Below are 125177 nucleotides of genomic sequence, written 5' to 3' on the forward strand. Positions count from 1 at the left end.
TGATTTCGAGAAAGAAAAAAAAACAACTAATTTATCTCTAATTTTATCGACTGTAGACATGTATAATGTCAAAGAGATCAGTAATAAATTAAAATTAATTAAAAAGGTTCATAAAAAGTTTTAATTTCCGCTTTATAGCCAAGGTAACGGGACCATTTTTAATTTAACTAAGTGCGAAGGAACAGGTCCCTATGCTGACTGGAAAAAGACAGATTTAAAAGTGTTTTCCAGATTTGGATAAATATTCTCATAAAAGCAAAGCTGTTTTATTTCTCCCATTCTCTACATCATAAAATAAACTAGTGTGGTATTTCAAAATCTGGTTTCAAAAAGCTGCAACAGCAACATGCAAAAAATGATCAGTGTTGCAAAATAACAAAAGCAAAACAACAAATAATAAAAAAGTACTCATTGATTCTACTACAAAGTTAGGGGAAACCAGGTTAAAAACTGTTTAAAAATCATTATTTAGTTCATAAAAGTAGGAATATCTAACTATATCAAAAAAAAAACAAAAAAAAAAACGTTTAGCAACACACTTGGCCTTATTATGTTACAGTTTTTCCTTAATATTTCACTTGTTCCTTAAAACGTGCTTCTTATCTTTCTGACTGCAAATTCACTATGTGAAATCAGAAATCTGATGGTCATCTTCGTTGTTAAGCTGCAGTAAAGATCTTTTCTGATGCATTTTTTACCATGTGGCTTGAAGATCTCCCCACAGCCGCATAGCAAGCAGCGAAATAGAAGGTCTGGAAATTAAACTAAAATAAATGGTCCCCGCTACAGTCAGGGGCGGATCTAGAAAAAATTTATGGGGTGGCAAGAGGGGGGCAGGAATTTTTTAGGGGTGGCAACATATGGCATTTGTTTACACTGAATTTAATCACAGTTATCACAGTTTGGTGTTTCATGTGAAACAGTTCATATTAATAATACATCATACAATGTGATCTCAATTAATAGGAGATAGAAGAATGATAACACTACTTCTAGAGGGGCATTATGTAAGGAAAGGTATTAAGGTAAGACACAGGTGCTGAGGTGCAGATGTGTGAGATTGACTGTCAGAGAGGCAGCTTTGCAGCATTTGCACAAGAAGAAACTATAGAAAGAAAAAGTTTCCCATCAGAGATCTATGGACTGAGCTGTACTACAGTGAGCAGAACTACAAAGTAGAAATAAATGGGTCAAGGCACCCGAACAAGGTACTGGACATCCATGTAATGTTTACTCTGAACACACATTTACCCCATTTGTTCCTCAGTAACTTGACATACAGCAATTAAGGCAAAATGAAAGGGACATTTCATGCATGTAAATATGCTGTAGATAGAGCTGTATATGGAGGACCAACTCTGCCATATTTAAAAATAAATACAGAAATAAATAAATGCTCAATAAAAAGATAAGCATACAATTAATTGCCACCAAAAATACAATCAACAAATAAATGTAAGTAGAAATTATATTATAATGGCAGGCAGAAATGTAAAAAGGGCAGGTAGAAAGAAATAGCGGCGAAGAAATAACTAGGGTAAAAAAATACAAATGAAGAATAAAACAGACAAAAATATGATAACATGCACATAAATAAATACTTAAAAATATAAGTAATTAAAAAATGAAGTTGAAGATAATAAATGACAAAAAATAAATAAGGTAAATATTAAAAAGGCAAAGAAATAAAGAAGCCAATTAAAAGAGTTATATACCTTTATGACTAGCTGTATAATTTAATTTCTACTTACATTTATTTGTTGTTTGTATTTTTGGTGGAAATTAATTGTATGGCTATTTATTTATTAAGCATTTATTTATTTCTGTATGTATTTTTAAATATGGCAGAGTTGGTCCTCCATACTGCTGTATGAACAAATCAACAAAAAGGCGGGTTCTGTATGTTACATCAAAATCTCCACAAATCTGAAAAGAAGCAACATAAAAATAATTTTGCTTGTGAGTAGGTTCATACGGGTCATTTCTGGATAGTTTCATACTATATATACAAAAAAAGAAACAACAACACTGCTTCATATTAAGCAGCATTCACACCAGTATCACATTTTTAACTTTTAACACTTTTGGTTTTAATAAAGGAAATATCAGATTTTCTCAGGTGCCAAACAAAATGTAACAGCTCTGTAAAGGTTCACCAGAGAGCAGACCATAAAGCTAACATGACTATTACAGCTGAATGCGGTGATTTCCACGTTGCTCAGCAAAACGCTTCACAACTTTATTTAGATCCAAAGCCTTTGTGCGTTTTGATTTGAGTACAACCAAACTTGATAGTCTCTTTTCTGTCATAGTTGACCGCAAATATGTCTTTATGAGCCTGAAACGTCAGGCCTAACTAACATCATAGTTAGAGAAATAACGTTCTGCAACCTGATTTTTATCATTTCAAAATCAGCATTGCAGCTATGCTAGCAACATTGTGCTTTCATTATGATTTCATTTCTCGATAGATAGTTAATCAGTTTTTACCTGTTTCATCCTGTGTCTCCTCTCCCCATCCCCCCTGGCTCCCTCACTTTGCCCCATTCGGTTTTCAAAACAATCAGTCTCAGTCGCTCTCGCGTCATCTCGTGCTGCATTCACTGCAGTCCGACATTGGAAATTAGCGGTCGTAATTCTCAAATGATCCATAATTTATAAGCCTCGCCACCCCTACCGCCAACTGGGGTGGCAGCAGGGGTGGCAAGGCTGTCATTTAGGGTGGCATTTGCCACCCTATGCCACCCCAGTAGATCCGCCTATGGCTACAGTGTGAAACGTCCACCAATCACAAAACACGGTACACTATTGGTTCCTGACACATAAATCAGGGTCATCTGCTTGTTCCTCGCCGTGTGCACGTACCTTGACAATGCCGTACCAGGACGGCATTGCTGGAAGCTAGCCACCGTTAAGCTACGTTCACAGCAAAAGCAGCAAGAGCAGCAAATACGTGCTGCTTCATTTTTTATGCTTGTTCAAGTTTAGTTCTGATGCGCGGCTGAAGTATCTTTGCTGCTTTAGCTGTGATGTGGAAAAGTGGGTGTGATGCGTGTTGGGCGGAGCTAGTCTATCCTTTCCTAGTCTGTAACAATGGCAGCTATATTTGCTGTGATCAGTGGCTAAAAAGTAGTTTGAATCTATTTTGAAGTGAGAAAGTCCACCTGAAAACATCGTCAGTGCAGTCAGTTCATCCAGATTAAAATATTCAAATATTATTTCTGTCGGAGCAGCTCAGAGCCCCGTACAATGGTGGCCTCTTTGCGGTTTGCTGCGGCGGCTGGAAGGCGTTTTTCATGTATGTAATCCAAACTGCAGGCACCAGGATAATAAAAGTGAACAAGTTAATTTAAGTGTTGATAAACTGTCTCAGAGGAGTGATCATAGCGCTCTGGATCATTAGTGCTGTGCCAGTCTCCCTGCCAGCTCCCAGATCAGCGACGCACTACTTCAGCTGCTCAGACATGCTGCAAGACCTTTTGTGTCAACCATTGACTTCTCATGTACACTAGCTGCTTTTGCTGCCTCTGCTGCTTTAGGTGTGAACATAGCATTATGTTGTTGTTAGCTCATGTCACGAGCACTCGGTCTTGGCTTGTTTCGTTCTCGATCTCATCTGAACACCTCGACAGACAGCATGCGTGTTCATGTGTTTGAAGACGTGGTTTCGAGGGGTGGTCTGAATGGAGAAGCATGGTTGTGTATGTTAAAAAATATAGCTTGCTGGACCCGTTTTTCCAAGATTTCCTACGGCACTTTTAATGCAATTCACTGTCACTCCTCTCAGACTTACTTCTGGCAAAGGCAATCTTAAATGGTTATTTATTAATTTCTGTTTGGAAAAAGAAAAGAAAATAATTTTTTATTTATTTATTTAGTTATTTTTTGCTTTGGGCCCACCCATTTGCCATAATCAGCCACTTCCACATTGCCTTAGACCAGCCCTGGCTTTAAGGATGTTTCATCTCCACCCACACTGCTACCTCTATCAATCTAGATACTAGAAGCATTTAAAAGACATCTAAAAAATGGAGAGGACCATTTCTATTTTAAAGTTACAAGAAAAACAAAAATTAAGAACGCTTCAAATCTGGTAAAATGTCTAGATGTCCTTAACAAAAGACCCCAAATCAACCAAACTAAATGTAGATTCACTGTATATATGAAAGATAACGGAACAGAGCCATTGAGAAGATATTTTATTCTTTTCTTTTATTAGAATAAGGCACACCTCACAACCCAACACTGAGGCTCTGTTTAAGAAAGATCAGAGCAGACTTTTCCTGCCGAGGAGACTGAGGTCTTTTTTAGTGCAGGGGGCGCTCCTAAAGACAGTCTATGTCTCTGTTGTGGCATCAGCCATCTTCTATGGAGCTGTCTGTTGAAGCAGTGACTTATCTGTGGCTGAGAGAAAGCGGCTGGATAAGCCTATCAGGATGGCCAGCTCTGTGATTGGATGCCCTATGAACTCAGTGCAGGAGGTGGGAAACAAAAGGATCCTAACTAAATTAACATCTCTGCTGGATAATGTATCCAACCTCATGCATGAAGCCGTTGCAGAACTGTCACTCCTTCAGTGACAGACTGCTGCACCCTAAATGCACCAGGGAGCGTTATCACTTATTCTTCCTCCGAGCAGCTGTAAGACAACCTCAATAAGTTGTTACATTCATGCTGATTTTGCACAATTTCTACCTTAGTCAGTTAAATAACTTGCTGCTGTCATTTTGCACATCTCTGATGTTGCTGCTATTTTCGAACATCAATCAATGTAAACATTTCCATAACTGTATATTGGTTGTGTGTTCTCCAGGTGCACAGTTTTTTATATTGTTAAAACACTTTACAGTACAGGATTTCATTTGTTTATTTTTTTAACTCTTCACTATTATGTTTTTCTCATACATTTTTCTAATGCAACATTTGTGTGACGATTTTTTTTAATAATCTTTTTGCTGCTGTAAACACCAGAATTTTCCCATTGTGGCACAATAAAGGGATTTTCTTTTCTAATATATTCTATTCTATTCTATTCTATTCTATTCTATTCTATTCTATTCTATTCTATTATATTCTATTCTATTTTATTCTATCTTGTTACAAAGTTTCAGGTAAAGACACAATTAGTGCAACATGGCACTATAACAACATTTTTTTTTGCAGCTGCTGCTCTTTAATGTCAAAAGCAACCATTGCTGGTGCTACTATCTTATTTTGGTTAAAGATAATCGAAAATGTTCGAGAACAAAACACCTCTGTTGTTTCAGATTAAAACACGGGGGAGCACAGGTCATGAAAAAAGCTTTCCCAGTTTTTGTAAGAGTGTTTACTCTTGATCAATTATTTACTTTTGTTTGCCCTGACAGCAGCGGTAGAAGTCCTGTCAGGATCCCTATATTCACTTTGAGATGTAATGTATGTAAGGTTTACGCTTATTTTACAAAATGGGGGCATTGAATTATTTGATACTGGCTTTATGTGTGCTGCATCTGTTCGTGAACATTAACCCAACTGTGAACGCATCCAGGAAGCCTTGGAGAGCTGCTAACAGGTGTAGTATTTTTTACTTCTTTCCCTCAGATTTTTAGTTTCATGCATCTAAAGTCGAAGTATTTCATTTGAAACTGACCAGAAGTGTTATCTGATCATTTTTAGGAGGGCCAGAGCTACGAACAGACCGGCACCCATCGACTGCAAAGCGGGGAGCTGGTCATCTTGGACACAATGTGACTCCTGCACGGATAAAAAGGTGAAGATGTTTTTCTCTTTAACACTAAAGCTAAGACTTTTCTACTTTTTTAGATGGATGTAACACTGCTCTAATAAGATCGTCAATATGTTCAAAGAAAGCACTACATCAGCACTATAGACCAGTGTTTGGCAAACCTTTTTTGACTTGTGTAACCCTCTTAGAATTTTATCTTACCATGACTACCCCTCTCAGTAAAATGTATTGATTGTCCAAAAGTGGAACGTACAATAACTGATTATGAAATAAAACCTATTTTACTTAATCTTATAATTTGAGCATTTAATTCTTATAATTTTTCCATCAAAAAAAAAAACCTATAGTATGTTGCATAATAAATATTAAAATCATAATATTAACCTGTATTTATAAAACCGGAGCTCCTGTGATCAACTTCCTTATAAATGCATTCAAACTTGATGAATTGGTAACAAAATGAAGAAAAAAATCATTGCCAGACTAACTTAATTAGTTATATTTTTCTTTCATCAAAACACCTGAGCTGCTTTGATGAACTGCGATAGCTTAGTGTAAAAAAATTGCTGTTACCAGGATGTTCTCTACATCCAGGATGTTCCTCTGCTTGGTTTTGATGTGTGCCACAGCTGAAGGTAAACTAAAAAAACAAACTTTTGTTGATAAAAGCTTGTTTAATTTTTAAATAAACAAACCAGAACAGATCCATTTTATTTTACTACATGAGAAAACATTTTCATGTACCCCATGCAATACCCTCGCGGAACACTAGGGGTACGCATACCCCCAGTTGGGAAACATTGCTGTAGACAGGTCAGACAGGCTGCTATGACCTTTAGCCTTTTACATGTATGTTCAGTATGAAATGCAAAAGAATACTTGTGAATATTTTAACAGGGTTTAATCTTGTTGTGTATATTATATAGGATGGATCACTGATGGCACCAATAATTTGTATCCTACCACAATAATTCCTTTTAAATGCACAGTACTCAACCAAGCATTTTTATTTTATCAGAGTTTCTTGGACCTCCTAATTTTTAAGATAGGGCCAGTTTTCTTCTTTGGAGTAAAATAAGGCATGACATGAAGCCAGATTTTTGGGGGATGCATGATATTTTTAAGTAGGCCTACCACTATGCACAGTGAGGATGTAAAGCTAAACCATGTGGAGAGAGAGCTGTGGCATCTTTAGGTTAATATATATACTTCGCTAAATGGAACAGTGTGTTTTGGTTAGATAAGACCAACATATGAAGCTAGAGATATCCTATGTAGTTGTGAAATAAGGTGGAGGGTCTGTGATGTCGGCCTGCTTCTCTCCTAAAGCCTCTCTCTAGGAAGATGGTATAGGTTTATTTTAAACTATTCATATTACAGATTTTTGTCTGGAAAATTAAAAGTATTAATTTCCTGGTCTTTCTGTAGAATAATGAACCCAGAGCTACAGACAAATGAATAAGGAAATAGATTTTGTTGACACAAGATCAAGCTATTTTTTTTATAGTCATCTAAGTCCTCAAATGCTAGACTCTATAGAGAACCTGTGAGGTGTGCTGAAGAGAAAAGCCTGTTAATCAGGGGATATGGATGATTTAGAGGGGGTTGGCTAAAAGCAAAAAGCAATTGATGAAATGAAAACCCCAAATGAGGTTATAAAATTATTAGCAGCAGGTGGTGCCAACAATTGAGAGGACTGTAACTTTCGTTTAAAGCTACATTGTGTAATAATTACGGGGATCTCATACCAGAAATGTCATATTCTATACATGAACATGTTATTTATTGTCATATATGAACTAAAAGTGTCAATTTTTACATTTGTTTTACCGAGTGGGTCTCACATTTTGACAGACATCTTTTGTCTTAAGGCAGTGCATAGCTGAAATACTAGTGACTGTAGAGATCGCCATAATGCTCAAATGTGACTGTGGCAAGTAAAGATGATTAAACGGAGACAGTCAGAAGTGTCTAAAGCAACAATATGTTATATGATGCTGTTACCCTCCAGAATTTATACTTATTCAACAACGTCCCTGATGTCTTACAGGTAATGAGGAATGATGTTACTCAGAGACTACTGAAAGTAGTGACAACAGCAACTTTACTACATGTAGCGCTCAGGGCTGTAAAAAAAAATTTCAATTAGGATTACTTATATCACACAGACCATGTAGGTATACAACAAAATAATTATTTGGAAACTCTTATACTTCAAATCTTGCCTCCTTGACTCCAGTCATCCCGCTTGCACCTCTCCCTCACCTGACCCTGGCTTTTCACACACAATGGCCTCTTTGCCCCCTTCCTCTCCCTTTTCCTCATCTAATAACCCCCTTGCCACAGTCAAGACATTGATTCTATAACCAGGAAGTATATATCCTTCCAACCAGAACAGTCTCGATATCAAACTTAATGACTACAATTACTTAGTCTCTTTAAAGCACTATGCTAAGCAGCTCACTGAAACATGAAGAAAATGTGGAAAAAATAACAGGTATATTTGATATCATAGGGCTATATAAAATATATATCCTACACAGGCTGATAAAATACTATTTATGATTTAGACATATAGACAGTCATTTTGTACCATGAAGGCCTCTGTATGGTTGAATGGGGAGCTGGTCATGTCGCTGCAGTTTACAGTTTGACCATTAGATGTTGCTAAAAATCATGCACTGTTCCTTTAAAAATACATTACTGTTCTTTTCCTCTGGATAAATGTCTCCAAAGGTATGTGTTTCTTTACTTTTTTGTGGTTAAGGTAATGTGACTTCTATAAACAGTAATTTATTCTCTTGATCTCTCTACATCATGTAAACTACTGTATTCTACCCCCATTGATCCTTGCAGTGATGTAGTACATCGTATTTGTAATATGTAGTTGAATTTGACAAAGATCTTTGTTTTGCTTTAGTCCCGTTTCCGACTGTTGGAGAAACCTGCACAGTTTGGTGGGACAGACTGTATTGGGATGCTGTGGGAACAGCTGGTGTGTCCAAGGGCAACTACACAGTGTATGGTCAAGGATTACTGCGGAGAGAGTTTTACCTGCAAAGAAACAGGCAGGTCAAGCCAAAGGTCCTTAGTGAGAGATTCTTTAAAGAAAGCAATAATTGTTTGAAAGGGAACCTTTATTTGTCGTTTTAAGGTCGCTGCATCAGCCAGTCTCTTCGCTGCAATGGTGAACCAGACTGCGACGACTTCTCTGACGAAGAACAATGTGAGCGTATCAACCAAAGAGTAGACAAGTGCTCAACCCTGATGCCAATTCCTGGTGCTGAACGTAGCACACAGGGGTAAAAATAGACTGTTACTACGACTGATATAACTCAACATAACAATGAAAATAACATTTTATAACTTCTGCTTCTGTAAAGGTATAACGTCCTAACTAGAGACTTCATGGATCCTGTGCTCGACCCAAAGTACTTTGGAGGAAGGTGTGAATATGTCTATAATGGAGATTGGAGCAAATTAATATATGATGCATTGTGTGAGAGCCTGCAATACAATGAAGATGAGAAGAACTACCGGAAACCTTATAACTACCATACTTACCGTTTTGTGGTAGGTATGGTCACTATTGGTTTACCCAGAGTGGGTTATTTTTCAAGAAAAACAGTTTTTCTAACTATAGGAGAACCTTTTATAGGCCGAAGCCACATCAAAGGGCTCTGATGAATATCATGAGGATCTACAAAGCCTGCTGAAAGCGAGGGAGACCATGTCGTCCGTCAACAGTGGTGTATCTGTTGGGATCGCTTTTGTGGAAGTTGGACTCAGTGGCAGCAAAGAATCTGAGTTCCTCAACAACATCACAAAATATCAAAGTCAGGTATGATGTAAATACCAATCAGCAAGAAAGGATTAAATATCTAAATAAAAGACCATTGTTGAAGTCACAGAAGTGACATCTATACATGCTTTTTAAAATTGTCTGCAGAACACGCATGCTATAGACATGTTTACTGATTTCATAGGGCAAAACTTTCTAGGAGGGCCTCTTTGTGTTTGTACTTGTCTTTTTCGTCTTTATCCTGGACTATGCCCGTGTGAACAATAGACTGAGTATAGATGTCCTCAAACTTCCCTTTCTCTATAAACCTCCTCTACCTTTTTTTGGTGAAGCCAAAAGGGCTGGTTATACTCCCACAGCAATGTGTCGTAGTGAGCTTGTCACAGATATTTTTGATTTATGCCCAATTTTGAAGCGCGGTTTGCGCTATGTTAATCCACACCACACCGCAAGAGGGACAATCACGAACTAGCTGTGGGTCTAGATATGGCCGAGGCGGTAAGGAAGTGAAAAAACACAAGGGGCAAGTTTGTGCGACAATTGAGGGACATGAGGGTGAAAAAGAGCAGGGATCCAGGTGGGAAAAGGGCCCCAGTGCCCTTGCGCACCTCGTTCTTCTAGCAGGTCCATCTTCACAAATCATTTTCCACAATGGCAGTCATACAAACAAAAGCATAGTTTAAAGCGGATGTAGATTTGACCAATCAGACACGTCCTGTCTGCGGCACTGTCTGCGGTCACCTACAATTTTAGAGAGGTGCAGCAGAGTGTCTGCGACAGGGGCGGGGCAGGGCCATAAACCAGCCTTAAGGTCGAGACACATAGTCAGTATGTTCCTGGGCAATCCCCTCGGCCTACGATTGGTGGGACGTGCTTCAGAGCAGATCTTGGGTGTAGTATCCAGGTGGCCATCTCAGCTCAATCCTCTTGATGTGGAGGAGAAGGGGCTCCACACCAAGCCTCTCCTTATCTTATCTCAGAGGGAGTGCTTGGCCATTCTGCAGAGAAACCTAATTTCAAGGAATGTTATTATAAATATCAGTATTGGGATTTCCTTCACTAATCACTAAACCATCAGTTCTGATTGTCAGTACTTGCACTGGATTTAACTTAGGCAATATCAGACTAAAGACAAGCAGAATCTGATCTGTAACATGAAATGAATAATATGGAAGACTTGGTTGTAAAGTTTGAAAATGTTAGTAGTGAGAAATACTTATGTATAGTGCTGGACTTATTTCCTGGTGAAACAGTGGAGACACGTTGTTCTATTTTGTGTTCAGGACTTTGGCTTCATTAGACTTTGGTCCAAAGTGCAAACTGCCCACTTCAAAATGCGAAGTAACCAGTTGATGCTTCACGAAGATTTATATGTTGCACTAATGGAGCTACCTGAGCAGTATGACTTTGGCACTTACACCCGCTTCGTGAACACCTTTGGCACCCACTACGTCACAGAGGGAACCATGGGAGGAACTCTGGAATATGTTGCTGTTCTAAACAAAAGAGCTATGGCCGAGTCAAGTAAGGCAACTTTGGCTGCTTTGAATTATGAAGAAATTAAAAGTAAACCGTTTCATCTTCTTTTTCAACTCTTCCAGATATCGATGCAAAAACATTTCAGAAATGCTTCGGTGTTTCTCTTGGCATAACTATTCCAGCCAGTGAAAATAGCAAATTCGGTTTTAAGGTAAAGATAAATGACTGTGAAAAGGACAAGAATAATTATAAAGGTAGATATTACAATTCCAGGTTGGTAAACTGTTTTCTACATTAAAGTAGCTCTGAATATTATGTCTGATCCTTTATTCTCAGTAAGATTTTAAAATAGAACAATTTGATTATAAGAGGTTACTTGTTTGACAGAGCTTAAAAGTATTGTGTTTTTTCTTGTAGCAAACTCCTCTGAATCCGCTGTGGTTGAGGACATTATCACTCTGGTAAAAGGGGGGGTCACTGAAACTGGTTCAGGACTCCTGGCCATCAGGAACCAGGAAACATACAGAAAGTGGGGAGCATCTCTCAAATACAACCCAGCTTTTATTGACTTTGAGGTAACATTGAACAATTTCAAATCATGTTCCCCAACATGTTTTTACACATATAATCAAATTTATATTCCTGACTCCAGATACTGCCGATTTATGAGGGCCTCCGCCTCAGCACGGCAGCTGACCATGCAGGCTCGAGAATAGACAACCTGGAAAGGGCCATAGATGAGTATTTGCAGCAGTTTGATGCTTGTCGATGTGCCCCCTGCAGGCACAATGGGATCCCTGTCCTTTCAGGCACCTCCTGTAGCTGTGTGTGTAAATCAGGCTTTCAGGGCATGGCTTGTGAGGAGACTCTTAGACGAGGTGAGTCTCAGTTCTGATGCCATGCTAAAAAAAAAAGACGTGTTTAAATATTAAAAGTTGTAATAACAGAGTGGCCACTAAGTACTGATTACTGATTACTATTTGTTGATGAATTATTAACCATTTATAGGAAACCAACAATAAACCAAATGCATTCTTCTAAAAGGTTTAGATTAATCTAAAATGTTCTACATTATCTTACAGATTTTCTGAAGGCTCTGTAATTTTATTTTCAGTGAGCAAAATAATAATTTAAATGCTCTTCTATGATATTTGCAGACACATCTGCAGAGATAACAACTCTTTCCAACAACTATAAATTGTGGTGTTGGAGTTTAGACTTGTGCTGCTTTTGCATGCAAAGGAAACGTTAGGGGCTAATTAGGTAACCCTGAGGGACTCCAAGAGGGGGCAAGAGGAGGGGCCTGTGTTGCCTGAGATTATGTTAACAATTACTCTAAAGCGTGTGATAGGTAGCAGTTAAACTAATATTAATACATATAAGAATAACTTAATTAACTGACATCATGTGAGAAATAATGGAGCAAAAATATAAATGTCCTCTTAACATGATACTGTTATCTAAGCAGTACAAATTATGTATAAAAGGGAATGTTCATGAGTTATAGCAACCATTTAAGTGAGTACCAGTGCACCATAAATGTTCTTCCTGTTTTAAACATACTGAAAATGCAAAGATTTTCAGACCAGAGTCTTCAGTTTATAGACAAAAAACGTTTAAAAATCAATTGATTTTTATTCTTTTCTAAACTCTAAACTCTGATTTTCTAAATTCTGATTTTCATCAAAATGTGGACATTGAGAACAGCCAATAAATAACTCCTCTAGGTATCTGAAGAATTCCAGTGTTTGCCTGTGACTCAGTTTGTTCTTATGATTCCTGTTTTCTGAATCAGAATACTTAATTAAAATGATTCTGTGGTTGATTTTTAAAGAATTGTTTGCTGGTCAGTTTTTAAAACTCAGATAATTCATCCTCCACAAATTTTTTGCTGTAATTCATTCGAATGTTTTTCCCCACCTGTTTTCAGGGCTGCCAGATTTTCCACTAACCTTGTTCTTAACTGGCAGCACAACAGCCTCTTACAGTAAACCAGCATTGCTCCTAGTTTACCGTAAAGGCCTCCATGTCATCATAAATAAATAAATAAACAAATCCAGCTAATCATCTGCCCATCTTTTATTTTCTAGACAGAGCAGAGTTCTTTTGAAAACCCTATTTGTTTTCCAGGAAAAGCTCAATTCACCATGAGATTAACTATAATTTTCTGTTCAGTTTATCTCTTCATGAGGAAGTATTAGTCACCTCTTTTCTTTTGCTTCAATGTTGTTATCAAAGCTTCACCAAATGTTCAAAACACTTTTTTTTAAGTGTTTGTTGGAACTTCTGCCTCTGTTCCTGTTTTAAGTGAAGTTTCTGACACAGCATACTTTATCACCTGAGTTAATGGGTTTAGTATCTGACCTTTTTAATGACCAGAATCTTTTGGTTTAAATCCCATATCTGCTGATTAAATCCAAGAGGCATTAAAAACTGCCCTAGACTCAAGTTTTCAAGTCAAAGCATCATAGAAAACTACTCAGATTTATTTGTAAGGCTTTCTGTTTTTCATGTCTGCTTCTCTAGAGTTTTTGGTTCTGTTTTCATGTTTGCTTTGATTTTGGTTATCCTGAGTTGCTGTTAAGATTTTTATCAAATGACTGCACTTTGGTATTTATTTTATTTATTTTTTTCTTCCCGCTTCTGTGTACAAGACCCAGAATATAGACCTTTGCTGAGTATTAAAGGTGTACAGGTCGGATGAATGCGACATGGCTGTTCAGACACTGGTCCTATTTGGAAAGATCAGATACATAGATTCAGGACCTCAAATGTTCTGAGTCACATTGATAAAAATCAGATCTGTGTTGTTGACTCTGTCATAAAAAGACAAGATGCATGTTGCATATGTGGAAAGAAATTGGGTATGAGTCACTTCAGGCTGCAGTGTGAACATAGTCTTTGTCATTACCTTCTATTCCCTTTCGTGTCATTTAAGTTCTCCCTAGCCCCATTGTTTTCCTCTGGTTTCTCTTTGTTGCCCCCCCCAGTGCCCCTCTCCTTTCCTCTTAGCGCTCTTCGAGCTGCTTCAGTCCACTCCTGCTCCCAATTAGTCGATTACTCCATTCATTGCTCTTCTGCAGTTCCTCATTGCTGGAGTATCTTCATTCCTTATATATGTTTCTCCCGAGTGTCTCCTTTGGTTCCCGAGTTCCCTGCCTGTTATTTTTGTATTTATGCTTCTGTTTCCTATCATAACCTCCACATTAAATGTCCAAGAATCCATCTTTGCATTTGAGTCCTTAACAAACATCCACTAACCCTGACATTATTACTATTATCTTGTAACAAAGACCTAATTTGTCCATATATCACTTGAATAAAGACACAAATACAGAAGATAACACATTAAGATTAACCCTTTGGTAGAAATTGTACTCAAGTAAGAGTAGCACTACTTTAACATTTCTTTTACTCGAGTACAAGTAAAAAGGGATTTGGTAGAAAGGCTACTTAAGTACTGAATAAATGTTGCATACAACAACAGATTTAATGTTTATAAATTATGCTAAAAACAGACTTTATATGGAAGTGCTGGCATTTCAAAGACTCAAATGCTTAAAGAATAAAAATATGTGTCATGAATATAAAATAAATTCATACAGAAGAATTTATCAATTTTTGTTTCAATATAAAACTTAGAAAACCAATCCTTACAATGAAAAATTTATATATGTTAGAACAGGGTAACAAACTTCCACTATTAATATACGTATGCTGTTCACTAAGTGTATGTTTAGCTACTTTTGGAATAGTTAAAATTACTCACAGAGGACAAAGTAGTCAGAGATTTCATTCAAGTACAGTAGGAGTAGAAATACTTTACAAGAATATAACTCAAGTAGCCTAAAAGTAAAAAGTACAGCACAGTAAACCTACAGCTAAAAGTACATTTCTTTTTATTGTTACTCAAGTAAGTTTAACCGCTTAGTATTACCCACCTTTGCACTTTAGTCTGACCGGTAATGTGAAATAATGCCTGAAAGTGATCTTATCTTTTAAAAGACCTGAAGGAAGCTTGGAGAAAAACAAATAAGAGGTGCTTAAAAACTAATCACAGTTCATGCTGTTAGTAAATTTGATGTTTTATAGCTTTGACTATTAGCCTCATCATATGCATTTAGAGGATTTCTCACGCTCCGACTTTATGATCATAGTTTTTTGTCTAGGAACCAACAGTATCTATTTGAACTTTTCATCATCTTTTCAGATTATGATCAAGAACTTTTGGTCTTTGTCCAGCAATCCTTTACTCCAACAGTTGGTAGCTTATTGAAGATGGTCTTACTGATTTATATTATGAGATGTAAACCTAGTTATTCAAGTAAAGAAGAAAAGTTTTAAAAATCAATCACCCAGATTTATGCAGATTCTTAACCAAATCTCTTTCCTTATTGCCTTCAGAAATGTCCCATAACCAAGGTCACATTAAAAGTAATTTTTTTATCTGACAGATGCCAAGACGGACGGCTCATGGTCCTGCTGGGGGTCATGGTCTTCCTGTTCATCAGGGACAAAAACCAGGACAAGAATCTGCAATAATCCTGCACCAGAGAGGGGTGGGGCGACTTGCCTGGGGTCGGCCTCTCAGACTCGTCGATGCTAAAAGGATCATCCTTTTTCTAACAAATTAAAGCTAAAGCAAGGATAAAAGATCACTATTGTTGTATAATAGTGATAAAAATAAAAGTGTTGTGAAGAATATGAGCTCCTATTCATTTTAAAACAATTGATTCGACTACGTAAATGCGATATTTAGTCCTTTATCATTTGCTTGTCTCAAGGTGAAATTCAGGTAACAGCAGCTTTATTGAGATCCGAGCCTAAGAAACACCTTGCTATGTAATACAATGAAAGAAAGAGATGAGATACAGCCCTGATGGCTTAACATTCTCACCCGACAAATCATTCAAATACAAATCACTGTTATTTAGCAAATACTTTATTCATTGATTACACATTGATTACACATTACAATAAAGTATACTTTATTCATCTGTGAACCTGTGAGTAATAGTGATTTTAAAAGCATTCAGTGGACTCCTGCTGCAGACCCATGCATGGGAGGCCACTGCTGCTTGGTGGCGGGTTGTTACACTGACGACTCCGGGTCATTCTCCCCCCACTGCAAGATGACCACGCTCCCCAACAGCTCCAGCTGCCATCGATGCCCAGCTCTACAATAAAGAATCATACCTTTTGTGACATCTCGGTGCATAGATAGGGTGCATAAATGATCAAATATGTGCCACATTGGGAAAATATTTGGAGGGTTTTGCTTCATTGACCTTTTGGGTTATAAGTGATCTCACAGCTCCGTCCACTATAGCCAGAAGGACACACACACTCACATCTGGTGCCTGTTGAGCAAGCAGACATTATTATTTCTGCAATCTCTGAAATTAGATTGGCATTTGGTTTTAGGTTAAATCTTCTAATTTCATTATTATGGTAAAATGAAGGTAGGTAGTTTTTTTACATTTCTGGAAGTAATAGAAGCGATCAAAAACGATTTAAAAGCAGATGCTTACTACACTAAAAACGTTTTATCCTTATCTATATGTGCAAGAAAACAAAGAACAGCAAATGCAACCTGTTCAAGTAACGTAGGAAAATCTAAGTTTTTTGCTAATTACCAAAGCTACAATACAAGCATGCAGAGTTTTTTTTTCTGTGGCAACATAGCCTCAAAATGTAGGAATTTAAAAATATTTAGTTTAAATTGCTTTAGATGTCCTACAAGCTTTTTACATATCAAGACTTCCATCTTCCTGGTTAATGTCTTGTGGGATCTCCTAATTTTTTCTATAGGCTCTTTATTATTCATGATGGCATCTGTTTTTTTTATTTTAGTTCTACCAGTCCACTTGCAAAAATCTCCAGTACAGAACCTGGATTGACCAGCAGTCCATAACAGGGCAATAGAGATGCACAAGAAAGACAATTAAGCATGAATACACAAACCTACAGGGGTTACTTAAAGAGATCATTTGAGCAAACATGTTGAGGTTTTTATTTTTTACCTGCTGGAGGAAGCCAGAGTACCCTGAGATGTTTCAGGCATTAATGGGAAGAACATGAAAGCTCCATGAAAAGGTGAGGCTAAGAGTAAAATACAGGACCTGCCATGAGGTAACAGTGCTAACTACTGCTTCATCCTCCTTCCGACCATTGGAAATATGCAGAAAATATTATAGTCAATAAAAAATATACATTTATACACTGAGTGTCTCTATGAAGTGTAATCAAGCTTTTTGTCTTGTTTGTGGAGTAACGACTTAGACACCTTCAAGGGTATTTCAGTCAATGTCAGTTCAGGACTTGATTAACTGTGGAAAATGACAGCTTGTCAGCAGCTAAAGGGCTTATTTGTGGTGAGACATGAGCACCTGAAATAACAATGGACACCTCTCAGTGTTATAAACTAAATTTGAACTCCTCAGCCTGAATCTGTTTTCACAAAACTAGGAATGAAATGTATTAGATTCTGATGCATTTTACTAAATGTAAATTAAAATAGAACGTGATGGTTTGTTACTGAATTAATTTGTTTTAAGGATGTATTTCCTTGTATTGAAAATCCAGTTTCACTACTGTCAATTCTATATTTCAACTTCGAATAGAAATTTCAGGTTTTAATCAGTGATTTTCATGGAAAGTCTGTGGTTTTGTTTTAATCAAACACAAAATAACTTGACCTTTGCCTTAAATCAGGTTATAAATGGGCACTGAGAGGTGCGAATGTGCTGCAAATAAATAAAAAAAAAGCCTGCAAACACAAAAATGAGGATTAAACAAAATACCGGCCCATAAAAATGCTGCAATCACAGTCAACAGAGAAGCAAAATGCAAACGTGTTGCAGACACTGAATAAGACATAAGTGAAACTGACCCACAGACAAACAAAACAAATGTGAAGGGTAAAAATGCTCTATGTAGCAAAACTAAAGTTGAAAAAAGTTGTCAACTAGCTCAGCTTGATGACAGATCTCCCGACCACTAGAGGGAGTAGACAATGATCTTATGTAAACACATAAACATTCACACAAATAACTGTCTATTGACCAGGCCCTTGGTAAAGAAATAAAAGGAAGGCTACACCCAGAAGACATTTGGAGGGAACAAAGAAAAGATAAGTTATCTTTGAGTCTGTTTTAAACAGTCATTCTCTCAGAACATCCCTTTTCTGTCTTTGGTAAGGATTGACTAAGATCTGGTGCCTATTTTCCGCAATTATAGAGTGAGAGACAGTTGTCCCTAATGAGATTGCTTAACCTAATATCAGTGACATAAAAACTATCCATCCTTCCTGCTTCTCCTAGTTATTCTGTCTATGGGTGAGAGGCCAATCTGTTATAGGTCAACACAGAGAGGCACATAGACATACAACCATGCACACACAAGGAGAATCTAGAAAGGCCAATTAACTAAACAGTCATGTTTTTGGACTAATGGGGGAAGCTGGAGCACCTGCAGAGAACCCATGTATGCAAACATGCAATCTCCATGCAGAAAGACACTGGGCCTGGAATCAAACCTTCTTGATGCAAGGCAACAACGCCACAAACTGTGGCACTGTACAGCCCCACATATAAAAAAAATCCCTTGAAATAAAAATTGTAAACTCAATACTTAGTATGACACTGATTTCAAGACATGTCTGATTTCTTTTTGGAAGGGTTAGGGAACTTTTTGAAACTTTCAAAAAAGTTCTACCTTTTAAAACAGCCACTCCATTGTTACGACATGGAGAACAGCGACAGGAGCTGGTCTCAGTCATGTACTCAGACAGAGCTCTCTTCAAGTTTCTCTTCAAGATGTCGCCATGGACGAAGTCTCTGGAAGTCACCAGTTCATACAGTGGCCGGGTCTGGTGATACACATAGCATTGTTGGATCATATCACATGCTTCTTGTTCTACTGGTCAAACAATCTGGAAGTGAGACAAATATTTATTTGTCCCAGCCCAAGAACCCTCCAAACACTACTTATAAACCACACTATGTAAGAAAAACAAAGCTGATTTGTCTCCGACATACTTCCTGCTCAGAAAGTGTGGTTGCTTGCTCTTCAAATGACCACTAATCCGTTTCAGTAGTACTTAAATTCTGTGACTGTGCTGATGCTAGCTGTGCTTCAAACTGTCTGATTACAGTAATTATTCTCAGCTTTAGGATCATTGATTCATTTAGGATCAAAATGGAGCAACACACACCCATAAATGTATTGACCTTGGTCATGTCAGAGGAGAGCAATACATATACTGTAAATACCACTAAAATAGGAGGAATTATGAATTACATTAGACAAAAGCTTAAACCTACTGTCATGCGAATGAAGTCTGGGTTAAAGCGGACGCTTTCACCCCAGAGCCTCATCAGCTGTGGGCCTGGAAGTTTCGTAGACAACAGGGCAGTGATGGATTCACTATTTCCACCCCTCACCATGGCAACAAAATCTTCAACCATTATCCCATTCTTTGTGTCCTCTAGAGACACACAGAAAAACGTTTGGTTTGGTATAAACCAGCGAGTTATGTGTATTGTTATAGCAGAAATAGACTCCCACCTCCCATCTCTTTCAGTAAGCCTTTACAGGATCCAGCATTCACCCCAAGAGAAAAGGGAACCTCGTAAATGGTCAATCCGATATGCAAGCCTGCCTGCACACAAGACTTATACTGGTCCAAATTATAATCTGGAATGACAAAATAGAGAGCAATTAATATTACTTACTAAATCGGTGTGACCTAATTGTTTGCAGAATGAATCTAGACAATTTTCCAGGTTTCAAGGAAATGTTTTCTACAGTAATCCAGAGTAAAAAAACACTCCTAACCTGACTTCTCTAGCTTCTCTTTGTTCAGGATGATCGTGTGCTCAAAGTCTCCTCCTAGGGTAGCCTCAGTGATGTAGTGGGTGCCATAATCTCTGTAGATCTGTCTGTACTCTCCGTAGACATATGCCTGTGGCAGGGAGCGAAGGCGCTGTAGGAACTCAGGGTGAAGTACCAACCCGTCAGACTTCAGGATGTACTGGGCCAACTCCAGCTCGGCTTTGGCTCTAATGAAACTGTTTTTCTTGAGATTAGAAAGAGTAGGTAAATGTCTGCTGGCTAATTTGGAGAATAAAAGAGAACTTCACATTTCCAGGAACACAACATGGATGTTAATGGGCTGTTTAAAGAACATTCATACAGTAGGAGTGAACTCACAACTCCAGAGGCACGTCGAATCTTGCTGACTGATTTGGAGAACTTAGAATCCTTGTAGTTGAAACCAAAACTGAAAACACCTGGAATGCTGAAGCCAATTGAGATAGAAGTTTGGGTCATCCGTTCCCTATGAGTGTATGCCATGTAGTCAGAGTACGACTCAAATGACTGCAGGGTAAAATCATATGACCCACTTGTCTGTGGGCAGAAGAACATTACTGGATTACATTCACATTGTAATGCCATTAGCCATGGTAATAATTCTGAACATAGAGGACCAATGTCTAGGCAAATTTTTGTTTTAACATTGGTGAAGGAAGAGGCAGTACCCGCCTCTCTGACTGCTGCAAATCTCAGTGTTATGAGACCATCACAAAACACTCCCACAGGGACATGCAACTGGGAACGAGGCAGCTGCTTTATGCTTGTCTCATTTTTTTGTGCAACTGGTCTTGAATCAGCCATATTGGAGAAACCTAGTGATTGGAAGGTCATGCAGGCCACGTAAATTAGAACCCTTTGACTGCCAAAGTTAAGTTGGCCTATGGTAAATCTCAGGACTAGACTCTGCGTAACAGACTATCTTAAGAGTTTTCTGAGTCTAGAAACACTGTGATATCAGAGACTGGAAGCTTTCATCTGAGAGGGAAGGACATCAGCTTCCCCACATCACGTCCAATATGCTTAGCTTCCTAAACTTGGAACACAGCTCAACTTTCTAAAACTGAAAGCTTTAAAGGAATAGTACACCCAAAACATGATTAGGCTTCATTTTCTACTCACCCCCATGCTGAACAACACTCTGGAGTACTTTTTTGATAACTCAAATGCATCTGGAGATCTGGGAGGCTTCTTGCTGTCTGCTGACATTCAAATAATGGAGGTCTATGGTGCCCGAGGCAGAAAGGTCCATAAAAGTCCACAAAAACGTGTCAATATTCCTCCATACTGCTCGTCCAATGTATTCCAAGTGTCCTGAGTGGGTAGCATCCAGAATTTACTCGAAACAAAGGCATTTAGAATGTTTTTAGAGCATAAACAGTAGTGTATAGTATTTCCTGAAAGCGCGCGCCAGCGCGTTCACGAGCCTACGGAAGCCGGCAGACCAAACCAGCGCATTCAGCTCGGCAAAGAACTTATGCTCTTCCTCAACACTGAAGTCCTCAGACATTTTTCTTTCGTTGTTTCTTTCTTTGCACAGGTAAACAGCACATTTCTTCTTCTACGCTTGCATTATCGGCAGAGCAGACGCTGAATGCGCACTTTCATCTGGTTTGGTCTGCCGGCTTCCGTAGCGTCCTGAACGCGCTGGCGCGCGCTTTCAGGAAATACTATACACTACTGTTTATGCTCTAAAAACATTCTAAATGACTTCGTTTCGAGTAAATTCTGGATGCTACCCACTCAGGACACTTGGAATACATTGGACGAGCAGTATGGAGGAATATTGACACGTTTTTGTGGACTTTTATGGACCTTTCTGTCTCGGTCACCATAGACCTCCATTATTTGAATGTCAGCAGACAGCAAGAAGCCTCCCAGATCTCCAGATGCATTTGAGATATCAAAAAAGTACTCCAGAGTGTTGTTCAGCATGGGGGTGAGTAGAAAATGAAGGCTAATCATGTTTTGGGTGTACTATTCCTTTAAAAGCTTTAAATATTCTTTTAAGGATTTTTGATCATTTCAGGAGTTTATTTTGGTGTAAACCAAACTGAAAAGAAGCTAATGGTGACCACATGGTACAGAGAACTAGGGTAGGTTGGCAATGCCCATTCCTATGATTTAGCTGATTGCCTACTTAAAGTCTTAATAATATTTTCATTTTGTTGTATCTTCCTAAAAATTTTATTGATTCTAAAAGTTTTCTATGGTAACTGCTGTATGTTTCAGTTGGACATAACTTTGAGGGGAATTTACAGAAAATTTGACCTGTAACGTGTACTGTTGCAAGTTGAATGGCTTCCTAAATGGGACATCCTGAATGTAGTGAGGCAGGCAGCCACCTCCATAGTATCTGTTATCCAACACAATGCCTTCCAAGTGGCTGTTCAGGACATTTATCCTGAAAGGAAAGTAGCAGCAGTGTTATTGTTTCTATATAGAAATATTCAAAAGTTTGACAAAATGGTAATCTGTTCGTCTCAAGGGACTCACCCTTTGGCCAGATTTTCAATTCCCCAGTACTCTTCAGCCTCCTCCCTGCAGGGCTTGGAAACCCTCTGACAGCCAGCCTCGTCAGACATGTCCCCACAGTCGTCCTCTCCATTACACTGCAGGGTTCTGTGGATACATCGACCTGGAAGAAGCCAGAAAAGATCTTTCTTATAGTTTTATAGCTTATATTTCTTTATGTCCTTGTTTTTCTATTTGGGGTTGGTTCTCATTTTGATGGTAGCAACTACAATCAAACAAACTAAAATTACATATTTCACTATTCTTGCAATTTGCTTTCTTTAAATATGAAATATATATAAATGTAGGATTTACTTGTACTTCCTTATTAATGAGGAACTGTTTTTTTTTTTTTTTAACATAAAGTGATTCACACAATAACATATTGCTTTCTAAAAAGAGAGCACAGATTTTAGTTTACCCTCTTATGTTTATATTTATTCTTTCTCTTTTGTTTTTTGAGTTACCCTGGGAGGATCCTGAAGGGTGCATGGGAGTTTGCCCAACCAGTCTACGTGTTTTGTAGATCTGGAGAAGGCATTCGACCGTGTTCCTGTGGGGGGGTACCCTGGGAGTATGGAGTACCAGGACCTTTAAAAGGGGCTGTTAGGTCCCTGTATGACCATTGTCAGAGCCTAGTCCGCATTGCCGGCAGTAAGTCGGACTCATTTCCGGTGAGGGTTGCACTCCGCCAAGGTTGCCCTTTGTCACCGATTCTGTTCATAACTTTTATGGACAGAATTTCTAGGCGCAGCCGAGGTGTTGAGGAGATCCGTTTTGGTGGTCTTAGGATTGCGTCTCTGTTATTCGCAGATGATATGGTTCTATTGGCTTCATCAGGGCATGATCTACAGCTCTCACTCAAGCGGTACTCAGCCGAGAGTTAAGCAGCCGGGATGAGGATCAGTGCCTCCAAATCCGAGACCATGGTCTTGAACTGGAAAAGGGTAGAGTGCCTTCTCCGGGTTGGGGAGGATGTACTGTGCCTAGTGGTGGTGTTTAAGTATCTTGCGGTCTTGTTCACAAATGAAGGGAAGATGGAGAGGGAGATGATATTCGGATTGGTGCGGCGTCTGCTGTGAGGCGTGCACTGTACGGGTCTGAAAAGAGATCCCGGATACAAGCGGCTGAAATTAGTTTTCTCCTTAGTGTGTCTGGGCTCTCACTTAAAGCTACAGTGTGTAATTTTCAGCAAAATCTAGCGTCCAGACTGCAGACCGCAGCAACATGAACATCCCCCCCCCCCCCCCACAGCTTCTCCCCCCCAACAGTACGGCGAGCGTTACGGGACAAAATGTCTTCCACGACGTCCGCATCACCTACCTTCTCAAGTGATGAGGTTTGTTTACAAAGATAATTTTAATACTGCCATCTATTGTTCAGTACCGTCTCAGTTCATCTCTCTCAACTTGCCGTAGTTACTTTCGAGCGTAATGGGCGATCTCGCAATCGCTAGTTTGTTGGCTCTGCACTGCCGTAGCGCAAAGATGTCTGCCTCCATGGCTGCGAGACCCGCTCCTATGTAATTATAAATAACGAATTCTAAGGCAAATATTAAGGTTAAGAGGCTGAGCTCGTAGATGATGATAAATAACATAGTTATGTATAATATATCACATTTCTGACTGTATATCCCTGTAATTATTACACACTGTAGCTTTAAAGATAGGGTGAGGAGCTCAGTCATCCAGGGAGGACTCAGAGTAGAGCTGCTGCTCCTCCACATCGACAGGAGCCAGTTGAGGTGGCTCGGGCATCTGATTAGGGTGCCTCCTTGACGTCTCCCTGGTGAGCGGTTCCAGGCACTTCCCACAGGGAGGAGGTCCAGGGGTAGACCCAGGTCTGAGAGCACCTTGGGATTGCCCCCGGAGGAGCTGGCCCAAGTGGTTGGGGAGAGGGACGTCTAGGCCTTCCTACTAAAGCTGCTACCCCTGCGACTCGACCCCCGATAAGAGGAAGAAGATCGATGTATGGATGGATGAAGTTACCCTGGGATGTGAACTGGGATTTTTTATGTTATTTTCGGTTAGTTTTTGTTTGTCTGACCTCTATTTTTTTGTCAGTGTAGGATGATCAGCTACTATTTAAGAGTCCTCATTTGTCTCTTTAAGTAGGTCTGTTTGTTTGAGTAAGAGGTGGTTTGATTCCAGTTCGTTTGGGAGTTTTTAAGTTGAGCCTGTGCCTCAATGTATTTAATTGCTCAGTCCAGCACACACGTTTTTTAAAAGAAATTACATTTTGGTGAATCTTTTGAAGTAGGCCTACTGGTCAACTGGTATGGTCATGGCAGAACTGAGATTTAACTCTCAGCTCTTTCTTAAAATGAAGTGTGCTGAATATCAAATGAAAGAATATAAATTTTAGATCATTATTGATTTAAATATTCAGAAGGAGTATAATCATGGCAAGCTATAAAATGTAAATAAAGAGCTACTATAATAAAGAAACTATTTAATGTGGTTACATTGCTTTGAAAAATTATCCACACCAAATTTTTACTTTGTTGTCCTGTTAAAGACCACAAAAGGCTACAATTGTAAACTGGAGGAAAAAATAAAGTTGTTTTTAAACTGAAACCTAAAAATGTCTGCTTGCATTCAGTGCCCTGTGTAAATGTTTTGGAGAACCACTTTTTACTGGAGGTACAGAGGAACAAAACACAGCTGGAGTCCATTAATTAAACATAAATGGATTATAAAATAATCATGTCTTAAAAAAATTATCATAGGTCTATTGATATTATTATTAAATTGGCACTGGGGAAAGCAGTAGGATGTACCTGTTTGTGTGCAGAGGAATCCCTCACAATGAGGAATATTATCACAGGTGTAGCGGGCTGAAACCTCACAGGACTCCTCTTGCCTGCCATGAAGATAGCATAGCTCTCCTCCGAACTGAGATGGCTGCTCCAGTTTAGCATAGCGGTACTGGGATCAGTTGGAGGGAGATAAACACATCAGGGGTCAGCAGACAGAGAGAGTATTGCAACTATCCAATAACGTTGGCGCGGGATCTCCTTCGGAGAGCAGTAATGGCTGGAATCACATTAGTGGGCTGTTTTCACTTTGTCATGTCAAGTTTATTAATCCCCTCTCCTGTAAAAGTGGGTGAGATGGAGAACCGGAGTAGATCATCTCTGACCTGAGCTCTTTACAGTCCACACAGAGAGGGCCAGTTCGTAAATGTTAAAATGTCAAAAGCTCACAAATTGCCTGCCAACTGTTTTTGTGCAATTCATTTATATTTTACAGAAAATGCTTGTGTTTATCCTGGATATCTGCTGGCAGTTTGCAAAAAAAAAAAAAATGCAGTTAGTTTTCTTCTGTGTAAGATTCAACAGCTCTGGTTGTGTTTGTATGGATATTTATTCCTTGTTTCTTAGTCCTTGGTTCCAGAGGTGTCAAGAAACTGTATTCAAACTGAAGTTTAAATACATTACTAATGTACTTAGGTTACTTAATCCAAGCATTTTTATTTTTCTTAACACTTTTTACTTTTATCTATCAATTGAACACAAATATCCATACTCCTAACTGATTCCTTCTTCTATACATGTTGATAAAGAACTGATGTAACAGCTGCATAGGAAAAATCAAAAGCCCCCAAAAAATAAATAAATAAAAATCAGTCCAGTTGGAGCGCAGTTAGATAAACACTGCTAGTGACATGAATGAATTATGCATGGCTCTCCCAATCCATCACCCTTTATATTATATTTCAAATTAACATTTTATCATGTTTCAGTTTCTATTTCAATTCTGTATACAACTTTGTTGTAAATACCATGGCTCTACAGTAAAAGCATTGAATTACTTTTGCAAGACTTTTTTTCAGTTTTCTCTAGATTAATTTGTCAGAATTAATTTAGAGAAATTTAATTTGTCAGAATTTAATGTTGAACTACAGTAAACTGTTGAACTAAACTGTTCCGAGCTTTTGTTGTCTCTCTGCACACAAAACAGGAAATGAACTTATTTTCACTTTATAGAAGTGACCACATGGTACAGAGAACTAGGGTAGGTTGCCTCAGCAGAAGGCTGCTCATACTTTTTTTGGTTCTGCTGGCGGTTTCTTACTGTTAAAAGGGAGTTTTTCCTCTCCACTGTTGCTACATGCAAGCTATTTGGGAGGGATTTCTGTAGAGTCAACAACACAATAAAGCAGGACCAAATATTCACACAGTGAGTCAATGCAATTTGTTGGGTTTCCTTAGATAGAGTCTGATAGTACGATCTGACTGATTAGTCTTTGTAAAAGGAGATGATATGTTGCAAATTGGTGATATACGAATTAATTTAATTTGACTGAAAATTCTGTCACAATTTTTTATACGTGCAACCTTTCAACACCCCTAAGTTATCCCAAAAGAAGGCAAAATGGGATGTGTCTTTTTAATGTCTGCTAAAAAAATAAATGAAAATACATTAAGCTTACTTTCTTCTTTGTGCAGGTGTCACAGCGGGACCAACGGCTCCAGTCTGATAGAACACAGTCCACTGGTTGAACTACCGCCTGAATACCCACTGAACGGGTTTCACGGACACTGGAGCTCTCATCGCTCGCTGTGGTTTTAGCAAACTCACTGTGACGTGTAAATAAACAAGAAAACAGAACTAACAGAGTGCAGTCTGAAGGCAAATATGTTATCTGAATTTATTTGTCCTGACTTAAACATACAACCAAGAAACATTTGTAAAGAAATCAATCTGAGCTTTTTTTTATCAGTAAAAAAAAATACCGGCAGTTGAAATTATAGTTAAACAACAAGTAGAGACAGAATTGTACATATCCTACCTTAGCAGGACCAAGCTGAGAGCAACAAGGAGCAGGAAGCAGTGGGAACTGAGTCTGCTTGGCTGTATCATCACAGAAAACATGATTGTGTGTTATGAGCGACTGTCACTGAGGGGAAAGCTCTGTTCAGATCGCTGTGTAAACACAGACTGATCAATACTGGCCTCGATATAAACTCACAGCCACCATTATACTCAACTGAATGCTCAATGCCGTAGGCCATCCGAGCTGCACCGAGGTCTGTGTGTGTGTTTTTTTTACAGGTTTGACACACTGCTAAAGTGTGATTAAACACTGTTGGATTTACTGGCAAGTTCAACGGACGGGCCTGAGATATCTTTTTCATTTGCATAAACTTCATTATGTGTGACATGTTATATCTGCTTTCTGAAACACACAGGAAATGTGTTTGTGGAGTTCTGACAGTGGTGAAAAATGAGTGCTTTGTAATGAGGTCCAGAGTCTTGGCAACATCATTTGAGCTGAGTTGAGGGGGTGCGACCTTTAAACTTTGTTTAGAATTACCCATTATGGGTTCTACTGAGTGGTGCAATCACAGGAATTTGTTGCAGCTTACTTTCTCTAAGAAAGGTGGAACGGCACCAAAGTAAAAATATAAACATGTCCTGCTCTGTACTGTACTGTTGTCATTTTAGCAGCTTAATTAGTTTAATATAAAATCTTTATAGCTTAAAGAAAGTGGCAAACTATTTACATTGAGCCGTTGGAAAGCTAGATAATTTACAGCATTTTTTTTTTTGTCAATAAAGCTATCCATTTTACTCTTGCTAAAAATTATCTGAAATGTCACTGTGATTAAAGCAAAGAATAAAATTGAATAACTTTGGTTGAAAAAAATGTAAACTTTGGAGGCTTTTGATTAAAAAAAATCCAACATCTTCCCTTAAAATCCAGCAGTTATACTTCTGAATGTTTAGGTTTGACTATATTCTAACACTTTCCCCCTGCTCCCTTAGTGCTGTGGGTTTTTATCTACTCCGTCTCATATTGCATTTCAATGGACGCATTTGAGAAACTCCTAAATTTAGCAGATGGCACAATTCTTATCAGTTTGAAACGGTTTGTTAGTTCACAGTGTGACAAATCTGTTGGTGACACGAACTTTCAGAGAACTCCCTGTGCACATTGCCTTAACTCACCATCTTCAACGACACCATGTCTGCATGGATCAACTCCAGCGCCTAAGAACCACCCATCTGAGATGGTCCTCACACATAGACACTGTATAAAAGGTCTATCTTCCTGTGGCAACCTAAAGCATAACCTTTCTTGGAAGCTGCTTGTCATCTTTTCCACTGCCCTTATTCAGTTTGTCCTCTGTTCTTCCATAATTGCACTTGACTCATAGAGAAAACAGGACAGCTCCAAACTGCAACAATTAATTATGTCTGCAGGAAGGACCGTCAGGGCTCAGCTTCACTCTATTGATGATTTGTACAGGGCTAGGAGCAGGGAAAGGGCAGCTTACCTTCATGCAGACCCCACACATCCTGGACACAGAATGTTATTTTCAAAACCCATCTGGCAAAGAAACATATCCTACCCCCAGACTGTATCTCTAATAAAAATCTAACAGCCAGGTCTAGATTGATGCCATGTATATTTGCACTATTTCAGCCTTGTCTTACATTTTATAGATACCCTGTATAGTATATTTCCACATACAGAGCTGAATCAACACCTTAGTTATGAGGTAAAGTTTTATGCACTGAACTGAATTAATATAGATTATTACTTTTTTCTTGCTATTTATTTATTAAATGGCTTCACAGAGCCAAGATAAGCCAAACTCAAATTCTATTCCAGGATTTAAAAGTGACCAAAGTTGCAAACAAAGTTTAATTAGATGCTTTTCAGTCAAGATAATATTCCCCTTTGAGAAAACTTAATGAAACATAGCATTGAATGTAATGTTGGAGGATAACCAATGTAAAGTTTGTGTTAACAAAGGCAACAGGATCAAATGGATGCTACAATAGCACAACACATCTGCTAAATTGTAAATATTGCCATTACCTATTTAAGAGGTTCAACTTTATTCCAGACCAGTTATGGAAGATCCGTGAAACGGAGCACAAGTTAAAGCTATGAACTTGGTTTTAAAAGTTTAGGTGTTGGACTGGATTGATTCTTTTTCACATGGCAAATATAAATGAAGAACTTTTTTATTAAAGGTGATAGCCTAAGGTTGACCTCTTCCAGGGCCAGTAAGTGGCATATTCGCACTAAGCCACTCTCTTTGCCCTTTGTTTGCTGGCCGAAGTCCACTAATCATTTAACCCTTCATAGGGTACTCAATGAAATGCTTTTTAAAATCCGAAATATTACCTTTGTGACATTTAAAAAATATGTATATTTTGAAAGCAAAAATAAAGGTCAGGGTATTAACGATAAAAGGTACCTTGCCCTAATATGTTAAATTGAAAAAAAAAAGTAATGCCTGATAAACACTAAGAGTAAAAGAAACCCCTTATTTTTGCTACTAAAAAATAACCTTAGAACATTAATGCTGACACAGGCAATTACATTTTTGTACTTTATTAACTTTTTGACATAGCCTAACCTTTTAACTTTTCAATTAGCTTTTTACCTTTTTTCTTAACTTACAAATTTTTTTGCAACTGAATTTACTGTAGGTAACATCATCCAAGGACTCATCTAATTGGTCAAATGCCAAAATGACATGTGCAGCCACGTAGTAGTATCTTTGCTGAATGGCTGAATCTTTTTCGCTTCGGGTAGATAGGGTATGCAAGTGACAAAAAGCAATAACTAGCCCTAGAAAGGGTTAACTAAGTCGTTCAGATCCTTTGTTAAGTCGGCATCAGTTCTCTAAATCTTGACAATTTTTTCTTCTTTTGTTTGAATCTGATTATATAAAACAGAGAGGAGCCTTTTTTAGCTCTATCATGGAGCTACTGTACCTAACCTGACTCCGCCAGATGGATTTGCTCTGCATATCCATCTGGAAACCTTCCGTAGAAGTAATTTTGGGAAGGAGCGAAAATACTGTTTAGCTGATTGGCCTATGTTGGTGATAGACGGGCCAGATAAACCAATCAGATCAACGAAGCGTATGACGTAACAGAGCGACGATGAAGAGGAGCCAATTAATAGATCAAACTCTTGCCAAAACCAGTCGGGAGAAGAGCAAAAACATATTTTCCTCTGAGAAAAGCCTCCAGAGCAGTGTTTTGCTCTTCTTTCAGTGAAGAAATACAGTGTAATTCCGATAAAACTTGCTCGATGGCCACGCTAACGCTAGTTTCATCGGCTGAAGCCGCCATGTTCTTTAGACTGAAGTGTCGCGCTTCTCGTTGCGTCACACCTCAACCCGCCTCAAAGCCAACGCTGATTGGACGTTCATTTGGTGAACGGCTCCAAATTTTCTTCAACAGAAAGTAGCCAGACTGATCTGCGAGTGAAACCTTGATAGCTCGCGAGATCAGGATGGTCTCACGAGGCTAGGAGCTACCCTCATAAAGCCTGAGCTCTGACTTATGTGACTTCAATCTGCTAATCTGTGCAGAACCCATTCATGACAATGTTGCAATGGTAACCAGAGCTAAATGTGTGTATATTCTGGCCCCCTTAAAAATGCATAAAACACTGCATACCGGCATAAATGACAGATGTTCTATGGATTAAATGACAGGTACTAACTTGACTGGGTTAGGTTTTATTCTATCTGCTTTGTCATATTCTGCTGGTTTGTGATGCAAAAGAAGGAACATTAAACCTGCACCACTCCTGACTCCTAGAGCACTGGTCTCAAACATCAATCCTCAAGGGCCACTTTGCAGTAACTGTTTCCTTTGCTCTACACACCTTAATCAGATAGCTAAACTCCCCCCCCCAGAGTCAAGTTCAGCTGATGAGCTATCAGAGTTAGGTGTATTGAAGCATTGACACATCTAAAAGTTGTTGGACACGGACCCTTGAGGATTTGATTTTGTGACCCTTGTGTCACATTGTCCTCAAATGTTTCCTCAAAGGGCTTGCTTCAAGGTATCCTCATCATCCAAACCAGGTGAGGAAGTCAGATCCACCACTGTGATCTCTGTTTAGAAATAAAAGCAACAACCATGGGAATCACGTGGTAATTTATTCGTGAGAGAACAGTGTCATGGATACAGCATATGGGGGAAGTCATAGACGTACAAAAATCCCTTTTTGTGTTTTCAGCACAGTTCTTAATTCCATAAATAAACTTTACAAAATATTTTTTTCTTGACAAATTGTCTCATCTGTTCCAAATGAGCAGGGGTACGGTTGCCACCCGTTGTTGTATGTCTAGCAGGTAATGTCGGCACCCGTACTTTGGATGTACAGACAGTGCTCTGTTAGAACAATGACCTGATAGGCGCAGTGATTGGACAACAAAATTAAAGTCATTAGGGACACGAGTCCTTTTGTCTTCGAGCTTGTGATTGTTAAACCATCCACAGTGTCTCACAAAGTGATTTCATCTCATAGGCCAAAACAAGGTAGTACATGACTGCAAAGCAAAGAAAAAAACAAATCTTTTTTTTGTGAATAAAAACCCTAAAACTCTTGTCCCTTAAATCCCTTAAACAAAATTCAATGCACCGTTTATCTTAAAGGTCCCCGAAATAGTAGTTTGTGTACAAATCCAGCTCCTCTTAAAAGCCTCACACATTTGTGAACGACATTAGTGAACAAACCGCATCGTGGAGACGAAGAAACACAGCAGACAGGTCAGAAATGAAGCTTTGGAGACATAGATTGTAAAATAACTCCTTAATCTTTTAACATCTTACACAGTTTTTTTGTGGATTACCCACAGATGGAAATACTTTTGTAAAACGGCAGCATTATGATGTAGGGATGCTTGTCTTTAGCAGAGACAGAGAAGCTGGTTATATTTGATGAGAAAATTGAAAGAAGAAAAGAAGTAATGGAAGAAGGTCTGTTAGAGGCTGCAGAGGGTTTGGGGTTCACCTTCCAGGAACACAGAAACAGCCCGAAACACAATGAAAGGGTTAAAATCAGATCAATATGTTCATGCTTTAAATGGGCCTAGTTAGAGTCTAATTCAAATTGAATTAAGGATTAACTAAGGAGGCAGATTTCAGTCTGAAGTTGTGCAAAACAGGTAGAAAGAGGCCCTAAAAGACTTACAGATGTGATTAGAGCTGAAAGTGGCTCAAAATATATACTGATAGGGGGAGAGGGGTGTCGTTTATATCTTTATAAGCTTTAAAAATATGTAATTTTCTCTCCGTGTCACAATTATGCTCAACCTTATTTTAGTTTATGACATAATAAAAAAATACATGGGGTTTAACATTCCAACGTGACTAAATGTAAAATACGTCAGTGGTAGGCTAAGGTTTTCATCCCATTGTATTACTAAGTGTTTTCCCCTGTGCATCTTCCAAAAAAAAAAAAAAAAACGGAGACAGGACCTTAAGAGGCAAGCTGTAAACAACGCAACCTTAGCTGGAAATGAGAAATATCTAAAAGCTAAGACAAAATCTGCCACTAGACGTCTGTAAAAAGTAAGATCTCTAGATCCGCCCCTTTGCTCTTTTCGTCAAGCTTAATTTCAGACATGATTCTGACTGAACATGTAACACATATTCACAGTTCATTTTGACCCCCAACCTTAAAAAAAATGATTAAAAAATAAAAAACAAAACAAACATGGCTCCAAAAAAATCTCTAATTTCCAGATGGTAGAACTTGAGATGCTGGTGGAGCATTGACGTAGTTAGCATCTGAGAGGCAGAGCGCTATTATGGCACAAAAGCTCAGGGCTTAGGAGGGCTGGGCTGGGGGATTCTTATTTACAAAATAGATGTTTGGCAATTTTTTTTATTTCTACACTGACACCTTAGAGTCACCTTGATGTCTTTCACAACTCCGTTGTCACCAACTAAGAATTCACAGCTTATAAAAGTCGAAGAATCAGTCTTTGATTTAGTCCCAGGCCCACAGCTGAGTTTGTTGCATCTACTCCAAGTCTGCTCATTAAAACTGGTAGAACAGTGGAGCAATATGATTAAAACTTGCTGCTCCTCTTCAACGCGTCCCAAAAAACGTAATTTGCATCAATAACGTCGTTTTAAACGAGTCTCCTTTCAGCTTGCAAGAGAAGGATGCACACACCTCCTGGATCAAGGATCGAGTTAGAGATCAAAGGTCACTTCCTGGTTGAAGAGTTATTTGATTGGACATGCTGAGGAGGGCAACAGAGTACAGTGTGTGGCCTCACGAGAAAAAAATTATACAGTTCCTCTCATAGCCAGAAATATCCTTTAAAGTTTATTAAAAAAAACAGCTAGTCTGTGTAATCACAGTCACTCGTATGTCTTGCTTTTCCCAGAAGCTCCAGTTCCAGGATTAAGAGCTTGTACAGGCTAAAAGAAAAAAAAAGAAAAAAAAAAATCTCATTAGCGTATTGATTAATCTCACCACAAGGGGGCAACATTACGCCTTCAAATCTTCAGACTGGTTTACATCAAGGCTCCAGTTGGCAGCAAAGCATTCATTCACAGTAAAAATGGGAGAAATACTGACAGATGGAAATATGAAACCAATAAAGGACAGAAAGAGGGGTTTATGGGGAAAGGAATGAGGCAAAGGAAGTCGAGAATAAAAAGAGTAGAGGAGTAGAGACACAAATGTCACAGTGTGAAGACAGCTGATTAATAACTGTGGGAAATGAGAGGAAGAAAGGGATGATGAAATGCTTACCCTCTTCCCCATATGCTTCCCTCTAGCTGTCTTCCTGTGGACCGGTCTTATCCGCAGGCTCTGCAGCGTCGCTTGGCACCGGAGACTCCGACCTTGCAGCAGCAGAACCCTGGAAGAGAGAGAAATCAGCTCTTCTTAACTCACGTTTTAGGAAAATGAGGCCTATAATCATCGTAAAAGATTTCCCCTTATTACATGACCTAATCAGCGCCTTTAATTTGTGTTTGACCTTTGATGTCTAATTGATTTGACATTTGTTCCTTGATGTAAATAACTGGAGTCCAGTTCGCTCATGATAATCACATGACATTCTGCTCTGTGCAATCATACATCATCCCCACTGCAATAAGAGTCAGTTAAGTCACATCCATGAATCCCCATCGAAGGACATGTGGTCCCCAGGGATGAAGCGAGTACTTACTGATTGTTCCTCCCTGGCGTTGCTTGGGGATCCCTCTGGGTCAACTGGTGAGTGATCTGTTGGGGGGTCGCTGCCCTGGGAGGGGGGGCAGTCTGAAGACGAGCTCTGCTGAGGGGCAGGTGTGGAGGCTGCAAACAGCATAGGGGAGAGAATGTCAAGGGAATACGGTGAAATGAAAGATCAAAATCTAGATCGTGACCTTTAGAGCGTTCAACGAAGTGAGCTTTCAGATGAGGCACAGCTCTGTTTGTCTTGACAGTTTGCTTCACATATTCAGCTTCCTTCTTTCCAAGACCCTCTTCTAGGGAACAAAACAAGACTACAAGGTGTGCCGGAAAGGAAGACAGGCTAATTGGTGGAACAGCTCTGAGACAAACACTAATGTCTAACAATTAGTGGCAAGTAAAAGAGTAAGGCTGTGATGCCAATTTCACAGTAAACCGACAACAGCAGTAAAGATAAGAGCTCAAAGCAGTTAACAAGACATTTGTAGCAATGCAGAGATGAATATGAGAACAGAAGCACTGCTATGCAGTCGGGGGGGGGGGGGGGGTGTGGGGGGGCGTAAAAAGATCTAGGTAGGGTGGCAATGCAGAACCTATGCATTGAAATACTGTATGTAAGAAATGTTATGTTTTTGATGCAGTCAACAAAACATCCAAGCTTAACATAAAAAAACTCCCTATTGTGCCATTTCTTTCTTCTCACAGAGAAATACATTTTGTAGCTACTAGCAACCCGAGTGAAACAAATGATCCACTGAATAGATAAATAAATAAATAAATAAATACCAGAGACGTCAGAAAAAGCAAATGTTAAAAAAAATGCTCAAAAAATCATATCCATTTATTAGTCCATAAATTAAACCTTAAACCAAATGTCTGTGAGTCCATCTGTCTCTTTTTTCACTCTATCCATTCATGTTTCCTTCCTTCCTTCCTTCCTTCCTTCCTTCCTTCCTTCCTTCCTTCCTTCCTTCCTTCCTTCCTTCCTTCCTTCCTTCCTTCCTTCCTTCCTTCCTTCCTTGATCAGTCTTATTTATAACATATAATCTTGGGAACTGTTTTGGAGTTTTACCAGGATAGACATGTAGGAATGCGATTATTTTTCCCCATTTCCTATTTTACTTTCACTGAGAAAAGTTCACAAACATCAGTTTTATTCTGACAACAGTGAATGAGAAGATTGGACATCATGTGGATCAGTTCTAAGGCAGACATTTCATTTGCTAAGGCTACAGTCTTTGTTTCCCCTCAGACCAATTACTTACAATGCTGCAAAAACCAAAACAAATCAATCAAACAAGCAAATAAATCAAAAGATGCTACAAATCAAGCCCATTTGCAGAAAAATTAACCAGGTATTTATTTTTAGATATAATAAATTTATTTTCAGCACAGTTCAGAGTTGAGGTCATCCAAATGCAGAGTTTGCTACACTTTACCAGAACGGCATGCTCAGGTCAAATAGGGTTGATGTTTGATGATTGTTTGATATTTGAACAGATTCTTATATATGATGGAGAATCTGGGATGTTTTAGTTTAATCTAAATACTCACTAACATAAAATACAAAATCGATATTTTAAACATAAATCTGGGAACTCTGCCAGACAACGTAAAACAATTGGAGCAAACAAAATCATCTAAAACGTAAAACTAAACAATGTGTTCATCAAGTCTTCGGTCCTAAATCATATAGAACAACTTTAGGCTGAGCTCACAGTAAGAGAGCAGAAGAGCCGAGACAAGACTAAGGAGAGTTTTAAGAGATTATGCAGATTGGAAAAGTCAAAGATCTGTTTCCCTAGATAACTCAGTTCTGTACATAAGGCATGTAACCAGTGGTTTAGTCAAAACAACTTCAATTAAATATTGTGATGTTAGGCTACTTCCATATAAAGGTGTTTTCCTGAATTCTAAAATCATTATCAAGGTTTAGATGAGTTAAGATGTTTTAAAACATAAACAAATTGCATTATACATATACCCTGTATATAAATGAGTAAAGTTTATTCATAATGACGTACGTGATTCAGTTGATGGTGAGGTGGATGTTCCTGGGCTTAAAGTCATCCTGGACAGATCAAGGTCACTACAGCTACCTTCTTCCTCCTGGTTGGCTGTAGCCTGAGGTGGCAGCAGTTGACTGCAGGCTAGCGTGTCAGGCACACTCATGGGAGCAGGGGTTCCACACCTACTCCCTCCTGCGGCCACAGCTCCAGGTCCCACCCCTCCTGATGTGGATGGGCCTTCGCCTGCGTCCGAATCAACGCTGAGTCCATCTTTCCCCAGGCTCAGCTGCCTCATGAGTAGGGCAGGGTCCGCCATGTGCTGGGGGCTTGTGATGGCCGACGAGGGGGCCGACAGGTCGCAGGCTTGGGGGCACACTGTGGTAATGGGTACCAAACCTTGGAGCATGGCAGCTGGTATAGCGTGGCCCCCAACTCCCACCGTCTGGGTCGGCATATATGCTGCCATGGCCGCCCACTGCTGCTGAGTGGCAGGGAAAATATTGGCCTGGCTCAGGATGATTGGCTGGCCACCGGGGAGGACCTGAGCCACCTGGAGGGGACCCTGCATGGGGAATGCCAAAGTCTGAGCCTGGGTGGGAAACGACTGCTGAGCCCACTGAGCCGCCTGAACCGGCCCCATGGTCATATAACCTGAAGGAGAAAAACAAAAGGAGGGAAACAATAAAAAAAAAAAAAACTACAAAGACAGCGAGAGGAAGTACAGCATTATTCTTATAATCAACACTTCAGTAGCTGAAGGGCTCAGAGGTTCCACAACATTAGGAGACCAAACAGGAACCACAGAAATCAGGGATGAAGTTGCAGGGATGTTTAAAGCCTTTAAAGAGTTAAGAAGGTAATAAACAAAGATCCCCAACATTTGAGAGAAATCTGAATAAGATAAATGCAAGAAGAAACTGTCTCAGTGACAGAGAGAAGGAACTCTGTGTAGATGACTAGGTTAGGAGAAAAACTAAAAATAATCCTTAATCCTTCCACTCTGCATCATACTCTAGGACACTTTTCTACAGCAGAGAAAAGAAAGCCAGTTGGAGCAAATGTGCATTTAATTGACCTTGAAATGCAGAACTGGAAAGTTGGTGTGATGCAATCAAAGAGGTGATATTTTTCCAATTTCACCTCTATGGTCACTCATGCAACTTTTCCAACAATAGCAATGGCAAACAAACTATTCTATGTATGCATATGTACAGCTTGAGTATAAACACTGAAAAAAGTTGGTATAAAGCTGACCAATTTTTATGTGAATAAAAAAGAACTGATACATAAAAAAAACCGATAAAGTCAGACGGTTAAATTACTGTTGATGCGAGTTTAAGCTATCATGAAATCAGACGTCAGGTAGCTCTTGCCCCAATTTTTTTATTTGTAATTCAGGCATTTAAGTTAGTCTCCAGGTACAAATACAAAATTCACCATTAACAGGAAGTTCCAACTCTAATTGCAAAACAGAACCGCTTGCAATTATTCTCTATGCAGTCTGACTGAATTCATGGTACTTTGTCAATAAACAGCCAGAAGTATCAGTGTTAGCATGAGCAAAACTGGGATAGACATAAACCAAAATTGACCGGAAGCTACGTTTTCAGCAGACATGGTTCCTCTTTCACTCAGAGGGGCCACGTTTTTCATATTTTAATCTGAACCCAACCACCTTCTTGGAACACTTCTTTCCACCAGACAGAATTGTATTAATATATGTTTGTCAATTAAACAAATGGTCAATAAAGTTGATTGGGATTTGTATTTGTGAGGAAAAAAAATGCTTCAGGTAAAAGAATATGAATACTTTAAAAAGATGTGATATTTGCTTTATATTCCATGCCTAAATGGGCTTGAGTCATTTTTTCTTACTTTTAATTAAATAAATCAACCCTGCTGAAGAGACAGTTCTATGCGATAAAAAGTGAATTTGCTGTGGTACTAATTAGCATTTTAGTTGAAATTTGAACTGTGGATGGCTACCTGATGGCACAGAGGTCGGGCTGAAGGGGGCGTACAGCTCTGCGGGGGTGTGCTGCTGCTGGCGGCTGCTCCTGTTCGGGTCCAGCGTGTTGGCAGGTGACGGGGGCATCTGGGAGGAAACGCATACACAGATGTCACCTCTATCAAAGTCAGCTGAAAGTCACTTCAACCTCGATCTGTGGGTTTCTACTGTCAGATATCACAGTAAACATAAATTGGTTTTGCTGGTAGTACTCACCGAGGGAGGGGTGGACATGTCGCCGAAAAGATCAAAGTGGTTGATGTTCTGTGAGTTGAACCGTGCAACAAGGGGGGAGGGGGAGGGGGGAGAAAAAAGTCTGGTGATACATCAGCACCTGAAAACACTGAGTCATGACAGATTTATTTTTACATGGGGAATGGTGGCTGCACGGCTGGCTAGGTGAGGAAAGTAAAATCTATTCATAAAGACACTTTGTGCTGCGGATGGCGAGAAACAACTATCCGCTCATTTCATTATCAGTTAATGGATCTAAAATGAATCTTTCATGCTTCACTATAATTGAGTTGGTAAAAGGCTATTGGGTTCCATAAAAAAGACTCTGATTAGATATTCTTATGTCTGCCAATCATGAGCGGTCCCGGTGAGAGCCTGGGCCACTTTATCATGCTGATTTTGCTCCAGGAGGAGATACATAGACACAGACGTGTGGGTTTAATTCAACCAATAATGGAAGAAGCCCTGGGAATCACCAGACCGAGACTATGGGACCACCTCCCCATATATGCAGACATACACCCCCTACTCTACTACCCCCTCTGTGGTCTACTCACACTACTTATTGTACAGTGCTGGAAAGAAGTATTCGCAACCTGACAGATTTGTTCTGTTTTGCTGTTTTGTTGCACTTGAAATGTTCAATCAATCAAGACATATTGTAATATCTGACAAAAATAACCAGACATAACAGAAAATAACCTAAAAAAACCCAAAAAAGAAATAATGATTTCAATTATTGTGGGGAAATACCTATCCAAACCAGATTCTTGTTCAATTAGTGTAAAATACAGAACCTGTATGACAATATGAAGTAGTCTAAATGGTCCTTAAAAGTAAAAAAGAAAAAAAGATAAAAAATACTTGAAACAAAAATATTGACATCATTTGTAAAAATTTAGCACTCCTGTGAACCACAGTCAGAGCCTTTACCCGCAAATGGATGAAACCAAAATGACCCCAAGAGAGCTTCAATGATTCATCCAGGAGGTCAAAAAACCACCTTAGAGATTTCATTTAGCCCAGTAAAGGGTTCTTCTACACTATGCTGCCAAAACATTTGCTCACCCATCCAGATACATGCAGTTGAAATAATGTGCTATAACTGCTTACTTAGCCATAAGTGAATAAAATCCAGCATCAAGCTTGCAAAACTTTTTAAACGAAAATTTGTACAACCTGACACAAGCCAGATTAATACAGATAGTTCAATTTGAATTGTACACCTGGTAAGGCTCCCGTAGAAAGTGTTACGCAAAAGAGAGAGACATTCAGTAAAATTCTTCAAGCTGATTGGCTAATTTAAGTGGCACAAGCCTCCCATGTTGAGCTTTTAGCAAATTGCCTAAGCCATAGCAGCTGTGACATATCACATTCTGGATAAATTTCATGACGAGCAGAGTTGACTGATAAATCAAACGGTTACCAAATCCTGTTTGGAGCGACGCATAAACATCTTTCCCATCCAAAAGGCACAAATGTGTTCTTTTAAAACGTATTCCAGCTAAAACTGGCACAGCCATGTTTGTTTTGCTGCAGCCTTCCACCTCTGATTGACACGTTGGCATCATACATGTCCCTGCATTTCATTGGTCCGAAACATTTTTGCATCGAGGATAATGTTGGCTTCTGGCAAGATGTATTTAGTGAGTTTATGAATTAAAAAATCTCGCAACAATTCATCTCGCTTGCAAGGTAAGTCACATTCAGGATCTTGATCAATATTAACCTCATGTTCTTTTCCCCCTAAATACTCAATCCTCAAATGTTATTGATATTATAAAGAAGTGGAGACGAGCACCTCGGCCATGCAAACTGATGCAGCAGGACAGTGGATGCTGACGCCTATAGAGGCTGATAGAACGCCATACTTCAAGTGACTTTCTGATTAGCTCTGGAATATGCTGGTGAAGATTCCCAGTCATCCAGGATTGTTTTTTGTTTTTTTAACTTTTTTGAAATAGCTCTGGAAGAGTGTATAGAGAGCTTCACGGAATGGGTTTCAATTGCTACACAGCTGCATCCAAGCCATACATCGGCAAGCTCAATGCAAAGCATCTGATGCAGTGGTGTAAAGCATACAGTAAGTAAAATAACTATTTGAGCACCCAGCTATTTTGGAAGTTCTCCCACTTAGAAATAATGGAGGATTTCTGAAATTGTCATTGTAGGTTCATTTCCAATGGGAAAGATAATAAAAAAAAAAAAAAAATCAGAAATCACTATGTAATTTTCAAAAAATATTTATTTGTATGATACAGGTACAAATAAGTATTTCAACATCTGAAAAAAAAAAATCAATGTTATTAGTTGATACAGTAGTCTTTGTTTGCAATTCCAGAGGTCAAACATTTCCTGTAGTTTTGCACCAACACTATGCAGGAGGGACTTTGGCCCACTCCTCCACATAGATCTTCTCTACATCAGTCAGGTTTCTGTATGGGGTGCACAGGTGTCTTTATGCAGTTAACGGCCTCAAACAGGTGCATCTAATTTAGGATAATAAACGGAGCGGAGGTGGACATTTTGAAGGTAGACTAACAGGTCTTTGAGGGTCAGAATTCTAGCTGATAGACAGGTGTTCAAATACCTTTTTCAAGCTTTATAATACAAACAAATAGTTTAAAAAAAATCATATATTGTGATTTCTATATTTTATGTTTTTTAGATTATGTCTCTTACAGTGGACATGCACCTACAATGACAATTTCAGAACCTTCCATGATTTTCAATTCGGAGAAATTGCTAATTAGCAGGGTGTTCAATACTCTCACTGTAACTGTCAAGTTTTGGATTTAAATATATGGGATATTTATCTATCCCAGTCAAGATCCAGTTTCGATCATTTTTTAGGACAGGTGCACAAGACATCTAAAATAAACGCTTGTTAACCAGTTGCAAAAGATAGCTCTATAGCCCATGAAAAGGGTTTAGCAGTGAACCTTATAGGTTACCAAAGGAATGCAGCTTAAGTTCCTATTCAAGTCAAAGAGGGTGAGCAAATAGTTTTGGCAATCTCAGCTTAGTAATAAGAAAAACACTGGGCTAAAATGTGTAAAAATTTGTCCAAAGAAGCTCCTGTTTAAATCCAAGACTTATGGATTTAAACCGCATATCCATCTGGAAACCTTCCGTTAAAGTAATTTTGGGAAGGGGAATCATACTGGTTAGCTGATTGGCCTATGTTGGTGATAGACGGGCCAAATAAACCAATCAGATCAACGAAGCATATGACGTACTAACAGAGCGACGACGAAGAGGAGCCAATTGATAGATCAAACTCTTGCCGAAACAAGTCGGGAGAAGAGCAAAAACATCTTTTCCTCTCAGAAAAGCCTCCAGAGCAGTGCTTTGCTTTTCTTTCAGTGAAGAAATACTCTGTAATTCTGATAAAACTTGCTCGATAGCCACGCTAACGCTAGTTTCATCGGCTGAAGCTGCCATGTTCTTTAGACTGAACTGTCGCGCTTCTCGTTGCGTCACACCTCAACCCGCCTCAAAGCCAACGCTGATTGGACGTTTGTTTGATGAACGGCTCCAAATTTTCTTAAATGGAGAGTCTCCAGACTGATCTGCGAGTGAAACCTTGAAAGCTCACGAGATCAGGATGGTCTCACGAGGCTAGAAAATCTCCAGAAATCTGCTGTAATGCATTTTAGATAAAAAAGAAATAACCTAAAATAAACATCATCCCAACAGTTAAACACTAGAGGTAGCAGGACAGTCAGGCTGTTTTACCATTTCAGGACATGGATGACTTGCTGAAACTAATAGAACCACAAAGTCTGATTTATGCTATAAATATTCAAGGAACAAGTCCAGCCAATTTACTTTAAGCTCAAGTGGACTTGCAATATCTTAATAGAATGATTCTGAGAGCCCTAATCAAACTTTGGATTTAAATCCACACCAGATAATGTAGAATTTCACATCCTTTACACTAGTGTAAAAGATTGATGTCGTTAGTGGCCTCTAACCAGTTAAAGAGGATAAATGACTTTAAGTGTTTTCCCAAAAGGCTGGGCATGCTAGGATAGCCGTTTCCCCTTCATAATTGGACATCTGTATTTGCTCAGATTATGTTTTTAGATATAAGGATTTTCTGATCATTTATATGGAAAAAAAAAGCAAAACCAGCAAGAAAATCTGTCAGAGAGCAAAAACATTTTTCCAGCCCTTCAAGTAAAAATTGTAAATATGAAATGGAAATAACACCCCAAACAAAACAGAACCGCATGGAATGGTTGGAGCCATGCTTAAGCAGACAGTGAATACGTGAAAAAGCACGGGGAATTCTCACAAAACACACAGAATCGCATGCTATAACTAAACTCACAGAAAAACAGTAACGTTACAAAATAAAAAAAGAAAAGAGAAGGAGGAAGGACAGCAGTCAGTTTTGCTGCTGACGTTGTGTTTATGTCCTGCTCCAGAAGGCTCGGACATAAAGGTGGTAACACAGTTTGCACGGCACGCTGATACCATCGAGGGCCACAGAATGAGTCAGAATTTGGAGGAAAAAAAAAGAGCAAACATTGTACACAGGGGACCTTCCCCCGAGGGAGCTGACACACATCAGAGGAGCTCCAGGCTCTCAAAAAGCTCCAACTGAATGAACAGACAAGCAGTAACACTTAGAGATATGGAAGCACTGCTGCCTAAACTGGCATGGGCTGTTTAGGTGCGATAGCAACTGGGCTGAGACAGTTTATCTGTCTGATATACTGGGCTGCAAACACACAAATGACTTTTTTATTTATGTATATATTTTTGGTGAATGTGGGGTAAAATGGGTTTGAATACATGATTATGAGACAGCACTGTCACTGAATGGTGGATATTTCGCAATGAACCCAGTTTCAGTTTGATAAAAGCAGGGCAGAAACCTTAAATGCTTCAATTTACTTTTAAAATAGGGGAGTTTTTTATGGGCATTTCTTGGCCTTGATTTTAAATGAAACAACACAACATGCAACTCAACTCAACACTTCAGCCACCTACAAACCTCTCATTTTCCCCTCTGAGGAAGACAAACACAGCCATTACGTTATCTACGGAGCATAACAGGCTCGGCGTTTCAGTCCAATGGGACCAGCAAACAGATTTTTTTTTTTCATCTCGACCATCTGGTTATGATACGCATCTAATTCAGCACAAGATTGGATTTTGTACACAAAGCTGGCCCATCTAATGTTCTGTGTAATTACAGGCGACTATGGTCGACCAACTTGTTGGCTTTAAGTCTTCAAGATTCTGCTTTACCATCAGCCTGATTATCATTGATTATCATCAGACAAAGAACAAACACAGAATCTTGTTCTTCTGTGGCTTGAGTTTCTTTTTTGAGTCCATGCCCTGCATTAATGCAGTGCCTCCCTGTAACTTGTTCAGGTGTCATGATCCAGTCACACACCTCATTTTGCCTTTCATGTGATGGGCCAACACAAAGTACTACTACAGTAAATGGCACTTTATGCACAATCTTCGACAATATTACTTCATAGTCATTAAAACTAGACAGAGAGAAATCAGTTTTCAAGACTGGCCACAGATGTCAACACTTTGACTACATGGCATCTAGCTAGGATTTGATCAAACTAGGGGTTAGCAAACTTTAGAGTGTACTGACTCATTTTTGCCCCATCCATCCATCCATCCATCCATCCATCCATCCATCCATCCATCCATCCATCCATCCATCCATCCATCCATCCATCCATCCGTTGGGGTTTCATTGGGGCCGCTGCCTAACAGTCTATGGGTGACAGGTGGGTTACAACCTGGACAGGTTGCCAGTCTGTCGGAGCATTTATACCCCCTGGTTTTGCTGTACTAAAAACTCTCTACAGCTATAAAACCAACTCACCAAATTGGAAAAAAAGATAACTAGAGATTCATAATATTTCCTAAATCTTAAATGATAAAATAAAAACATGTTTTTATTGTAAAGAAAAGCTTTAAAAATTAAAAATAGCATGAAAACTAAAAAAACTCCAAGAAAAATGCATTACCTGCAGCCTATTGATAGAGGTCAGAGGGACATATCAAAAGGTCTGTACACACCCTGTTATTTTAGAAACTCTGAGTTGAAATTACAATGTTAAAACCAGCCATTCCATAGAATATATGTTTAGGAAAGCAGCTTGTATCATAGTTTAAGTCAGAGTTCTATTCTAACCTTTTGCTTAATATTTGGAGGCATTTTCTTGCTAAGAGGCTAATGATTTTCTGTAGCCTCCTACAGCATTTCTTTCAGTATTGTCTTATTTGTAGCTCCAATGACTTTAATATCAGGTCTGACCAGCTTACTGGTGCCTGGTGAAGAAAATAATCCAAACAGCATGTGAAGATGATGTGTGGTCAGGTCATTTTTCTACTAACACAGCATTTTGCATGTTGGCCAGAAGGTTACATTTTGGTTTAATCTCACCAGAGCATGTCTTCTACATGATACCTTGTTTCAACAATTCATCTTTCTTTTTAATGCTTCTTTAAAGACCAAGTTGAGAGGCTGCACAGATGAAATAAGATATCTATTAACATCTTATCCCACCAGAGCTGTGGAGCTCTGCAGCTCCTCCGGAGTTGTGTAGATTCTAATGGCTACTTGTCTTTAAAATGCTTTCTTTGCCCAGCTTATGTCATATTTTCCTAATTTTTAGATGATAAATTATGCAGAATTGAGTTGGATGTAACAACTCAAAGATTTTACAACATTAGCCTGCAATAAACTTCATCGTAGGGTAGTATCTGACCTGTCTGCTGTGTTGTTTTGTCTTCATGAATGCTTTCTACAGGCTTTCACAGAATAGGTGGATTTCTACTGATATTAATGTACAAACCAGAAAAATCTTTTGTGGTAATGTTTGCCATTGTGCAGTACTTTGTGTTGGTCCACTCCTTTAAATCCAAGTCAATGCATTGGCTGTAGAGACAACATCTGATGTAGTTAAAAGGAGGATGTGAGTTTTTCTGTAAGCTACTGTACTTCAACTATTATTCAATTTGAGCAAATCTTTGAGCATAATTTAAATCTGTCAGGTATGGCTCAAGGAACTCCCTTCAAGAGGGGCTTAAAGAGAGGTTTGTAAGCGACAAAGTAAGAAAATAAAAACAAAATAAGTAAATAATGCAAAATGAAAACACCTACAGTCATGAAATGGCGTTTAGGAACATCATAGATCCCTTCCTTCTGCTGACTGGTTGGGACCTGCATTAGATCGGATGTCGATTGGTATGGAAGGCACAGATCAACACCTTTCACTTTTCCTTTGCTAGCCAGGTATTTAAACACATAGGTTGTGCAAAAGCTGAAAACATGTCTATTAAAACAGCAAAAGGTTTACTCAATCAATTTCCATCCAGGCTAATGTTTTAGTCGCACTCTTATCTTTTAGCAGTGCAGGATTATGCAAATTCTACAGTGGAGCTGCTGGATCAATTCTGTTTCAATCGATACTGATGGCAAACAAAGCTTGAAGGAGGTTCAGTGTGTATTAAGGAACCCTATTGTTATTCAACAAAAGTCTACGCTGTCTTATTTGATGATATGAAAATGCATCAGCTCGGGCATTTTTCCTCAATGCCTTTTTTTCCCACAGCTATCCAAGCTATCTGCTGCTCTTAACCCTGCTGCTCGCCTCTTCAACCGCTCCCTCAACTGGTTAACTTTCAGTTATGTTTCCCCCCCAAGTCTATTGATCTTGTTTCACTCTGAGATCAAATGGCATGGCAAGTGATTAATCTCTCTCTCTCTCTTTCTGCAACTTTCATCCTTAGAGAGGCAGAAAGAGGAGGAGGAAGAAGAAGACCGGGGACCAGGAAGGGAGAGGGTGGGATTAAAATGTAACCATGGGTCCCTGGGGTTCTATGTGGTCCTTCAAATGGTCCAAAATCAAAAGGTCAGGGTGTTGGATGTACAAAAAGACCTTAGTATATAGACTATGGATGACTTAACCTAGCCTCAAAACACTGTAATTCAATATACAGTCATTTGTTGCCTTTTTGTCACTTAAATATTTTGTTAACAAATTTTATTATCAGACAAAGATAACCTGAGTAAATACAACTGTACTTTTGAAATAATAATTTTATTTATTAAGATAAGGTATCCAAACCAACCGGCCCTTTATGAGGAAGTAGTTGTACTCTGAACTTAATAACTGTTTGTGCAGCAAAAACTGATATTAAGTGTATGATTATATATAAAACTTGGCAAAGATTGTTTTACGTCTCTGTGGAGGAACTGGAACTGCATTTAAGGTCCTTTGAAAATATCTCTATAAAGCGTGAATCCTGACTTTGAGAAACTGTCAGACATTTTTTTTATTGAGCAGTTGCTATGCTGGACTTGGTGTTGTGATGTTGATCATTGTCCTTCTAAATAGCAGGTCAGTAGGGCATTAAACCCTCTGAACTCTCCCATGGCTGCCATTTTAGCCCTGCCTCTTCAGGTTTGATCATAATCACTGACCTTAGATGAGGCTAAGAAGGTCTTTGCTACTTTAGGTGCTCTTCTATAAAGGAGCCCTAGTCACGTACTATATATATATATATATATATATATATATATATATATATATATATATACTAAGGTTTTTTAATTAAATGATTAGATCAGTTATTATATTTTATTTCTGTGTTATACACCTTATTTTTATCTTTTTTGTTTAGTAAACAAATAACTTTTGTGCATATATATCATAATAAGACAGAGTGGCCAGTGTTATGATATTTGGCATGAGTAATTCATGCAGAGTGAAGAATGAGACAGAAGGGGGTGATATTAGTCATTTAAACTTGTTTTCAACCACCATAATGACTAAAGAACAAAACGTAACTAATAAAAAGGCCTCGCGTTTGATGGTAGCAATGGTTGCCTCTTTTTTTGTACAAAAATTTTGTACTAAAACTCAATTTCACCCTACTGGAGTGCTGCTTCAGGCTGAGTGACAAATAAAACTAATCTGATTAAAATAGACAATGTTAACAATAAGAAACAAGGGAGCCGAGTTAGTCAGCTGCACCCAGTGGAGGTACAAAAAGGAAGGAAGAAGTCCTAGATAGAGTGTGGAAAAGCTAAAAAAAAAAAAAAATTGAATGGCACAAGGGATGAGACTCGAATAGCATCCAGAAAAGAATAGGAATGTTGGTGTTTGCAGTAGCGGGAGCTAAAGCTGCAGAAGAATTTCGATTTGACTGAAGTGTGAGTCCATGGCGCAATGTAGGTTTATTTTGTATTCTTTTGATTGATAAATGCCACTGAATTTGCTTTTAACGTGCTTCCTGTCGGCAGAGAGGTTCCATTTAAGTCATTTTTTAATTACCCGTCTGGTATTAGTCAGTATAATGGTTGGTTTGGATAGATTTTGGATTTATTGGATTGGATTCACTTTAAATTCAATTGATTCACTTTAATTGGACTCTTCACTTTATTTGGATTTAGTTTTTACATATACATAGATATAAGTACAGAAATATATACAGAAGAGCTATATGTGTATATATATTTTATCTCTTTTTATTCTTATTTTTTTTATCTTTATTATATTGTATAGTTGAATGTGTGTATATATCATGTAAAACTGAAACTAGAGTGTGTAACAAAAGTAATTTCCCTCTGGGATTATTAAAGTATTTCTGATTCTGATTTTGCATCTTAATGAATTAATTAAAAATTTAAATATTATATTTGCTCAGGTTACTGTTGTCAGATCGTAAATTTTTAAGATGATCCTAAATAACAAAAAAGGAAAAATAAGTCTTTAAATCTTTTAAAGGGCAAATTGTTTTGAGGAAATTTAATTAATTTCAATTTCAAATCAACATTTCAACAATGCGAGTGCAAATTTAAGGCTTCCACTTCTTAAATGTTTTGTAAACCTATTTTTTTTATCCTTTTATGTTGTTACTAAAACTCAATAAAGTCCTACCATAAAAATCAGTCAGTAAACTGCAGGTAACACCTGAATAATATTAACTACTATCTTTTTATTACAAGGTATGAAGAGGGAGAAAAAAGTGGGGCAAAACTTGTCTTTGTACCTGATAAACGCTCTCCTCTGACTGGGGGCCACGGAGGGGTTCGTGTCCAGCCTCAAACACTATATACTATAGAACAGAATCAGTGGTCAAAGCATAGAGATGCAGAAAATAATGAGAGAGGAGGAGATAGAGAGAGCAAGAGAAGATGGCACATAAAACAGAGAGATAGAGGTCAGGAGACATGAACAGAATAAGTGAAAGCACGAGGGAGCCAGGATGGTGTTGAATGGAGAGTGAAATGAGATCAGGAAAAAGAAGGGTGCAAAAAATGGGGCATGGGAAAGAGGGAGGAAAAAAGAAAAAAAAAAGAGTGAGGTGGGAAGAGGAAAGAGCACAAGTATAACAAGTCAGGCAATCGTTCAAGGCAATGCGGAGGTCTAAGCTGAAGCCTCAGCAAAGTGAAACTCCACATTTAGTATAAAAAAATAGCTTCAGTTTTTTTTGTCTTTCAAAACCTCATCACTTTAAATCCACAAAAAAATGAAATGAAATTGAATAAATTAATTTGACATTTTGGGAGATATGGGTAACGATTCAAAACATAACTGGTTGGTAGTGCATTAACAAAGCTGTGAGGACAGTTAAGCTTTTACTAAAAGGTTGATGACCAAAAGATGCAATATATTCAGAAGGTGGAATTTTCATCGAGGAATGGCGTTACATACAGCTGATAACTGCCATTAGCAAAACATATAATAATAATCCAACAAAAAAATGTGACAGAGCAGCCTTGCTATCCTCTCCAGACCACTTAAGACCATTCCACAATTTGGAACTGAACAATTAGGCTCTACTTCATTATATCATCATTAACTTTCATATGGTTCAGCTATATGCTGAAAAAGCAGTATGATTTCAGTTTCTCTTCAGGCTAGCTTTAAGTACCAATGCTGGGAGAATACAAGATAAAACTGTCTTCCTTACATTAAAACACTGCAATCGCACCTAAACTACCTGACAGAATAAAATACTATATGCTGCATTTAAAGGGGCTGTATCATGCAAAATCAACGTTTTAACTGTGTAATTTGACCATATTAGGATGCTATTTCTTAATAAAAATCATGCACAAAGTGGTCACTTGTTTTAGGCATGTCTGAGTAATCCTCGTAAATTCTTCTCTGAATCCTGGAACACACGTGTCCATCAATGTATTTCACAGAAAATTGATTAGTTTATTCCTCTAAGAAACACCTACTCTGACCTTGCCCTACATGCCAAGGAAACAACTTGCCCGTAGTGGGATTATTTCAGCTCAAAGTTTAAAAGATTTGTCTCTTTTAGCAGCTAATCTGCACAGTTACAGCAATCCCTCTTTTTTTAAAGACAGTGTCTAAATCTAAGATGTCTTTTCTTAGATGATGTCTAAGAAAATGTGACTTAGATCAGCCTTCGGTAATCCTTCCTAAAAAATACTGCAGGTGCTCTAGAAAAAAGGAAAGGGTACAGGCAATGTTGCAGTGAAGGTAAGTGTCTTTCTTCCAAGTTGGAACAATAGCACCACAAAAAGAACAAAAAATTCATAAAAAATAAAGACCAAAGGCAATATTTCTATAATATTAAATGCCATTATTTGACTTTGAAGGGCTTAAACATAATATAGGACCTTTAATGTAAAATGATTTGTCAATAGAGACGATTAACAGTGCCTGAGAGTATGTATATATATATTATCATTATGTATTATTATATTATATTAGTTTAAATATGTATATTTAATGCAAGAATAAATTTATTTCCAAATAGGGGATAGTGAGAAACATTTTTGCCTTCCATGTAAAATTAGTGATCCAAGGGACCTGCTCATCAGTGGCAGCAGAGTCCAAAAGGAATAATCAAACTGGTCCTTTTTGAACCTGTTCTAATCAAGAGCACGGTTAAGGCCTCTGAGCCTGGAATCCGGCCCTGGCATGCTTCAGTACCATGCTTCTAATCTATTTTAAAAGTAAAAGGTTGACACACTGTTCATCGAATTACATTCCCCTTATTGCTATTTATTAAAGCTTCACAAAACAGATGCTGAAAATTCCAGCTTCTGAGCAATAATTAAATGCACCATTCAGCCAGCTCCAAATTGCCTATGCACTCACTGGAATGGATTTAATCCTCCTAAGAAAGCCATTAAACTAATATATATCCCAAAATGTCAAAGTCTCTGTCCACAATCAGGCGTTTTGTCAACCAGCACCAACAAAAACTCAAAGCTACAAATGGAATGGTATCATGTAAAAAAACACATCAGACTAAAAACCAGAGATGTTCTGGGGGCAACTGGACGTACCACTGAACATAGCATTCAGAGTAAGAGTTAGTGTTGTCTGTATTCAGTGTGAGCAAACACAGAGTAACAAAAAAAAAAAAAAAGTCATGTTGAGCCGAATAAATGCAGGGCAAAAAAGTAGGGGTGGGATAACATCCAGTTGGGGGAAGTGAGGACATGTCTTTGGAGGAAATCCGAACACTGACACAGATTCACTGGGAAAATATGGTTTTACAACACTGCACTGGCAAAATGGGAGTTGAATGGTTGAACAAAACTGTTCACTAGGATGGTCTACTGTGTATTACTGAATGGTGCAATATTATGAAATATTAATTCAAGCAGATCAGTGGCTGGAAAAAGAAGCAATATATTAAATTATTTTCATAAGAAGGTTGCTTTTTTTAAATCCCAGAATTAAAATTCTAAAAGCAGTGAATCTAGATAAACAGTACAAGCTGATTTGTTTCTGCTTATAAAGCCCAGTGACCTACCTGGTAAACTGGATCATCCACTTCGTCCTCTAAGATGGTCTGCGTTTGTGGAAGAGGGCAGATGACACATTTTGGTTTTCAGTTTCATAAGAAAAAATAAATTAGGAAAGGAAGCCGAAAGAAAACAAAACAGTCATCCCAGTTTTTTACTAGTAGCCAAGCATTACGACACACCAGTAGTGGGTTGCTTCAATTAAAGAAATATTTTAGTACAACACAGACATCAGCACTTTTCTAGTTGAAATGAAAAATGGGTCAAAATTACTTGATTTTATGTAGAATAATAATAAAATAGAATAGAATAGAATAGAAAATCACTTAATTGTTCCACAATGGGGACATTCTGGTGTTTGAAGCAGCAAAAAGATTTAGAAAAATGGTCACACAATGTGGACCTTAGAAAATTGTATAAGAATACCATAACAGTGAAGAGTTAAAAGATAAACAATAAACAATATAAAAACCGTGCACGTGCAGAATAAATAACCAATACACAGCTATGTACCTTCTCAGTACATCAATAGATAGTATAGGGAAGCTCAAAGCAAAAGGAAACTTGAAATAAAATATCTGCTGTGTACAAGCTGAGCCACAGCATGAAAAAAAGAATCCAGCTTTGGTTTAAAGTCTTACCTGGTAGACTGCTTGCTCACAGTGTTTGTCCTTCTGGGCCTTCTTCTCCATCTCCTCCCGCTGTTTAATGTCATAAATCAGCGTGAAGAGGTCACGCAGGTCAAGGATGAGAGGCTCAGCCTGAATGCAGAAACAAGAATAAAAACTGTCTAGACAATATATATTTATTCGCCACATGTCAAACTAAAGTAACCTTAGAAGGTATACAGCAAATTATTCCCACATTTAATAATAAAAGGTGTAACAATTTAGAAAGGTTATCTTATTTTGCTGAATTTATCAGAAGCAATTATTAACAATTTCATCTTCATTTAGACTTTCTGGTGGGAAAAAAAACAATCGGCAATTCTTTATTTGCAATTGAGGTTACGTCTGCCTCATTATTTATGCGTCTGATGAAGTGATGGTTTGCAGAGCGAGTTGTTGACTAGAGTTATGTGTTTAACGAGCGTCCAATATGCTTTTTTGCATGTGTTTTTTTTAGGTTGTTCTAACAGATCGAATCACGAGACCGATAAAGGATACTTTCGGGTTCCTCGTGGAGATATTAAAAAGGGGCCTTGCAAGGATTTTACAAAAATATGCAGGGGAAAATGGCTTGCTAACATTTTGTTGACTTCGAAGGGAGCTGAGTCAAAAAATGCCAGTTTGCAAAGATCACTTTTTTAAAGATTAGTAATTCACTTCGACATTAATTTACATATAAAGAGCCTTTCAGTGTCATGAGCAGTGATTTAAGATGCATTTAAACTATTTTAAAAGACAAGTTTGTTGTTTTGTTTGCTGTTTATTTACTGGTCCAAGATGGTGGTTGCTGTTGCTAGAACCTGCAAAAACAGCCCGATTTTACGCCTTGTGGTAATCAGGTATGAGTCGGCATTTTAGATGAATGTTTGACCTGAAAATAACAGCAGAAACCTGTTTGAGCATGTTTTCTTGACAGACACACATTGTAAATACAAGTTCATATAATTATCGTTACTTACACGACTCTTTATGATGTAAGATTTGCCTTTCAGGACTTTAACCCCGACTTCTTTAACCCATCCACAGATGAAAAAGTTGTAGGCATCCATGCTTTTCCAAGCTTTCATTTGTTTAGCATTGGAAAAGCTTGCTAGTAACACTAGATATTTTGAGATATCGGGGAACTGAACTGGCGGGTATTTTCCCAAATAGTAAGTCAAATCATTCTTAGATAACACATAAGGATCTATTCCATCGCACATTTTGACACATCGATGTATCGATTTCAAGAATTAGAATCTAAAGCACAAAAATGTTTGTAAGAAGAGTCGCATTTTCTTTGCACATCGGCAGCCATTTTTAGTTGGCCTGACCACCACTTAATTAACAGGAAGTGATTGCGGCACGTGATCGCAAGCCAAGAATTAATTCCTTTTTACATATATAGATTCATGAGTGCTGATTTTACATTTACTTATTTCACTCATTCATTCAGGCCTCAGAGCTGCAAAGCCTCATGGTGTCTAAGGGAGAGGAGTTGTTTATCCTACTAGGGAGTGTGATATAAATAATTGTTCTCATAACAAGCTAGATTCTTTTCTCAGGGTTTTTTTTCATAACATTTTACTGTTTTCTCCAATTGTCTGTAATTGTTTTGATAAACTGCGCCCTGACATCCTTCACAGCTTTTCTGCAGGGTTCAAGTTAGTGAGAGGAGCTTTTGTCTAACCAGATCAGGTGAGAACATGGAACCATTAAGCTGCTTTGATTGCCTTGTTCTCTCTTTGCAAATCAGGATAATAAAATACAGACTGAGGGAATTACCTATGTCCTTTATTTAACTGAATTGCATCGTTTAATAATTGTTTTCCCCACAACACTTTCTTAAACTTTTAATTTGTTAATATTGAATACTTTATGTTAAGGACAATATAAAAAAAACATCTTACTATTGATTCCTGTTATTATTTTGCATAAGATAGAGAGTCTACAAAAAATATGTCTTTAGCTTCTAGATTGTACTTTTGTTATTTCTGATGGAAATGCTGATGCCAGTTCATGCTCCCAGTAAAAAATGTTGTTCTAAAGACACACACACAAAACAAAATGTTTTTCCATCCTAACAAAGTAGAACGGTGACAAATGAAAGGAAGCTTTCATAAAGAAATAAAGTGATTAATAGTTTGATTAAACAGTGGTTGGTGTTGATTTAATGGCTAAATTAACCACCTGCAGTCACAATATTTTTCAAAAATATCAAACTTAAAAGGAGGATTTTATGCACAAATTAGTTCAGAACTGCAATTTAAAAGGAAAAAGATTTGTTATTTATTTGGTACTCAGCCTTGATGAATTAATACTTTGCTGAACCTCTTTTCCCTGCAATTAAACTTAAAAGTCACAGAGGTCTGAGCTTTGACTAGGCCAATTTTTAACACATGGAAATTATATACAGTTAATTCACTTAACTTCTGGTTCAGTGTTTAGGTCTATCTTATTTCTAGAAGATGAACTTCGATCTGCCTTACTCCTGTGTTCTAATGGGGTCCATGACAAGTGACAAGTGACAACTGTGGCCTAAATGTTTGTAATTTTTCTATTAACTTAAAAAAAAATCAACTTATGATGCATAAAAACTCAAAATTACTTCAAAAATTGTATGTCCTTTGTCTACCAACCACTCAGCTATAGCTGAACATAATCTGTAAATCATTTATCTGCTATTATCTGTCATTATTTATCCTGTATTCTAAACCCACCATATATAATCCATTTCCTTACTTTCCTGTATAATATGTATGCAGCTTCAATATTTATTTATTTTATAGCCTCTTAGAATTATTCTGTTTATATATACCACTTATAGTCCATATATAAACAGTTTCTGTACACCTGTAAATAAATACTGTTATCCTGTATAGCTCTTCTGGATAGATTCCAACTACATTTTATTGCTTTGTACCTATGACAGTGTCATGACAAAACAGTTGAATGCCATTGTAATGCAAAAGGTTAAGAGTTTTCTTTTTCTTTGAACATTATCAATGGCTTTATTCTGGTCATATTTTCCTCGTTTAAGAGCAGGTTTTGTACAGTGAAAAGCTAAATATGACTGTTATTAATCTCCCCTTCTGGGACTTTTAGTATTTAGTTTTCAGATTTCATTATCTAAGTAATTCTGTTTTGTTGATCTTTGGTTTATTTTCCATTTTGTGTTATATTTAAGCCAGTCTTTAGTTACTCTCTGTTTCCGGCCTTTGCCTGTCTTCTTTTCCCTAGCTCCCTTCTAGTCACTTCCATCCACACCTGCTCCATATCATCAGATTACCCCAGTCTTTGTTGTGTCTCCCATATATTCTTTCCCTGTGCAGTTCTTCATTGCTGGTTTGTTGTTGTGAGCTGCTTCCCCGTCTTGCTAACCACAGGAATTTTCCCTGATCTTTGCTGTTTTTTTGGATGTTTGTCTCAGTTTTTCATTAAACCATCAAGAACTCATCTCTGCTTCACTCATTTCTGCATTTGAGTCCTCAAGCAACCTCACTGCCCTCGTTGACAATGTCCTGCTTTCTCCCTGATGTTACTGCTGACTTTTTTCATTTTCATGATGCTGTTTATACACTGACATTCTCTAACAAACCTCCGCGTATTTACAGAACCTCTGGATTTAAAATGAGATTAAACTGCACACAGGTCGGATCTGTTTCCTTCAAAGGCATCTTCTAATTGCAGTGGGTTACACTAGAAATGATTTCATTTCATTAAAGTGAGCATGGCCAATATTTTTGACTTTCATTTGCAAAATGCTTGTTAGAACCATACACTGTTTTTCTACACTTCAAAATGATGCACCACATGTTTAGCTCCATCAAAAACATCTTAATCTGTTGGAATTTACATGGCCTAATGTAAAAAAATATGTACATTTGGAAGCCAGTGTACATTTAAAATCAAATATAGGTATTCCAGTAATATACATTTTAATCTCTGGTTTACAATATGGATTGTTAATGACACAAATGTTCAGTTTTAGTACTAAATAGACATTTGTTTTGAATAGTACTTACTAGGGCTGGGCAATTAATTGCTTTTGCAATAAAATCGCAATTTAATAAAATGGCATTTTCAAATCGCAAAGGCACTCAATTTTAATGCCATTACATTTAGCAAGATTAAAACGCAACATTCTCACTCCAGCTCTTTAGGTAGCAGCAAAAACGTTTAAAATGGGTTTGCCAAAAGGTCAAGAAAGTTGCAGTTACCACGCAGATCCATGCATGCAAGTATTCAAAGGTTGTACTAAAATCCTGCAACAATGGATTCCTTTCAAGCAAGCTTTCAAAAACTGAAAGCCTGCAATGACACGTCTACTTTGGGTTGCTGCAATGGAAAATCGAAATGAAATTGCAATCACAATATTGGGAAAAATAATCGTAATTTTGATTTTTGTTTAGCCCTAGTACTTACAGACTGTGCAGTCTTTATGGCCACAAACCTATGGTGGCCCTCCTTCCCGCAGACATACCCAAAGGCCCGGTGGTCTCTGGTGTCCTTTGCGATGTAGCTGATCTCATGGACTGAGTGATGATGCAGAAGCACCTGGGGGACACACAGTTGGGGGGTCATCAATGCAAACTTAGAAACCTAGAGTAGATGGCATATTTCCCTTGAACATGCCATACATTAAACATCCTTCTGTTCAGGTTTGCTTTTTCTATGTTGGAAGCCAAAGTAGGTCAAACCTGCTTTAAACATCTTTGCATACTGTTGCGCAAGATGCTGAACAATTCAGAAGCTGAAAGAGAGGAGGAAATTCAAGGCTCACTTGTTGCTTAAATCTATTTTATGTTGTTTGTGATTATTCTATAGCTTCCGCAACGGCGAACAATCTTGCATAATCTACTTGCTTAATGTTTGTGTTGTCATAAAACATCAAAAGCTAAATACCTAAATAATTAAACAAAGGATATTCCATAGTGTTTAAAAACACACACACACAAAAGACAACAATTCAGCTATTATGGAAAGACACCCATCTGCTGCGACTATTAGACAGGATAAGCTTAAGCACCAGGGAGGAGCTTTCATTTGAATATTTACTCATTTTTTCGTGGGGACTGTCGCCGGTAATGCTCCAGATTAATGTTAAATACAAAACTAATATGACAAGTACGCTCCATACAGCACAGAATCATGTCAGCTTTACAGCTTGCTGACACAGCCTGCGCCAGAGTGATCCCCATTCCCTCCTAAATAACCCATAGAGGCGTATTAAGTGAAGAGTTATTCAGTGCCATGTAATCAGTAAATAAAATGAAGAGCATTAGGGGGTATGATTTGTAAAACGACAAATGAGCCTGTCTAAAGAGAGCAAGCTCTTGGGTCATGGCGGGTGGCTAAAAGCTCTTTTTAATTCCTGAGAAAAAGTCAGATTGATAAAAGAAATCATCTAAGGTGAAGGCTTTTTTTTTTTTTTTTGGTTACTGGGGGTGGTCTGGAAAGAGCTGGCAGCCACAAGACAATTGCTGCTGCACAATTATCATTTTCAAACGAAAGACAGTCTAGGTGGAGCTTTTGTGTAATTAGCATTAGCAGCAATGATCATTAAGGGGTGGAACAGAGAGCTAATTAGTGGTTAGCGCTGATGAGCCAAGTGAGTCTTTCTAGCTGGCTCTGCACTGCGGGACAGTGGGGAAGATCTGAGCCCCTGGATCATCCTGTAATGGAACAGCGAGCCTCTAAGCCCGCAAACGGGGGTCCCTCGCATTAGCACACAGTCTTAGGGATCTGAAAGGTGATCTTTCAGCAGAACCTAATCATGTCAGGACCAAGTCTGAGGCTTACATGAACTCATCATGAAGATTAATTATTTTGCATTTGATTTAGTTTATTATGATTCATATAAGTAATCTGATTTATTTTTGTTGGTGGGGGTTTCATAAAACAACATGGAGCTTTTCTAATTTATAAAAACAGGATTGGGAATTTTCTCCTCATCCTCACAGGGTCTAAATTATACATTTTAAATGTAGGTTCAAATATACACTCTTTTAAACTTTTAGCAGCCATGAGCCTTTCCTGGTATAGATGTGGCTAAGTTTGACCCATTGTCTTGGCAGAATTGGGAGAGCTAATCTAAAAAGGTCAGTTTTTTTAGCATGGGGATGGCTTTTAAACATTTGTGACAGGAGTGAACATCTGGGTAAGGTAGTCTAATCTATGCCTGGTTCATTCATTTCACAACAAATGTTTATATATATCTGGGACCATTTTTTGTTTAGAACACCCAACTGTGTCAAGAACTGACTTTGCACTAAAGCTTTTAAGTAGGAAATGAATGGAAGCTGGTCAGTATGTATAGGGAAAACCTAAGAATAACCTAAATCTAAACCTATAATCCACTGGAACATGCTGGGACATCAATCTTTAATCCACGCCACTAGACATGGCTAAAATGAGTTACAGCCTACATAGATGAGTTAAATAACTTCTAGGGAAAGGGAATGGCAGGAACAAAAACAAAAGTATAACTATTTTAACAAAGTTAGACTTTCAGCCATAATTCAATGCCCGAGATAGTAGGGCATTGCAATTGTGCTGAAATAAACAAAAATTAGGATTAGTTAAATAGACTGAAATTGTATTGGACCTTTGTAGTTCTACTTGATTTTTATTGCTCTTAAGTTTAAAGTCACATTTAATCAATCCCACCTTATACAGCACAAAATCCTACAGAGAGCTATAGGCAACCAGGGAAAATAAGAAGCTGGAATCGAACTCAAATCTTTCTGACCAGAATATGAATACAAATCCTATTGACTTACAGTTAACCCAAACGTCCAAATAAGTCAACTACTTCCTCACTTATATGAGAACCCATATAGATTAGAATATAGAAACCAAAAACCCATAAAGAACTAGGAAGACAACAAAAAAATTACTAATGTAAAGGTAGCATTACTTCATCATATTTCTACTGGAGTAAAAGTTAGAATTAGCTATCCAAAGAAATTACTCAATTAAGAGTAAAGAAGAATTTAGTGAAAAGGCTATTTAGTTAACCAGTAACTGTTTTTCTATTTTAAAATACAGTATGTAATCAAAAAGAACATAATATAAACTTTTCTTCACATTCATTTTCTTTTTAAGTCTAAAATAAAGCCATTAATACAAATAACATTGTTTTCTAATATATTCAACTAAAAGAGACACTTCTCGAAATCCATTTTTTGTCAAATAAAACAGATTTCTTAGAAAACAGAAAACAAAAAAAGAAAACAATTTCTTATAGTATATAATCTATTTATGATAGAACAAGCTTCAGTTTATATACTTTCACTACCTCCAGGGACAGTACATACCCTTTATATTATATTAACCCTCATGTTATAGAAGTTTGAGCAAATATAGCTGAGTAAATGCAACTAGTTACGACACATTTCCAAATCCAAATCACATTTATCCAGACTAATGTCATGATCCGGCATGTTTCCTCCTCCTTAATTAGTAATTCCTTTCACCTGCCGTTTTCCCTCCCTGCCTCAATTATAATTTATCCCTCTCACCTGTTTCCTCTGGTTTATATTCGGTTCAGCCTGAGCATTCAGTCCCAGATCATTACTTGTCTTTTTGTTAGTCTGTCGGTTCAGTTTGATTTGATGGTTCATGTCCTGGATCCTAGCTGCCAGAGGAAAGAGGGTTTTTGTGTCTGTCTCGTCTCCTGATCATCCACTGTTCCTCCCCCGCTGATTCCTCTGGGTTTTTGGCTCAATATGTGGGGAGGTTCAGTTTTTATCCAGTAAGCCTGGCTCCAGGGAGGAGACCAGTTTAAAGTCCTGCTTCAAGTTTCGGTTCTACGTCCTGTCTCGGCTACCCTCTTTCACTGAGCCTGCCTGCACCTGATTATGTCTGCTCCTGTGCGTGACCACCTGGTCATGCTTCTGGTCCCAGTCAGACTCTGAAACCTCCTGGAAGCCTGTGGATGCCTGGAAGTCTGGATCCTGCCCCATGTTTCTGTCCCTGTATGTTCTGGATCCCTCACCAGGTTTAGCTTCCAGCATGTCCTCTGGGACTGCAGCACTGGGGACATTCTTGGTCTGGACTGTTAAACCAGAGTGTCTGTGATTGGGCGGTGCCCTGCCCCCCCCCGCCTGCAGTGTCCACGAGCCACAGCTCCGCTTTTGTTTTGTTTTATTTAATAAACGTTTGAACTTTCCTACTGACTGTCTCTCCTTGAATTCTGGGTCCATCTGTCCTCGTTTACATGACAACTATCTTTGTATTTAAACCTTTGACTGAAGGTTCATATTCACATCTCACCGTGGGTCTAACATTAAATTCTAGAGTTGTAATATAGTACTGGTATTTTAACGGTTCATAAGTCAAAGGACAAACTACACTAGGGGAAATTAAAGAGGGCTTGATTTGAATCAAAATTGGCAGATTATAGAAAGTTTTAAAGCAGTGATTGAAGCGTGATGGCATCACTCCTGCCAGTAGGTCAGTCAGTTGTCTAAGATGGCGGCCAACACACGCAGCTGTTGTGAAGTGAGCCGTGCGAGTTCGTGCCATCTGGATGTCCTGTACAGTGGGCTCTCCCTCGCAGCAGCTGAGGGACGCAGCCGCTGACATGCTACTCACCCCTGATCTTTCACAGTAAATCTTGATCCCGCCGAACGAGACCGTCAAGAAGACTCTCTGCTTGTGTTCCCCCTTGGAACGTGCTGACGAAGCCATTCCCTGTAAGGAGCATAAAGAGACGTCATGACGGAAGGAGATGAAGGGTGACAGGAGTTACTTGTTCTACTAAGGCTCAGGTGAGGGTGAGAGTGGAAGGATTTGTGTGAAGAATTGGGGTTAAGATGACAGGAGTTACATAAGGTAGGTAAGGATAAGATGTTTCATCTGCCTTTTTATGAAGTTTCTCGGGGCGAATCACGCATCAACTTGTGACGATAATCTTATTATTACAACCCCTTGAAGTATGTCTTTGGCACTTTAACGTGATAAAACACAAGCACTATCTACTGACAATAAGGTTAGATTTGCTGACTGAATGGATCTCGCCGCTGCCCGACCAGCTTGCTCCAGCAACTTCACACATAATGCTGACTGAACAACCATTGCAGTCTTTGAAGTATAATTTTCCCATGAACCTGCAACTGCTCTCTCTTTTTTTTTTTTTTTCTTGTAGACTCTCTGCTCAGATAAAGAAAACAATTAAAAATTTTCCACCGTGTTCCGTTTGATGCAACCTGTGAGCTTGACAGGCCTTTCATTGAACGACGCCCGAGAGGAAAAATGGTCGGAAGAAGAAAGGAGAAGCGGCGAGATGATAAGAGAAGAAAGACTTTGCCGTATGTGCGGCTGACAAAGCAGCACGTTGGCTTTTGATAAAAAGAAAAAAAATACTTGACCCCTTCTCTAAACCAGATAACTTTTAACTCCAAATTCTTCTATTTCAGCTTTTTGAATATAGTTAACTCTTAAACATTAAATTCTAACAAACTGGAGGTTTTGGTCAAGTTACACCTGAAAACGTTATTTTACTTATTTACATTAATGCAAAAAACCAAACACAAAGTGGAAGATTACAAAAATCTAATATGATATTCAATCTTTTCTTACAAATAAAGTGTGGCATGCATTTGCATTTAACCCTCATGTCCACTAAATAAAATCAAATGATCTTCAGAAATGCAAAAGAAGTTGATAGAAATCTAGATAAGTCATTTATTCTTAAAATAAGTGCATTTGTTCTTGGATTGAGGACGTAAAAGAGACATTTTGCCAATGGAACAAGACAATTTACATTTAAAATAAGAAAACACAATTGCATTGTCTTATTTCAAGTGCATTTTTTCTAATTATCTTATTTTAAGAGTAGAAATACTCATTGGCAAATAATCTCATTTACCTCCTCAAATTAAGGGTAAATACCCTTAATTTAAGACAATTTTACAAATTTCTAGATCGTTTTTCCAGTGTATATAAATCAACTTTAGAGCATAACAAAGATCCCCCCGAAGCCCCCACCCCCCGATCAGGTTGAAAAAAAATTGGACCTCTTAGACAAAAGTCAAACAACAAGGAGATAAACTAAAACTACAAAGCTTTAGGAAATGCTTTTCTTCAGTAGAGATGCAGAAGCTGTTCAGAGATGAATGAAGCTAAAAAAAAAATGGCTGTTACAGGAACAAAAAACTTGAGATGAGGTAAAAATGTAACTTCCTGTCTGGACAATAACTCCATATATGCAGCTGATAGGAGGTTTGGAGCAAAGCAAACCCAGAGCTAAAGAACATCTTAAACTTTAGATATCCAAACCTGGCAGAGATTTAGGAATGACTGGAATAAGTGCCACACTTTTTAGATGTTCAGTAGGAAAACATTCATAAAACTATCATGCATAAAAAACAAAAAAAACAATTTAAAAGGTATGAATACTCATGCATTGCATGGAATGTTTCCATTTTGGAAAACCAGTGATGTAATGACTGGTTTTCCAAAATGAAAACCTTCCAAGCATTTGACTCTTTGAGTCATCTGGTGAGATATTAGACATAAAAAAGGATTGAGAGCTGAGTAAGCAATTGGAGAGAGATGCATGGAAAAAAAGGGAGGGGGGGGGTTGGTCACAAGAGCTGAAGGGTGTTGTCAGTCAGCCATCGGCTTTTCCATTCTGTAGATTAGTCCCAATGGCAGCAAGAGGCAGCTCAATACGGACCTGTTCCCTCCTCTATCCCCTGTCCAGATAATAGCAGGTCTGTATCGACTGCTCCATTGAGTGTAACTGGCTTCTGGCTTGTGACTGCTGGAGTTATATGGAGGGCACTGCTGAAATGTCAGATCAAGGCAGCAAAAAGTTGTTTAATTGGACATATCTCCTGGGATGGGATATGGGTGAAGATTTGCCTTCTGACTATACTGCCTCTCCTTTGGGGCTTCCCACACATTTAAGCTCCAGAAAAGCAAGTGGGAAGACACTTAAAAAAGCCAAACATAAGTGACTTCTTTGTAAGGGCAATTTATCGAACCAACCACCTACAAAGAGGCTCATGTGCAGCTTTTCTATAAATCGCCCCTCCCCCCGTAAAAAAAAAAAATTACGCTGCCTCTTTCCATATAACATAAAGGTCAAACTGGTGTAATATCCACCAGTATGAATTATTTCTGGTTTTCCTAAAACAAATCCTTTTTATTTTTTATTAACTGGGTCTCCTGCAAAAATCAGTTTAAGACAAAGCTCATAACAGAACTTGACTAGTGTTATAAATTAAGTTTTTAGGGCCAAACTAACATTCAAATCATTTTGAATAATGTACCTATTATTGGATACATAAACGGTGATCAATCAGAAAATAGATGAGCAGGAGTTGCATCTGTTTATTAGTTTTATGGTCATTCATTTAGATTAGGACCAAAACAGCAATCGACTTGTGGAAGACCATGTAAGAACACCTTAGTTCTTAGAAATGAGAGCTGTTGAAGTAAACACTATTAACATTATTACATATATCAGAGCTATTTGAAAATAACTTCCCTTTTTCACTGATTGAACATATGTTGCCAATGAATATGTTTACAAGAGAAAAAATGCTTAAAATGCTGTTTGAAAAACAGACAATGAATCTCCTTTAATCAAAGTAAAGATCCTGTAAGAATTATTCAATGAAGTTCAAATATTGACAGCTCCTTTATAAATAACCCCTATTGAAAAAAAAGAATGACTGCTTTAACAGTTCCCTTTAAGAAATGCTTTAGGGAAGCCCCAAGTGTGATTTCCACATTTCACTCAATACTGTATTCCCACCGGTCCTGGATGCCAATACTGTCCAGTCTTTTTCTGTATTGATTATTTAGAGATGACTGATGATATGATTAGAGAGCATAATCTTTTCCAGGAATTCTTCACTTCTATTGGTGAACTAAGGCAGGTTATATTTTTCAACATGTTAGAATTCTGTGAATATTCTTTAATTTTCTGTGTTTTTTTTCCATTTTGATGCATTTAATGAGTTGTTCCAGCATTTCCGTTAACGCTATCTGGAAACAATTTGATTGAAACGTGTAGCTTCATATCCTGTGCATTTATGATATCCTGCTGCCATGTGAAAATTTAAAGATTCAAAAGATGCAGTGAGAAACTGATTGATGACGCATAGCCTGCTCTGACCAGTTGGTTGGTGGTTTATTTATATGTATCTATCTCTCTGTCTCTCTCTCTCTCTCTCTCTCTCTCTCTCTCTCTCTCTCTCTCTCTCTCTCTCTCTCTCTCTCTCTATATATATATATATATATATATATAGAGGTTGATTTTTAACACGATTAAACCAGGTGAAACTAAAACATAGGACATATTAAGGACCTTTGCATAGAGCATATTGACAGAAAGAAAAAATGTATCTTATCTTAAATGTAAAATGTTTATATAGTTTTTTTTTTTACAATTTTATATATATTTTTCTAAATAAATTCTATACATCCATCCATCCATTTTCTAGCACGCTTATCCCGAGTGGTGTCGCAAGGGGTGCTGGTGCCTCTTCAGCAGTCAATAGGCGAGAGGCGGGGTACAACCTAGATAGGTCGCCGGTCCATCGCAGGGCAACACAGAGAAAAACAACCATTCACCACACACTTCCACCCAAGGGGACTTTAGAGAAGCCAATTAACCTAACAGTCATGTTTTTGGACTGTGGGAGGAAGCTGGAGTACCCGGAGAGAGAACCCACGCATGCTCAGGGAGAACATGCAAACTCCATGCAGAAAGACCCTGAGCCGGGAATCAAACCCAGAACCTTCTTTCTGCAATGCAGCAGTGCTATCCACTGCAAATTCTATACATTTATTTATAAAAATTGTAATAATCACTAAATTAGTGAATGATTGATAAGGATTAATGTGATTATTTGTTTTAGCTCTTATATTATATATATATGTATTGCCTGTAGGGACCCGTCATTTTATGGTAACTAGGATATAGACACCATAAGCAGCAACAACTCATAATAGTGAGGTCAAATGTGGTCTGCAAGGTCTGGAAGGTACATCTATGTCTTGCTTCATAGAATACCACCAATATTGTAATGTTGCTCATTATGTGTGATACAGTATGTTACCAACTGTAAATTAAGTTAAAAGAAAGTTAAAAAACATTTGCACGATTTATATTCCACATTGCTTGTTTAAGCCATACTCAACATTTTGGTAGTCTCTAGGAGGCAGTGTCTACCGACAGCAAGCTTACAACACTACACTACATGTAGAAGTAGAAAATAGTTGTTTTCAAAATAGTTGTGTTGCCTTCTTCTGTAATTTTTAGATATGTTCATAATTTATAGATCTCCATGAGCTAATGGTCCAAACCCCATTATGTCTGTAAAAGCTAATATTTGTGAACACCTGCAAGGAGGAGATCTTATTTTCTCAGGCAAATCTGTGGTGGTAGTTATAAATTTTCCAAGGTACGTATAATCCGGGCCGGGCAGAAGCCATGAAGCATAAAACAAACCTAAAACCACCTGCTTTCTTTCTGTGAAAACATTTATCTAACAGATACTATATGGGGTGCCAAGGAACCATCTGGAACATTATTTAGGTAGCTGGCCCCCTAAACATTAAGTTTATTTTATTAGGTCAACCAATTAGGTCAACTACTAGTGATTTTATGAAGCCTTCACTCAAAAATCTGGTGCAACTTTCTCTGTTGTATTCACTTTCAATACATCTGGAAATGCAGCTTAGAAAAAGGGGAATTATTTGCGCTGCTAAATGTAAATTTATCATATATTTAAAGAAAATGCACATCTTGCACCCAGATTTTTTTTTCCACCTCTTACCATAGGGCTGAATTTGACCTGATTCACTTGCAACGTTCTGCAAAGAACACTAGTCTGCTACATTATCTGGGTCATGTTATCGCAGTTTGCACATGTGCCACAAGTGTAACAGCATGGACTTTGTTGTAAAAATAGCAGTCAGTGAGTGACACGAGAAAACACAGAGGAGACAGACTAATTGGGGGTAAGTTGGGGGAAAATTTTCTACTTATGTCTTATGCAGCCTAAAGCATCTTGGGTTAAGATGACGGTTTGCCTCTCAGGTCACAAAAAAAAAAAATCTGTGTGAATTAATCCAAAGTGCTTTGAGCTATATTAAAGGTATAACAGCTTACAAGAAGAGCAATGGATTGAAAGGATGCCATGATTTGGTGCCAAACGAACCCCTCAGTAGTTTTCGAGTAGTTATATATTTTTTTTAACATCAAGCAGAGCCATGAAATGATGTGGTTGGTTCTCCCTTTGTTCCGGCAGGTCATTTATACAGTCTCAGTGAGTCACACAGGAGAGGACAGCTCCCATGACTCACTCAGAAGACAATACAGTCATGCTCGAGCAAGCCTTTTCCAAATCAGAGCAAATGATGAGAAGAACCTCAATGACATCAGGACACGCACACACTGAGATTTATATTTCTATCCATATTAGGACCTTACATAGACTTACATTCATTTTAGCTACCGCATTTATGCCTAACCCTGACATTTACCCTAACCATTACCAGTATATTCCTAACTTTAACCTTAACCTAAAATGAATAGACCCTGTACCTCTAAACTCACTCCCTAACATAAAACAATTAACAGCAGCCTTTGGTCCCCACAAGGCCTGTTGGTCCTCAGAAGGTTAGTAAATGTACCAAAAACGGTTATAAACACCATAACGAAGTACACACACAAACACAGACTGGGCGAGACAAAGACAGGAAACCTTAAAGAGCCATTCACCTTCAGCTTCATCATGGAGTCTTGGCACAGCTTGTCCCCTCGCGCGGCTGTCACCTCATCAATTCCAATCAGCTTGGCCTTGTAGCGCACTCCATCTCCGTGGAAACGCTTAATAAGCCCCGCCTCTGTTCGGTCCTGACCTGCATTGAAACGGTAAGAAAAAATGAATAAAACACAGGTGACAAAGATCATAAAATAAAACTAAGGGTGGATACTGGAAATTAGGATGTGTGAGTTCAGTTCAGTTTTGATATCTTTCAGTTATCACCCCTTGTCAGAGCTACCATAGCGCATGTATGTGTGTGTATGTGTGTGTGTATGTGTCATCTCTGTATAAATATTTATGGAATAGGAAATGCTGAATGAATAGCAAATTAAATGCGTCGAGAGAAGACGAAGAGAAGATTGAACCTGAAATTGGAATGAAGTTGGGCAAAGCCGGTGGACGAAATGGAAAAATGTCAGGAACGCTAACAACTCTACCATGAGCTATTATACCACTCTGTGAGGCATTCAAAAACAATACCAAAAAAAAGCAGAAGAGAGCTGGGATGGATTAGGGGAGAGCTCACTCCTCTGCTGCACCCATGCCTGTGGTTCCCATGGGTGCTATTGCTGGTGACAAACCAGCTTGACTGGATCCTATTGAGAGGAATTATCTCGGTCCAGCGCTTGCCCACAATTCGCCGAAGCCCTCCCCATGAGACGGATGCTGGGTGGTGGCAGTAGTGTGGTAGGAAGGGAGGGCTGTCACAAGTGTAAGGCTGGATGGCCTAAGGCTTTCCACTGACATCCCCCTACCCTCCTCTCCCTCCCTTCCTCGTTCGTGAATAGCTATTGCGTCTTTGCAGACGCCCTGACATCTCTTTGACACTGACACCTTTCTCATTTTGTCACTACGCTGTCTACAGACACATCAGTTTGATTATGGTGAGGTGAGCCTAGGGCGCTATCTTCTACATCTAAAATGTATACTAAACCTTTATAACCTATGCGGGTTATCACACAAGGTGACAGTGAGATTTCAAATCAAGGTTACCATGTTAGAGCATTTGAACAGTTTTTACCTTGGTATCTCTCTCGCTCAAATCTAGGTCACAATACCATCCAGTACATCACTTAGAAGCACACTTAAGAAGCTGGTTAATCCATGCACATGAAGTTGACAAGGTAGAACATCCCCGACAGCAACTCTCAGGCTCTAGTCCAAGACTGCGTTACACCAAAATTAGCTTATTCCACCCAAAACTGACTCTATTTCCAACCATGCCATATCAAACCATAGGGAATTTCTTCTCCCATCCACATATTTTCCAGAAGGAAAATCAAAGAGGGAGCATAATAAAAACAGAGAAAATTAAAGGGCTTCTGTATACGGGGGAAAAAAAAAATCAAATGCAAGTGCGTGTCTTGGATATGCAACCCTCTCACTTATTCATGAGGCCACTATTCTCAAAAGAAGGGGGAGGGCTTGATGATTCCTCAGTCATTACAGTCTCCAAGCAAAGGAACGCTAAATCTGGGTCTCATTGAGATTCTCTCCTCTCATCCAGTAGATAATTGAAGAGGACACATCCCCCCTGATAAAATTCCAGAATTATATAATACAGATCATAAGAAATAATTCCCCGGTTTTTTTCACCTCTAGTGTGACAAACATTCTGTTCAATTCGTCTCAAACAAAAGCAAGGAATGAGGAAAAAATATAAGAAAGGCATAACACCCTTAAACTTATAACAAGTCAAAGAATATTCTGATTTAAATCCAGTCTGATTTAAATTTAGTCGTAGATGTCTATCAGAACACCGCATCCTGACTTGGTAGTAATGTTCCGTCTCTGTTTGCAAAACTTCACCAATTCGGAACCTGTTTTATTTCTTTAGTTTTTTTACACCAGCTATATCATTCACAAACAGGTGATACCATCAACTAGTTTTGGTCTCTGGTTTTTACTTTTTATGTGCTTTTAGATTCTAACCTACTTGTGTAAGAATATTTTATCACTTTGGGAATGGAAGCAATCTGATAAAGTGAACTATCTGTAATTGGCTACTTTTTAGAAAATTCCACCTCTATTATGGTTCTCTTCCTGTTTGTTGTCAGTAACGTCTGCAAAGCATCTTCAGGCCAATCACTGTTCTCCTAAAGATTTCAGTAAAGTCATCATAAAAACTTTGTTTAACAACGTCATGAATGTGTTCTTCGTATTGGTTTAATTCCTTTTTTGTTGTAGTTTCTAGATTTATGTTAGTTCTCAGGTTTTTCTGTTGTTTTCCTCTGTTGCCCTCTTGTGTGTGTTCCCTTCCCACTTGGCTCCCTCGTTGTCTCCTCACACCTGCTCCTTGTCAGCTCGTTAGCCCTGCCATTGTCTCAGTCAGCTACATATACACTCCCTCTGCAGTCACTCCTTGTTGGTTTCTTGTTGTTGGTGGTCCTGTCGTCGCTGTTGTCATCTCACCTCGTCTCTCCCTGGCTCCTTGTACGTGTTTTCCCTTTATGTCTCCATGGTTCTGGTCTGTTACATTTTTAGTTGGATTTTTGGATTCCTGCCTTTGTTAACCATTTTCATCATTAAAACTACAAGTATTTACCTCAGCCTCTCTGCCTCTGCATTTGGGTCCTCCAAACCACAACCAACCCTGACATTTACAATCAGTATGCCTCTGCTGTCAAGCATTTTCTTATTTTATGAGCAGCATTGTGTATTTAAAAATGTCAAGTTGCGACAAAGATGGCTGTTGCATACAGTATGAACTCAAAATTCTCCTCCTGAGGAGAACATATATAAGCCTGAAGATGATTTGCTAAATTTTACTAGCCACAACCAGGAAGAAAACCGTATTGTCTCAAGAGGAAGAATTTCCTGAAAATGAGCCAATCACAATGACGACTTTCCAGATTGCGCAGAAACAGATCCACGTAGGAGTACGAGAGAGGCTCTGGGCACGTGGAAAGCAACCCAGAGGTAAAGCGAAGGAGCATGCAATTATGCTTGTATATAATGGGAGCCTCTGGCTATTAAATCTGCATGCATACAACTTTTAAAATACACATGGAGAGTAGTTTAAGTGTCTGTTTCTTAAATATGACTGCTCGTATAAGTATTTATTACGTGTGTGCCCTTTTGGAAGCTTTCTAAATTTATATTCCAATTTTTTTTTAGCAGACAGCAGTTTAGGACAACACTGACTGCTACTGTTCATGTTTGTTTCTTGTTAACAAAACCTTTGTTTAGTCTGAAGAAAGTTCCTCCCACAACATGATCCTGCCATTACCATGTTTTACCTTGAGCAGGGCTATCTGGCTTTTTACATAACATCCGATTTGTTCTTGCCTTTTTCTGCTGACCCTGTTAGTTCACTCCTGGTATATAAGTTGAATGTGGCTTACCAGGCTAGTGCCAATCCTCTTTTGACATTCTGACCAAACTGTTCGAGCTTTACTTATTGAGACCATGATACAGTCACCTATCCCACACAATGAGTACTTAGAGCAAATTACTCCAACTGCTTTAGTGTTACTGTCAGCCACTTGATAACCTGAATGGTCGATTTCCATCGTGTAGTTTCATTATTTTTGGAAAATACACCTCCAGTTTAAGGCTCTGTGGTCTTGGAACCTATTGGACACTTCTCCTAACTAATGCCGTTTTATAAGTTACATATTTATTGAACACTTCGAAATTACTACTAAGAATAGAGGTGTATAACTCAAGTTCCAGAGGACTGCTATCCTGTAACTTTTGGACACCTGAATGAAATGGCTTAACTACCTACTCAGCAAGCTGTAAACAGCTCTAGACTCCTTATAATGAACCAGTAAAATTATTTAGTTGTGTTAAAGCAAAGACACACCTAAAAGCCACAGCACTTTAACCCTAGAGCATAACCTCGAGACTGAAATTTCATACTAGTGCCTTTGAGTAAAAGATGCAATAAGAAAATATCACTGGACAGCCAAGTTAAATTCTGGTTCAACGAATTCATCAGAAGAGCTGAGAGGCATGAACCTAAAATGACTAATAATTAAATTCAACCATTAGTTTAAGAGCGTTCTGTGCACACTTACTGTATGCATCAAGGCTGAAGCAAATATGCAAATACGCCTTTGTTTTGTTTTTGGTTCCAGAAGAAGAAAGGTTTGTAAAGTATCTGTTGTCATTTAAAAAAAAAAACATGAAATTTAACATGGAAGCAGGCTTTTGAGACTTCTAGTTTGTAGGCAGTGGTTGGAGAGATTGCATTTTTATCTTGGAGAGGCTGCAAAATTGTCAAAGCTCAACTGTCTTTGAGCTCTCTGAGCATGCTGGTCCCTGAGCAGGACCTCTAACCCCCAAAAGCTGTTCACTGTTTCCTAAGAGATGGACTGAAATCCAAGCACAAATGTAATAATGTTTAAACTGAATGGTAAATAAAGGTGATTAATACAACGTCAACCAGACTGGTGTGCATGAACCAGCCATACTGAGACACATACATCCAGAATTTATTGTGACACTGTATAAAAAGATGACCAGTAGACAAACAAGAAAAGTTTCCGCTGTGATAATTGCTGCTGTTCAAACCAACCCCCCTGCTGTATCTACAGTCTACTCACATTTGTATATTCTCACTTGATCTTCCTGACTCATACACTCTGTAATGTAATGCAAAATACATGCTGCTCCACTTGCATTTTAAACACAATCGGCCCAATTCAGCGCAGCTCCCTCAGATGAGCTCTAACCAGATGCTCTGTGCCATTTTGTCTCTTTACATCTAGTGTGCCTTTTGCCCCCAAATGACACACAAATTTTTAAGGCTCACGCACAGACAGATCCTGAGAAAAAGTAGGGCTTGCATAGGGAATGAAAGTGTCGAGAAGGTGGCGTAACTTGTGTGCTACGTGCTGTGGGTTCAGATCGAGTAGAGCAAGTGTGCTGTATTTGGAAAACTAAAGAGCTGAGGGGCATGCTGTTTCGTGTTGCTGCACACTGTCGGATCGAAGGGGCAAGAAGGGGAAGGTGTGTGCATGGCTGTGTGCGTGTCTTAGTCCTTGTGAAGGGAGGTGACACAGTCTTCTGGTTTTCTGGAAGGCCAAACATGAATGGTACTCACAAAAAATTTGCACCTCAAGAAAAAGACTGACAATTTGTCTGACAAAGAGTCGCCTGCTGCCTATATTACACTTGACTCTAGACTACCGCTTTTAGATTCCCGGCGCTATGATGTGCACATGCAGTCTTCGGAGTAAGTATTCACACCTAGTAAGTATTAAGTATTCACAACTAAAACTGCAGTGCGTTAAAGGGAACCTCTGCAACAGAGTGATGCAAAGTAACACATAAGTGGGAACTGGAAGAAAAATAGGATAAAATAGTACCGTATATAAACTTTAAAAGTGTGAAGTGCTTTTGTATTTAGCCCCCTGTGCCAACGTCTTTGGTAACTGCTAGTTTAGTGTTTCTGCTGAATGGCGTGTTTACTAGGGATGCACGATATTAGGATTTTGGCCGATATCCGATATGCCGATATTTTAAAACTCATGTAGCCGATAACCGATATCGATACCGATGTTAAAGCTGGACAAAAATAAGTAGTCATTGAAAATATCAGTTTTGTTATCCATTTCTGACACTTTGAAAAATAATATACTCAAATATATTTTCATATGCTCATATCAAATTGATTTTTAAAAACGCGGTATCGATCTATTTTACTTTCAAAATCTCGTGACATTTCATCGTTCTGTTACAAACTCTCGTGATATTTTGCTAATTCTTGTGAGATTTTGTTAGTAAAATAGATCGATATAGCGTCAATATATCAACATATAAAAATATGGCAACATTTCGTGAATTTTTGGGGGATTTCGTAGCATAACGATGACATATAGCAATATTTCATTAGTAAAAGAGATTGATATGGTGTTTTTAAATGGCAATATATCAGCATATGAAGATATTGTGATATTTTAAAGTATCAATATTTCTTCCCTCGTCTTTAGAAGTTTTTAAGTCTGTAAAAAATAAGTTTTTGAGGAAGAAGAAGAAGTAGTATTATTATTTTTTTTTTTTAGACTTTAGAAACTCAGAAGCTGATCAAATATCGGGTTAAATATCGGTAGGGTGGCCGATGTCCGATACTCAGTTTTAAGGCCGATACAGGCCGATACCGATAGGGGGCCGATTATATCGTGCATCCCTAGTGTTTACCTATTCCTCTCTACAAAGAACCATTAACAGAAAATTTTAAATACTTTGTATTTCTATTGGATTAACATCTTGACTTTGACTAGGACATTTTTGTAAATGAATAAGGTCTGTTCACAACCATTTCTTTGCAACTAGGGTTCCTAGGAATAAAGTACAAGTGTAGCTTATAGAAACTGGGTCCTCCGGCCATCATCCAGAAAGACCAGGAAGCCAGATGGAGGAAATTATATGGAACAAGCTTACAAATGCTGTCGCTTTGTATGCTGAGATCTTTTACAGGGTAGAGCTTCACTAGCTGCTCTCTGGATGTGAAGGTTTTGTCCAACGAGACACGTGTCTGCATTGGTGCTCTGTTTCTTTTAATTAGCAGGGCTAGTGCTAGCGCTAATAAGCTGAATCTGGCACAACACAAATCATGTCCTGGTTGAAAAAGTCTCCTTCAATCTTCCCTACAACCGAACCTCTCTGCTGTGTTTTTGGTCTTCCTGATGCTTTTTGTTTATGTAAATTGTTTGCACAGAAAGGTGACTTGTAAAGGTGGTTGTTTCATGCAGATTTCATATAGGGGATATTAGAGTACTGGAGGCCAAACACAGAAACTCATCGCACTTTTTTAGATGTTCCAAAAAAAAGGGAAAATCATGCTTCATTTTCCATTAACTCTATTCAAATAAAACAGATTAAGTTGTATTGCTGTGAAGGGAAAAATGCAACAAGGTTGACAGAGTAGAAATACTCATGGCACTTTGTGTAGGCACATCTCGATCACATGCGTTATATGCCCGTATGCACGTCATTTTGCCCTTATTTCCTGAAATTATGACAAAACCCTGAATAGAATAAAGTTTTTAAAAAATGGAGCTCAGACTAAAGAGGTAGGATGTCAGACGGATCCAAAGGAAGCAATGTATTCCCCCACCTGACAGGGAAGCTGTTCACCACGACCATAGAAGGAGCATTTACTGTTCGCTTTGCACCATACAGTTTTAGGGCTTCTCTCTGATCACAGTTCTGAATGGCTTTCCTTGCCACAGTAGAATTGGGACAGCAAAGGCACAGATGGTAACAGATGGAGAGTCAGAAGTGCCCCTCCAGATATAAGGACTTGGCAAATGGGAAGTTTTTGTTGGGGATGCAAGCATCGAGGCAGGTTAACCTCGGAACCTCTCAGAAAGGGTCTCATGGTGTCAACCCTCAGCATCCCCCATCTGCCAGGACGTACCACACACCATCCTATTTCGATTCATCTACATGAAATATGCAACGCTTACATTTATTTTCTGTGTCTCAGCACTGGGGATTTCGTATTTCATTAGAAAAAAAAACACACACACAAGGTATGCCCTATTGGAGCAGATGCCTATAAGAAGCTGTAAAGAAAATGGATATCTGAGAATAGAAAATCTGTCCCCACCATCTGCCTTCTCCATGTGTACAGCATAACTCTCATAAGCTTCAGCAAACACACGCAAACCACATTAACAGCAGCTGATGTTCCCTCATTCAACCGTGCCAATGTTAACTATTGCTGCATGAAACACTATCAAGGTTCACCCTTATTGAGCGACATTTAAAGCAGTTCTATGTGTTCATAAAGCCAATTTTCCTTGCGGTCGATTTCGTCACTGACTGCCAGCTGATTATACTGTTCGCTGACAGGTATTGGAATAGAGCAGTTTTTTGGATAAGGGCACCACAAGATTATTATTTAACCGGTCTAAAAAGCAGATAATGAAAAGGAAACAGTCGGAAATACATTATTTACGTGCATGTGGAAATCTCTTACAACGTGTCTAAGAATGACCTTTGGATTTAAAAAAAACCTTCTTAAAACACACCTCGCAAGAGTAAATATCTGTCTAAAGAGGGAAGAAGTCCTAAAATCAATAGGGATGCTTTTGCTTATGCTTCTTTATCATCCAAAGCCTCTAATTTTTGTAATAAATTACTACTCTGAGCTGACATATTTAAACACTTTGCTTTGCTACAGTATCTTCAGCTGAAAAGCTAATAATTTCATATTGATTAATATTTTTAAAACTCATAATTGTATATAAAATACATATATATATATATAAAGGTAAAAAAAAAAAGAGTGCCTTCGTTTTGAATAATTCTCAACCTTTTATAATTAAAGCTGTTTTACCAAAAGCCAACCTTGCTCCTGGCCCTTCCAATAATAGCTCTAGAACTAATCTATAATGAGTGAGAGTTATTTAGTGCAAATAAGAGAGTGACTGACACATCTACACATTATTATAACAATAGGAAAATGTAGCAGAATGCTAATTTATAGAAATGGCTAAATAATCATTAAAAAAACAAACTGAAATACAGACAAATGTTTAAGTTCTATTAAAACTGGTGGTATTATCACTAGGTATCACTAGGGGTGGATGCACTGTAAGGCCTATATAGTTGATATAATCTGCTAAACATTCCATCTATCCATTTCTTATACCTACATAATCCTCAGGGCCACAGGGGGCAGCAGCTTATTGCTGCAATCAGATTTTTAGAGGTATAGTACACCCTCCTTATGTTGTCTGTACATTACGGCACAACACAGAAGGAAATGAGATAAACAACCAGACACAAATCCCCTAAGATTCTAACAGTAATTTAGAAGAAACAGGAATACCTAACAAAAAAAACCAATACAAAAAAAAACATGATTACTCTTACAAAATGTTCCAAGTCCAAACTGAAATATCCAAGACAAGAATAAAACAGTCACATTCTAAAGATACTGTTATACTGTTTTCTATGTTGCTGTATATCCTGCTGTATTGAAAAATGCAATTTACAAAAAATGAAATAGAATAGAACAGAATAGAATAGATCTTTATTGATCTCGCAAAGGAGAAATTTACTTTCGACTCATCTCTTATAAAATATGAAAAGGTGCACAAATGACGAAAGGTGCATGAATGCATCCAGATACAGTGGACGGTAAAAAATAAAGAAGGAGACAGTAAATGTACAGTAAAGTGGTGGCAGGTAAAGTATGGTTTCTGTTTTGTTAAAAAGATAAATAGGATAGGTTATTGCAATGTTATCACACCAGGTTATAGTGCAGCAGCATAGTAAAGTCTGGCAAGGTCTGAATGTGAGGAAATGAGGAAGATGTGAAAAGTCCAGTCTTGTCAGGACTTTTAAGTATCTGTTTGTTTTGATGCACTCCCATTATGAATAGGGCATTTGAACTGGGATCAAGAGTGTGGAACTCCCAACATTCTATTGTGTACGCTTCTCCTTCCTGTCACTGTGATATTTTAGTTTTTTTATTTTATATTTAAAAAACTGACTCTGAAAATACATTTTAAAGGTTTACTCCCCCATCAAGGGTCAAATCTTTATTCATCTAATTATTCCGAGAGTATGTCTAGTGTAACTTTACCTTACACCACGCATACACTATACAATATTTTCAATCTTTGTACTCAGCTATATATAGAACTGTTTGATGACATTGCAGGGTTTAAAAGTTCACAGCTCACTATGTATGTTCTTAGACTCTACGTGTCACGTCTTGGTTGTGGTTTAGGGGACCCAAATGCAGAGGCAGAGAGGCTGAGGTGATTTCTTGTAGTTTTAATGATTAAAGCAGTTAACAAAGGCAGCAATCCAACAAAAAATGCAACACAGACCAGAACCATGGAGACATCAGGGGAAAACATGCACAAGGAGCCAGGGAGAGACAAGGTGAGCAGAGACTGAGACAATGGCAGGGCTAACGAGCTGACAAGGAGCAGGTGTGAGGAGACAACGAGGGAGCCAAGGGGAAAGGAACACACAAACACACAAGAGGGCAACAGAGGAAAACAACAGAAAACCCTGAGAACTACCATAAATCTAGAAACTACAACAAAATAGAAATGAAACCAATAAAACTAGGAAACATGGAGCAAAGTAAAAAGGATAACAGAACCAAAACCATGACGCTACGGCTCGATGCTCTGATGCTATCTATCTCCTCATGCTGCACGTCCAAAAACTGCACGTCAGAATCAGCGCCGAGAGATGGCGTTGGTTGCACTCATCAGTCCGGGAGGAGAAGAACTCCCTTGTTTGCACATGCGCAGTGTGTGAGGTTATGGTAATTCGACTCGTGGACACTCGTAATTCTGCTTCAATAGCAGTATTAGCCCACGTACACTTTACGAGGATCGACTGACTTTTAAACATGTTTCAATTTCCTCCTGACTTTACAATTCCTGATTGGTGATTATCGTCACACCTGTATACTACATGACGCAGGACGCAAGATGAAGCTGACGCTCGGCCCGATCCAAAAAAATTCTAGCACGACTGGAGAATCAGAATGAAAAGGGCAAAAAATCGTACAGTGTATGCCAAGCCTTAGGCAAACCAGGTATTCCAGGGTGAATTCAATTCAATTCAGTTACTTATATAGTGCCAAATTCACAACACATGTCATCTCAAGGCACTTTACAGTTCAACCAGATCATACAGTCAAATTGATTCAAAGTTTTCTATCTAAGGAAAACCAGTTGATTGCATTGACTCATTGACTCAAATACAATCCCTCACACTAAGCATGCCTGTAGCGACAGTGGAGAGGAAAAACTCCCTTTTAAGAGGAAGAAACCTCCAGCAGAACCAGGCCCAGTGTGAGCGGCCATCTGCCGAGGCCGACTGGGGGTCAAGGAGACAGAAGCAGAGATACAAAAAGCAGCTGTAAAAGGCGGCCCCGTCCATTGTTATCAGTCAAGGCAACAAAGGTAGTGTGAGATTAAGTAATATTATCATGAAGCCAATGCTGCGATATTTGGTTGGGAGTGGCGTACATGCACACAAAAACAATTCATAGCAGCTTAGCTTATCTGGTAACCAATTGTGAAACTAGATGTTCAAATGAACAGTAAGATGATTTCAGAGATGATTTCATTATCCTTTTGTTTCAGGTCTTACAATTGAAATGAAAAGCCAGTAAAAAAAGCGCTAAGGCAATCGTGCTAACCCACATGCAACAGTTATAAGAACCAGAAGGAAATCCTAACCTTCAACTTCTTATTATTAGCTGCAGCATCCTTCAAATGTCAGTCAGAGAGATCACGTGAACTCCGTATCTCCCTCTGTTATGGAGACTGCAGCAGTTCAGACTTAATAAAAGCAACATAAATAAGTTACTAAGTCTGACTTAGACAGATTGTCTTCATAAATCTTTGAATAAAAAGCACCAGGGAGGTAATTTAGACATAACACCAACACGTTCAGTTGTCAATGGACTGGTGGAGAGCAGAGCAGGTGTGAAAGAGGTTCAACAGTATGACAAATGACTTTTGAATTAATCTGCTCTTTTCTCTCTCCGTAGTCTCTGCAAACAGAGATGCATGTAGCTTTGCAAAGTCTGAAAGAAGCTGACAGGAGGAGTGATCAAAGCAAACTTTGAAACTGCATGGATGGCAAAAAAAAAATGGACGGGCTGTTCTTATAACAGGTCAGTTTTAAAAAGTCCCTGACGGTCTTTAACTTTGTCCTGGTGTAGGTACCAGATTGACTCGGGCTGCCAGATTGACTCGGGGGCCTGCGCCTTTTGATGACGTCACAATATGGCAACTCCGCCCGTCACTATATGGCAACGCCACTCGTAACGATATGGCAACTCCACTCAAACAAACTACATTGCGCCCGCGGTCTCTATTTGTCACAAATCTATTCTCGTTACAAATGCAGACCGCGGGCTCAATGTAGTTTGTTTGAGTGGCGTTGCCATAATGTGACGTCATCGGGAGGCGCAAGGCCCATGGCGAATTCGGTGATGTCATCGGAAGGCGCAGGGACCATGGAGAATTTCTTCGTAAAATTGTCCGTTTACAAACCGCAATCCCGTTTTCGAATAAAACCTACACCCCGCTATAATTACTTTAGTAAGCTCTCCAGACCAATCAAAATGTTTTGCGCAATTGTGCAAACGTTAAAACAATTATGTATTGTGACGTCATCAAAAGGCGCAGGCCCCCGAGTCAATCTGGCAGCCCGAGTCAATCTGGTACCTACACTGGCATTCTGCTGCTGTGCCTTAAAGGGATAGTTCATGATTAATGAAATGTGGTGTTCGCCTGTAATGACTTAATAAACTCCAACATAAAAAAATGGAACCGTGGTTTATGTTATAAATCTTTTAACATCTGTTACATTTTTTTGTTAGTATGATATTTAAACAGTAGCTAATTACTACTTTTAGAAAACATGGCGGTTTGGAGGCAGTGCATCACTACTAACCTTCCTATGTGAAACATACTGAGAGCGGAACATCAGTGTTTTCTGATCAGACTAACCACCTAATACAGAAGAAGTCTTATTTGAAAAAAAAAAGGCTATTATAATAGTTTAGGGCATGATGGTCTTCCTACCCTTTGGTTGGTCAATTCCAATTTGTTTTTTTTTTTGTTCCATTACAGTGAAAGCCAAAAAAACATTTTATAAATTGAAATCAAATTAAAAATGAATAAATAAATGCACTTTAAAAATAAATAAATAAATGGAAATTAAAAAGCTAAATATTTTAATACATCTTTTTTTTTCTTATATTTAATATTTTCCAAATTATTTTATTTGTTTTTTATTTTTTGTTTTTTGCTTGATTTTTTTTTTTTAGCTTTTTTAAAAAAGATTTTTGTTTTTAAAGTAGATTTTTCTGTGTGAGTTTTACAAAATTGCATTCTTTTAAGAATCTTTTTAAGAATTTATTCTCTTCACCCTAAGTACAACATAGACTGCTACTCTTGACCAATGGAAATGTTGTTGCTACTATATAGCAACTCTTTTATACTCACTCCAGAAAAAACAAACCTGCCCAGAAGAAATGAGAATTTGACCTTTAAAACACATTTTGAACACAATGTAATTCATAAAACCCCATCTGAAAAAGATAAATAAAAAAAATGTAATTCGAAAATATAAAATCTGTTAAGAAAGAGAATACAATTGTGCATAATAAACTTGTAAAACTTTCATCCCTGTGTCCGTTAGTGGTGTTCTGCATTCTTGGGTCGCTTTTAGGGAACCCATCATGACAGTTACAAATCGCTGAGATCTTCTACACCACTTTGTGGACAGACCATACATCTCTTTGTAACTACACCAGCAGTCGCTTTGAACAACATATATAAGACTCACCAAACCAGCAAATAATGTCTATTAGCAGGAGGTTGCTGGATTGATCACTAGTAGTAATTTATAAACAGACTGAATGGTGCTTTTCTAATCATACTGGCTGCTGATAGTTTATATTAATAGACACATATTCATAGACCAAAATGCAAATCAATGGAAGTCATCCCAATGTGGCTCATGTGTCATACTTCCAGAGAGTTAATTGGCCCAAACTAGATTTAGAAACCCAACTATAAATTTGGCAGCAAAAAAGAAACAGTTTAATTAAGGTATATAAGTGGGACTTAAGCATTACATTATTGTTTTGCCTCGTCTATGCTCTGAACATAAGATGAAATAGATGCTGAGCAATAAAAAAGGTTATATTTCATGTTTTATTTAAATCTAAAATGCATTATTTTTTCTGTTGGATAATTACATGTTGTGTTCTAAGGGAACATTATAGAGAATACCAAGCTGGATCTATATTAAAAGAAAGACATAAGAGACTTATTAACTTTATATAACACAAGAACTTATGATCCCTTTTTAAAAGAATCCCACTTTAAAAGTGATGTAATCTCCCTTAAAAGCAGAGAAGTAGAACACCGTTAAGGTGGATAACCCCAATTTGAACAAAGAATGTAAAAGATGTTTTTTGTCTAAATGCTGCCTCAATGCCTGGTGCTCCTATTATCTCCATCTTCCCCTGGCTTGTCCTTTCTGAAACGTTTCTGGTGCACAGATGACAGTAGGAGAGCAACAGTTGCTATGGAGATAGAGTAAAGTCACACATGAAAGGAAGTTCTGTAGATGTTCAGATTGGAGATTTAGCTTTACAGAGCAGACATTGCTGCTGTACATCCCTGCAAGTGAGCGTGTCCACCACAGCATTAATGTTCTCTGCTCGTCTCCTACCTATTAGAATTGCATGAGACATAAAGAGAGGGAGAGAAAGCAGCACATGATGCATTAGAGGAACAAGCTGGAATCTATATTTAGCCATTAGCTGGAAACTCCATGAACAACAAAGCTAACATTAAATCCATCAGATATCAGGACAGGGTAATTACTCATTACTGAGAAGCTACTCTGTTCTAACCTTCTTTCATGACACGGCCTCAGGGATGGCTTAGCCTTAAAGTTAACAATATGGTTAGATGTGCTTGTTAAATTTTTTTTTTCTTGGTGGATTTCACCATTATCCTTTGAGTTGGATAGAAGCTGCTGTCATCAACCTGAATTATCTGACATTTACACATCACTCTTTCTTATGTTTTTAATAATCTCTAACCAATAAGGACAGTGGTACACTTGGTAATGAAATATCACCATATCTGGTAATGAGGGAACTTATAAGGGCTACAAACTTGGAGAAATGTGTTGGGATCCCTGGTCAAAATAGAAAGACAGGTAGTATAACCTCAGACAAAAAATAATTCAACCTAACAGAGACCTTCATTCTGTGGATAGGAGTACTGGGGTAAAGTAATAACTGGTGAAAATTTAAATCAAAGTATTTTGGCTTTGATTCAAGTTTTTAGGAACATTTAATTTGTTATCCATGACTTCCCATCTCACTGGGGTATAAATATGATATCAAATTGAGGATAGGTTCTTTTCCATTGATCAATTTCTCTGTGTGACCCAACCTTCTGACATTTGAAAATGGAAAACTAATCACTGACATACCCAAAAGAGATTTACAAAAAGCCTTGAAAAAGAAAGAGCCACAATAGTTGCAATCTCAGTGAACTTGTTAAAAGCTGCTATTTCTTAATATACCCTCATTGTGCCACTGTTACTGCGAACCAAAATTACTTTATTTTAGGCTTTTCACAGATATATAGAAATTTGTACACTGCTGAGAAAGAGGTTAATTAAACCAATTTCCTTTACATCTAAATGTTTGGTCCATTGTAGAAATGCTCATGAAAAATTTCTGGATGTTTTAAAGTAACCTGGAACTATCCATCAACTCCCATTTAAGCATCTGAAGGTATATAGAGCCCTTTGTTTGCCCCAAGCCAAATAAAATGTGGATAGAATCACAGAACTTAGCAAATAAAATTTAATACATTACAAAAGGCCAAATCTCACAAGATTTGTCCATTTGAGGGAGATGCAGCAGTCTCTGAGGTATTTTGTCCGACACCAATTTCTTTATCTGCTGTTTGATGGTTACAAAGGTTGGGCTCAGGTCAACTGTGAAACAGAAACATTAAAATCCTTCCAAAAATGAAGGGCAGAACTAGACTTTTCGGGGAGCAACTTTTCACCAAGTTTTGTCAGTAAATAATCATCTGAACTCCTAGGAATACATTTAATGAAGCTAACTAGCATGAGAGAGATGCTTGCAAACCCTTCAGCGTACAACTACATCAGCACAAGCAAGGCGTGAGTTTATTTTGGACGTTAATTGTCTTTTTGTGATTTAGAAAATACAGGAAAAACATAAATTTAAATACCAAAACGAAAGAAATTGATAGACTTTACTTTTCTTTTTGATACATTTTTATGTTCAACGTTCAAACACTTTTACAAAAAGGCTCCTTTTTAGTGTGAGATTATATATTTTACACACAATTATATATTTGTTTTCAATAAAAAGGACAGGAAAATATGTTTAAATACCTTGCAAAAGCATGTAATGTTGTGCTGAACAACAGCAATTTGCTTTATTACGGAAAGTGAAACAACGATTTTGAATTTTGTGGCTATTCATTTGTTTAATCTGTTTTATCCACTTATGTAGATGAATAGAAAATGGTTTAAATAAAACAGTTGGAATTGAGAAGAAAAATTATTATGGGAAAAAATAAAATAGATTTAATAGGATTCTGGATATTGATCCAAAGAAAAAACAGACTAACAAAGCAAAGCCATTATATGCACAGGTTGAACACTGGACACTTGCTGTATGTGAACAATACCTTGTTTCATTCTGTCGTAAAGCAGATGTCTATCAATTCTACCTTCAATCTTTTCTTAATTAGAGCGGAGCAACAGTACCAAGCAATAACACACTCAATCCTTTTCCAGCCTGACAACTCTCCACATGAAGAACTGCTGCCCAGTAATCTGCCATTTGCAGTAAGAGCTGTGTGCACAGACAAACCTGCAGACAAAAAAGACATTACTACCTTGTCATGACCTTCCAACAGTTTTCAACCATTGCACAATTTTCTTCTGTCGGTGGTCTACATATAGGCAGGAATTCCTTGCAGTGCACTTTATATTTTTTTCATATCTTCTAAGATTGCTGTATTTATTTGAATAGACTTGCTGTGAGAGTTGTCGTGAGGACAGAAAAGTCAGAAAGCATTAAGGAACACATTTATTTCAAGTCGGTTTTCACTTTGTCCTTGATGCATTCAGACAAGAGCAAAACACACAAAAACAACATCATTGATCTCCGCAATTATATCATACCACTCTGGTCTGCTGCTTCCTGCCAAACTAAAGATGAAACTGTGCTACATATGGAGAGCAATGGAAAATACTTAATACTAAATAAAGCACCCCTCTTCAGCTTCCATCTGCTTTTGCTTCTTTTATCACATTTCAGACAAAGCAAAGAGTAAAACCCGATATAAAGCAATTATTAAATGACAATTTCATTGATTAATCTGCTAGATGGTTGTTTCACCCTCAACAAAAATTGCCATTAAGCTTTTGTGATAAAAGCCAACATATCTGCCAAATCTGAATACATTCTTTATTCATTTTGAGTCATCAGAGGTCATTACTTTCACATTTTTTTGGTAAACAGCAAAATCAGTTAGTCCACCAACCACTAAAAAACAAATGCACTCAAATTAATCTCAATTAATAATAGTTAACTTAATTAGATTGACCCAACTTAATTAATTCACCATGGTTTAACAGTGGACTAGATAAATAACTCAGTTTACATATCATTTCACAAGGAAAGATCCTTTCACATAAGATCCCGTTGGTTTAGTAGGTTCATTTCCGTATGGTTGATAATCTAAAAAACAAACAAACAGCAAAATCAGAATTTATTTTAAAAGGGGAAAACTGAGCATGCCACGAGACAAAAACTGGATCGTAAAAGGTGCTACAATCAGCATGCAGCCCTCCTGCATATCAATCTGCACATATTTATTTTGCATGCAGACACAGAGACCCAATTCCTGTTCATATGGATGTAAATAGCATCTTCACTGGTTGTAACGATGGCGCCTGGAGCACGTGATTAACATGTTAAAGCCAAAGGCTTATACTTTATGCCCCCCCCCATGAGTAGTCTGGCAGCGCCGTCACTGCAGCTTAGCTCGCTCCCCCCACCTCTCTACTTAACTCAAATCGATGGGCCCTCCTCTAGCCGAGCCATTAATCAGAGCAATCCGACAGAACTACTGAAACAGCCACTGAGGACCTGGCCTCACGACCTTGTTACAGCAAACTCACAGTAGCCTAACGCACTGAGCTAGCTGAAGTGGCCTTGTTCATGGATGGAGGGATGAGGGAAACACTACTGATGAAGAAGTGGAAGGCAAACAATAAAGCTCCCGCTGTTTTAGTCAACCTCAAAGAGAATCCCACTCTCTGTACCTCTGTTTCTTCCAGTTCAAAGCCAATCCTATTTTAGTTCAATCTTTCAGTGTGCAGAGGATGCCTCTTCCAATCAGATCACTTATGTTGTTCACCGCGCCGACATGGTGTGAATTACCCTGTCCGTGACACCTGAATCAGGGCGCCACTGAGCCCTGGGGCTACATGGGATAGCTGTAACTACTTCTGGATCCCTGAGATGAGACATGAAAGCTCTCAGCAGACCTGAATGAGTGACGCTTTTTCCTGCATGTTGTCGGATGTTATTTAGCTCCAACCCTAACAAGGTGCACAATGTTCAGTGCCTGTCAGACCTACAGAAAAAGAGTCAGTTTATTACCTTACTGTTTTTATTACCTTACTGTATTTTTTTCCCCTGCACATTATACATCATCTTAATCTAAAGTCTCCCATGGGGCAAACATTTTTTTTTATGTTCACAGTCCAGCTGTTTAACTGAGACTGGCTCGCGGGGGAAAAAGGAAAGCCTACACTTCTTTCCAAATAATAAACATCCATAGACATCTATAAATCACTTCACAAGTTTCTACTTGGGAGAGGATTCCTGCCCTCCTGATTTTTCTTTTAAGTCAAACGAAAAAAGAAGAAGACAGAGATGTCCTGGCAGAGTTGACTACAGACATTCAGGGAGTGTCATTCTCTTCTTTTGCAGTAAAGTAACTTGTCTCTTATGTTGGTTTATTTCTAGGACAATAACAGGTTTTTATCATTAACCCGAACACATTTATCCAACCAATGTTTCATCATCAGTAAAACACTGTCAGGGAGATTCAATGATTCTGTTAGAACAAAACGAAGCATACCTTTGATCCTCCTGGACTCCTTTCGCTGGCTGGTTTTGACACCCGACTGGACCTCGGCCTCTGCTGACATCCTCCACCGCTGAGTCCCTTGTCCTGCTCACAGCAGATCCACCATGAGTTAGCAGCCCACTAGCTATTCCTCCGAGCTCCCAGTGTTCGATTCTCCCTTTCAGCTCCTGTGTTTCTCACAGCAGCTCCTTGATACTGAAAACCTCAGTCAAATCCATGGTGACATGTCTGCTACTCCTCAATAAATGAAGATCCAGCATCAATATATACGTTCTGTCACTACTGGTCCATGGTGTTTGAGTAATACAAGGCAAAACATGAAGCGCTGATTGAATTAAGAGCTAAGCGATCCCCTGGAGGGCCGGTTCAGATCTGATTTGACATCCTCTGGAGTGTACCTGAGCTTCCTCAGTGAAGGTCAAGTATCACATGGTCTGTAGTGTTGCCTTTTATGAAGGTTCACCTATTGCTCAGGAGCAATCCCCCTGGGGGAGACTTGCAACATTGATTGAATCAAATATTGTTCTTCAGAGTAGGTCAGAAGGGGATATTATTCTTCGGTGGGGCACTTCAGTTCCAGATTGGTGCATCTGTAGCTCTCAGCACTGAAATACAAGAAGACAGAGATAAGAAATGTTAAGCTGGGGGTCGTTAAAAATGAAAATGACACATGCCTCTTGTTCCCCAATTACAGTATTAATATATGAAATGGAGGGCAGCAATTTAACAAATCAACAAAGATGTTATTATCGCTTCTGGATCATCAATCCTTAATGAGGATGGAGTTAATGCTCGCTGCTCAGCGGCCACCCACGAAGAAGACCTCAGGTGAAATATCTAACACTCTGACTTTATGTACTCCTCAAGAGTAAATACAGAACAGTAAACCATGACCAGCGCTTCTGTGCAGGCAAAGAAAACATTCTGAGGATGGACCGTTAATGGTTCCAACAGCAGGAGAGGAGGGGAAGCAGCAGAGAGAGCAACGAATCACGGGCTGTTTGAAAGCAAACTGTGGCGGGACTCCTGGCACAGTGGTCTATGAAGTGGAAAGCCCCACATTGTTTGTTAACGCCCTTGAATCGTTTGCAGCTAACACTGAGGGATGGGGGGGTGGCATGCCAAGCTGGCACCATGGCTGCTGCAGCTTCTGTTGGCAAAGTGAGGAGCTATTGTTGGGGAAAAAGGACTGAAAAGAAAGCACATTGTCCTGTCTGACATTGTGTGACACTGTTAGTGTGTTAAAAGAGACAACACAAGTTGGCATGTCATTTTAAAAATGCACTGATGCACTGAAGGATTCTTAAGATTAGAAGTTTATCAAAAGTCTCTAGTTAGTTTCTGTAAGTATTTGTTTTTATCAATTTGGTCCTAAAGTGTGGATGCTATCAATAGTATCCAATTATTTCTGATGTTTTTTTGGGGCATGTGTTCTGTAAAACATGTGAAAAACAAAGGTTTACTCAAAAAATATGTCCAAAAATTGTAGGAACTACTTAAATGTTTTTTTTTTTACTTAAGTAAAAGTAAGAAGTAATTATCCAAAAAATGACTTAACTGATAATAAAAGAGTATTTTCTAAAAAGGATACTGAAGTACTAAATGTCAGATCTTAACATTTGATTTCATTTTTTCAAATGATAGAGATTTTAAGATCACGTTCTGGTGTTTTAAAGGTTAAAATTCATAAAAATACCAATAAATTGTAAAAGAAGAAATGTACACAGAAAAAACACAACTTTGAAATACAGTTTTTTGACTAATAAAACCCATCCTTACAGTGAGAACTGTATAACAGATCACAATCTCTTCACTTCTAGAGGCGAGCTTTCCTCTGTGGAGAGGAGTGAAGACACATTTCTATTGGTCTACATGGACTCTAGGAACCTTTTTTGGTGCTTAAAGTGAAGAGAATGTGATCTGTAAAACAACATTTTAAGATAATTAAATTCTTAAACTCAGTAAAAGAATTAAAATATAAAATCTTAAAAAAAAAGTTTGATAAATAAAACATGAGGCCATTTTTTTAATTTCAAATAAAATATATACAAGAAAGTAGTTACGATACTCTGAAAAACATTTTTTTGATTCATTTCTAGATAAAATTTATTTTTACTTTTTTAATTTCCATTAGAAAAAATGCTTGTTGTTTGCGACAATAATGGAACAAGATTTAATCACTGCTGGACTGTTTCCAGCCCAAACACAACCAAAGACCGTAACAAAAACAGTCCAAATCTCAACCCCACTTGAAGCTTCTCTTAAATCCTTGAAGTAATAAAACACCTGATAAAGAACAAGGCACCCATCTTCTTTTAAATCATGAAGACACACTGGATTTTCTTCATAAAAACGCTTATAATAAACGTTGATTAACTGGGACAGTGGCAACCCATAGATTTTAGCTTTCCAATGCTTTCTGTACATGTTGATGTTAACTTTTCTCACATCGACATGATGCTGTCCCTAATAGCAAGTTAAAATCTAACAGCGAAGGCCATCAGGAGTCAGTGTAGCTTAGATGAAGTCTCAACCTCTAGTAGAACTTGTGATTCACGATCATGACTGTCACTAATAGACAATGTAGAGTTTGACAAAAACCTCACATTTCAAACTAATAATCCATTGAACATCGGTTCTTCTACCCCACACAATGGTAATTGTGTTGAAATTTTTTCCAATTATTGATTTCTTAAAACCATCCAAATTCTGTGAAAAGCAGCCCAAAGATATTTTTTCCAGCCCAACTTGGTGAAAATAAGCCCCATTGGGCGGAGCCCAGCCCAATCTGGCATCACTGTTTATATCAGTTTGGCCAAGCAGAAGGAATATCGAGGACTGCAGAGTCAAAGTGTCAAAAACTGCTTAGATGAAAAGTTTAGGAGCTTGAACTAAAAGTTTAAATGTATTAAAGGTATAGAGGACGATCTTTTATTTCCGGATGGATGATCTATGTAAGTGGTAATCCTATTGTCAATTATTCTGGTGATATGTTAACATAAGGTGGTCCTACATGCTCCTACCGTTAGCTATCTTTTTCTGCGCATGCGCAATTTCAGGCGTATATGTGTAGTCAGCAACAGTGTCAGACGGTCATTGAAGCTCACCTTTCTCACAGCGGTTCTTTGAAAATGGCCGAGGGTAATAAGAGAAAAAGAGTCTATGAAATATATGAAAAAAAAGGCCTCAGAAGAGGCAGATATATCCCAGAATGCTTTGCGCAGAGAGCTCTTCTCGCAAAGCATTATGGGATTTGCTGTCACAGCGGCCTGCTGTCGCCATAGGCTGTCATTACACATCAGTGGTGACTAATAAAAAAGATGGCACAGGCACTGTGCGGAGGAGGAGGAATTACGCGACCAACGGAGCAAAAAGCAGTGATTATTTGTCCAAAGTTAACTTCGTTTTTCTATAAAGTCCACAATTTATTCCCCACTGTATGTGGACACAGCGAGCTTGTATGAGCTATGAGAACAGCACATTTTTAACAGGATGTGCATGAGGAAATATGGGCTTGTGTACGCCCTTGCACGTGCATTTCTTTTTAAGTGGAGAGCGGGTCTTTTAAAAAAATCCTCCCCAATACCTTTAAAGTGTGTACATTCAGCTAACTATATGGTATGGACTTTACAAAAATGAAACTAAAGAAGATTTTAGCAGTGGGATCCAAATTGGCAGTAAAGAAAAAGAGAGACAAGTCACAGACTTGTCTGGTTTGGTACATGTAGAGTGGATATTTTTGACTAAATGGAAGAAGAGTTCTTTGACGATGTGAAGAAGGATAGGAAGTAGTGATTGTGGGACATATAAAGTGAGCTTCTTAACAGAGAAGGAATAAAGGAAACTCTGTTGCTTAGATATATTTCCTCGATCAACAGCTGGTTGTTACCATAAGACTGGATTCGTCAGACTTGTGTCAGAGTTTGTGTTTGCTCACAAGTCTGAGAGTCTGATAATGTCACCCAGGACCAGCGGCGAAGGAGAAATCTACCCGTGAGTATGTCTCAAACAGGGCAGTGGCGTGTCAGCAGTGGAAGAGGTATTCTCCATGTCACAAAGAACCTTATCAGAATGCCATTTTCATTACCAATGAGAGATATGCCTCATTGTATTAGAACATGGAGTGATTTAATGTGATGTATGGCTTCTTTTTAGAGCCAATGCTATCTAGGTCACCCAGACTCCCCAGTCTGCTCCGTGTTTTAACAGCTCCCACTGTCTCTCAGGATTTGGGTCAGAGTTAACGAGCATCACTCATTTTTTCAGCTTCCTCTCAACTGTTAAGGGATGTCAAAAGCCCCAGCACCACCCCCTGACAAAAGCCGCCATTTATTTATTAATTTGCTCACTTTGGCACCTCGTCTGTGAAGCACAGAGGAAGCCTCCTTGAGCAAAGTCGGTTTCGTTTCGACTCGCTATCCTCATTTCCTGCCCTCAGCCTGTTTTTCTTTTCATCTCTGTCTGCCTGAATGTCTGAGGTGATATTTGGAGTTGTTTGCCTTCTCCTTCACTTAGAGTTTCTTTCCTGCACACAGTTTACAGAACAAAAAACTGCTCCATGTCTACCAGCACATCAATCAGTCTGAGCCAAGAGGAACTTTTAACAGTCTGCATTATTCGGTTAGGGGGCACTGGTGCATTAGGACGAGTTGCGTGCCATGATTATGTAATTAATGTATGCACCATTCAATCAGGAATTTGCTTGATGTGATGAGTTTGTTTGCAATTAAATAAAAACCAGGATTTCTATCTTTGATTTCTGTTGCTGAGAAACAAAAGCTTATAATTGATGACAATTATCTCCCTCTGGATCTCTCTGTGGATAGAGATACCTCATTAAGTGTGATCAGTTTTTCAATCATGTTTACTGCCTTGGTGATATAATGGGCAATCACCGAGCAGAAGTTGATTTTTTCCCCTTTTCTTTCAAGCACGACCATTCTGGAGCTTCTTCTTTCAAGCTGTGGCATCGCAACACAGTGACATCTCCTCCTGGGGATGATTTTTAATAGACCTCACAATCAGCCTCATATTGTGAAACAAGCAAGCCTCGGTGCATCCTGCCACTGATGAGGAACAAAAGGTTGAACAGCCATCTATCACTGGATATGGCCAATTAAACCTCCATTCGGCGCGGCCCCAGCGGAAGGTGCAGCCTGTGAATCACATGATGTGTGTGGAGGAAAAAAAAAAAGGAAGCCTTCACTCTCCCAAGGATTCCTTTCCTGTCCACACTAAGGCTGGCATGGCCTGGGGCTGCAAGAGCGTTTGCTCGACAGACCGGCTCTGGCACTTCATGCTGGTCATCTTTGTTACAAAATGCCTCCCAGCTTATGGACTGGAACAATTCTGTCACAACCTGGCCTGGCAGAGCCCATCTCCGGGCAAGCCAGCTGTTTCAGTTTGTGTCATCAATGGAGGCAATCAGCTGCAGCCGTAAATGCAAAAACCTTTTAATCTATGTAGCTGTGAAATAATTAATTTGAGCCCTTATATTCTACTCTACATCAGCTTTTATCAGCCTCATAATCAAGAATAAGTTCAAGTCACTTGGAAGCGGCCTTACAAGCGTCTAATTGCCATTAAATCCATGATAAGGTTAATGTGCTTTTGTTAAGCTAATTAGATTCCTGACTAGAGAGCGGCTGACTGGCATGAGACTCTTTGTGTTAACACCTCACTGTTTTAATGTTATAATGAAAGTCTACCCAGTTTTCTGCATGCATTTATAACCAGCTCTCATTTCACTGAAACCCCCAAATAAAATCCTGTGCAACCAAAAGCCTACAGAAGTCACATGAAAACTGATCTCAGTATAGATGCAGCTGTTCTGTGAAGACATCAGAGAACAACAGGTGGACAGAACTGGGAAGACATTAAGAAGCACTATTAAGTTATAAAATCATAGCCCAATCTCTAAAAAGAGGGTGATTTCAAATCGACCAAGATATGGTCATATTATGGAGTGAGTTTTTATTGTATTGTCATTGCAAGCAAAAGACACATTTTGTAAATGGTAGCACAGTGGTTAGCACACACAACCCATGTATAAAAGCCTTAGTCCTCGACCCGGGTTCGAATCTGACCTGTGACCTCTGTCCTTTGCCACATGTCTCTCCCCCTCTTTCATTACCGCTTTCCTGTCAGTCTACTGTCCAAAAAACAGCCACTAATACTGTAAAAAGGTTTTTTTTTCAGTTATTTATTTTTACATATATTTTTCATTTTTCATCTGCTTTTACAGTTTTTAGGTTTTCAAATTAAATATTTTCCAAAAATGTTCTTTCATATATGTTCTCATATTTTCATTGTTTTGTTTTCACCAATTGCCTTATTTTGTAATAGCATTTTTCCAGATTACATTGTCTTTACCTCTAGGGGCGGGGTTTCCACTGATATGTAGAGCAATGAAGCATTTCTATTGGTCTGCATGGACGTTGGTCAACGTGCGGGTCAATAGCAAGAGTTTATGTTTGGCTTAATGTGAAGAGAATGTGATCTGTGAGAATAATAAAAAAAAGCAATTTAATCTGATAAACAAAAATTTGAAAAAAAAGAAAATATAAAACCCAAAAAAGTATCTGAAATTTTTTTTTCAAAAAATACATTTCAAATGTCTGAATTAAAAATATTAAACATGTTTAAAATAATCTTAAAATAAAAAAAAATAAAAATATGAAAATTTTATTTGTAAAAAAGATCATTTGAAACACCAAAATCTGTGAAAACAGCAAAGTTACAAGTAAAATCTTTTTTTGATGAAAATGTTATTCAAATACTGAATGTGTTTGTTTTATTTCCATTAATAAGATTATTTGCATTAATTTGTTTGAAGTAATACTGGAAATATCACTCCAAAGTTATCCACCTAAACTGTCTGGAAAAAAAGGAGAAGGTATAAAGACCCAAAGCTCAGATGGGAGAATGTGACAAAACAACAATTGTGGCTAAAAAACGCACAGTGCTACAGTATAGCATGTTTTTCAATGGCTATAATATCATGGTGATGAGGTCAGTCAGGGAAGCTGGTAGGAGATGATGGGAATAAGGTTGGAGGTGTTGCACTGGGGCACCTGTCTACCATCTAGACGAATAGAAATCTGTAAAAATGCGGCAAATACACCAACGTAACTGTTTAGATGAAACTTCTATAATGATTTAGAATGGCCTAGTTAAAGTCCAAGCATGAATTAAATAGAAAATCTGCTGGACAGTAAGGAAAATGTTAACAGCTTCTCTCTTTGCATTTTCAATTATCTTATATAGGTATTAGCTAAATAAGGACAGAAAAAAAATCCATATAACCAAAGATAGAGGTGCTATAGACCGATGCATAACACACTGTTTTTTTCCTTTCACCCAACAGTAATGTGCCATTTTTGTGTAAATGGACTATATTTTGACAAAACATGGAAAAAGTTAAAGGTAAATAAAAACTAAATGAGGAATACTTGCATAGCATAATTCTAATATCAAAGCTTTTTAGTCCTTCTGTTTGATTTCTGCTCTGATGGAAAAGTTGAAATGCTGTGGACAAGGGAAAAGGAAACAAACTCTCTTCCCCCTTTCATTCCTATCTGATTTTCCATAGAGAACTGCTCAGGTTGGCCGTCCATGCCCCATTAGCTTTGCCTCATTCTAACAAGATGGAGGACCGCTGGCGGTGGAACAGCAAAGGGTCCAAACACGAAAGGTGGGCAAAAGAGTAAAGAAAAAAAAAAGAACATTCAGTAAAATTCACTTCAGGCAACGGAAGCATTCTCATTTGCCGTCTGAGCTGAAAACAAGCCTCATTGCTTTAGGTTCACTGGGTGCAGCTGGGAAACTAAATAAGCTAAGCCACACAGTTGCTTTGCTGTGCTGATTTATGTCAGCAAAGGCCTGGGAGCTGCACACCCGATTAGGAGCGTCTTTAACATGGCAGGGCATGGCAAGCGCCAGGGCACACCCTCACTGCCCTCTGATGTGCTGCTGCAGGCACATTTAACCACATCAGCTGCAGGATAATCAGCAGCTATTCACACTGATCTAGGAACCGGGTTTTTCCTCAGCTATGAGGCAGAATTGAAGAGCTGCAGTCCCTTCAAAGGTCTTCACAAACAAATTGTACAGCTTGTAGTGGAAGTCAGTATTCAGTAGGTAGCAGTGGTGCTATGACAGACATATTCAGGATAATCCAGTGTCATTATCTCCCTAGGGTAGGAGTAAACAACGGTACAGAAATGAGAGCGGGTGACTTGTCTAGTCACATCTACTCTGTGTAGGAGGTCTGAAGTACCAACTCCTGGACCTGAGAGGGGAACTTGACTTTCCTGAAGCCTTCATCTGATGATGCTCTGCAGCTTATCTTAGGAGTCTTTAAGGCACTGCTGATTGGGTTTGTTGTTGGGCTGTGTCTGAACAACAGATGTACCAAAACATTCTACCCTAGTTGTAGAGGCAACATGTTTTTACTCAAGTAAAAGTAAAAAGTATTTGGTAAAAAGACTACTTGGGTTATTGTTGGATACTAACATCCGATTTGATGTCTAGAAATAACAGACTTTATGTACAAGCTCTGGTATTCTAAAGACATAGAAAATACAAATACAGAACTTCCACTGATAATATCTACTTTTTACTGTACGTCTACCTGGTTTTGGAATTGTTTAAATTACCCAGAGGACAGAGTAGTCAGAGATTTTACTCAAGTACGATTAGCGATACTTTGGAAGAATATTACTCAAGTAAAAGTGAGAAGTATGGCACAGTAAAACTACTTCTAAAATAAAACTACTGACTCTGTTTATTTTTGAAATGTCATTCAAGAAAATGTAATGAGTAAATGCAACTATTTACTGCCCACTACTGCTAAACAATATGTTAAAGAGTCTATTCACCACATTGGGACGATAGCAGGGTGAGCTGGGTGGGCTCCAGGGACACTCTTCAGCCAAATCTTTTCCCTCTCTGCTGCTCTCTTTCTTGTCGTTTTGATTTGCTCTAAATGAATCAAACCCTAATGCTGCATCTTTCTACCATTTTCCTCTCCCTCCGCCTACCTTTGCTTTCATCTGCCCTATTTTCCTCTTTCTCCTTCTCTTCCAGCATAATGCTTGCTTGTGAAAAAAGATGGTTGAAGCGCGTTTTCTTTTGCTGCCATCCCACCTCTGCCTTCATTATTGAGTAACAAAGAGCTGTGATCACAAGGGTTCGGTCATTATTTTATGTGGAGAGTAATTAATGAGACAATTAGGGCTTTTTTCTTTTCTCTCTGAGTCCTTTGGAAACCAAATAAATAACCAAAAGGTGTCTTCTTTGACTGCATGGGAGTCATGGGCAAAATTGAGATACACTAACAGCTTCCTCATAAAACCTGACGTTGAACAACTGTTTTCAACATATTGTTTTTGACTCCTTATGCCCTTCCCTTAAAAAAACACAAAACTTTATGTTGTCAGGATAAAAGTTGGTCTGATCAAAACAAAGGAGCATAAAAACATTACCTGAAGTCTGGAAAGCTGCAATAATGAAGCAGAGGGAAACACTAACATGGACCTTTTCTGTTTATCTATCTGTCATCATACTGCGCTCCTGGAACACAACAAACACAGTGAGCTGAAGGACAAATTGCTTAAAAAGCAAATAGTCCGACACTCTGGATTCCAAAGCTTTTTCATTTTGCAAAGCTCCATTTCCTTATTTTGAATGAGCCTCGATGGGTTTGTGTTTTTACCGCTGGTTTAAAAAGTGGAACAGACAGCTCCAACAAATTTGCTACCTGTTTGACCTCCTTACAACACCTGGGCATGCACCTGATGAGGTGGTGGATGGTCTCCTGAGGGATCTCCTCCCAGACCTGGACTAAAGCATCCGCCAAATCCTGGACACCTGTGGTACAACGTAACATTGGTGGATGGATCGAGACATGATGTCCAAGATATGCTCAATCAGATTCATATCTGGGGAACGGGTGGGCCACTCTATAACTTCAATGCAGGAAATACTGCACACTCCAACCACAGAAGGACTAGTATTGTCCTGCCATACCAGTATAAGGGCTCACAAGCGGTCTGAGGATTTCATCTTGGTACCTAATGGCAGTCATGCTACCCCTGGTGGGTGCATGAAGTGGTGTGTGGCCCTCTAAAATAAAAGCTACCCAACACCATTACTGCTCAAACGTTTCATGCTGAAGGATGTTGCAGGCAGCAGGTCACTCTCCAAGGTGTCTCCAGACTCTGTCATGTCTGTCAAATGTAGTCAGTGTGAACCTGCTTTCATTGGTGAAGAGCACAGGGTGCCAGTGGAAAATTTGCCAATCCTGGTATTCTCTGGCAAATGCCATACATCTTGCATGGTGTTGGAATTTGAGCACAATCCCCATCTGTAGATGCAGGACCCTCATACCATCCTCATGAAGATGGTTTCTAACTGCTTGTGCAGACGCATGCACATTGTGGCCTGCTGGAGGTCATTTCTCCGGGTTCTGGCAGTTCCCCCCCTGTTCCTCTTTGCCAAGGCGGAGGTTGCAGACCTGCTGCTGAGTTGTTGCCCTCCCACAGTTGCCTCCACATCTCCTGGTGTAGGGGCCTGTCTCCTGGTTGCACCTCCAGCCCCTCGACGCTACGCTGATAGACACATAAAACACTTCTTGCCAAAGCTCGCATTGATGTTACATCCTGGATGAGTTAAACTACCTGAGCCACTTATGTGGGTTATAGAGTCCGTCTCATGCAACCACGAGAGTTAAAGCACCACCAACATTCAAAAATAATCAAAACAGCCAGAAAGCATAAGTATTGAGAAGTGGTTTGTATTCCCCACCTGTAGAACCACTCCTTTATTAAGTGGGTCTTGCTAATTGCCAATAATTTCCACATGTTGTCAATTCCATTTTCACAACAACATGTGAAATTGATTGTCATTCAGTACTGTTTCCTAAGTGGATAGTTTGATTTCAAAGAAGTTTGATTTAATTGAAATTATATTGTGTTGGTTATGTGTTCCCTTAAATTTTTGAGCAGTGTATATCCAGATGATGTCAAAAAAAATGCTTATGTTTCCACACACTTCTTTATATTTGATGATACGAGAACCACAGACTATCCTGGAAAGTCAATGAATCACCACAATCAGATGGGCTAGAGGTTGAAAACTTTAAACCAATCTGACTGAATGATCTTAATGAAATGTCTTTGCAAAGTTCCCTGAGATGACATGCATTGTGAACTGGTGCTATGTAAAAAACCTGAACTGACTTGTACAAAGTTTTGCAACAAAAAAAAAGAAAAGAAAGAAGAATCTTGGCTTTCAAGCTGTAGTTGTTGTCATCATGACTCCTAATTGCTCATTTCATTCACCTGCCTAACTCTGGTTTCCAATTATCACTCATCTAATCCACCTGCTTCTGCTTCTTTATATACAGCTCAGTACCAGCTATCGGGGCCAGATTGATGATGTGAGATCATTGCTCATGCTTTAATTCATGTTCTTGTTCTTAGGGGCCAGTGGTGAGAGTGAGTTTTAGTGTTTCGTAGTGGTCCTGATTTCCTGATCATGTCCTGTCTCTTATCCATTGAGCGTGCCCTGTTCCTGTCTTGGCTCAGAGGAGAGAGTGGGTTTTTAGTGTAGCAAAGTGTTCCTAATATCCTGCCCTGTTCTGCATCTCAACCACTGAACTTGCTAGTTTCCATCTGAATGTTCTGTCTGAACTCTCTTTGGACTCCTGGAACCTTGGACTAGCCTGTTCCTGTTCTCATCGGTATCCCTGACTGGGCCACGGACTCCAGTACACTTCCTGTTCAAATTTGTTTCCTTATTCTGGCTCAGACTCCTGCTTGCCCTCTGGGACTGCAGCATCTGGGACAATACAGGTGCTGGTCATAAAATTAGAATATCATGAAAAAGTAGATTGATTTCAGTAATTCCATTTAAAAAGTGAAACTTGTATATTATATTCATACATTACATACAAACTCATATATTTCAGATGTTTATTTTGTTTAATTTTGATGATTACAAATGACAACAAATGAAAATCTCAAATTCATCATATCAGAAAATTAGAATATTACTGAAGACCAATAAAAACAAAGGATTTATAGAAATGTTGGCCAACTGAAAAGTATGAACATGAAAAGTATGAGCATGTACAGCACTCAGTATTTAGTTGGGCCTCCTTTGGCCTGTATTACTGCAGCAATGCGGCGTGGCATGGAGTCGATCAGTCTGTGGCACTGCTCAGGTGTTATGATAGCCCAGGTTGCTCTAATAGTGGCTTTTAGCTCTTCTGAACTGTTGGGTCTGGTGTATTGCATCTTCTTCTTCACAATACCCCATAGATTTTCTATGGGGTTAAGGTCAGGAGAGTTTGCTGGCCAATTAAGAACAGGGATACCATGGTCCTTCAACCAGGTACTGGTAGCTTTGGCACTGTGTGCAGGTGCCAAGTCCTGTTGGAAAATGAAATCTGCATCTCCAAAAAGTTGGTCAGCTGCAGGAAGCATGAAGTGCTCTAAAACTTCCTGGTATGTGGCTGCGTTGACCCTGGACCTCAGAAAACACAATGGACCAACACCAGCAGATGACATGGCACCCCAAACCATCACTGACTGTGGAAACTTTACACTGGACTTCAAGCAACGTGGATGAAGTGCCTCTCTTCTTTTCCTCCAGACTCTGGGACCTTGATTTCCAAAGGAAATGCAAAATTTACTTTCATCAGAGAACATGACTTTGGACCACTCACCAGCAGTCCAGTCCTGTTTCTCTTTAGACGCTTCTGACGCTGTCTGTGGTTCAAGAGTGGCTTGACACAAGGAATGCGACAGCAGAAACCCATGTCTTTCATACGTCTGTGTGTGGTGGTTCTTGAAGCACTCACTCCAGCTGCAGTCCACTCTTTGTGAATCTCCCCCACATTTTTGAAGGGCTTTGTTTCACAATCCTCTCCAGGGTGCGGTTATCTCTCTTGCTTGTACACTTTTTTCGACCACATCTTTTCCTTCCCTTCGCCTCTCTATTAATGTGCTTGGACACTGAGCTCTGTGAACAGCCAGCCTCTTTAGCGATGACCTTTTGTGTCTTGCCCTCCTTGTGCAAGGTGTCGATGGTCGTCTTTTGGACAACTGTCAAGTCAGCAGTCTTCCCCATGATTGTGTAGCCTATAGAACTAGACTAAAAGACCATTTAAAGGCTTTTGCAGGTGGTTTGAGTTAATTAGCTGATTAGAGTGTGGCACCAGGGGCCATCAATTTTGAACCTTTTCACAATATTCTAATTTTCTGATATGATGAATTTGAGATTTTCATTTGTTGTCATTTGTAATCATCAAAATTAAACAAAATAAACATCTGAAATATATGAGTTTGTATGTAATGTATGAATATAATATACAAGTTTCACTTTTTAAATGGAATTACTGAAATCAATCTACTTTTTCATGATATTCTAATTTTATGACCAGCACCTGTATGGGCGGTGCCCTCCGCATCTGGTTGGCAGCCCTCCGGCTGGATTCTACTGTGTTTGGAGACACTGTCTAAAGCTTTGGACAACGGAGCATTGATGAATCTACCATTCTGCCCATCTAGGCAAGGAGAGCACTAATCAGCAAAGCAGCCAAGAGGCGGAACAGCAGATATCAACAGCTCAGGTAGGGGTATCTATTGAAAAGACAACCATTAGCCATAGACGACAATATGACCTTTGTGGAAAAGTGGCCAAAAGCAATGAGGTGAGATCCACTGTTGAAAGAATACAACATAATTTTGTACTAAAATCTGTGGCAGAAAGTTCTCTGCTGGGTTGAAGTCAAACAGACAAATTGAAGGCTAACTTATAAGCAAAATGCTAAATGTTGCGGCACTTAAAGCTATTAGTAGCTGTAGGGCGGGTTTAATAAAAACAAACATATAAAAAAAAAACCTCTTACAAATACACCTATAACTGATTTTTATAATAATAAATACATCCAGAGTCTTATCCATGCAGTTTAGTAAAACTTGGATGTTTGTTTTATTTGCTGACTGTATAAATATTCAATAATGGGCCAGTAGGATCAGTTCCTGGCGGTCATTAAACAGGTTTGTTGCTTCTTTTCAGTCCTCTGGAGAGTCAGAGCTGGAGAACTTTAATTAATTCTGTTATGTGGCTCTTTTTGTCATGACTGGAAAACAACTTACAGTAAATTTTCCTTCAATATCCATAGAACAAACTGGAGAAAATGGGATTCAGAAAATCTCACTTTTTTTTTTCTTTCTCCACAATCATTTTTTTATTCTCATATATTGAAGGCATCCAACCAGAACACCTGCCAAAAGATAACATGAGAAACATCTCTCAGAATGGAAACTTGTCTGACACACTTTGCTGTGGAGCTGCTTATCTGCTTCCATGACTCCATTGTTTTGTTTTTGTTTTCCTCTTTTCACAGCAGCTCAGAGGAACAAATAGAAATAAAATAATGTACACGGGAGCCTTTGTTACCTCTACGTTCTGTCGCATTTTGAGTTGATTTAATTTTGTTTTTTCCCAGCTGCTATATAAGCGCCCTTATTCTTGCAAAGTGCTTTTCTCATACATTTTCTCCTGAGAGAAGCTCAGATGTTGCTCATTTTCTCTTGATGGAAACCATCATGTATTGTCAGAAAACAAGGAACTTTCCTTAGGGTATGCTAATGTAGCGGACAAACACACAAACCCAAGCACACGGCAACCGTCTGGTCCCCTGGTGACAATCCAGTGTGTGAGCTTGTAATTAGTGACTGTCCCACCACACCTCAACTTCTCTCATTAATCTCACATGAGTGATTAGGCTGCTGCGACGAATGGAACCACGGGAGGTGTGAAACTGGGTGTGAAACTGTTGTCATCTCATATGTTATCGCACTCTGGGGATCGTTGCAGGGGGAGGGATCAAACCGCGGCGGGTACAGCCCATTGGCAGCTAATCATCCCTCTAATGATAAGTGATACATTTGCCTCCTTCTCATTACAATGGCGGCACAAGGTCAGGGTCTCACACAGACCGTGCCAGTGTCACCTCGCTGAGGAAGCTGCTCCCTGTGTTTTGACTTGTTTTGTGTAAACCCAGAGCAGAGGATGGATGAAAGCCCGAGTGGAGCCTTTTGAATATGACACTTGATGGCTGATTAAAGCGAAGCATCGGGGTAGTCTCCGACTGCGGCGCTCAGATGAGAAGTGATCTGAAGGGTCTCGTCAGAAGACGTCATGCTGACCGCTGCTGTGCCAGATGCTTGTTGTTCAGCACAGCGTCGCGTCAGAAATACAGAGGCTCTTCCCCTGCTGATGCTGCAGCGAGACACGATCCGTGTTAATTAGAAAGTGAGCGAAGAAACAAACCAGAACAGCTGCAAGACTTTTAGGCCTACTACATGCAATTAGGAGTGACAGACTGCAGCCTAGAGAGAGCTGAAGTGTCTTGAAAAATAGTCTTTGTATTTGCTCACATTCAGCTCAGTTAAAACTTCAAACTTTAGGGTACTTTTTTGAGAGTTTATGTGAAAGATCTAAACCCCCCAAAAAGTAAGGTTTTAAGGGCTGGTTGTACTTCCGCAGTAGTGTGTCGCAGTTAGCTTGTTGCAGATATTTTTGATTTATGCCCAATATTGAAAGTCTGTGCTATGTTATTCCATGCCACAATGCAAGAGGGACAATCATGGAACTAGCTGTGGGTCTAGATGCGGTCAAGGCAGAGAGGAAGACGGGATAAATTTGTGCGACAAAGGAGGACCATGAGGGCGAAAAAGAGCGGGGATCCAGGTTTGAAAAAGGGTCCCACCGTTCTCGCGCACCTCACTCTAACAAAACAAGCCGGTAAGGTACCAAACAGGAAATATGCATAGTGTAGAGCGGATGTAGATTTCACCAATCAGATGCCTCCTGTCTGCGGCACTGTCTGCGGTCAGCTACAATTTTGAGAGAAGCAGTAGAGGGTCTGTGGCAGGTGTGGGGGCACATTTGGTTTCTGAGTATAAGTCAGCCTTTAGACTAGCCTCGGGAGACCATCCTGATCTCGCGAGCTTTCAAGATTTCACTCACTAATCAGTCTGGAGACTCTCCGTTGAAGAAAATTTGGAGCCGTTCACCAAATGAACGTCCAATCAGCGTTGGCTTTGAGGCGGGTTGAGGTGTGACGCAATGAGAAGCGCGACAGTTCAGTCTAAAGAACATGGCGGCTTCAGCCGTTGAAACTAGCGTTAGCGTGGCTATCGAGCAAGTTTTATCGGAATTACAGAGTATTTCTTCACTGAAAGAAGAGCAAAACACTGCTCTGGAGGCTTTTCTCAGAGGAAAAGATGTTTTTGCTCTTCTCCCGACTGGTTTCGGCAAGAGTTTGATCTATCAATTGGCTCCTCTTCGTCGTCGCTCTGTTACGTCATATGCTTCGTTGATCTGATTGGTTTATTTGGCCCGTCTATCACCAACATAGGCCAATCAGCTAACCAGTCTTTTCGCCCCTTCCCAAAATTACTACTACGGAAGGTCATCTGGGGGAGTTACCTTTAGACTGCAGGACCCTTTCCTCTTCGTGTTTGGGCACTTCTCATGTCTTCTTTAACACAGTGTTTTTCAATCCTGGTCCTCAAGGCAACCTGCTCTGCATGTTTTGGATGTTTCTGAGGTTCAGCAAACCTGATTCAGATGATTGCAGTTCATCAAAGCCTGATAATCTGCTATCAATTGATAACAGGTGTGTGAAAGCTGGGAAACATCTAAAACATGGAGGGCAGGGTGCCTTGAGGACCAGGATTGAAAAACACTGCTTTAACAGCTCTCTGTATGTAACTTTTTAATGAAAGGCCAATTTGTGGGATGCATGAACAGCAGTTCTCCATCCAACCACTCTTCCAATATAAAGCAGGATCACTGCAGCTCCTCCAAAGGTATCATGGGCCTCTAGGCTCCTTCTTTCCTGGATTCTCTCCTCACTAGATAGATTAAAGAGCATTTTATGGATCTTCATAGATTTACATGTTTTAATTTAATTTAGTATATTTGTTTTCAAAACATAAAGTGAAAGAAACTGAACTGATATGATGCCATGCCAGTAAAATTAGAAAACTTAGATATAGACAATATCTACATACATATATATCAATTAGGGATTTATCATGTATTCAAGTACCGAAATAAAGAAAAGAAATATATAAAGCTTTGTTATAATCCTAAACTGTAGACAGCTTAGCATTTACTAGTAATTTTCTAAAAGACTATAATAAGACAAAGGGTTGTATAAGCTAAAAAAAAATGTTTCTAAAGAAGAACTTGATGCACCTCACCCTTGTTTGAACTGTTTCACAACTTTATACGTGACTCTAGAGTGTCATCGTGATGTTATCTGATCAATAATGTTCTAAAAGCTTTTAAAGCCTTTGCAGGATTGCATGAACCCTTTTTTTCCAGCTTCACCATCCAGTACTGCCTCAACTAGGTCGATGAAATCTGAAATCTCAATGAATTTCATCACATTTTGAGGCTTTATTTTAAATAAAAGATGGACTATAAATCTAACCAAATCCAGAATCATACATTTCCTTCCTGTTTGAATCTTAGAATGACACCCCCTCCCTTTGAAGTTGAATGTTATTGATGAATAAAGTTGGCTTGTGAAAGCAGGCCCCTGGGGGCCCATCTTTTGGCAGCAGGAGTGGGAGAAATCTTATCCCCGGGGTATCTGAGCACAATAATCCACCCTTTCTGAGGGATTACTTTCCCTTCCATTTGATTTATAATCTGCATATGCAACGTGTCTTAAATAAATATTCAGCTCACAAGCAAATACTCCGGTGCTATTTCTACAAACCATGCGGCGGAAATAAATGTCTGAATGGATGCTTTATTTCTAGAAAAGAAAAAAATCTTTCCTATGATTTATTTATAAATTTGAAAAAAAAGATTTTTGAAAACAGATGAAAAATGTTGCATAAAAAAAAAAAAACACTTTTTCAAAGAGATACAAACCCCGTCAGACTTGGGATACAGTAGCTACAAAAGCTGAACTGAATATCTCAGTTACCTCCAGGGTACTGAAGAAACACTGCAGTAGGGAGATGTGGCAGATACAATATTTAAATTGACTGTCAGCGGAAGAAAACCCTGCTAAGCTCATATTTGATTACATATTTCATAAAATATAACCACAAATGGGTGCTCAAACGCATCCCTGCTGCTGGCAGCCTGCCTCAATGCTCTCATCTTGAGCCACATCTGCAGCTCCTGGCCTTCCGTAGAGGTTAGGCTTGCAGAAGAGGCCAAAAGGATGCAGCTGAAGGACCTCACCGCTCAGAGGTGATGAATGCTCTCCTGCTTACGGAGTCTCCCTATGTGCATCTGTGAGAGCAGATGAATGAGAAGGAGAAGCTGCAAAGTGGGTCACAGGAACGGCGCGTTTCTGGGTAATGCGGTGAAAACGCTGGAGGAGTTCAGTTGGGTGGTTGCACGTGTCTACAATTGGGGCAGAGTCACTCTTAGCTTAAGTTGATTTCCTTTTTTCATGATAGCTCTCAGGCTCCTGGCATTCGGAAAAGTCGTGCTTTAATTTGAAAAGACATGAAAAGATGCTGCATTGCTGGCAGAAGTCTCTCTGTGAGATACTCTGCTTTGAAACAGTCACAAACAAATTAGTTTTTATCCTGAAAGTTATACAAAAAGCACTTTGGTCAAAAATCTGAAAAAAGGAATAAATCTACAATCAAGTTATTTAACAAGAATGCCAACTGATAGGATATACATGCACATATATAATCCTGTGAATTTAAGTGTAATAAAACATAAACGTTACACTCTTTTTAGAGTCTGCATATTCGCAAGCAACACTTTATACCGCAAATATTTCCACCTATAAGATGAAAATGAAGAAAGAAACCTGCGTCCTACTCTAACCTTCAAATCAAACTAGGTTCAGACGTAAATAAGGCAGTTTTGCTGGCATTTGTTTGTTTTTTTTCTTTTGCCATCATTTGTTGTTAGACACTAAACAGAAATGTTATTTTTTCAAAACAAACCCGATATGAGCTAACATGTTTTTCTTTCTATAGTGATTTAGATGCCACTGTACTAGATGTTTCAGTCTAGCTATGTGTGAATTATTTACCTATTATTTCTAACATCAATAATGAAACTATGCCTAGAAATATGATTCAATAGATATTACCTGTTATTGTTCCATGAAATAAATGTAGAACTGTGACTTGCTATTTGCTCTCTAAATATGTGCAGACAAGAGCTTGAACATAGGTCTAATCATCAAACACATGCAAAGCATGATTAGCTTTGAAAATGGGGCTAAGGGACAAAAAAGACTCCCGTAGTGATGCAGTTTTAACATTTCAACACATTTGAATATAATTTAGACACTTAGGAATAACTTTGCAAAAAATTGAGTATATATATACATTTTTTTTTAAATGGCCAGACCAAATAGCATCAACCAGACAAGCACTGTTTGCCTGGTAATTTTGGAATAAAGGCAAATGGAAAAAAACTTATCTGCAAGTAACAAAATTAACACACACACACAAAAAAGTAACAAGTCTGTCATATTGTTTTTTTTATATTCTTAAAACCAAAAGAGCTCATGATTAAAAGAAAAAACATGCTGCTCAAATAGAAGCCTACATTTTGCTGGGGATACAGTAGACATCATTATAAAAAGCAGAATATTAACACAAGTTAATATTAGCCATGATCAGCTCGAGATTTAAATAGAAATATCTTCATGTTTATATCTTTATAAAAACATAAAAATATAGGAGATGCTCTACTTTCTGCCACAGCTTTTATCTAGAAACCATACAAGGTTTTCATATTAAAATCTCAGCCTCTGGTTCAGATTTTTACTACATAATAGAGCTTAGGTGTTTATTTTAATTTTAAATTTTATATCCTGTTATATGCCATGAAATATAATTCCCTATATATGGTGGGATGTTCATGGCTATGAAGATGGCGGTGGTGTGGATTTGATTAAGAACCTTCTGCATTTTTATATTTCAAGGTAAATAATATGAAATCCTTTGTTGAAATGCATAACACACATTAGCAATGATTCCTTGAAAGCATCGGTCATTAAAATATCCCTGCGCCATGAAAGCTCAACTCCACTAACCGAAATAATAAGACACATCATCTCATATCCTCATTTTGCATCTCTTTGTGGGGGCTCGTCATGTCAGTCAGCCTAAGGACTTCTCTAATTTCATTAATATCGGCATGCGGATGCCTTTCTTTGGGTGGTGGGCGCTCGCACTGGGTGTGTGTGAGTGGGGGGGGGCTTTACCTTGGCACAGATAAGAAGACAAATTAGATTTGAGGGAGGATAGATCTTGTCAGCAGCCCACGGCGCCTCTTGGCAAAGGAAGAGAAGTCAATACAGAGCGGAGCCTTTCTTACTTCTTAAGATTTACAGTATCTGCAGCTCCACAGTCTCATACTTCACTAGAATGAATGAGTATTTCATACGCTGCCAACTGGCACACCATGAGTTGAGCTGAAGGTCACTGTGACTCATTTGGATTGGGATAGAAACTGCTAAACCTCAACCACTGAATTGTTTTAATAGATAATAGCGTAGATACATCTGTCTTGACTCATGCAACACGCATTAACAGTAGTGCCAAAGACAGTTGAGGGTGCAGCTGAACAGAGAGGGTGCAGACTGTTGTCGAACCTTGAGGCATATGGCAGGTCGCTCCATGCCTGCCAGCTAATTGAGTCCTAATGAATCATTGGTTTGGCGTGCTACACGTCCCTCGTGATGGCTGGTGTCATTGATGCATTGAGGGTAGCCACTCCGATGGAAGTAAGCAGGAGGGGGCAATGGTGGCCCTGGTTGAACAAGGGGGACGGGGAGACAACCCCGGCTTCAAGCTGAACACTTTGCTCCCTCTCCAGATGCTACAGCCCGCTGCACAGAGCTCACTTCCCAATGGAAGCAATTGTGCAATGGACTGGCAATTCATTGCTCTATTTGACTCCAATAACACAGTGCATGGTGTCAGACCCCTAATAAAGAGGGTCACTGCAATAACCAGTAGAGGTTCAAAAACTATTGAGTTCCGTGATGCTTCAAGCTGCTTTTGCATAATTTAAATATACTTCTACGTTGGTCTAGTTTCAATCAAACAAATATTACAAAGCAAGAAAAAAAAAACACTTGGACAATAAGCAGTTATTGACACAGTTGTTTGATTATTCAGATAATTTTAGTTTTGTTATTGCTATAGATGCTGCAGAATAACAGCAATAAGGGTGATAAAGGTGAAGGACTGCCAACGGAATGGTTTTATATCATTTGTTTGAGTGGATACTGCAGAGAATAGTGCAAATTTGTGTTTAATCAGACCCAAACAGAAATGGAGTTGCAGTTTACAGTCTCATTATAAACAGAGGAAAACAAGCAGGGTAATATCCTGTATTCTGTAGGGGCAGTAAATAGCAACCTCTTTCCAATTGTGTTATAAAACAGTGTTTGTAATGTTTTTGTTTAATTTTTTTTTTTTTTTAAGAAAGTGTTTATATAACCAAGGATACATATAAGTAGGGTTGGGAATTGAAAAGATTTTCACGATTCCGATTCCCTTTTCGATTCTATGAAACGATTCGATTCTTTATCGATTCTTTTTTCGATTCCAATTTGGGGGAAAAAGGAGAACAAACAGTTTGATTATCAGAATCAACTTTGTTTACTTAACTATTGCACAATCTTACAAACTCAACAAGATTAAGATGTCCACAGGAAATGTGAAACTGGAGTAACATCTGTGTTTAAATGAAAAATGAATACAAGAACAAACTTAATAACCAACAATGTCTAATAACAAATTATGGGATAATAACCTATTTTAAATAACAAAAAAATACTAATTATAAAACAGTAGTAGGGAAAATTAACATTTCTTTTGCAGAAAGATGAGCATATCTGCTTTTCTGAAAGGATACGGGATCTTTCAGGGCTTATGGTGTCTCCAGCCGTGGAGAACACCCTCTCAGATGGGGTGGAGGAAGCCTGCACACAGAGGTAGTTTTCAGCCAGTCCAGATAGCAAGGGCAGCGTATCTTGCTTGTTCCACCACCACAGTGTGGCGCTATCCCTGCAGGGGATGGAGGGCAAGCTTTTATAGAGCTGAATTTCCTGATCTACCCTCTGGGCTAAGGAAAGACGGGGCTTTGATTCACAAAGTGACCGCAGCTCGTTGTCTTCCTCCTCGAATTGTTCTTCCAACTTGCGTAACTTGCGTAACTTGCGTAACTTACGTAAAAAACGTGACGTAAGTCGTGCTTCCCAGAGCCGGCGCTCTAGGCTCTGGTGCTGCGGGAATCGAAAAAAGAATCGTTCAGCGAGCTGCCAAACGATGCCATGGAATCGGAAAATACGGAACCGGTTCTTAACAGGAACCGGTTTTCGATTCCCATCCCTACATATAAGGTTGTTTTATTTTATTTTACATACAGGGTTGTGTTATTTTACTCACATTATGAGAGTCAATAGGGATCCCATTTGTTATGAAGGGAAGTGCTTTAGCTTTGAGACATGTTTGAGACCTTTGTTTTCAAATTAGCCATCCATCCATCCATCCATCCATCCATACATCCATCCACCCAGATAAGCCAATTAACCTAACAGTCATGTTAGGAGAGAACCCATTGTCTGCACAGGGAGAACATGCAGAAAGACCCTGTGCTCGGGATCGAACCAGTGCTGCAAACTGTGCCACCATGCAGTCTTCAAATTGGACCTTATTAAAAAATGTTCTGAAAAGATTCATTCATGATATTGTTTATCTGGCAGCTTTTGCAGTACCCAAGATAAATAATAAAAAAATGCAAGATGTAATTGGTTCATAGCTACTGCTAAAAATGGAGACTAACTATCCTAATGTTCTCAGAACTTCCTATTAGCTCTAAATTAAAGATATTTAACAGCTTGTTTATCATTCATGTCTTTCTGTGATTATCCCTAGTTTTTAATTTTTAAAACTGTAAACTGTCTGTAGTGCACTAATGTCATTTCGCAAAAAGAAATTGTGTGGTATGGCTAACAACAAGCACCAGAAAGGACTACTCTTAGACAACTCTATCCAAACTCTAAAAAAAACATTTGTTTGACATAGAACTATATCCATATGTTGAATTCCAATACTGTACATTTATTACTTTTCTCACAGCTAAATAACGTTTGTATAAACTGGAACTGAGCAAATCATGGAGCTGTAACTAGTATTGCAACTTGAACGTAGTCAAGATTTGGCTCATGTCTCTCAAAGAACTATGAAAATTTTTAGTTTTTGTTGTTTTAATGAGCTAAAATCAGCTTAAACAGGTTGTCCATCTGTCTATTGTTAATCTTGTAAAACTGTTATTGAAAAAAAACTGTACATCAGCTAACTTCTTGAAGAAAATAAGTACACTTTCCTGCAAACTTAAGGCTTTTAGGTGCACAGACCACTGAAATTGTCCCTATGTGTGTTACGCCAAAGGATGGCAATGGCTGCAGGTATTAATAGACCTTGACTTCAATCAGAGCTGAACACAACACCTTAAGTGGAAAAGGTTCATTTTTCAATCATTTCCTTGCTTCAATCAGTGCAGGGTGGACCTCCGGTTCATTTAAGGAGATTTTTAGCCTAATGCACGGCATGTTTTGGATGAACAGCCTATGAGAACAAAAACATGAAAAAAAAAAAAGTTCTGCATGATACTTGGCAAATAATCATTTGGTTTAGTGTTTCATAATACAATATCATTTTTTTAGTTACAACATTCCTTTTTTGCTTTCTATAGTCAGGATCTTAATCATTTTTGTCAAGTTCAAAAATCTGGGACACGAGAATTGATGCAACAGGTCAAGTATTTTTTTTAATGAAATGTTGAATGGATGTTAAGTGAAACATAAAATCTCATCCATTTCTACCTGCATTTAGTCTTTAGCATGTTTGATTATTCAACTGTGACAACATTAACATATAAACAAAGATAAAATTGATATGCTCTCATTCTTATACACTTTTTTTATTATTTAATATCAGGCAACAGCTTTTTTTCTTACTGAAGAAAAACTGTTCACATTGTTTTGAATCATATACATGGAATGACAATCCTGGGAAAACTTAGGCCCGTTTATGCAAATATTGTCTAGAGTAAAGAGAAAAAGTACATATTGCTAGAAGACCGGATTACAGTTATTCTAAAGTGAAAAGACAATGTCATGTTATACAAAAAATATCATTCCAGAATATGCTCAGATACAGAAAAGAAAAAAAAACATGACCACTTTTAGTAATTTGCAATAAAAGGGGAAAAAAGACAATCCTAATTGGATAAGATATATTTCCCTTGAGTTGCATTTGCTGCCATGAGCTAAATTAAGTGTCTTAATTCCAGAGGGAGACCCAACAAAAAAGCACTTACTGGAGAAGTTAATGCTCTCTAGTGTTTTGTTGAGCTCCATCTAAAACCCTGCTTCTCACACTGGGCTGTGAGAACTGTCTTGGGATGACAACTGAAAATTGAACGGTGTGCTGATTGGTGTGCATGTGTGTATCCATACATCTCGGAACTGAGCCAGCAAGGGCAGCTTAGGATCCATTGCAAAACACTCTATATAAGACGATTATGGCGAAGGGGGTGGAGGTGGGGGGTGGGGGGGGGGGGGGGTGTGGGGGGGGGTTCAGCCGACTGGCTCAAGTAGCTGTGAACTTTGGCACAAGAGTCACAATACCAACCTTTGCCCCATTCGCACTAATCAACAAGACCTTTTCAGCATGACTTCATTTTAGCAAATGCTACAATAAAGTTGTCATTTTTTAACCACATCCGGATTTAAGGCAGCCAGACTTTTTTTGTTTTGTTTTTTTACTATGCCTAACCCTTCCAATGTACTGTTCCTATACTGAGAGCCTGCTCTTAGATGGCCACTCAGGCATAAAACACAAGACATCATGAGAGACATATGGCTCAACGATAAACTTCGCATTTGAACTGGTAATGCTGGCTCATAAACTCCTTTATTCTGAGTGGGGGTTGGGATTTCCAGAAGATGTAAGAAACAAGAAAAAAACTGAAAACAGAGATGCTAAACTGACTAGTCCATTAGTAGAAGGCAAGGCTTTTTGTGCCAGTGATTTCTGATGCTTACTGTACATAAAACAGCATGAAGGTGTTGCAGGCTCTTGGCCTGCTGTTGTATTTTTTTTAATCAAACAATAAACAAATTAAAAGATTTTAACCATAATATGAAATCATAGATCCCTAACTTTCTATCTGATTTTTATTTAACTCAAAAAAGTGCATCAAACTATGTCCTTTTGTTTGAAGTTTCATTTTAAAAGCCAAAATGGTTGGTTTTGTTCAGAGCCCATCAAGAAAGAAAAATCTGATCTGGGTCTATAGCTAATTTGTTAGTTTATGATTAAAAACGGAGATTCTGTGAGATCCTAAAGGTCATGGAAATTTGTTAAAAAAGATATATGGGACACGTTTGCTAATTCAAAGGATGAAAGAGAACTGTAGTTACAATTAATTGTAACTATATCTTGAATAGCTATTACTCTCTAGCCTATTAAGCCTTCCTGCTTGGTTTCTTGCCACTTATAAATTGGAAAAGCTGATTGCTACTTTATTTACTTTAAGAGACATTTTGTACGTTTTTACTGAAAATTATCTTTAAAGGAATAGTACACTGAAAACATGATTAGCCTTCATTTTCTACTCACCCCCATGCTGAACAACACTCTGGAGTACTTTTTTGATATCTCAAATGCATCTGGAGATCCGGGAGGCTTCTTGCTGTCTGCTGACATTCAAATAATGGAGGTGCCCAGCGCCCGAGGCAGAAAGGTCCATAAAAGTCCACAAAACGTGTCAATATTCCTCCATACTGCTTGCCCAATGTATTCCAAGTGTCCTGAGTGGGTAGCATCCAGAATTTACTCGAAACGAAGTCATTTAGAATGTTTTTAGAGCATAAACCGTAGTGTATAGGATTTCCTGAAAGCGCGCACCTGCGCGTTCACGACGCTACGGAAGCCGGCAGACCAAACCAGATGAAAGTGCGCATTCAGCGTCTGCTCTGCCGATAACGCAAGCGTAGAAGAAGAAATGTGCTGTTTACCTGTGCAAAGAAAGAAACAACGAAAGAAAAATGTCTGAGGACTTCAGTGTTGAGGAAGAGCATGCGTTCTTTGCCGAGCTGAATGCGCACTTTCATCTGGTTTGGTCTGCCGCGGTTTCCGTAGACTCGTGAACTCGCAGGCGCACGCTTTCAGGAAATCCTATACACTACTGTTTATGCTCTAAAAACATTCTAAATGACTTCGTTTCGAGTAAATTCTGGATGCTACCCACTCAGGACACTTGGAATACATTGGGCGAGCAGTATGGAGGAATATTGACACGTTTTTTGTGGACTTTTATGGACCTTTCTGCCTCGGGCACCATAGACCTCCATTATTTGAATGTCAGCAGACAGCAAGAAGCCTCCCAGATCTCCAGATGCATTTGAGATATCAAAAAAGTACTGCAGAGTGTTGTTCAGCATGGGGGTGAGTAGAAAATGAAGGCTAATCATGTTTTGGGTGTACTATTCCTTTAAATCTCCAGCCCTGGTTATGACAGCCCTCATAAAGCCAAATGCAGAAGAATGTCTACAACAACATCATCTTTATTAAGTGAATCAGTCCTCGACCAAAGTGTATTAAAAAATGTTGCTTTATAATTACTTTATTAGTCTCACTGTGGAGAAATGCAGGTATATATATATATATATATATATATATATATATATATATATATATATATATATATATATATATATATATATATATATATATATATATATATATATATTAGACCATTCATTCATGCATAAAACTATTGTCTAAACAAGGGTGAGGGCAGCGCAAAGGTAATGGGCTGCCCCCGATGGTTGGGAAATGCCCGCTCTTGGCCCTCCTTGGTGGCTCCACTGCGTGAACCCAATGCGCTGCATGTCTCCACAAACTGAGCAGGGTGTAAAACCCCGGCGCTACGCCATACAAACTTTCTGGAAGCGCACCTGGAACTCTGGGGGAGACCTGTGCACCGGCTTACAGATGCGCATTTCTGTATGTAATGCAGTCGGTCAGCGGATGCGCTGCGCTCTGCGCTCACCTCCACAGGTCCCCAGCGCCTCCGTCGTGCTACGCCGAGCGATTCCCAACCTGTTCTGCACTAAAATCAATGCATCTACCGAGCTTCTGCGTCATCGTTCATCCGTTCACCTCAGAACACATTAACACGCATTCCTTTGAAGATGACTTCCCAGTTGCAGCAGAACATCTCATTTGAATATATGTGAAGTAGGGAGATTTAACCCCTTCTAATGGGTTGAAAAGGGGGAATCGTGTCGCCCGAAGCAGTGAAGCAACAGGGCCCTCCTGTTCAGCTCATGTTCAGTAAATCACACCAAAAAGGAGAAATGTCAGTTCGGTGTGTGCGCAGTCCAATGTGGGACAGCAGGTTGTTTGACAGGCGCTTCCCAGGACTGCATATTAACCACAGCACAATCAGTGACAGGGATCCCACCTCTTATTTCAGAAGCATTCATCTCATTCCTCCTCTGCATGCGTCTCAGTGAGCCACAGCGGACCGCTCCGCATCCCCCCCACCACCCCTCCATCAGCGGCCAGCAGCATCCAGCGCATAAATCCTGACGTGTCGCTCGCATCCTCCACCGCAGCTCCACAGTTTTAAAAGACTCCCCGTGATGGAAAGAAAAAAAAGTCCCAAATAAGAAAGCACTTACCTTTTCTCATCGGGCGCTCATTCTGGAGGGTACCATTTATGCGTTTTAATCCACATCTGTTCTCCCCTTCATATGTGCGCTCTATCTTCTCCCCCCGCGGTGAAGGAGGGAGAGAGGGAGAAAGAGAGGGAGATAGCGCGTCTAAGAAAATCCATGTCTTAGTTCCGTTTTATAGGACACACAAGGTGAAATCACAATGACTTTCCTTTTTTTGCGGGCTCAGAATTTCTTCCATCACTCTGAACCCCTCTATCTTGTCCTCTTTCCCCCCACTGTCTTCTTCTGCTTCTTCTTCTCTCCAGCTCTGAAGTTGCCTGGTTACCCCTGTTTCTCATTCAAGGAGGCAGAAGCGCAGCATACAGCGGCCAATCATAGCGGCAGCCCGAGAGATTAACTATTTCTTGGCTCCGCTTTTCCACTTTCAGGCTAAAAAAAAAATAAAAAATGAGAAGAGTAGGCGGGGAAAACTGGGCCCCTGGTGACGGGAAAAAATTAAAATGCACAGAGAATAATATAAAGAGAGGGGGGGTTCGTTAGATGGGGGAAGGGGGCGTAGGGGATTAAAAATAAAGGAAAAATAAAGGATTCTGGAGAGGAGGAGGGACCAGTTGCCACTTATCAGCACAACAAAGAAGTAAGTGAATAATATTCCAGCTTCAGAGGCTGTTATGCAAACTTCAGAGAAGCTTGTCCTTCAGAGGACTGCTTGCTTTTTAAGCAGCAGAGATCCATCTCATTTCTGAACCCTCCCAAAAAGCAATCTATCAGGGTCATTGACAGGGGCGTTGCTAGTTACAAAGCTTTACTGGGGCACTGGCCCCCTACCGCATATGCCCCTCCTGCCATACACAAATACAGACAAGCACACTGCCCCACCCTGATAAATTCCTACCAAAATTACCAGTTGAGATATTAAAGCTGAAGTCTGTAAGTTTTTAAAAATCACTTTTTTGTCATATTGGCTAAAACTGTCCCTATGCCCAGACAGCAGTACATGTGATATGTAACCTGTGAAAAAAACTGCTTCAATTGGTCCCGCCTACTGCCTGTATTTCAATCTGGAAAGAATAATTCGGGACGAGTCAAAACAACCAATCACAGCCAGAGGAGCGTCTGATGGAGTGTCAATCACAGCTCACACACGCTGGGAACACGATGTTATTAAGCAAGTTGAAAACACACTGCATATCCTTCATGACTAGGCTTTCTTTTTCAACCATAAAAAGCTTTCAAACCATTTTGAATTAAATGAACGTTTTTTTTTACTCCTACTTTGTCCTGGGGTTAGTGGGACAACTTCACTTGTTTAGGACCATCATGCTTTCCCCCTAAGTCATTAATGTCCCCTTCTTGTTTGTGGACGCTGGTTGTTGCTCCCTCATCACCTTCATGGTCCTGTCTCTCCTGTCTCTCTCCTGTCTCTTGCCTGTTAATCTCGCCTCCTCCTCCCTTTCCTACTCCAGCACCTTCATTCTCATTCTCTACAGCAAACATTAAAAAACCTTAAATATATAATTATGTAAATATCTATCATATTGCTTATAACGTTCCTAATGTAACTGCTTAGCTTAAATCACTAATTCATTACGGGACCTTACCTCCCTCTCTCTCATCTTGTTTTACTGCTTCCCTGTCTCTGCTTCATGTGAGGAATTTCCTGATATCCATCTACAAACCAATGCAGTAATTTTCAGTTAGTAGCCTATAAATCATGTGGTTTCACTGGGAAAATAATAAAATTGACAGGTAAGAAACGTTACCAGAACTAAAAATGCGTCGCGGCCGCACAGTGTCCCATCCAACTCAGCTGAGAGCAGCGCGTTAATTTACCTGCAGTTCATGCAGTGACATGCGCTGACGTGGGGGCGCTAATTCATCCTCAACTTTGAGTAAACAACACACTTGCTACGCATTTGAGTAGAAATGTACGTCTCCTTCCATTGGAATTATCTAAATTGATGCATTAAAAAAATGTATCACTGTTGCAAATATTCATGAGATTTATACTGGGGCACAGCTCATTTATACTGGGGCACGTGCCCCAGTAAATGGGGTCTGGCGACGCCGATGGTCATTGATCAGCCCTTCTTTAACCAGCCATCCATCAAGTAAGACCCCCCCCCCACCACCATATCACCATCACATCCCCTCCTCTTTCCATCACCCCTGTCCAAGACCGTTCACCTCATCATACGCTGTATTGATTTCAATTCCACCCCTCCCTTAACCAGGGTGAAAGGTGCACAGGGGAGCACGCCAGGTTCAATCACTCCTACACTGTACAGATGGGGGGGCTTAATGAGCACCTACCTTGATGGTCTGCTCAATGAAGGGAGGGCTTCTACATCCAGGTTGAGCCCTTTGACACTACAGCGTAGAAATGTCTGAGCGTGTGAGACACAAGGACAATGCTGGCAGCAGAATGGTCTCTGCGGGGTGCCTTGCAGAGCTCCTGGTGCTTTATGGAGGAACAGTGGGGGGTCCTGACAGCGAGACAGCAAGCTTTTAGAGTAGTCTGAAAACGGCTGGGGTGGGATGAGGGGGTTGACCTATGCCTTGAGAGCACACTCTCACACCCAGGAGCATTCCTGCACAGAAATCTCACGCAGCGATTTGTATATTTACTTTTATGACTTTAATGCAAACGATGATATCGCTGCATACAGGCGTGCCCCACCCGCAAACCTCGCTGTGGTGTGCTGGGATTTGATGTCACAGAATAACACAAAATAGGTCACAGGTGAAGTAGAAGGAAAATGGAGCAAACACTCTTTAAATAAAAATCTAAAAATTGAGGCATGGTTCATAGGTTAACATCCCTCCCATGTCTGTAGAAGGGTCTGTGTAACTCCATTCCACCTGTCAGGAATGTTAACTTTTTACTGAGAAAATGTAAGCCAGGCGTACACTGTGCAATATTTTCAATCATTGAAAATATTGCACAGTTCGAGCTGTACGATGAAACCACAGAGTTTTAAAGTTCGCAGCTCACGATGTATGTTCTCACACCATGCGGCCCGTCACTCTGATGCGATCTTACAAGGGGCCAACTGAATTTCAAATATGTTTAATCTTCTCCCGACCTTACATTTCCTGATCTGGAGGTGGTCGTGAGAGGCTGATCGCCGCTCGTTACACTACGCAACGCACTATCAGGCTGAAAGTCGGCCCAATCAAAAAATTATTGCACGACTAAAACGGGCAAAAAACTCGTACAGTGTATGCCTGGCTTTAGAAAACAGGAAGGTAGTCTGTCCATCAATACCACATTTAGGACCAATCAGATTTCAGCAAAGTTATGCAATTTTAGCAAATTAAATACATACGCTTTGAAAGAAATGATACAACATTTAAGTTTCTCTTTGTGCTGTATCGATAAAGGTCTCGCTCCCAAGCATCAAAAACCAATGCTTGGTCAAACCCATCAGATACTAATGTGAGGGGGGGGGGGTACCCCTGTCGTTATTGAATGACAGGCAGGAATTCTCGAAAATTTCACATCTTTTACCCAGGGGATCCCCATTCCCCGGGTCCTGGACCGGTACCAGTCAAACTGTCATTTGGTACCGGGGCACCCAAAAATAACAAATTACTTGCATTATTTCTGCCGGATTTATCTTCCGAGTCTAAATGGTGTATTATTTTGAAAAATGACAGGATTCACATTGTTACATCTATGATTCACTTCTGACATATGTTGTCCACAACACTGTGGGTCATTTGATACTTCCCACTGTATACTCCCACTGATCAGAGAGTACTACAGCTAAAAACCACTTCATAAAAATGTTGTTTGACATTAAACCGGTCCGTGGCGCAAAAAAAAGGTTGGGGGGCTACTGCTTTACCCATATCCCGTAAACCTAAAACATTATTAGATGTTACTGTGCACTCACTAAAGCCAACAACAACTTTGTTGCCTAAACTTTTCGTCACAGGTCACATGCATATATTGTAAAACAAGGTCTCCATTTCAGGCGACAGAAAGACTGCAATCTATCATGCTCCCTGTGCACCAGTATATGATGTGAGAGGTACCACAATCATGTCATTATCTGACATGCAGGGAGCTTGACCAAATATCAATAATAGATGAGTTACGAAGGAGAATGTGTAGATATAACTTATCTTTAAAGAAAATTTGTTGGTCGTAAAATCTGAATTGTTTCAACCAGGACACTTAACCTTTTCGTTAGTTTTTTTCCAAGGTCTTAAAAACAGGAGTTAAAAAAATAACTCCTGCTTAAAAAAGAAAAACCTGGACAGGTTCCTTTCTGAAAAGTTACAAGCCCATTCATCAGTAACCTTGTTAATAATGACCAACCACTTTGACAGCTTTTATTCAGTTTTCTGTGCTCACAGCGGTACAGAGACTGCCATTGCACAAACACTGTAAGAACCACAATGCCAGTTTTATTGGATTCAGAGAGGTATAACTGGAGGAACTGGAGAAGTGTGTTGGCCTTACTGCTGCTGCCCTTGACTGTTTGGGTCTTTCTTGGATCGCAGACGGACTCAAACTGATTTATGCTCAGTATAACTCAAGCCGATCTGTGAAGCACTCAGAGACCATTAGTGAACCAACAGCCAGTCTTGAACCCACCAGACTGTACAGGGATCAATCTTATTCCTTGCAGGGTATTTCCAGCAGTAACTGCACAATAGGAGGGACAGAGAGTATAATTAACCCAGCAGTCATGCTTGTAGACTGTGGGGGAAGCTAGAGAAACCAAGAGAGAATCCAGCATTGTCAATACAGAAAGACCCTGAGCTCATATTTGAACCTGGAACCTTCTTGAGTATTAAGGAATATTCATTAATATGAATAACTTTCCAAACACTATTTTAATTTCTAATCGTATAGAAACTGTTGCCCACGTTTCTCATATCCTTGCTGTGTCATTGAGGTATCAAGATTGTCAATGATGTTCAAGGACACTGGTTATGCAAATGATGCACCATCACAAAGCCTTGCTATCAGAAACATGATTGTGTTAACATGATGCGTGATTGAAAACATTTTTTTGTGAAGTCTTATTTCTATGTAAATTTTACTTAACTCATCCTTTCAATACAGCACCAACTCATGAGGAGGGTTAGCTAAGGGCTCTATATGGACATGAGTTCAGATCTAATTCAACTGAACAGAGCCCCCTTTCACTCCAGGTCAGATTATATCTCTAAATATTCAAATTTAGAAAGGTTTTACTATAATTCATCCTTATCAGATTCCTGAACCTCCTCAGCTGCCTTCTGTCAATTCCTTGGAGTAGCGACCCTATTTAAAGTAACCTATAAAATGGAGCTTCTAACTAACTTTAAAGTTTAATCCAGCGACCTTAAAAATGATACCGTAATTTTCGGACTATTAGCCGCACCTGAATATAAGCCGCAGAAGGTAAATTGCATTTATTTGTACATATACAAGCTGCACCGGACTATAAGCCACAGGTTTTTTATGTTTAATGTCCGTCTTTCTCGCTGTCTCGCTACCTCCGCATTCCCCCACACGCAGCTACCGTACTTGTGTGTTGAAGCAAATGTGACGTCAACATTTAGGTATTACCCTAGTGGCCGTTAGCTGTAAAAGTCCACAGATAAGCGTCATTGTTATATAAGCTGCAAGGTCGAAAAATGGGGAAAAAGTCGCGACTTATAGTCCCAAAATTACAGTATTTATTTTCACCCACCTGTGGCTGTGATGTCATCTTTTTTGTTCAATTATACTCCATTTCTCATGAGCCCCGATGTTCAGTATGCAATTGAGTCTGTTTGCTGTTTTTCTTCACAACAGATGAGAGCAGTGATCTCATTACTGCAGAAAAGGCCCCAATCTATCCATCCACTTCTCACTCTGATGTACAACCACAAGGATACAGCAAGATACTTTAACTCTGATTCCTAAAAGTCATGATTAGACGACTGAGAAATACATTATAGCTTTATATATATATATATATATATATATATATATATATATATATATATATATATATATATATATAAAACTTGGAGAAAAACAAAAACAATTCAAGAAAACAGAAGTCCAGAGTGGCCAGGGTGTACCCCGCCTCTCACCCATAGACTGCTGGAGTTGGGCACCAGCCCACCGTAACAAAATAAGTGGGAAAAGATGGATGGTTGGATGGTTGGAAAACAGCAAAGTTACTCTCAAAACCTTTCTTGGATTAAGAGGTTTTTTAAAGCTAATTTCTGCATTACATTTTTCCCCAACTTCCATTTATTTGCTTGCAACAACAACCTAACAAAATTCATTTCATGTGTATGCATCGACCGGACGCTTAATCTAAGAATCAGACAGGTCTTTATCATATATGCGTAAGTTGCTAAAGATGTTACAGGATATTTTTCATTCTTCATGTGTTTTTAAAATCTGGAAAGCATTACAATAGTGTCCATTTAATACTTTTATGGGAGATGCTGACAGAAATGTACCAAATATCCTGGAAAAAATACATAAAAGTATGCCAATCAGACAAGATATAGAATTCTCTTAGGATATTACCAACTTTATGATAGACAAACCAATCTAGGGTATTTCATATTTTGAGATCTACCAAATGTTGTGAAATAAATTTCCCTTAAAGAACCTGAACATGTAAAGAAGTTTTCTCTTCCCTTATTAAAAATTTAGTTTTTCTGTTTGTTCCCTTGTTCAGCTCTGCAGGCGGCTTATTGCAGGGGTCACTCAGCAGATTACAAATAAAAAGGACAGTGTGGGGGTCCTCACCGCCCAATGGGAGCTTAGAGCCTGTGTGTGTGTGGACATTTGCGGATGTAAAACACACACACAGCACTCAACGGGCTGATTGACGTGTAGCTCTTGGCTTGAACACAGCCTAATCCTGCTGCTTTCACAGATGGACTCAGTCTTCCTCTTTTTGTCTGGGTGTCACAAGCAGTGGCAGGGGCGAGTATAGATACACACACACCCACACACTGTACAGCTCCATGTACTTTTGTTTACCAGGGATTGATGCTGCTGTATGGGTTCTAATCCCCCCCCCCCCCCCCCCCCCCCCCCGCCTTTAGCCCTCCCTCTTTTTTGTGACCTCTGCTGTTTCCCGTAAACACAAACACACACATATTTACGCACAAATGCACACAGGCATCTACACGTTGGTCATTAGAAAAACAATGGAGGTCAGTGTCAGGCAGTGAAATCAGGCAGCTGGGCCCTGTGAAGCGGGTTAATCCCTGTTTTCAATACCCAAAGACAAAAAGGAGGCTTGCAGATGAAATACCTCATGACTTACACATGAACACAGTCCTGTCGTGCCACCTTGCCCATTCAACTATCTGCAACCTTCTCAAAAATTCAGTTTGTTGTTGCTCTGTATCTGCGCCGCGACTAAATATGCCGTATTGTATGATTAACATGAATCAGAAGGTGAAGGATGAACCCCCCCCTCTCTAATCATATTCCACTTCTCCAAAAGCTTTGATTTCCATGTAGATGGAGCTGTGTTGATAACAGCGGGGAACTGCCCCCGGAGAAATGAGGCACTGCGATAAGATAAGGCAGGCAGATCCCCATGCAAACACACACACAAAAAAGACAAAAAAGGGGAGCCATCCCCCCACATGATGGTTAATCTCTATTCAATCCAGCGATTATGAAAGTCAAAAATTTCATCCTCAAAACCTAGAAAACGATTAGTCATTTCCCAGAGGGGAAATGCTTAACTGGTCTCCAACCTGAAAAGTCTTGGAACGGCAAATGATCATTAAACAGCTCCTCGTTACAATGACGAAGGAACAGCTTAGCGATCGCAACATTTATCCCAAAGAGAATGGAGATGTTTTTAGCCTATGAGCCAATACTTACTTGGCTCTGGTTCTTGTTTTTTGTTTCACAGCAGGACGCATGGTTTCTAATTCTACTACCATCCAACAAGTATAAAAACCACAGCAAGAGCATGGACTTGTGGAAAAAATGGACTCCTTTATCTGTATAGCGCACAGTTCACACTGGCATCTATGCTAATGGACTGCTTTAATCAAGTCTAATCTTATAGTCCCAACAGAGCAAGAGTGATTAGCATTCAACAAGGCTTGCGTGGCAAAGACCAACATCGATACATGACATGTGACCTGTGACCCCTGACTGCTCCAGCTGCTCCGGCTGCACAAAAGTGTATCTTAGTCTGAGTCTGTTCATTTCCTGAAGCAAGGGTAATCAGAAGGTAATCAGACAGACGTATTGTTAAAGGCGCTGTACAGGTGAAGCCAAATAACTTGTTTTAGAATGGTACCTGTTAAAACCATGCAGATACACTGGAAATAGGGATGGGTATTGGCAAAGGAGTCACAATTCAATACGAATCATGATACACATGCCACAATGCGATTCTATCACGATGCATCATGATACTTGAAATATTGCAATGCATTGCGATATTTTCACTGAACACTATAAGAAAAAGATACAGCCCTTACCAGTTGCTGACTGGCTGGGTATGATCTGGATAGTGTCTTCAATTGATACATAACTGAAAGCAACTGAATTCATACATAGCTGTATTTATTGGAACGACTTTTGGAGGTGTTGCCATGGAAAAAAAATATTGGACAGAAATATTACTATTACTGGCGTGGACACACTGACAAAAAGATCTTAGGATTCATCAAACTTAAAATAACAAAATAAGGATATTCAGTGCTGTTTACATGGCCTCAGTGGTCCTTTAAACCAATGAAATTAAAACATTCAAATGTTTATTTCCCCTTGTGGAAATGATGTGTGTCATATCAATTTGTTTTTAAAGCCAAAATGCATCCAAGCATCTGACTTGAAATGTGATAGAGCTGCGGGGCGAATTTTCATAGTGTCCTCCATGTTTTATTTCATTTGACTCGTCGCAGTATCCCATGGCCGAAAATGCTTGTGACACAAGGCAGCAAGCATCAATACATCCGCAGCGACATCTGCTGGACTGGAAGTTGTATTCCACTTGATTTGGCTGATGTGTGCCAACCATTAATGTATTTTATTTGTTCATTTTTTTATTAAGAATCGGTTCTTGCCATCAATATTCGATGCAGTAGATCACAAGATTTAGAATCGCGATGTATCGTCATGCCGGTTATTTTGCACACTCCTAACTGGAAAAAAATCTAATTCTAGAAAAGTTATTTTTTCTTAAAATAAGTGCATTTTTTCTTAGATTGAGAAGGTAAAAGAGACATTTTGCCAATAGACCAAGACAATTTACACTTAAAATAAGAAAACACAATTGCATTGTCTTATTTTAAGTGCATATTATCTAATTATCTTATTTTAAGAGTAAAACTACTCATTCCATTGGCAAACTATCTCATTTACCTACTCTAATTAAGGGTAAATACACTTAATTTAAGAAGTTTTTACTTATTTCTAGATCATTTTTCCAGTGTACCGCTGCTTTGCTTATGTCATTTAACGCCTCACACAACAAAGTAAACTGTAAAATAAAAATCACTCATCCACTGTGTCAAAAGCCCTTACTTGTTTTACCTTTGGTGATTTTCGCTTGCAGGTTATGATCATTTTTGTCTAGTAAACCCTAATATTCAGTTATTGCAGTACTTGATGAAGAGTAGAAGAACAATTTGTTTAGCTGGTGGAGGGGCAAGGTCAGGAGCTACTGCTCATTCCAATTCAACCCATGCTGTAAAACAATGCCGTCAAATTAATTTCATTATTCTATTTGGCAAAAAGCTTTCTGTCAAAGGAAACCCAGCCAAATGCTTCAAGTCTCTGACTGTTCAGCAATCCCTCCCTCTGAACAAACATATGGAGGGAGTGGATGGCTTATTGCTCGTAGACTCCAGTCTGACTTCAAATCTAAATTAAAGAAATGAACAGTGCTAATATTTTACCCAACCATGAAAATAAGAAAGGATCCAGAAACGTTTGTGGTGCAAATGTTTAAAGGGACAGTGTGTAATATTTACCCCCGCGTAGTGGTGCACTAAATTAATTACAAACAGACTTGTGTCTTCCCGTCAAGCAGGTGAGAAATACTAATACAGAAGGGAGTTACATTCTACTCTTTCTGAATATAGGGGCCACATAAACCTTCTTCAACCTTATCAAATCACATGGAACATTTCTATGAAAACAGGTCAACAGAAGCCAATGCTCATTAGCAAGTATGAGTATTGTTAAAAATAGCAGCCGTTGATAACTGTAGCAGTGTAGGATATAACACGTACTAGCTGTCTCTACTGGAAGAACAAACCCGGTGCTGAATCACCTTTGATATATCAGATAAAATGCATTATGTGGAAAACATGTTTCAAAACAGGGGCGGAGCTAGATGGGGGGCCACTCATTGGCCACCCCTGTAGCCACCCCTACCAATTTTTTCCTCTAATACAGATGGTAGCATTAGTAATACTCTCAAGTGGAGTATTCAAACTATTTTATTAACCATTAATTAACATTTACTTGACAACAAAGACACTGTGGTTAATTATGCACATGAATATACTGAAATTAAAGATAAGTACAGAATTCATGCTCTTTTAAGAACTACATTTTGTAATAAAGAGAAAATGATGTGTCTCTGCAAGTCATCTAGGAGTCTTCAGTGAAATTATAGATAAATTAAATAATCAATTTATGTAGATATTAGTACTTGTAAATATATATATATATATATATATATATATATATATATATATATATATTTTTTTTTTTTTTTTTTTGCAGAATGATTATTGATAAAAGTAAGCAATGACAATGGAAAAGATGTTAGCCCCAGAACTTAAACCTAAAAGAATTGTATCCACTATATATGCATCAATTTGTTAGCAAAGGCTTTAGGAAAATATGTTTGTCTTCGTTTAGAAAATACGGATGTTTTGCTCATTAATTTTCCTGTTGGAACAGTGTAGCTTGTCCCTGAGGTTCTGATGCATATCCACTTTTGGCCACCCCTCAGTTTACATTGGTTATTGTCTGGCCACCCTTATAAAAATTTTCTGGCTACGTCTTTGCTCCGTACTTTTCTGTTGCTCCATTAAAACAGAAAACAGGCAGAATGAACTACAGTTGCTTTTGCCTGTTATAAAGCCCTCCGTTAGGAGACATAAGGCTGACAATTCTGTCCCCTTTTGACCACTCTGATCAAACATTTCAATGCAACATGGTATCTCCCATATATATATATATATCAAATATCTTTTAACAAGCAATAGTGACGTCGGGTGTAGAAGTTTGCCTGAGATCGAAAGTTGACGGTTCAAACCCCGGCTCAGTCTTTCAGTGTTGTTGTGTCCTTGGGCAAGACACTTATCCCGCAGTATCTACTGATGATGGTCAGAGGGCCTGGTGGCGCCAGTGCTTCTGTCAGTGAGCCCCAGGGCAGCTGTGGCTCATAGGTGGATTAATGACCGGGCCTACCGGGCCCAGGCCCAGGGGGCCAGAGGCCCCAAGGGGCCAGGCCAACTTGGCCCCGCGGCCGCGACCCAAGCAAAACTACTTTTGTAAAAATAATAATCTTAGGCCCCAAGGGGCCAGGCCAACTTGGCCCCGCGGCCACGATCCATAGAGGGTAAGAGGCCCCAAGGGGCCACGATCCATAGAGGGTAAGAGGCCCCAAGGGGCCATGATCCATAGAGGGTAAGAGGCCCCAAGGGGCCAGGTCAACTCGGCCCCGCGGCCACGACCCACAGAGGGCCTGAGGTCCTAAGGGGTCAGGCCAACTTGGCCCCGCGGCCATGATCCATAGAGGGTAAAGGGCCCCAAGGGGTCAGGCCAACATGGCCCCGCGGCCATGATCCATAGACGGTCAGAGGCCCCAAGGGGCCAGGTCAACTTGGCCCCGCGGCCACGACCCACAGAGGGCCTGAGGTCCTAAAGGGTCAG

General features: G+C 39.0%; 2 protein-coding genes across 2 annotated transcripts; one reads left to right on the plus strand and one right to left on the minus strand.

Moving 5' to 3' along the window:
* The first annotated feature begins 5338 nt into the window (after positions 1-5338).
* On the plus strand, positions 5339-15708 carry c8a (complement component 8, alpha polypeptide). The gene is made up of 11 exons (XM_038278898.1): positions 5339-5551; positions 5656-5749; positions 8646-8793; positions 8880-9027; positions 9109-9298; positions 9384-9566; positions 10811-11051; positions 11129-11260; positions 11424-11581; positions 11659-11884; positions 15461-15708. The coding sequence occupies exons 1-11, from the start codon at positions 5445-5447 to the stop codon at positions 15610-15612; spliced, it is 1779 nt and encodes a 592-aa protein (XP_038134826.1). The 5' UTR covers positions 5339-5444; the 3' UTR covers positions 15613-15708.
* A 221-nt stretch (positions 15709-15929) lies between these two features.
* LOC119779317 lies at positions 15930-113705 on the minus strand. Its single transcript, XM_038278919.1, has 27 exons — positions 113303-113705; positions 85507-86120; positions 66790-66929; positions 60642-60740; positions 56469-56600; positions 52038-52157; positions 51405-51443; positions 48651-48716; positions 45757-45816; positions 38589-38636; positions 38351-38459; positions 36380-37015; positions 34351-34478; positions 33957-34038; positions 31212-31269; positions 26829-26976; positions 25174-25321; positions 22377-22518; positions 22152-22284; positions 20220-20417; positions 19845-20085; positions 19575-19703; positions 19331-19494; positions 18723-18876; positions 16295-16366; positions 15994-16183; positions 15930-15947 (listed from the first exon to the last, which is right to left on the minus strand). The coding sequence occupies exons 2-26, from the start codon at positions 85574-85576 to the stop codon at positions 16029-16031; spliced, it is 3471 nt and encodes a 1156-aa protein (XP_038134847.1). The 5' UTR covers positions 85577-86120; positions 113303-113705; the 3' UTR covers positions 15930-15947; positions 15994-16028.
* Between the last annotated feature and the right edge of the window lie 11472 nt (positions 113706-125177).

Source organism: Cyprinodon tularosa, unplaced genomic scaffold (assembly GCF_016077235.1).
Source record: "Cyprinodon tularosa strain WSP-4 unplaced genomic scaffold, ASM1607723v1 ctg145, whole genome shotgun sequence".
NCBI lineage: Eukaryota > Metazoa > Chordata > Actinopteri > Cyprinodontiformes > Cyprinodontidae > Cyprinodon > Cyprinodon tularosa.

Coding starts and splice junctions, on each gene's coding strand:
- c8a (XM_038278898.1), top strand. CDS start 5,445: ATGGGGGCATTGAATTATTTGATACTGGCTTTATGTGTGCTGCATCTG. Junction 8,794..8,879: donor TTTTACCTGCAAAGAAACAG/GCAGGTCAAGCC, acceptor TGTCGTTTTAAG/GTCGCTGCATCAGCCAGTCT. Junction 11,582..11,658: donor CAGCTTTTATTGACTTTGAG/GTAACATTGAAC, acceptor TCCTGACTCCAG/ATACTGCCGATTTATGAGGG.
- LOC119779317 (XM_038278919.1), bottom strand. CDS start 85,576: ATGTCAGCAGAGGCCGAGGTCCAGTCGGGTGTCAAAACCAGCCAGCGA. Junction 38,637..45,756: donor CTAAACGCCATTTCATGACT/GTAGGTGTTTTC, acceptor TTCAACTCACAG/AACATCAACCACTTTGATCT. Junction 22,285..22,376: donor ATTGAAAATCTGGCCAAAGG/GTGAGTCCCTTG, acceptor CTTTCCTTTCAG/GATAAATGTCCTGAACAGCC.